This window comes from Sparus aurata, chromosome 16, assembly GCF_900880675.1.
Source record: "Sparus aurata chromosome 16, fSpaAur1.1, whole genome shotgun sequence".
Taxonomy (NCBI): Eukaryota; Metazoa; Chordata; class Actinopteri; order Spariformes; family Sparidae; genus Sparus; species Sparus aurata.
In genome coordinates this window covers 16,817,770-16,960,628 of record NC_044202.1, presented here as the reverse complement: position 1 = coordinate 16,960,628, position 142,859 = coordinate 16,817,770, and the positions used below count along the sequence as shown (strand labels likewise).

At 44.5% G+C, this 142,859-nt stretch overlaps 6 protein-coding genes across 10 annotated transcripts in view; 4 read left to right on the top strand and 2 right to left on the bottom strand.

Moving 5' to 3' along the window:
- LOC115597701 (cysteine-rich motor neuron 1 protein) overlaps positions 1-36,484 on the top strand; it is a 37,252-nt gene extending 768 nt beyond the window's left edge. Inside the window, exons 1-15 of the mRNA XM_030443891.1 lie at positions 1-85; positions 4,643-4,804; positions 5,077-5,250; positions 14,338-14,580; positions 18,668-18,847; positions 21,387-21,590; positions 22,423-22,551; positions 22,879-23,032; positions 25,985-26,106; positions 27,635-27,853; positions 29,695-29,910; positions 31,236-31,457; positions 32,228-32,350; positions 32,980-33,158; positions 34,093-36,484. The exon at positions 1-85 is cut by the window's left edge and continues 768 nt beyond it. Coding sequence (XP_030299751.1) covers positions 1-85; positions 4,643-4,804; positions 5,077-5,250; positions 14,338-14,580; positions 18,668-18,847; positions 21,387-21,590; positions 22,423-22,551; positions 22,879-23,032; positions 25,985-26,106; positions 27,635-27,853; positions 29,695-29,910; positions 31,236-31,457; positions 32,228-32,350; positions 32,980-33,158; positions 34,093-34,287 — 2,607 coding nt within the window. The 3' untranslated portion in view covers positions 34,288-36,484. The remainder of the gene's footprint in view (positions 86-4,642; positions 4,805-5,076; positions 5,251-14,337; positions 14,581-18,667; positions 18,848-21,386; positions 21,591-22,422; positions 22,552-22,878; positions 23,033-25,984; positions 26,107-27,634; positions 27,854-29,694; positions 29,911-31,235; positions 31,458-32,227; positions 32,351-32,979; positions 33,159-34,092) is intronic.
- A 710-nt stretch (positions 36,485-37,194) lies between these two features.
- On the bottom strand, positions 37,195-62,527 carry eif2ak4 (eukaryotic translation initiation factor 2 alpha kinase 4). The gene is made up of 39 exons (XM_030443890.1): positions 62,132-62,527; positions 61,896-62,011; positions 59,933-60,035; positions 59,660-59,833; positions 59,247-59,327; positions 58,980-59,131; positions 58,786-58,886; positions 58,535-58,692; positions 57,736-58,274; positions 55,572-55,687; positions 55,303-55,457; positions 54,786-55,225; positions 54,624-54,696; positions 54,453-54,542; positions 54,248-54,370; positions 53,994-54,098; positions 53,849-53,912; positions 53,673-53,752; positions 53,490-53,591; positions 53,358-53,408; positions 53,019-53,255; positions 52,659-52,734; positions 52,208-52,329; positions 51,916-51,965; positions 51,068-51,236; positions 50,341-50,457; positions 50,143-50,208; positions 49,878-50,048; positions 49,658-49,792; positions 49,352-49,459; positions 48,806-48,934; positions 44,797-44,883; positions 44,161-44,273; positions 44,022-44,077; positions 43,464-43,567; positions 42,244-42,312; positions 41,354-41,398; positions 40,378-40,493; positions 37,195-37,626 (listed from the first exon to the last, which is right to left on the bottom strand). Exons 1-39 carry the CDS (start codon positions 62,258-62,260, stop codon positions 37,569-37,571), a joined length of 4,980 nt encoding a protein of 1,659 aa, XP_030299750.1. The 5' UTR covers positions 62,261-62,527; the 3' UTR covers positions 37,195-37,568.
- Positions 62,528-64,844: 2,317 nt separating this feature from the next.
- actc1b (actin alpha cardiac muscle 1b) lies at positions 64,845-68,534 on the top strand. The gene is made up of 9 exons (XM_030391289.1): positions 64,845-64,981; positions 66,401-66,551; positions 66,641-66,769; positions 66,910-67,020; positions 67,113-67,197; positions 67,484-67,645; positions 67,732-67,923; positions 68,018-68,199; positions 68,292-68,534. Exons 2-9 carry the CDS (start codon positions 66,423-66,425, stop codon positions 68,433-68,435), a joined length of 1,134 nt encoding a protein of 377 aa, XP_030247149.1. The 5' UTR covers positions 64,845-64,981; positions 66,401-66,422; the 3' UTR covers positions 68,436-68,534.
- A 4,639-nt stretch (positions 68,535-73,173) lies between these two features.
- On the top strand, positions 73,174-79,845 carry arhgap11a (Rho GTPase activating protein 11A). 2 transcript variants are annotated; one of them, XM_030391288.1, is made up of 12 exons: positions 73,174-73,492; positions 74,492-74,559; positions 74,660-74,756; positions 74,847-75,103; positions 75,212-75,375; positions 75,474-75,614; positions 75,806-75,880; positions 76,237-76,410; positions 76,506-76,635; positions 76,782-76,890; positions 77,576-77,690; positions 77,778-79,845. In XM_030391288.1, exons 1-12 carry the CDS (start codon positions 73,364-73,366, stop codon positions 79,235-79,237), a joined length of 2,919 nt encoding a protein of 972 aa, XP_030247148.1. In that variant the 5' UTR covers positions 73,174-73,363; the 3' UTR covers positions 79,238-79,845. The 2 variants fall into 2 exon arrangements, with proteins under 2 accessions (XP_030247148.1, XP_030247147.1); XM_030391287.1 differs by lacking the exon at positions 75,806-75,880.
- A 1,835-nt stretch (positions 79,846-81,680) lies between these two features.
- On the top strand, positions 81,681-84,107 carry grem1b (gremlin 1b). Its single transcript, XM_030443312.1, has 2 exons — positions 81,681-81,965; positions 82,418-84,107. The coding sequence occupies exon 2, from the start codon at positions 82,419-82,421 to the stop codon at positions 82,965-82,967; it is 549 nt and encodes a 182-aa protein (XP_030299172.1). The 5' UTR covers positions 81,681-81,965; position 82,418; the 3' UTR covers positions 82,968-84,107.
- Positions 84,108-84,976: 869 nt separating this feature from the next.
- LOC115565965 (formin-1) lies at positions 84,977-141,967 on the bottom strand. Of its 4 annotated transcripts, XM_030391672.1 has the most exons (20): positions 141,607-141,967; positions 141,171-141,494; positions 137,999-139,664; positions 128,838-129,004; positions 124,133-124,253; positions 121,805-121,866; positions 119,469-120,157; positions 116,165-116,306; positions 110,839-110,926; positions 107,674-107,735; positions 107,311-107,399; positions 106,324-106,453; positions 106,086-106,232; positions 105,950-106,009; positions 105,747-105,867; positions 99,137-99,229; positions 94,284-94,335; positions 89,510-89,659; positions 86,992-87,073; positions 84,977-86,898 (listed from the first exon to the last, which is right to left on the bottom strand). In XM_030391672.1, exons 3-20 carry the CDS (start codon positions 139,554-139,556, stop codon positions 86,854-86,856), a joined length of 3,858 nt encoding a protein of 1,285 aa, XP_030247532.1. In that variant the 5' UTR covers positions 139,557-139,664; positions 141,171-141,494; positions 141,607-141,967; the 3' UTR covers positions 84,977-86,853. The 4 variants fall into 4 exon arrangements, with proteins under 4 accessions (XP_030247532.1, XP_030247533.1, XP_030247534.1 ...); XM_030391673.1 differs by having other exon boundaries at positions 141,149-141,967; XM_030391674.1 differs by lacking the exons at positions 141,171-141,494; positions 141,607-141,967 and adding an exon at positions 140,568-140,702.
- Between the last annotated feature and the right edge of the window lie 892 nt (positions 141,968-142,859).

Here is a 142,859-nt window from a genome sequence, read left to right as displayed (position 1 = left end):
CACGGCTACTGCGCCCTTGGGCTGACGTGCGCCTCTTTCAACACAACGGGGGCAGCCACGCTCCCTGAGATCGGAGTGTGTAAAGGTGGGTAGCACTAACAGTCATTTAGTGAAATCATAGAAGCTTCAGTGAGAGATTGAACGTGTTGAGTTGTTTAACGGTGCAGTGAAAGAGCTGTAGGCGCCAGTTCTTTTCAGCCGCCCTCCTCATTGAAGCGTCCTGAAGGCACGACCATTCAGACGTCAGCTCAGTCCTGGCTGCAGGGACTGTGTCAGTGTTTACCTCGTCTCTGGCCTCGCCTGGAGCGGCTCTTGACTGGGCCGGGAGAGGAGTCATGTTCAAGCTGCTCTTTCTTTTCCACCCTTCAAAGCTTCATTCACCCTCCGCTCAGGAGCGTGACAATAAGATTGGCAGCAGTGATCTGGCACTAGGTTACACCTCAGCTTCAGGTTCTGTGCTTTTTTTTCCACTCTGCTTCACAACTCAAAGAATGAGGGGGGGGGGGGAAACAGGCAGTGATTTTAGATAAGAAAAAAATGACTGTTTGAGTCTATGTGAGGGGCAAAATAGTGGATTACCCCCATGGCGTGACTGTGCTTTTAAACTTGGACCGCGCTGTAATTCAATAAATCAGCCGCCTGCTTCTTGTCTGTAATATTTACACCAGGGGCTTCAGTGTGAGATGTCATGGTTTGACAGCGCAATTGCAAAAGACCCCAGCAGAGTTTCATTGGCAGTCCTGTGAAGCCCCACTGCTGGGGCTTGTTTTGCCGTGGATGTGCTCGTTTTACGCACGATTTGAGCAACCTTTCTGAACTTCAAAGAAGAAGCTGGGTGTCAGATTCCTGGCGGTGAACGAAGTAAGTAGCAATGGCCTCTTCCCCTGAGGACCCCCCCCCCCCCCCCCCCCCCCCCGGCCCCTTCACCTGCACTGTGTCCGCCCTCTTTTGGAGTGATTGAAAGGGACTGACAGAGAGTAAGCAGCTCTCAGTGGGTGTCTGGATCCCCCTGACCCGGCCCTCCCATCATCCCTCTGTGGGGTGGTCCAACGAGGGTTTTTCAAGGGGTCTCGAGCCCCCAGGCCGTCCCGGGAGACGCCGCTGCTGATTGTGCCTCACGCACAGGTTAGCCTGGCGTCTGGAGGACATCTCCTCCGCAAATTAACAGCTTTATAGACCTAATGGCTCCCCTGATTGAGTCGTGCCTCTGGTCCTGTGGCTCCGGGGGCCTCGGAGCACACCGCTGACCCCTAAATCAGACACACGAACGCACACAATCTTGATATCCCAGAGGGTCTTGGTGGGGGTAAATCAACACCTCCCAGTGTGTTTTCAGGGGCCACGGTAGGCAGGCTGCTGGAGGCTGATCCCAGATTTCCCTCCTCGAGCTGCAAGGGTCTTAAAGTGATTAGACTCGCAATCAGGAGTAGGGGGTAAATGTTTCCGCTTTCTGATCCCCTGCTTTTCTGCTCACAGTTTAGATTTTCTGGGTGGCCATAATCTAATTGAGTGTGGAGGCACAACAACTTTAGGACACAGGTGATGTATTACACGAGTGGTGGCGATTCATCATCGGCCAGCTTGTGACCTGTTATCGTTGGAGTGTTTAAATCCAGGCTTTGGTGCCATAAGATGTCACTAATTTTCAAAGCATAGTAACAAGAAAATATATATATACGATACAACAAAATACAAACAAAGTTCAACAAATATTTATTCTCATGAAGGAATTCGGCTCCTAACACTGAAGCTGATTAGAATATCTAAAAAAGTTAAGAAATTGTTGCAGATTCAGGCTGCACTAGGTGATGATTTTAAAAAGGGGGGACGGACCCGGCTTGTTTCATTCATCCGCGACCAGTGAACCAGCTCTTTCAGTTCTGTTTGTTTCAGAGCCGTGGTCAGAGCCGTTGATTTTAACTCGCACAAACCTCAGTCAGATAATCAGTGAGTCAGACGATGTCATCCCCCCTTGAATCACCGACCCTGTTGCATGTTGAGTCTGTCGGATGTCTTGTGACTACGCAGGCACCTGCTCTTGGGAAAAGTCATATTTGCGTCAGTGATCAGGTGAAATCATTCAAGCCTCTGCAGCTAAACGACTTGTTTTGGTGTTCTAATTGTATTCTCGCGTCTGTCCTCCCACGCCGCGCTTTCCCCGAGCTCCAGAGGCACTTAACATACCACGTAACAGAATGTCTGTTTTACAGGGACGCTATGTCCGCTGCACTCCTTCGCATGCCTTCTACTTCTCCCTTCCTCTGGTATTATCTAATGTTTCAAAGACTTCCTTTTTAGCTCGCTATCAGCCGGAGGGCCTCTAGAGGTCAGCTTTCCCATCCTGGCCCTGGATGCCAAGACAAGCAGTCTCAGTGGCTGAGAGAGGAATCCCCCTGGGATGAAGCCATAGACCCTGGCTACAGTCATGCCAGGCCAGATAATAGATACCAAGGGCCAGACCAGACCGGGGTCAGGCTAAATGGGGCTAGACTGAGGCAGACCAGCATGGACAAACTGGGCCGACTGGGGTCAAGAACAAAAATGAGTTAATGAGACAATGCCCTTAGTGTCCGGCCCAGCCATTCATTAATTGTTTTGACTTCCACCTCTTTTTTCTAAACGCCAGATTTAGCGCCCCACACAGACAGGCACCCCTGCCACCACCACCTCAAAAGAAAATACCCTCCCAGGCACAGGAAAGCCTCGGGATGGAAAAAATGTGGAGCCGAGGATCATTTTAAGGTGAAAGGAAATCACAGGGAAAGTTTCGGTGTGGTTTATTGAAAAGGCTGCTTGTGCTTTGCCAGCCTCGTTGGCCCGTCTGGGAGAGCTATTAACAGCACAGGCTGGCTCAGGTTAAAGGTAGTATTACCTTCACCCCCCTCCATTGGCCGGTGTTTACTGCTGTGCTTGTGAGCATCGTCCATCACAGAGGAGGCGTCCGCACCACCAACATCAACTTGAGGAAAGTGTTTGCTGGGATGCTTTCTTCTGCAGTCATAATGACTCACTTGGACAGTAAAATGTATTACCGAAAGACACTGGCTTTACCCCGCAGTGGAATATCTGCTTTCATTTAACAGACATATGTGTTTTATCATGATTTACAGCATTTCAAAGCAAAGCTGTGGAATTCTGTTTCTTTGCGATCACTTTGAGTCATCACTTCATTAATCCTCTGACCACTAACTGAGAATGAAAAGCATTTTAATTTGAAATGGCATTTTCTTTCTCCACCAAGGAGGTTATTTTTTGTCATTTGTTGGTTGGTTGGTTGGTTTGTAAGCAGGATTACACCAAAACTACTGAAAGGGTTTCCACCTAACTTGGGTGGAGGATGGGTCTCGGCCCAGAGCAGACCCCGTTCGCTTTTGGCTAGGCTTTGGATAAAGGAAAGCATCCAGGAATTGTTTCTCAGGGTCTTTAACAGTGTGAGATTTCTCGGGGAATAATGCAAGAAATCAGGCGTATTTCGATTGCTTGTATCTATGATCGCGTACAAAAGGTTTGTTCGATCGTTTATGATGTATTACTATAGAATAAAGCTGTTGTAAGTGATATATTTTCATTAAAATAAGTGTTGAATAGCTCAATTTTCACTGTTACATAGTATTTGGCATCTATGTCTCTCCTGCCGTAAAAACAGAAAATAAATGTTCTGGTATCCCTGCCCACTCTATCCAATCAGGACAGAGAACTCCGTAAACTAGCGGTCCTGTCTGCTCGTGATCGTGCTGAGAGTTTGTTGCTTGTGTTTGTATTGGATTGCTAAATTTTTTGCACCTTTTCCTGCGCTGCATTGTTCTGGTGTGTAGCTGTTTGGAGAAGAAAGCCAGAGTATTATGATAAGCTCCAATCACGCGTCCACACTGCTGGTTCGAGGCCTGGGAGCTAAATGCTTGGGAAGGGGTTACTCTGTGTTACAGTTTGTCTCATCCTGTTTACTCTGCTGCCACTCGTAGCACGCTTGGACGACTGTGAAGGAGGGTAATTTGGGGGTATATATATATATATGTGTGTGTGTGCATTCATGCATGCATGTGAAAGGAGCACTACGGGTGATGTATACATTGGGGCTGTTTAATCCCAGGGGTTTTGGCGGTTGTTCAGCCCACATGGCAATAACGGGACACATTCCTTCCCATGGTAAAGTTTTCATCCTAGTTGGGCTAAGCCTCGAGGTGCCCTCCCAGGGGGGCGAGGCTCACTGGGAACAATAAGCGGGTATGGTGCAAGTGGCCTGCGTACAGAAGAGGCGTTCCAGCAGCCAGCAGAGATGGAGACCCTGGGAGGGCCCCATGCTGCGGAACAAAAGCAAACAAATGGGCTCAATGGCTAAAGTAGCGTGGCACGACGAGGAGGGAGGAGGGAGGAGGGAGGAGGGAGGAGGGACAGCAGCCCAGAAATACACTGGTCACTTCAGGAATGACAGTGCCAGGGCAATGTGTTGCAACACGGCCTGTAAGCTGGCTAACCCTCCAACACTTTTGGGAAACAAATCTCAGCTTCTGGCACAATTCACCTCGTGATTACACCCTGTCCAATGTCTTTCTTATTCCCGATTAAAATAGACAAACTAGCCAGAGTGAGAAGTCAGTGTTCTTTCCCTCATGACCCCTGTTCACCTCGCTGTCCTCCGCAGTGCTGCCTGACCATCCAGAAGCAGGCCTGGAGGACGAGCGCTGTCCCCTGATGACCGGCTGTGACAGAGCTGGAGGTCAGTGCGTGTGCGATGCCCGTCACTCCTGCCTGGGCTCTTTCACCTACCCCGACCAAGAAACCTGCATGAAGGCCAGCAAGTCAGGTGAGCCCTCTCCCTCCATCACACACACATGTTGAAACACAGACACACAAGCACAGAAGTCAGAGGGAATAAAGCTGTCCATTGAGAGGGGCTAATCCATAACAGATGTGGCTCTGAGGTGACTAACGCTACTTACATATCATAGTGATGACACACACGCTAAAAGCTTTGTCTAGCGGTTCCCCTCTCACCCTGAGTGGTGCCATTGTCTGTGACTCATTGATGACAGTGGTCTGTGTGTGTGTGTTTGTGTGTGTGTGGCTGGATTTCAGAGGGTCGGAGGCACGAGCACCGGGACAGACACAGAGAGAAGTATGTGGGACCATCCAACCCGGCCTGCATGTTCTCAGGGTGTAACCTGACCGCCGAGGGCTGTGTGTGTGAGTCTCAGAGCTGCCATCACCACTTCGCCTACATCAACCGCAGCCAGTGCCAGGAAGCCGCAGGTAACCTTCAAATGACCTGCGACTGGAACTGACAACCAAACGGCACGCCGAGAAGTGGTTTTACTCAGCTCAAGTTATTTAGTGTTAAGATGTGGGGATTTATACCGGAGTCTGAAATAGATTCTGCAGCTACAAAGTTACAATCCAAACTTAAAGATCACCTCTATGCATGTGCTGGGCGACAACATTCATCAATGTGTATCTGACATGATTTTCGCAGAAAAAAAGGTGTAATTACAACAATAAAATGGCACATTATTGTTTAGACAGCTAGCACAGGAGCTTTGGACCGGGACGGGCTGGGGCTAGCTGTTTAGCATGCTGATCTTCAGTAGATATTTCTGCTACACAATACATCATGTTCACAATCAAAATGTTAAAACTGCTATTTATGCACATTCTGTTGATTTGCGATTGTTTTCAGCTAAATTTCTTGCATATTGCCCCTTTAATATAAACACTGGTATAAGCTGCTTAAGCTTTTGCCCTTCTCTTGTACAAACAACCTCTCAGTGAAACACAGAATTCCTTATGTCTAAGCTCATTATGTGTGTAAGGAAGCATATTGGCACAGACCAATTAAAAGTTTGTGACTCCAAATATGGTCACTTTTTGATTTTAAGCAAAGAGGGCCTTTTAAAGTTCAGGGATTTTAATTCTCTTTTATCAATCCCTCTGAATATCAACATGGAGTCACATGCCATCTCACAGTTTATGAAAGCCTTACAGGTAGACTATAACACAGCACTTCTCATTTAGGCTGCAACACGTATATTTTCATAGTTAATTAATCTTTTGATTATTCAGTTCAGCTGAACTTCAGTCGTGTGATATATTAAATGTCAGAAAATGGTGAGTGACGTCGACTAGCGTTTAGCGTAGCCCCAGATGACATCCTCAAATGTCTTGTTTTGTCCACAGCCCAAAGAAATTCAGTTTCAGGAGTGTAGAATCCATAAAATATTGCATTTAAGAAGATGGAATAACATGGATGTGATTTATTTCTTAAAGGAAACATATTATTATCATATGTTTTAATCAGTTTTCTCATACTGTCCAGTTCTACAGCACTGTATTTCCCCTCGTCTGAAACACTCTGTTTTAGCTTCTGTCTCTTTAAGACCCCTGCTAAATACCCAGTCTCCTCTGATTGGTCAGCTCACACACACCTGACCCAGCACCACTAGCAGCAAGTGAGCCGCTGTGCTAAATCAATTTCTTACCTGCCAAACTGACTGCTAGGCATATATCATGTAAACGTGCGGTATGGTGAGGTAACCATGCCACATAGTTAAAGGCAGGACTACTTACGAGGCTTTCAGGAGCAGTGTTTTCTGTGGGAGAGAGAAGCTTCTGTTGCTGGACTTTTTTTTTTTTTACTTTTGCTTGCACAAGAACAAAACACAGAAGGAAAGGGGAAAAAAAAACATTTTGATACATTGATCATCAAAATAGTTGCAGATGAATTTAATATTTGACAACTCATTGATTAATCACGGCAGCTCTACTTCCCATGTTACAGTCAGCGGCCGTGGCAGCTATGAGAGGAGGGAGAGAAGGAATGAAAATTAAACAAGAGTGAAAGAGAGAAGGTGCGAACCTGACTGACGGAGGAGCAAAAACAGAAAATGTCTCCAGTAGCTCCCGAGACTGATGATGGAAATATGGAGTGATTCAGATGTATAGAGTGTGTAGGATGAATGCTTTGCCCTGTGTGGGAGGTAAAAAAAATATTCTTTGAATGATTTAAGAGAATCCAAGAATTTGTGTTCACCTCCAGCCCTAGCAGTCTGCCTGATTGACACTTCTAGGTGAAAAATTGTTATTGGCACAGAGAGTTTAGTTTCCTCAATTGGATTGTGAGGTGGCTGGTAGATAGACAGGCGCTAAGTGGTGACTGCCTCCTGAGTGACTTTTGCAAAATTGGACAGGACTGCCAGTGAGTGATCCTCTGTGTATGTTGGGTAAACCTCATCTTACTGAGTGAGCTTTCTCAAAGCCAGAAAACTGGAAAAACCATGCTGTAAAGCCGAGGGAAAATGGTTTCGGTGTTATGGTGAACAGATTAAGTCCGAAGCATGTGACTGTGACTGCATTGTTTTTATCCACATGTTGTTCTCCTCTGGGACACAAGGTTCTCCTTTGCTTTGCAATTGGCTGACATTTCGGATGGAGAGCAGCTCACTAGGAACTTCTTGAGGTTATTTAATAACACAGAGGGTTATCACAGAACAAGTCTGGAGTCATTTATTTCAGTAAATCCCACAGGAAGCGTGTTCATCAAACATTATATTGTTTAGACATATCATTGAAGTCTAGTGTCCCAATGAAAGATCCGCTCCACTGTGTTTTGCAACTCCCTCATTTCAAAGCCGGGGCCCAAACGGATGACAGTTTAAACTCACACCAGTGAAAACTGTAAACAACATTTTTCAGCAGCTTATGAGTTCTCGCTGCGACACACACCCACCCTTTCTGATGGCCCCTCATTAAGTAAGAGACCAGGATGTGTGCGTCTGTTATGTCTGCAAGTATGCATGTGCATGTGGAACGATGCACACGTGTCTGCGCGTGATAATTATCTTGTTTGTGTAGATGTCTCGGCAGAGATTTTCCTTTGTCTGTCATCAGGAGGAGCTTCCTGTGCAACCAGACTGGGATTCTGTGGTTAGGATCTTATTCGCTCAGTCCTGTTGGACTCCGCAGTGACTGCATCCGTCAACCCCTCGTTGTCCTGACACAGGCAGTTATTAAGATCTGCGGCAGCTTGCCCCGGTAATGTGTGATAGCAAATGCATCCCATAAATCTGCTCCCGAGGTTGAACGCTCCATTTGTATTCTCATGCATTGGGACGTTAAAGCTGAGGATGGGGGAAAAAATTGCTTCGTAGATGCATCGTGGCTCTCTCTTGAAAGATTATGTCTCACTGTAGAAAATGAATAATAGTTTTTAATAATTTAAAACCCTTTGTTTATTTTACTCATTGATCGCTCAAGGTGTAATATGTAAGAGTTGGCCACCTGTTGAATAGGGGGCAGCATATTGGTAGTGTAGATGCGAATTGCTGCTTTAAGTAGCTGCTGTTAGCTCAGTTAGCAGTACCGAACTGGAGCTCGGAGCACCGTGACAGTGTCGATGTTTACACAACTAACACTACGACTTCAGACCAGGACAGGCCAGGGTGTTCTCAAGTTCTTGTTATCGGAAGGTGGTCAGTGGTTCAATTCTCCTGGTCTGCTTGTTGAAGTGTCCTTTGGCAAGATACTGAATCCCAAACTGCTCTTGATGTGCTGGGTGGTACCTTGTATGGCAGCCACCGCCATCAGTGTAAAAATGTGAGTCTCTTTGGACAAAAATGCCCTAAATGTAAATGTAAATGTAAATGTAAATGGGCACTGACTGATACCCAACCTCCCTCTCACTCCTCGCCTGAATCCGCCATGTCTTTTTCATACCCGTAGTCGGCACTGCTGTAAATCACCTCTGTACTTTATTTCCTGTCGTCAAAATGGCTGTGTTGAGTCTGACCTGAAAACCTCCTCTGGTATTGACAACACCAACCTGCAGAATGGGCCAATAGGACAGTGGCTAACAGAACTAACTAGTTAACATCACATACAGTTAGCAGCAGTTTGCAGTTATTCTGATGATATGCTGCCCCTTCTTTGTTGGGGGGAAGGAATTTGAATTCAACACGAGGCCAATACTTACATAATGCAACTCTCAAAGTCGACCTTGTGTTCCAACACTTTCACAGAAACCCTTCACAGACATCAGTAGGAACATACTGTAGATTCTCTTCCTCAGATCTCACACGTGGTAACGGTTTGGCCTCTCACTTTCTGTCTGACGCACTCAGCGGCTCATCACTCTGCTGGGACTCACTGCAATCTGTTAAAACTCAACATCTTTTCTGCCTCACCACAGTTGGTGCTCAGTCACCTAATGTAGCCTCGTGTTGCTGCAGTGGGACCCAGTTCTCTCCCTGGCGCACAAAACCACTGATGTAATTTGGCTGCGAACGTTCAATTGGAGGCAACGCGGTGTGCTAGACGTATTACCCACATGTCAGGGAAAGAGGATGTGATAAGTGCGGGCAGGAAGATAGGAAATCATAACATTCTGTTGAGGTATTTGTGTCAAGAAGAGGCCCCAGTGTCCTTGGGGGGTGGTGTTTGGTAATTTTACACTCACAGGATGGTTTACATATTTCATTCATGATAAGGCCCCTAACTGCTGTTTCAGAGGAATTCCCCTGTTGCCGCTCACTGACAGGAACAAGTTGACAGTGTTTAGCTGATTCATACAACTGGCATCACTTAATACTAATATTTTCTTAGACAAAGTGATTATTATTGATTGTTATTTGTCGTCTTGGTCTGTCGACTTATTTGTCCTAGTTGACTGAGAATAGAGTAGAATCATGTGGAAGTTCACAGGCGGTTCATCAGACGATGAAACGGTGCCCAGTATGATGCAATGGCACAAACTGACCTTGCGCCCACAAATTCACTTGCCCACCTATGCCACCTCCGTCCTGCCTCTCTCTGCCCTTGTGAAAGGCCTGTTAGTTCTGCTTGGCTGCAGCCTCTTTGTGGCAGAGCTATTACTGGCCGAGCCAGACCGCCAGTGGCTGGCAGGGGCGCGAGACGTCTGTTTGTGTGTGCATGGAAGCGACGGCCCCTGTTGCACACTGCAAGCTGCTCGTTTCCCCGCGTGTGAGTATTTGTATGTGTGCGGGTGGTGATATCAAAGAGGTAACAAAACTCTTGTGAGACAATGAACTTCCCTTAAAGGCATGTTGGGACTGCTCTCAGCCCGCTCGCTGCTCATGGTCAGCCGCTGACCAAACCGACCAGCGTTAGGCCAGCAGGAGAACCCAAGAGACACACTCACATGAAGTCTTCCTGCATTCCTGCATGTGCGACTCTATCCCTCACCCCATTCACTAGATCTGGACCTAAAGCCTCAGTCGTTGACCCAACCATAACCATTAAGAAATCAAAGACACCCTTGGCTGCAGCCTAAGCCAGCTCTTGTTGTTCGCAGGCACATTTCTTCTATCATCAGCCAATCAGTTCCCAGAAAGGGAACAGATCCATATGGCCAAAATCCACACATAACTCAACCGGCTCTTCCACAATTTATTCAACGTCTGTCTACACCTCAGCCCCCCCATGGAATTGTTTTCTATATTTACTACCGATGAGTGTCCTATGAGTGTGTCAGTGCACGTGACAACTGTTCAGCTTTAAGCTTAATGTACACTACCCCAAAGCACAGCACGCTCACTCTTCTCATATGCATTTTGAGGGTAGATGTAACGATTGTCGATCTCCGTCTGAGGGATGGGCCCTTCAGCCAGATAGACGTCCCGCGCGCCTAATCTTATTGGCCATCTGACGGCAAGGAAAGGGTGTGTTTCAATGGAATGCGCACATTCTATGTACACTAACTATGCACACACACACACACACATAGACACATACATGAAAAATCTATGTGCAAATGTGCACCTACATGTGGACACTCTCATTACCTCACCCAGACATGCTCACTCACAGCTGCAGCGGTGTTACTTAGGACGCTGCGATCACGTTTTTCAAATACAAATATTTAGCCAAAGAGCGAGAGAGCAAGAGAGCAAGAGAGCGAGGCGTGCAGGCAGCAGACGCAGGCCTGCTTGCATGCCTACGCCCGACTACCTCAGGCTTCTCACCATGGTGTGAAGTTCCCACCAAGTGTTTCTTCCCGGTGACCCCGTCTGTGCCTTTTGGCCTGGACCCCCTCCCAGGCCTGCTCCGTGCTCCTCACACGTATACTCACACACGCTGATACACACGGCGAACAATGCCGACTTTCTCGGCTGTAACTGCTGGTGGGCAACGGGCCAGGCCCTCACAGCTTTACGTGAGAGACGGCCCTGATGTGTCCCTTTGCAGAGCAACTTTATAAAACCTAAGGACAGACCAGAAACCCACGGAGGGCAGCTGGACTGAGACAGCTTTGTTCTCAGCTGACTTGCTTCCAAAGTCAGTCAGCGAACAGAACTCACATTGTGCACTTTTTCCATGAGTAAACTCAGGCTGTCAACACAGCCTCCTCTGCCTGGCTGAGCCGCTCTGGTTCGGGGAAAGACTGCGCTCCTTGTACAGCGGGGCTTGAAGAGAAGAAAAAACCCATTTAGATAGGAGGAGTTTTTCTTTCTTTCAATGAGCTGCTGAGATGCCAGAAATATGCATTGTTAAAAAAAGAGACTATTCCGTGGTAATGAAGCAATTTCCGTACCTCACCTCTTCCAGACCAGCGTCAGGTGTGTGTGTGTGTGTGTGTGTGTTGGTGTGTGTGTCTGTGTCTGTGTGTGTGTGCCTCTTGCAGGTCAAAGGTTTCCCATTCTTTGCTATCTTACAGTCGCACAAGTGCATGTGTTGCCTAATCTGCACAGAGAACTTATCAAGCATACCAAATCAGGCTTTTTGTGTTTGTGCAAGCTGGAGTATGGCCACCATTGTGATACGAAGATTGGTTCAGTGGTTGCTGACTCACTAATTACAGCCATTTATGCTCAGAGATAGAACACAAACAGCACAGGAAAAAATCCATTTGCCGCTGACTTTTTCCATCCTCCCCGTCTGCCTATTGTGTTTACGAATGCGGCAGCGGGAAAATTATATTAATTGGACCTGCAAGGGTTGGACCACTTCCACGGATGGATACAATTCTATTCATTTGAATGACAATGGTATGTCTGCCAGCTGCTTTTCCCAGCGCACTCTAACCCCATCCATTATCACAACTGAAAGAGTAATCAGCCTTCTCTGGGACTCATACAATTCGCGGAAAGTGTTTTTTCAGTGAAGAACGTTGTGCAGGATCGTCCCAGGGTGTTTTACTATGGCTTTAAACAGTGTGGGGTTTTCATATGCAAAACCAGTCTTCAGCTGAGCAGCAGCAGCGGCAGACTGCGTTGGACTTTATTGGAAGTAAAACATTCGCCAATCAGCGTTTCCAACTGAAGTTTATTTAACTCCGGCGCAGGAATTAGGCCAAAAATCGTTAAAAGGCTCGTAGCCTCCCTTAATTTGGGGGTTTTCCCCTCATTTTCTATGACACTATTCAGCCACGAAGTTTATCAATGAGAGCTTTGTGGCGGGCCCTCACTGTTCCCAGGTTGCTTGAGTAAACAGTACAGTACAGATACCTCACACTCCGGCTCTATTTATCTGGAGCCAGAAAAATTCAACGTTTCCCTTATCCTCAATTTCATCTGTCAGAAATGTTACCTCCACCCACTGAAATACAGCAGGCGCAGTCTTACAGCCCCTCTCCGCCATGTTTATCCTGAGTCAGGCAGACATCAAACAGCTCCTCAACTGCGACGCCAGCAGAGCATCGGGTCGGAACAAAGACGATGTAGTTATGGGGAAGAAATTCTAATCACAAGAGAAAGATCTTCATTGACTGATTTTTTTTTAAAACATACTAAATAAACAATCTCTTCGTTTTCATAACTGAATAAACTGAATAAGCAAACTGACCTTAATGGACAACACAATTTCATACTGTTTTTCTTAACTTGTTTACAGTTGGCGGACCCTGCCACCCTTTCTAGCTTTAAACAGTGTCTTGGGAAACTTATTTTCCTCTGACAACATCGTGTTTATTCGGTTATGGAAAAGATAAATGTCCTTACCTCACCGATATAGTCTAAATGAAAATTCTGAGTTTGAATTTCTCCTCCCCAAACAACACAGTGCCCCTTTTCGACAGTATACAATGTAATTCAGAGGTCTGTCTGTTGAGATGAGGAATCATTATCGGAGGATCTGGAAGTCTGGACCCTGAACCGCTCGCCTCGGTTTCCCCGTCTTTTGGCGTAACCCAGAGGGATCCACTTATAGGTCTTCAACTGTCAGGGATGAGGCACATCCTCTGAGAGACTCGTGTTGCGCCGTGGAGCCAGCACCGGTCTGGGAAGACCATCAACAAAACTCGGCTTCTGGAAACACTACCAAAACCCCAAGCGCAGTTACGCAACCTCAGCCCGCATCATTTCCTCCCCTCAAAAACCCTGCGTATGCAAAGATCGTCGAGCATTCCCAATAACTAAATCATAATCCCCTTAATTGAACTTTCCTATAAGGCAGTCATTTGTTGTCACGTTTTCCTCCTTTAAATGCCAGCGATGATTTAAACAACATGTATAATTACCAGATTATCCTCATTCTCATCCATCATCTCCGCGCATGCTAATGTTTCCTCTCTTCCTCTTCAGCTGTCAGAGTGCTTCAAAGTGTGTGTTTGCTGTGCTTTCAGCGGGGGGGGGATCTGGGAAACGACTTAGTGATTGACAATTATGGGACGGGACTCGAGTCTGCCTCGCCGCAATCCTTCTCCTCTGCCTGCACTGTATACATTACAGCGACACTGGGAACCAAAATAAACACGTCTTTGGTTCGGGGTAATCCAATCTTTGTAGGTAGCTACTGTTCTCGTACAATGTCTGCACAGAGGAGCGCTCCACTTTTCTTTTCCTGAACAGGCTCCAAAATACACCCCTGAGCCCCAATCCCAGATTTCCAGAACCTCCAGCACCCCTTTTCCTCACTAACAAGGGGTATCAGAGCTATTATGTGAATGAATAGACAAACACAACCTTGTATGCTTAGGGGAGATTCTAGACTGGCAGGAAGAAAAAGCTCTGTTGAAGGTTGGCTGGTATTAATGACTGGTTTTTAGAGCGTGAGGGGCTGTTTGGGTTGCGAGCCAGGCTGGGTGGGATCAGAGGCCCGCAGACAGGATACGCACGGAGCCTTGTCGTGTCTGTGGTGCCGCTCGCGCTTCTCTGACAGGATGCTGTGAAGCTGTCACGGACTGAAGTGGGGATCTGATGACTGCACAGGGTTTGTGTTGGGCCGACTGTGTGAACTCCGTAACACGAGTAGCGCTGCTCTAAAGTGGCTTAGCTGACACTAAGAGCTGGCAGCCCTCGCACACATGCCCAGAAAAACCGGTCCTTGCACTGTCAGAGCGAAAAGCAGTCAATGTTTTATTAGTATTAATGTGCGTCCTTGTCTGTGTTTCAGAGGAGCTGAGGTGCGCCGGGGTGACGTGCCCCACTCTGCAGGTGCCCTCCTGCCCCAAGGGCTCAGTCCTGACCAAGAGCTACACGCCCCCTGCTGACTGCTGCCCCTCCGTGCCGCCCCAGTGCACTTGCGACCTCCGTGCCTGCCACAAGCCCCAGTGCCCGAGCGGACAGCGCGCCGTGCCGCTCAGCCAGGCCAGCGGTCAGCCAGGAGACTGCTGCGACGTCTTCGAGTGCCAGAAAGGTGATTACACAGAGCTGCACGCTGCACTACAAACCGTTTCGATTGGCCTCCCGCTGGGGGGGGTAGCAATGGCACAGTCGGTGTGAGATTCATCGCCTTTGAGGAAGCAATTATTTCCCTTAGAGTAAGGCTTTCCTCCCTGCTGACTAAATGTCCACAGATGAAAAGCAAAGCTGCTGATTGGATAATTGCTGTTGGGCTGTTTTTATCAGGCTGGGTCGATGCCTCTCAGGGTTAAGACCATGGTTCAAAGGCATTTTTTTCAGGGGTGTATCCACAGATACATCTGTTGCCTGAAGCAATATTACAAATATAATGGATCGTAAATACGCCTGCGCACCATTTTCTCACCTGGTAAAAAAAAAAGGAACTGCAAGGAAAGAGAAGCAAAGGAGATCACATGCAGAGCATACCTGTCAACACTCCGGATTTTCAAGGGAAGTCGCTCATTTCTAGCCCTGTTCTCCCACTTTGCTCCCAATCGGTATAATCTCCTGTTGCATGCACAAAAGACCCTCCTGATGTGCATCACTCATCGCTGCGCCCGCTTAAGCCCTACGCTGCGCTCAGATTCCCGCCGAAGAAATGGATGAAACGGGGCCCAAAAAGAAGAAATACGCTTCCAAATCTTCCTCCTTTTATAAAGTTAATTTCAGGTGTTGGCTTTCAATAACTTTTTTGTACTAATCAACTTTACTGTGAGCTCAGAATTTAAGACTTATTATGTGTCATTCTACTTCATTCTATTAATCTGGGGTGTAAGGTTATTTGCAGGTGGTCTCCGTCTTCTCTGCAGCCTTATGTTGGCAGGTATGATATAGATGTGGCCCTGAGGCAGCCAGGAGAGTCAGGAAGGCAGGGAGGGGACCTGTGGTATTGGTCTGTTTACTCTGTGCTCCCAACAAATATTCGCTGTTTTACCAACAGAACAAATTCCCATTCTGGCCCCTCCACATGCATAAATGAGTGCCGTGTCCCGGAATTAATGGACTTAACGAGCCCAGTGACCAGAAAAGTGCTTAGGCTACGAATTTGCTCAACAGAAGTGCAGTGTCAAAGGGTTCCTGTCTGGTCACACGTCCAAAGGGAAAAGGTTCAACAGTTCATTGATGGGAATGCTTTTTATGTGCTCCAGTCTGCCAGTGGGGAGGGTAATCGAGTCCGGCAGGCCGGCGGGGGCTGAATGGCAGCCGTGGGGGCCATGGGATCAGTGTTTTGATAACAAGTGTCTGCTGCTCTTTGGGCCTGGGGCTTGATGCCTTTTGTGCTGCCCCTACCGTCCGTTAGGCCTGCATGACTGCGCGCCGTGTCAGAAAGCTCCACAGACAGGGACACGGACGAGGACACACACTGGGGGCCCCCTAGTCACCTCCCCGGCCCCTAAAAGCACTGGCTCCACATACTGTATTCATGTTAAGTCTAGGTTGCTCTCAAATACCGTACCTTTTCTCTAACGGAGCACACTTTAGCACGGCCCCCTATTGTCTCCGAGTGTCGGCTTGGACTGATTAACTTGTTTCCATTGCCCAGTTGGCTGAGGGCTCGTATTTAGTCACGGTCAGTGTGTGCGGTGACAATAAATCCCACCTGTGTGTTTTGGCCTCCATCGCAGATATAGTCTTTCCACTGCTGGCTGGACAACGGCTGCAAACTGGGTGGCAAACTAAACCTGGCAGCTCCGTCCTGACCTGATGTCATCTGATGTCACAGATAATCCTGTTAGATCCTGTTTAGCCGTGCTCTGTTGTTTACCAACACGTTAGCTGTAACATACACCGCATACGTCCTCTGGATGCAGCCTGGGCTCAGGGCTGAGATCATCACACTGATGGTTCTCAGGGCTCAGCTAAAAAAAAACACACAACAGCCATGTTCTCAAAAAGTCGATGTTAGGGACTTAATTAAACTTAAATGTATATTTCTACGTTGTCATTTAATATTCGGAACTAATCAAAAGTCTGTAAAAAATGATTTTGATAAATCCCATCGCTATTCCTCCCCGGGGAAAGTCATGCTTCCTTCTGTGGTTTTGCCTAATTCACCTCTAAACCACAAGAAGCGCCAGTATGACAGTCCATTATGAGTGATTTAGACCTGCCTGGGGTCAGTGTTTTATGGCCCATCCGTCTCCGCATCCAATCCTCACCTCAATTTAGAGAAGACTGAACATCACAAAGCATGACTGGAATTTAGACTCGGTGCCGCAAGTTGTTTTAGGGATTACCATTAACAAACACTGCGGAAATCACATGTGAGCGTCCCCTCATGTGACTTCCTATTGCTTCTGCGAGCGTTAGAAAACGTCGCTGTGCCTTTTGATTTCGGCCGGCTAGAGTGCTTATTGCATTTTCTCTGCTCGGCTTTGCATGCACGCAAAGCCGGGACGGCAGGAATACTGAGGAGGAGGGAACAAAAAGATGGCGAGGAGGAGAATAAAAGATCAACAAATCCCCGCTCCGCTTTCAACTAAGTTGGCCCACCTGCTTTGCGTTAGAGCGCGGCGCTGCTCGTCGGGAGGCGCGGGGGTCATCGGCGCGGACGCTTTGAGTCTGCGCTCAAAGGCATGGCGTGCAGATGCCGGCCGCAGCCTCCGCTCTCGTTTAAAGGGAAAACCGCTGGCCCCACATCTGCTTGCATCTGTGCAATGCATTTACTCGCCTAACTAGTGCAGCTACTCATCTGTGATTGTGGAGACTTTCTTACATAACCACATTGCCTCACCTCCCTCATGTTGGAGTGCACTTGATGAAAAGTTAGTGTGCGGTTACTTGAGATATCCGAACGATGAGTCACCCAAACCGCCGTGGTACTTTTGAAGACGTAATCGAGCATTACCCACTGGGATGTCATGTTGTAATCTTCCTGTTCCTGCGGCTATAAAAACTACCACCATTAATTTTAAACGATTCGTTATATTAGTGTCATTATGTGGACTGAGGACGTTATTATTGTTACGTCTTTTAGCTTTTTAAAAACTTTACAAACACATATTGAGGGCATAACGGTTCTCCAAATCCATGGTTCAGTTCAGACCTTGATTTTTTGTTTGTTTGTTTGTTTGTTTGTTTGTTTTTTGGGGGGGTTGAATAAGAATCTCATCAAGACTATAATTGCCATTACGTCAAAGCCATCATTCACGTCCATTACATATATTTATTATGTAAACAAAAGCAAATGAGTCACTAAAGAGCACTTCTCTTAAGACCAGTGCGGCGAAAAGTGGGATGGGAGTGAAATGCGACACGTTTGTAGTCCCTGAATGCACCATGTAGAGCGCAGTCATTTAACAATAGCAGGCAGCTGTTCACAGTCCAACAAAACGCAAGTTTAAGGGAGACCAATTTGAGGAGAAAGGTTGTTTTTTTTTGCAGTAATTGTTGTCCTTTTGGGTGCAGGAATGGCAGCGAACTGTTGTAAGTTAGTGTGAGTCAGGATAAAAGTGAAAATAAGTGTTTTGACGGGGCCCATTTTCTGTGAACCAGACCAGACTCAGGTTTTCCAGCGGTGCTGTAACTAAGCCCATTTATCTCACAGTAAAAGGGAGCAGGTTCTGAGTGCTTGGATGCTTCTAGAAAAGGCAGTCCAGAGCATTGATTCACTCCACCTGCCACCAGCACACTGAGCCCAGATTCTGCCAAAGCCTCAGACCCACTACTGTTTTCTTTTACTCGACAGTGCAAGAGCCCAACGCCTTTTCAATACTTGATAGATCCCTGTGAAATTCCTCCTCACGGACTTGGCTTCATTGTCTGATGAATGCCATTCCTCCCTACAGCCTTTCACCTCGGCACCATTTGGTTCGGATAAACATTTCCATCAATCACAGAAAATGAATGGATGTTTACGGCTTTGTAATTCACTGTATACAGTTGTGAAAGTCTCTCGCCGATCAGCCTTGACGTTTGTGATTAAATTCTGCGTTTTGTCTCTCACATGGTCATGAAAACAAAATTCTTGTGTTAATCTTTGCCAAATGTGACGGACACCTGACTGCACTGTGCCCCGCTCGTGTGTTAAGCATCATGATCCGCACATGGTGCTCGGTTTGATCCGTCTGATCATTCTTTCCCTTGTTTCTCCTCCGTAGTTTCTCCCAAGTGTGTCCACAATGGGAAGGAGTTTTCAGAGGGTGAGGTGTACCGCATGGACCCCTGCTGGCTGTGCCAGTGCCGGGGTGGGATCTCCTTCTGCTCCAAGGCAGAGTGCGCCGAGCTGGACTGTGAAAACTTTTACATTCCTGAGGGCGAGTGTTGCCCCGTCTGCATAGGTACACACATTTATCTTTTATTATTATTATTTTTTTTTATTTTATTTTTATTATTTAACCATTATTCTGTTAAGATATGACAACCTAATTCTTAACTTGGCCAAACGTGAGACTGTTAAAACAGGTAGAGTCTGATTCACACTAGTGTTTTGGATTTTTTTAAAGGGATAGTTCACCCCAGAATCAAAATTACATATTTCTCCTTTTTCCTGTAATGCTATTTATCCATCAAGATTCTTTAAGTATGAGGTGCTGAATTATGGACATATGGGCCATATAGATAGAGATGCCTTCTCTCTGAAATATAATTTAGCAAGCTGGCACACAATGTATCTTTCCAGAAATCATGACCCGGCTGCTCAAGATTATTCACAGATCTTGTTGAAGAAAGTTTAATGCCGGAGTTGTTTTCTTTCTACCAAATGACACCCGCCAACCATATCACTATGCAGGAGGAAGCGTGCATTTACTCGCGTACAAGAGGCTCAGGCTCATGACAATCGAGGGTCTAAGGACAGAGGATGTCGTTCACTGTACAGATTGTAAAGCCCATTGAGGCAATGTGATTGCGATTTTGGGCTATATAAATAAAATTAGATTTTGAGTAGATTTGACAGCATGGGGCGCAAACATAAATGCCGCTCTCCTCAGCTCAGATGTAATGTTAGCTAGTTGGTTAGCTGAAAACTCGGGAACTCCCACTAAAGCAATCTAGATAGATAAATAGCACAACTGGTTGAACACAAATGAGCTCAAAGCCAGAAAGGGAGCTCTGATACGTGCACTTGTTGGAAAAATGCATTTGCGGCCCATGTGGCAACCACATTACGGTCTGCTAAAGACAGGAGATGGAGACGGTTGCCAGTTCTGGCCTCGCTCGGCTACAGTTGATCGGGTGTATGAACAGTTAGTGAAGAAGACAAAGAGCGGGGCTGCGTCTGAGATCATGTCAGGTCAGCGCTGGAAGAACACCTGGAATACGCAGGCATTTCGATGGTATGGAATGCTTTCATCTTCTTCCTATGGAAAGCTGCCCTCCGCTTACTGTACGGTTCACTGCGGAGAACATTGGCTGAAATACTCTTAATCTGGATCAACCAGCATATCTAAGGTTACCTGGTTGTGATTACGCTTGAAGTTGCATTAATCGTCATTTCTGTTTTAAAGGTATTTTCCAGAAAAAAAAAAACAACAACAAAAAAATTTTAAGACTGTAAAAGTTATCCATCTCAATCATCACTTATGATCCAATAGAAGTGCTAAAAGTGCGTGTTGCTGTCTTTTCCTTATATTTTGTCATGTTGTGGACATTGCTGGGCACAGGCGTTTGGTCAGTGGTGTGTAGCCCCCAGCCAGTGACAGACAAGAGGTGCACACACAGACGCGCGCACATAGGCATGATGTAACTTTTAAAGTAATGCTGGTGACAGTTTGTCTCACGTTTAGTCTCATTTCCAGATTTTCAAATACCAAGAGATTCAACAATCAACTGTCTTTCTGCAGAAAGTAACATAGCGTTGCTTTAAAGTGAAATCCCAGGTGTGCCCCTTTTAATGTTTTTATTGTAAGGGTCGTGGTACTGAACACAGGAGGTGCCACAGTTAGACAGAGAGAGAGAACAGGGGAGAGAAAAATAGATCTTGTTCAGGTTAATCACAGCCAGATGGACGGAACCACTACGGCCAAAACGCAGCCGGGGTCTGACAGGGCAAACAGGACGCCCGGGCACATTACAGCGCAACCCCTCGCCCTCCGACACGCATTCAGTAAGCCGCACCCAAAACACACAAACACGCGGAGATATGAATACACCTTTGTGTCGCGCAGGGAAAATGCTGAGACCACCTTCTAACCTGCCTCTGTTAGCAATAAACAGTGGAACAAAAACAATTAAGACTGTTTATAGTAAATGGAAAAAATGGCCCAGGCACCGTACATCACCTCAAGCTGAGCGGAATGGCTTAATGGTTCCTTCTTAAGACTAATGGCTTACACATCAAAACATTTTTTTAAAGTGCTTCGGAGTGAAATGTATTGTATCATGCTGTGATACAGGGTTAGGGTTCACAGCTGAAACTCGCATGGATGACTTCAAGCTTTGGGACTGGCCCTTATGAGTGTCATCACCCTCGCCGTGGTCCCGATGATCAAATCTCGCTCGGGACGACACAGTGATACCCCGAAACTCATCTGTCTCATTTCAACTTAAATCCCTCTGTACGTCGCAGCCAGAGGCCTCTCCTCACTCGTAAATGTAAATGAGTCATTTAAATTCAACTCCACAGGTCTTGGTGATGAGCCAGTTTCCATAACTTGTTAGCTCACTCATTGGGCATCCTGCATCCTCTCAGCCTGTCTCCTGGTAATTCAATTACAGTAGAGGATGGACCGAAGCTATGGCTTTAAATTCCACTCATGGTAGCCAAACCAAACTGTACATGTGATTATGCTGAGAATCAGATCCAAGATTCTCCTCTTTCCTCTGATTTTCTTCTTTAACCCTCAGCGTGTATCTGTTTTTTTTTTTTTCCTCTCCTAGATGTGGAGTTACTGTCGATGGACAGCACCAAGGCAAGCTGCTGGGTGAACAACAAGCTGCGAGCCCACGAGGAGCAGTGGAAAGAGGACGACTGCACCTTCTGCCAGTGTGTGGACGGAGAGCCGCACTGCACGGCCATGGCCTGCAAACAGAGCTGCCAGAACCCGGTCAAGATCCCCGGAGAGTGCTGTCCCTTCTGCGAAGGTATAGCGCTGGCCTTCGAAAAAAACGCTTGTCTTTTATCATTTATCATATCTTAACATATAACTCAGACCTATGTGGGGTACACATTAGCCCACATACCACATGTAGGAGGCTCCTGTGTCCCCGCAGCTTTGCCACAGAGGCCATGTCAGCATGGGCTCATTAAAGGGGAGGCCACGGAGCATTCTTCGAGCTGCAGGGTTCTTTGTGTTCCTTTATTACTGTTGCCCGCCAAAATGAGACCCACCTGTGTGTGCGAGGCTGCGCCGCGCTTTTAAGGCAGGAGGCTGCGTAATTGTGAGCGTAATTAGTTACAGCTCGTTGGGCTGCTCCTCCCACCGAACGTGGCGAGAGGCGTCTGACGGGAATCGCCGCGGTGCATGTGCGCTGTTATTGTTGTTGACTCCACAATGGAGCTGGCCCCGATTCAAGAGAGTCCGGGCAGTGCTAGACGCTGTCTCCAGCCCAGGGGGATGCTCTGTTATCTCCACGTTTAGACTAACCAGAACTAAAACATGCCCCTCAGATGCATTTGACTTATTAATAGGAAACGGTTCCACACAATAAGAAAGAGAGGTATAATCCCCCTTACAGTGCGACCCACCCTGGTGTAATTGCTCTGCATTTATCTGTAATTACTGTTTACTCCAGAATAGGAGCACTGTAAATAGGTAGCTATTACAGTTGGCACAAGTAGCACAGATGAGGTGTTACACCTGGGGGGATCCTGGCACACGTATCAAAAACAGAAAGAAAATCGTAAAATAAATCTGCTCTTCGTTGTGTCTCGTGCAAACTTTTTAATCCTCCATCATCTCTTTTTCTTCTCCAGAGCCTTCCTATGAGACAGTCAGCCCCATGCTCTGTCCTCCCCTGGAAAACTGCTCCCTCTCAGGAAACGACTGCCCCTATGGCTTCCAGCAGGACAAGAACGGATGTCTGCTCTGCCACTGTCTCAACAGTAAGTTCACTTTCCTCCAGACGGTTCGAGTTTGACTCGCGGGAGCTTGAATGTGACACATTTCTTGACATGCTGCCTCTTGCAGCTTTGCCGTAAAATGTTTAGACAAACAATGTTGTATTTACGAGTTACCTCGTGCTGACGTCAAACAGTCGCTTGGTTTGGACATCAGCAAAGACATGTTCGCATTCAGGACAGCTTATTTGTGGCCATGGTTTCAGTCTTTACAAGAATGTTCCTGCCCCTATGCCCCGTAGCAACTCATGCTCATGCCTTTGATGGATTGTTGTGCCCATGATCAGCTGACCTCTCCCTCAACTCTTTCAGATGACTCCTGCCCCGACCTGGGAAAATACTGTTCCCTGAAATGCCCGATGGGATACGAGAGGGACGATTTCGGCTGCGAGGTGTGCGAGTGCAGCATCCCCATGCCCAAGTGCCGACCTCTGACCTGCACTAAGACCTGCCCCTATGGCTATGTGTAAGTACACCCAGTGAACCTGTGGTTTCTCTCCCCCCCCAGTCCACATTCGCTCATTTTTCATCTGTGTTTTCAGCCTGCTTCACAAGCATCTGTGGCTGTTGGTGACATCACATGCAGATACATCGTTAAACTACACTCTCTGCGCTTACATGCTCATAAAGAATAATCTTAGTGGGTAGTTGTCTTTATTTTACTCCTGAGAAAATGGTTTTTGGGAAGAAATTCTAATCAGAAAAGACTGATTTTAATTGATTTGATCTGTTTCAATAGGTAGTTAAAAACATAATAACCACAGGCCAGTGTCTGTTTGGTCTGTTTGGTCCTGATCAGCAGGAGGTAGAAGAGGCTATGGTTACAGTACCGTCGTTTGGCATCCCAGATCAAACAGCCTACCTTGGTGGCAGGTCCAAGCCAGGTCTCTAAATCCGTGTGTCAGAGTGTGTGTGTGTGTGTGTGTTTGTGTGTGAGTAATTCACTGTGAGGTCCTGCAACTCCTTTCCGCCTAATCCCATTTAACCCAATCAAACATCTGGAAGTGCTCTCCACCAGGACGCTCGGTCCCCAGGCGTCGCTCTCATTTCATAAATCATTGTTCCGTCTCAAAACGACGATCAAAAACACATCAGGACAAAAGCTGCCTTTATGAAACGTATACAGTTGGGATTCTTCTGGTATCTCAACCATGCTATGTGGAGCCACGGCTCAAGATGGGCCCGATATGTCTGCGCAGGAAAGGAGAGGAGGGGATGAAGGGAGCTGAGGAGAGCTGAGGAGAGGAGAGGAGAGGAGAGGAGAGGAGAGGAGAGGAGAGGAGAGGAGAGGAGAGGAGAGGAGAGGAGAGGAAAGGATGAGGGGGAGCCCATGGGGAAAAGAAGAGCAGGAAGTCCTGGCTTTATCCTTCATAAGCAGCTGTTTAGGTCTACCCTCAGAAGTCAGAAATCCTCTGAGAGCTTGCCAGCCTTACAATGCAGATCTGTCCGCTCACACAGGATCTCAGCATGCAGCCACCACAAAGCAACAAAAGGCACAAAGGATCTCTGTGTTTATACTATTGATGACATCCTGTGTGTACTGTAATGTACATATCCAAAACTGAAGGCGCAGGATGAATGTAAACCTTGTAAACCATGCATCCCCATGTGTTGAACACTCCTCGCCTGTGTTAACGGTCCAGATGAAGGACTTTTCTCAGGGTCGCTCTTACGACTGAAGTTGTGTTTTAAAATCCTCCATAGCTCAAAATCATCACTGTGACCTCACAGGTCATGAATGGCATTCTTCTGGCCATCACACTTGCGGCACACTGGAAATTGTGCCGAGCCAGCAGTCCCAGGGCCGGGGGGCCCCAGTGCCTTCCCGACCCCTCTATCCCCCTGGAGCCCAAAGCGCTGCTTGGCATTCCACACACCATCTTTAAACAAAGCCTTGCTCTAAGGTCGCAGCACTCTCTGTCTCTGTATTTGTACAGTGAGGCTCTGGCCAAACCCTCACAATGTTGTTTCAATAGCTGTTATTGCTGTTTCAGCATAGATAGGGCGCTCTGTTTTCTGAAGGCTGACATGCTCTGTCCTCTTTATGGGACACAGCACCCATCCATGGGTTCAAGGGGCTTATTTTAGTTATGCTGGCCTGGCAGATGAAGATTAATCGAGCAATTACCCAGACCTAATGAGGCCACTGCTTCATAAAATGGGTATCATCACTTACCCTGAGAGAGAGAGAGAGACAGAGAGAGAGAGAGAGGGAGGCTCGCTGGGTGAAAGAGGCCTGAATGTTAGACTGAGCGGGATAGAGAGCGAGTCTAGAAGTGTGTATGCAGGTCATTGTTTCATCTGCGTTTTGACAATCTATCAACCTGCAGCTCATCCATGTTTTATCAGGCGGATAATTGGATCCGACTGTCCTATTTCCAGCCTCTGCAGCTTCTGCACTTTATACTGCTCCGCTTTCTTTTTAGGTGAGGACATCCCTTTAATTAGGCTTTGTTCCGACAACTGGACTCATCCACCGACAACACGGAGCAAAATGTGATTCAATTCATTCGTTTAGTCTATAACAGGGACCTAAAAGCAGACAGGAATGGTTTCGGGATGCCTTCTAAACGGGAGATTTCATGACTAGTGGCAGACAAAATAAAAACGGCACACTTGACCTTGCTACTTGACCTTTTGTATTTTCTTGAGTTGGGTCACAATGTCCTCACCCAGAGCAATCAGTCATTTATGCAAGGTACCGGTGCATTTCATTTCGGTTGTGAGAAAAGGAGGTGACCAAACGTAACTTGAATAAAACGGTAAAACATTACCTCGTCTGTGAACATCTGGCAGTGGCTAGTGGTTGTTGAGCAAGGACGACAACAACTCCCATGATCCCACGCACCTTGCATCTTTTGTTTAGTTTTGATGGGGAGAAAACCTCTTTATAATTTGTCACTTGCACAGCTTATGCCTGACCCTCAGAAGGCAGTATCTCTCTTTCTCTATTTCTCTGTACTCCTCAATCAACATGCCCACATTAGTTCTCGTCTGGTCGCTGCTCTTTGGCACGCGTATATGTCTGCCAAAGGCTTTCGGAGCAATAAGGATGGCATCAGGGGCGAATTGAAAGCATCTGAATTGGCTTTAGATTGCTCCATCCACAGTCTCCGGGCTGGTATAATGTGCAAACCACAGGGAGCTCACGTGTTGGCCTTTTATTTGGCTTTTCTTTAAGGGCAGCTAATGTAGAGAGAGAGCGGAGAAAGCAGGTCCAGATGTTGATTATATCAGACGTGAGCATCTGGTTTTCAATCACAAACACCACGATGCTCTCCTCTTTTATCTCGGAGATATCCTCGATGTGGTCCGGTTTTCATTTGGACAGCACAGGAGGGGCATTGTTCAAGATATTTGATTTTTTTTTTTATGTGCGTGTGCGCTTCAATCGTGTCTGTGATTGTTGTCCCCTCAGGAGGAACAAGCACGGCTGTGAGATGTGTCGCTGCGTCAAGTGTCCCCCCTTCACCTGCGACAAGCACTGCAGCGACGGCTATCGACAGAACAGGAAGGGCTGCTCCATCTGCATGTGTAAAGGTAACCGGGCTCTGGTTCAGACATCGCCTGCTGCAAAGCACAAGATTGTACCCTCAGTAGCAATTATGTGACAATAGATCAGGGGTGTCAAAGTGGTACTTTCACATGATGATTGCCATGCACTTAAGGGCATTTACTCTATCGATATAGAGTTATATATATCAAAACTAATCCCCTGATACATTCCACCACAGGGTCTTAACTGTAAGCTAGACAAAATTGGCATTCATTCCAAGATCAAATGACTCTGCTCTGACCGGCGGTGGTGGAAACGTGACATCCAGTTTTCATAAATTTTCCAATGCGATGCTACGACACACGTTGATGTTAAGATGGGGAGACTTTCTTGCAATTCACCCATCACATTGTATCCCCGGAGGATTTTTAACCACTAACCCCATATATAAATGTTGAGTTATATATCAAGAGTTTGCCCCCCCCCCCCGATACATAACCACAGTTCCACCACAGAGTCTCAGCTGTAAGCTGTATAAAGGGTAGAGGTTGGAAGGAGATAGGAGAGCTCTGTTAGCAGAGTTGAATTTCTGCCACCAAGCTGCAGCTTAGGTTTCCTGTGACCTTCTGGTGCTCCACTGTGGAGACTTTTATGAATGCTTGTTTTGGTCCTCGTCGGTGTGTTGCTGTATCCAGCGGCTGTGTGCGCAACTCTAATTAGATTCCCTCAACCCCCTGAGTTTGAAGCAAGTATACAGACGCCATATTTATGCGCCACCACATTTTATGCGATGTGTTTATTTTTTTGCCAGTTTAGCTGCATTATAAATATGTCTGCCTCAAATATACCTCTGGTTTTCCTGTATGGCGAGATGATCAGTCGGAGCAGCTGGCTCCTCGTCTCCGCAAACAGAGCTGCGACTTTCTGCAAATACACTGCTGTTTACCTGATTCTGAACCCTTGTATCAGCCTCTCTGTGGACTGCTAAAATATTCAGGGATAGGAAACTTTTTTTTGGAAGTGCATTTTTCACTGTGCGTTGTTTCCAAGCCAAGGTTTCACTTGAAAGAGAGAAGAGGCATCTAAACATATGCCTGAACTCTGCAACGTAGCACTGCGTTCGACTTTGTTCCAGATCACAGCGGATCCCTACAAGCTTTAACGGCCGTGCTGTGTTTAACACATGCAGGGGCTTGGTTACTGGCAACGCGGGCCCTTCATAAGACATGATACGTCTGCCTTTTAGGTGTGATGTGAGGATGTGAAGATATTGTGGGGAATTCATGAAGCTTTGTTTAAGGTTTGATCATGAATTGACATTTGGTACGCACATATACAATAAAGCAATTCCAGCAAACAAACCACGACCACTCAGCTCTCGCTTAGGCCTCCAACGAAATTGGCCATACAAGAATAATACTGGCCCTTTTTTACAGTAAATCATAAATGCACTTAATGAAATTTCCACAGTAAATTTATAAGGTTCCTGTCTTGAATGTTTGCACAGTTCCTCCACAAGTCTTTCCTCTAATCCCCCTCTAATGTCTGTGCCTCTCGTGTTTGTGTCTCTAGGAAGTGGCCATGTCCCGAGCACCACCGTCCCAGCAGCGATGCCCAGCTACTGCCTCACCTCCAACGGGCACCGATACGAGGAAGGCGACGGATGGCATGACGGCTGTCGTGACTGCTACTGCCATGCCGGACGGGAGATGTGCGTGCTCATTTCGTGCCCCGTGCCCAGCTGTTCTCATCCAGTTGTGAGGCCTGACCAGTGTTGCCCCACGTGTGAGGGTACGTCAATTACTTTATTGTGTATCCAGTTAAAACAATTTAAAATCCTATCCAGATTTGGCCATGTTGTCTTTTGGCAATGGTGACATTGTGCTGACCAAGTTAATTTGTTGAGATGTGGCGATGTGGTGACATTGCTTGAAGCAACCTCAGAGGTTAGCTTAAAGGTGCAATATGTAAGAAATTGGGTTCACAACAAACAAACAAAAAAACTAAAATTATCAACAGAATGTGAAGAAATAACAGTTCTGACATGATGTCAGCAACATCTATGGGTTGTGTTGCAGAGATATCTACTGAAGTTAGCATGTTAATCAACTAGCCTCAGCCTGTCAGGTCCTATAATACCCCTGCACGCTCCTAGCCCTGACCACTAGCTGAATGGCTAACTGAGCTAACTACAGTTAGATGCATTTAGTAGTTATTCTGGTAATAGGCTGCCCCCTTTCCTGTTTGGAGTGACCTTGCCTCGACAGGTGGCCACTTCTTGCATATTGCATCTTTTAAGTTATTGCTGAAACTGTGTCTTGAAAACATCCGTCAGAGTTTGCAGACTTCCTGGTGCAAAACGTGACCTCCCACACATGCTATAGTTTAGCTTCCAGTTTTGCATTTTCCAATGCAATTGAGCGATCATTACCAACATTATGGGTGCGCTCATGTTCCACGACTTTATTGCAGCAATATGTTTGCAGATTTCAGCAGTTACTTGAATGAACAGATGACGTGCCAAAGAACAAAAATGTAGACAATTAATCCAATTTTTCATGCATTTTGCAATCAAAATATTAGGTTTTTCACAAGCAATAACTCCTTCCTTGGCAAAACCCGAGGTTTGACTAATACCTGGAACAATCAGGACATTCCCACAAGGTTCTCATGCAATATAGGGAATTAATGAACACTCCGGAATCGGTCATAATCGAGTATTCATCCTGATCATGGTGTGATAACCAATAAAACTGAAGGCTCAAACTACAAAAAATGTAATAATCTTTTAAAATCTTCTCCTCATTAGATAAAGACAAACTCAGATGTGTCAGATCAGTTTGCAGTTTTACGTCTTGGAAATTATTCATGGAGAATTTGGCCTTCCTAATGAAGATCTCAGGCCTTTTTTGTCTTAGTTAGTATGTACACACCGCACTGCTTCACAGAAAAAAAATTTTTTAGGACTCACTGTGACATTCAGTAACAGTTAAAACACATGCTTCCTTGCACACACACACACACGCGCACACACATACACATCTGGCAACACACACTATACAGCCTCCTAACAGCTCATTCAAGCGAGAGCTTCAGATCATTAGCTAGCCTCTAGGCCTTAGACTTGCCTGCTACTTAAACTCTCAAACACACAGTCTCTGTCTCTCTAAAAATGGAAGGCACACTGATCCACACCCACACGTTTTTATCCACAACCCTCCGACTCATGCAGGATATTTATGGAGGAGTGACTCAGTTGGCTGTTCAAATATTTAGGAGTGAAAGAATGTCTACAACTTTCAGAAGCTACGCACACTTTGCAGTCAGGGGACAACGGGCTAACTCTTTGCAGATGTCTGCTACTCTGCTGGACACAAAGATGTTTTCAACTAAACGAGTGTCAAAACACGAGTTGGACACAGCCCTACACTGCCCGAGGCCTCTCCTTAATGGATGAAGGTCTCCTGTGCATCCTCATTCGTGTAACTTATGACCCTGTTTACTCTTTCACTGTCGCGTTGCAGAGGTTGTTATGAGCTGAATGAATGTTTGTTTGGCACAGACCAGAATGTGAAGTTGATAGCACGGCGCTAACATGACTGTTTCCTTTCTTCACCTCTCCCCCACTGTAGACGAGTCAGGCAGCGGTCAGCCAGAGGGGATGGACATGGTGGTGTGCAGGGCGCCCGGGGGGGAGTTCTACGTGGAGGGGGAGACCTGGAACCTGGACGAGTGCACGCGCTGCACCTGCAGGAAGGGACGTGTCCTGTGCGACACTGAAGTGTGTCCCCCGGCTCTCTGCCAGACGCCGATCAGGAACAAGGACACCTGTTGCCACGTGTGCCCAGGTAATAAGAAAAAGGGCAGGAAAAAGACCCGGGGAAGTGAGGGGCGTCAGAAGAAAAGTATAAAGCTGTTTTGGATGTGCTATCAGCATGTGGTTCTGGGAAGGTCTTGCATGTTGCACTCCGCCGGGCAGTTTTATGTCAGGCCCACAGACTCATAAAGAAACCAGCCAGGACCGGTTGGGTTTACATAGCAGGCGGCAGCACATGTGCACCGCTTTCACCCAGCAGTCCTCGCCGAAGGTTCATCGTAACCTCTCTCATAGCTGGAGGCACAAGAATGTAACTATGTAATTTGCGCTCAATCTGTGCTATTCCCCCCGGTTATGGGAATAAACTCCGACAACAAATGTCTACGCAAATGCAAAACCACACGCATATTTTATTTACAAGCGCACCCAAACACTCGAGCCTCTCTCATACGCTTAGAATCAACATGTCCCAAGTGCTCCCCGAGCATGAGGCCCACAAATCAGCAATGCATGACTGCGCCTGAGAGCTGCTGCTCCTTGAGAATGCCGGCCCGCCTTATCGCTGCATCTCCCTTCACAAAAGCAGATTGTCAGAGGCCGGCCTTTGATATATGTATGGGTCTGGTCACCAGGAATGTGGGAATAATACACATCTCACTGACAGGCCCTATGATGTATGTGTACTGTAGAGCAGTGCGGTGTGTACATGCTAACTAACTCATGAGAAGGCCTCAGATCTCAGGCCTGCAGGGGTCTGATGAGACGGAGAGATAGGGCCTCAGAGCTGACATCTGACATATGGAGCCACTTGTGTTTGTGTTTAACATACAGTAAAGCATCTTTCCCTTGGCGTCACCTTAAAGGCCCCATAACTTCTGTGGATTGAGATGTTATACAGCAGGGATAAATGCGGGAGTCGTGTAGAGGCCGCAGCACTCAGACAGAATTAGGTTTTTCTTTTTTTTCTCTTCAAGCTAAACTATACACGCTCCAACCTTACATTACCAAGGCATATTAAAGGTGCAATATGTAGGCATGCTATCCAGCCAGCCCCAGCGATCCAAGGCTCTTGCCAGTCTGGGCACACTCATGTCAGAGAACAGCACTGCTGGCTACATGGATAACTAAGCAAACTAGCTAACGGCAGCCACAGTCAGCAGCAGCCAGCTGTTGCTCTTGTGCTATGCTGCCCCCTGTATGTCTGGAGTCTAAATTCAACAGCTGGACAATTCCTACATACTGCACCTTTAAGTGAGGAAAGAAGTTGGAACCTAACCCAGCACGCAACTCCATGTCTTACCTTATCCTTTAACTATTTTCGTTATTAACTTCATTTGAACCTGTGTGCGACCGCAGACGAGACCCAGGGCCCGCTGCTGCCAGTCAACAACAGCCAGCAGGAGTACTGCATAACCAACGACGGAGATGTGCTGCCGGCGGGAGACTCCTGGAAAGCCAACGCCTGTACCAGCTGCACCTGCAACAACGGCACCATTCAGTGTTTCTCCCAGCGCTGTCCGGCTGCCAACTGCAGGGTGCCCGTCTTACGCAAGGGCCAGTGCTGCCCACACTGTCTCGGTGAGTCTCAGTCAAGAGACGGCTGCCTTCAGACTTAACTTTGAGTATTTTTATGGCTAAGACTCAACCCCAAGTTTATACATTCTGAATGTGGTTCATGTTACATACTAAATTGTTGTTTACGTACCACTTCCACAAAGTAAGAACAAGATGTCAAAGTCGTGGTACCACTGGAACGAGGCCCAGCCCGTTGTTGTTGTTGGGAAAGTTATAATTTATAGCGCCACGCGTCAAAAAGAGGGCGTCACCGAGGGGTTTCCTACACTGACTGCGCGGGTATGTGTTTGTTCGTTAGACACAGCCACTCTGGCGCTTCTTAGGCAAACACGAGCGTTGGCAACACCATTCCATGTGACATGCACACACGGGCACCGCTCGGAGCAAAAAACATTCCTCGAGCATCCGCACATTCACACGTGTTTCCTGTCCCCGACTGAATCGGCCCGCGTCGCCCCCTATCCGTGGCGGCACAGGAAGGCAAAGCTCCATGTCAGCTTTTCCTATAGAGGAAAACCTCAGCAGAGGCACCCATTGTTCACCCTGACATGGAGCCGTTTCACCAGGCCTTTTGTTTTTGTTATTTGCCTGGTGGAAAACAGAGCTTTTTTTTTTTTTTGTTCTTTAAAAAAGCATTTTCAGAGGAAGTTCCTATAAACACACCTTATCAATTTAGACACAAGGGAGTTGATACATTCCCTCGCAGTTATGTCTGGAATGCTTTGTATTGCGCCGGTGATATCAGTAAATGGATCTCATTCTTGTCTGAACAGAAGTAACAACGTCGGTGCCAGTGATGGTGTCTACCAACGCCCCCAAGACGACGGCCTCTGTGACGGTGGAGAGTGCTACGTGGATCACCACTGTCACTGTACCGCCCATCATTGCTGAAACAGGTACCTGCTCATTAAATCATCCACACATCCCCCCTGACATATAGCCCCTTTAAGTTGTTCATGCTCTCCAATATAACGGATACTGTTAGGAGCTTGTCGGGCGCATTTAGCTGCCACCGCCCAGTGGCTTGTCTTGGTAGCCTGGACCTGACCAGCTGGATCTCGTAGCAGAGATTTGGTCTTACTCAAGGAGCTGGTTAACCAAGAAGTTTTGGCTAACCGCACGCAGTGCTGCCAGCACTTTATTTAGCTTCCCTTTTCCTCCTTTTTCAAACATCATCAAACCCATCCCGGATTCATCCCAGTTATTGGCATCACTGTGTAGCCTACTCCCCCTTGCCAGTGTTTAGAGTTTGTAAATGTTTATTCTGATGGCGGGTGTTTTGTGATGCCTTGATAAATGAGTGAAAGGGAAATTAACTCATGCTGCACTAAAACGATACTGATTAATGGACGCGGGGTAAACATGAGCTCTCTCTCGAGTCAGCCAGTGTTTATTTTTCCATGTTTAATACCGAGCTGTGAAGCGAAGAAATAAACTGTTTTCAGATTAAGGGGGGGGGGGGGGGGGGGGGAGAAACCCTTTCCGTGGGAAAGATACTAATATTGATGTTGTCTGCGTCCCACAGATGAGCCAGGTCTGGGTGAGAATTACCCCAGCCAAACAGAGATGGCCCTCATCTACCAATCGGCAGCCTGGATCCTGGCAGGTCTCCTGCTGGCCATCATCATCTTCCTCATCGTGGCGTTACTTATCAACAAGAAAAAGAAGTGGGTGCAGATGTCCTGCTACAGCGCACCAAAGAAGGTGAGAAGAGATCTGTAAATCACGTTAATCGGCTCATTATTTTCAAGTGCTGGCTTAAAATGCTCCTTGATCTTTCCGCTTCTGCTACCTGCAGCACTAAAGCCGTCATGACGTTAAGATTAATGCCGTTTCCCCTTTGCCCTGCACTTTTAACTGGAACAAGGTCACGTCCATCATGGGGATCTACAACTCGACCATGAAATGAGATTGTAGCGCCAAAAGATCCGAAATTTGTCAAGAGAGTATTGTCAGAGCAAACAAGTGCAAGGTGAAAAAAATTAGAAAGGATCCATCTGACCTGAGTTATGGCTTCAAGGGCAAGAAGGGCAGCGGTGGAGGAAGTGCTCAGATCCTTTGCTTAAGTAAAAGTACCAATACAGCGATCTAAAAACACACAACAGTAAAAGTCCTGCATGAAAAATCCTACTCGTGTTAAAAGTATGTAACAGCTAGCAGCAAAATATAGTTAAAGTATTAAAGTGAAAGTACACATCCTCATCAATAGAACAGTAATACTGGAGCATCACTGTATAATCGGCATTATTCTGTTGTCGCTGCTGGAGATGGAGCTAGTTTGACCCACTTTATATACAGTTTTAAATCCATTACTTTTTGTTTTTGCTGATATTTGAACATTTATAAAAATGAAACCAACTGAAAAAAATCACTATTTACTGCACATGCGCCCACCTCAGATGGGCAAAGGCTTTTAGCCAGGCTTACACCCTTTTTTTTCTGTTGCTCAGGAGAATGCTGCATCACTGTTCTACTGTGAAGCTCCAGAAAAAAACATTTTGAGATGAACTTATCCTTTTAAAGTAACTGGTGTCTAAAGCTGGAAAATGTCATGTAGGAAAAATAGTCAAGTTAAGAACAAGTAGCTCTAAATTGCCCTCAGGTACAGTGTTTAAGTGAATGTACTTTCTTCTCTCAGACTGTGATCCTGAAGAAGCATGTGAACAAGAACTCGGTGGTCTACATGGAGCCCTCCAAGGAGAACAAGTTCCAGAATGTGAAGAACGACTGCGGCATCATCCACTTCTCTCCGGAGATGAATTCCCCCTGCGCGGACAAGATGACCATCCCCAGGGCCAAGCTGAGCCTGGGCAACGACTGGACGCCGCGCTAAAAACAACAACACCGCTCGAGCCCCCCGCCCCCCCGCCCCCAGCAGATCAGCGCTGTCCGGCACCTCCCACTCTCTCTCACTGCTGCATACAAGCCGATTGGGTGACGCACCTTGGGCGCCGCCCTTGTTCCCGCCCTTCCTTCTCCGAGGATGCTCGACGAGAGACATAACAAGCGACCTCTGTTTTTCTTCTACTACGTGTCCATATTCTTCTTTGGGTGGAGTGAGACGCTGGGAGGTGGACGGACGCATGGACAACATAAAAAGGACTCCGCTTTCAAACGGAGAAGGAGGCAGCCGGAGAGGCTCCTCTGTCAGAATCAGACTTTGACTGTGAACATTGTAATATTATTGCCCGTTATTGCCTCCTTTGAAACTGGAACTCTGAGGCAATAAGAGGGGCATAAAAAGCTTTAGGACAGGGGTTTGGGCTGTAGTTTAAAGGGGCTGTAGAGGATGAAGCCCCCCTGAGATCAGCAGTGCTTCGTGGATGTAATCATTTTCATCAGCAGGGAGGCCAAAGGAACTGATAATCCAGTTGGATCAGGTTGGGGTTCAGCAGCCAAATCATAACAAAGTCAACAGGCTTTATGTAGACCCCCAGATCCAAACCCCTGCCTTAGAATGTGTGGTTTCCATCTTAGTTTTTTTGTATATTTCTACAGTGTTTGTACTCATTGTAGTGTTGTTCTTGGCCACCTCTCGTTTTTATTATGGCTGTCTCTGTGGGGCCAGCTTGAAAACATTTTGAAAATGCCAGTCCAAACATTCCCTCCCCACCCCGCCCCCACCCCCAATCGAGTTCAAGAAGGACACGCTTCCCAGATAACCGCCTCGTTTTCTACCTTAGACTGACCTGAGCCGTTCCATTCAGAAAACTCCGGACGACAAACAGCAGTGATTCTACGCAATGAAGCATGTGAATTTCCCCTCCAGTTCCTCTCTCGCCCTTTTTTTTTTTTCTTTTTACTTCATCATCTCAAAGAATCGCAAGAGTTGAGGTGGAGTGACGTTCATCCAGGAAGAGTCGTTTCAGCGGCGCCAGACGCTTCATCTGGCCTTTGATACCTCGCCTCACTGCTTCATTTACAGCTGTGTGTATGTGTTTGTGTTTTGTGTGTTTTGTGTGTGTGTGTGTGTGTGTGTGTGTGTGTGTGTGTGCGTGTGTGTGGACCTTCTGTTCACATCGAATGTTAGCGATAGTAATGAGTCAATTTTAAAGCCTTAATTCTATAGCCTTAATGCATTTTCTTTGTTTTTCCTTTTAATAACCGAGTTAGCCCATATCAAGGAAGCCTAAAGAAAACAGTAATATATTCAGATTTAGTTGTACAGCGTCACTGATGGTTCTCATCGACTCTTGAAGTGAAATTATGTGATGTGGAGATGTTAAAAGTGTATGGGGAGCTTGTTTTGGTACACATTACAAATTAAGAGCATGTTAAAGAGACGTAGCACTTTTCTTTGGAGCCAGTGTTTTTTTTTTTTTCTGAGAGAGAGAGAGGGAGCCCTGCAGGGATTCCTGGAGGGATAAAGGCCCCTAATCAGGGATTTGATAGGCATATTAAGCCCCGCGGAGATGTTAAACCACTCAAGTGAACACGCTGTTGCAGCTAGAGGCTCTGTACCAATCTGATCAGCGCGAGGGGAAGGAGAGAATCTGAGAAGCATTACGAAACAAGGAAAAAGGTCTTGGATCGGAGGTTTCGACCCACTGCCAGTTTCTCAATACAAAGACCAATCTGATGCCAAAATTGGTTGGAGACCAGTTTTATATTGAAGTGTTTTAGTAACTCGGTAGATTTGTGTCTGTTTGAATCATGACCATGTGCTTTAAAAAAAAAAAAAGAAAAAAAATGAAGAGGCAACTGTTCAAGCTTACGCAGTTCTTTGTTCTTCTATGTGTAAAAAAAAAAAAAAGTAGTTTAAATTAGTAGGACAGAAGAGTACCTTATTTATTTTTTCACATAGCTTTATTTATTAATACTATAGTTTGAGATTTTTTTCTTTTTTTTGGAAAAATGAACTTTTTGGTAGCCAAAGCTGCTGTACATTGTAGACTATTTACCATTTCTATCTGCTATATTCTATACAACCTTATTTATTTCACTGTTGCAAACCCTGTAAATATGTTTCCTAGATTATGAACTGTAACATTTACACTTATTTTGAAAAATAAATGTGTGAACCAAAGTAACCCCTGCATCGATGATACTTAAACTCAATCGGAGGAGCAATTCCCAAAAGTGCCGTGATGTCAGCCAAGATGGTATCTGTTAGTGGTTTGTACTCGCAGGCTCGTTCACATCTGGTCCTGGAGTTCTGCTCCAAATGGGAATTTGTCCTCTCTTAGTTGCTTTAAATGCTTACCCAGGTTGTTCCCTTATCTCAGTAGCACTTGCAGATGTGTTTAGTGGTATTACTGTATGTTATTCCTGATGGTGGGGGCAGGGGCGGGTCCTCTGAGATTTAAGCACCAGTGAGGAGGACACCTCATCTATCCGGTGCGCTAATAAAACACTGGAAAACACAAAGACACGCAGGCCAGACCTGGAAGCCTGGATAATCCTCGATACAGATTGGGCTGTTGTTTTGACTTGTCCGTCAAAGCTCTCCCATAAACTTCAAGGTGAGGAAGCTTCTCCGGAAGGATCAATAAAGCAAACATTAGGGTCAGTTTCCCAGGCCTTGGATATGTCAGACACTGCCACGCAAAACCTTCAGACTATCAAAAGCAGTACATTTTGATTTAAGATCTTTTCATAATTCCCCAAATGTTCTCAACCTGTGTCTCAACTGAGCAATTACTGGATTCATAAGGTATCTGTTACAATAAGGGATACCCAATGTCCAGACTGTTAATCCACATGGCTATTAGACTCATTAAACAGCTGAAAAAAACACAGCTCCATGTGGGAAAAACTTATTTATTTCCACTATTGATCTTGCTAATTAGAAATGTAAAATTGCTGTTTTTAAGACACTTAATCTTCAGTAAAAAGTCCTCTATATTTCAACTTCCGTTGTCCTATTAAGGCATCAAAGTCCAGTGAACCACTTGTTCACAAAAGGGGTTTTCAGAAAGTTATGGATTTTGGGTCGCCATTAAGCACGGTAAAAAATAAACGATTTGTGTCTGTTGGGCGCTCGCTTTCCAAATGGAAAAGGTATGAGTCTGTCAATCCTCAAGCAGATTCTGCAGGTCCCAGGATGGAAACAGTCTCTGGGACTTGACTGAGCCTCGAGGGACGTTTCCAGGGTCAATTGAACCACGCAGGTTTTCACAGAAGGATCTTGTAGTAGTCGTCCTTGTAGCTGTACAAGACCACCACGGCCAGCCTGCGAGAGGACAACATCTGTCAGTTATGAGATTCAGAGCAATATTGAAAACATTTTGGAGGACTTCCAAAATGGGACATTGCAAAATCAGGACAATGAAATTCAGCTGGGAGGTTTTTCAAGATCTTAGATTTCTCTGGCTTAAGAAGTCAATCCTGTGGAAATAGCAGAGGATTCAACCCCGCCACGGGTCAATATCCAGGGTAAGACAGTCCCATAACTCAGTGGAGAAAATCTTAACTTTTCTTCTGGTGCCATCATCAGGTCAAATTTTCGATTTGTCCAACATTTTGGTTTAAAAGGTGCAATATGTGAGAAGGCCACCTGTTGAATCCATACTCCAAACAAATAGGGGCAGCATATCACCAGGGTTACCACATACTGCTACAAACTGCAGCTGCCATCAGGTAGTTATCTCAGTTAGCCATGCAGCTAGAGGTCCAGACTGGGAGCTTGGAGCAACAGCTGATTGTTGTTGTTAACATCGCTAGCACAGGAGCTTTGGACTGTGATGGACCGGGTTAGCGTGCTAAATTTTGTACATACCTCATTCTTCACATTCTGTTGATAAATGTAGTACATTTTTAAATGTTGTCAACAAAAAATCTTACATATTGCACCTCCAAGTACATGTTAAACAAATGACATTAGCTGCAGCTGCACTTTGCAAAGTTTAGCATGCTAACACACCAAACAATGACGGTAAACATGGTAATTCTGTACTTTGTATTAACATGTTAGCGCCGTCACTGTGAGCATGTTAGCATTTAGCTCAAAGCACCAAGTGCCTACTGTAAGTGCTGCCACAGAGCCGCTAGCATGGCTGTAAACTGGTTAACAAACAGGTGTTACCCAAAGTAGTTTTGGATCAAGGAAAGCTCAGTGACTGTGATTTAGTGAATTATGTCTCTTCGAGGGGAGTGAGCTGAGCCGAAAAGAACAGCTTATTGTTCTTTTAAATTCTGTTCATCTGCCAAATAATCACTGGGATAATGACAGGGTTGGATTTGGATTCAAGCTAAGATACCCCACCTATAAAATGCAATTTTGCATGTGTGGACGAGGTTTAGCAGCACTGAATGACTCAGATTGCCAGATCCAATCTGCTTCATAAACCTTATACAAGGTGGCGGTATATCCCTCTGTTTTGTCAGTGAGTTTACCCTCTGTATGAAATGTGTTGTGAAAAGAATGCCAAGACTCATTCCCTTCATCCCTATCGAACAGCCATTGAAAAGAATGGGATTGTTCACCAATGTAACATCACTACTCTACTGTGACTGGAATAATTTCACTCTGTGTTGCAGCAGCCAGGTGACTGCCTGTGCCCTTTACCCCACTCATCTGGCCTCAGTTGCCTGCACCACACATTTGCTGAAAACAACTAAACAAACACATAAAAACACATGCTGAATATATTCATTGTTGCCTCTGTGACGCTCATTTATCAGCACAGACTTTTATCCCCCCCACCCCCCCAAATAGCAAATCAAACACACAGCAGAGACAGGAAATTAAAACCAACTGCTCTGGAGAGGCGGACGGGAAGCCAGAAAGAGAAGCTTTGATTTTTTTTTTTTTGTTACCATCTCATTCATGAAAGAGAAAATCCGCTGAATCCCTCACAGGGCCGCTCTCTATGGGCATTCACAAGCGTCACAACACTGAAAGCAAACACTGAGGGTTTAGCCTGGGCTTTGAAAAAAAACCTTCTGCTGGGAAAATTGGGAATAGACCGCACCAGTCACAACCACAGTGATGGATGAAGCGAACCCGCCCCCCTGTGCGCTGCAATCTCAGTGTCAATCAACTTGGGTGTTAAGAGACAGACATCAGAAGACCAAACAAGGCTAATCCTTCTCCAGATTTCACCTCAGGAAATGGGATCAGCTGAGGATTTGATGTTCTTCAAGGCAGTAGTTATCCGTCTTACAGCTCCCTTTGAAGAACTGACTGTCACTGTTACACCTGGAGTGCGTGGGCTTGCTCTGAGCTTTGGAGTGGCAGCTGCCCGTAAAAGGAAGTCTGTCCTTTGTAAGTGGCCTTTAATATATTCCACTGTTTGCTTCAGGTTTCATTTTAATAAAAGTAACAGGTCACTAGTAGATGGAAACATATGGGAGCAGGCAGCGAGGTGAGACCATGGGGTCTCTGGTTCATCTTCCATGAGGACCCCCGCCGAGACAAGACGTCTACAACTGCTTGTACGGAAAATGTCTATACAGTCTCAAGTTCCAGCTGTTTCTCTGATATTGAGGGGGAAACAGTTTGGATGCTAAAGACAATTCTGTGCATGTAAATGTTACGTTTGAATTGGACTTTTGATTCTTATGTTGGACCACATTTTTCCACATTCATTGAACAAATAACTGCTTTCATTAATTCAAACACAGTATCCCGAGGAGGACAGCTGATTGACAGGATGACACATGGGATGATATCTGCTCTCCGGTTGAGTGTGTTGAAAATATTGCTGCATCACCACAACTAACAGTGGTTTTCAGGGAACTGAAAGGGAAGTAGCTTATTAAAACACATGAAGCTCTTTTATTGGATCGATTGGACGGCCAATAAATTTGATCGATGGTGCCCAGATGATTTTGCCAACTAAGGATGATGACAATAAATGATTTAGCTAGCTAGTCTTGGCAAGATACAAGGCAAGAGCCTCAATAATCTGTTTTGCTTCAACAACAACACAAGAAAGTCAAAAGCACAGGACAGGACAAACATGCAAAACAACCAACTTACTTTTTCTTTATTTTGAAATGGTGGATCTCTTCGCAGATGGACTTCAGGTAGCGCTGCTTGGGGAGACGAGTCAGCAGAGTCTTCACACTATTGTTGAACTGGTCTTCGCTATCAAACTGGAAAGAAAGAGAGAGCAGAGGTTAAAGAATTGAAAGTTAGGTGACAAATATATTGAGAAAAAGCTTGTGGACATTAAACAATGCCTGGTACAGATTAGTTTTGCTGACGATTATTGTTGAGACTGTCCAACTCAACGTCATTACATGTTTGTTAGCAGACTTCAGAGTGTAAAAGAAGGGACTATGGAGTAAAAGGTTTTTTTTACATGAAGCCTTGAAGTATATTTGTGCATGTCAAGTGTAGCGGGCCAGTGGAGGCACAAAGCAACATTGGGTTTACTGAGTTCTCTGGTTCCTTGTGTGACTCGGGGTAATTTGCCATATTTAAAACAGGCCTTTCCTGCACGCCTGGCTATACACTGCACACTGTGTATTGTCATGTGCTTTATATACTGAATGTGTTTTCTTTGACACATGTGCTACAGGGGCCGACTGTATAGGTGGCCCATTCATTTATGGAGTGGAGGCTTTTGCTTATATAACAGTGGTGTAGGGAGCATGTTTCAGCTTTCTTTCTTTTAGTCTTTTTTTTTTTTAAACCTCTGCGTGCAGCCGCGGTCAGGAGTTTGGAATGTGAATATTAACACCTCTGAAGCATGCGTTTTGTTAACTGCAGTATGTGTTTGTGCCATGTGTGAGTTTAAGCTAAGACTCTTTAGCAGAGCTGCAGGCAGGGGTGTTCCCTAAGTCCACTCCTTGACGGGACTGTAAGGAAGGAGACGGGATCCCCTCTTCCTGTCTAGGAAATTGACCTCTACTGGCCATTCTTTCCACTTCCACTGCCCTCTCTTCCTTCATTGGAGCGCAGCATTTTATTAACTCTGCAATGCTCTTGATGAAGCCGGTATGGAACAAACCTCCAAAGACAGGAAGTTGATCAGAGTTTCCTTCGGCAGGTCCACCTGCAGGATACAAAAAAAGCAGGGTTACATAAAAACACAATGGAAACTTATCTCAGGTTGCAACAATTCAACAAATGCAGAGAACAAAGTGCACGTTTTGCTTGGATGTGGCCACTGGTGCTGCCAAACGCTGTTTTCATAATCAAGCTAAAAATATCAAGCGTTGGACCCCCTGTCCAATAAGTTGTGTAATTCTTTCAACACATTGTAATCCAGTCCGGTAGAACATCAGTAAATTACTTTTAATTCCACTTTCAAAACGCTCTCTGACAGCCCCCAATGTCCCTTTAACAGGAAATGGCTAATACCCTCTTGAGATTATCATTAGAAAATAAGTGGTGTGTTCCAGTCTGACTGACAGACATGCGGGTCGTTGCAACAGCTTACCGGATCCAAGGTGATTATGCCTGTTATGTTTCAATAACTCTGCCCAGGTCGCTGATGCAATCCAGACCCCAACAGGGATGACAGATGTATTTGGAATATACGCCGACATAGTAAATAGGACAAGCAGGGTTGATTTACTTAAAGAATATCTGGCCATAAATCTACATCGCAACCACAAATAAATCCAATATGGTAGCCCTGAAACGACACGCTTGCTGCCTTCTGTTTAGTGTTAATTGTTCTGTAGCGGCTTCACAGCCATCCTACCTCCAGCAGGGGATTTTAGCGTGAGGTAAATAACTATAAAAGGGCAGCTCCCAGTGATGTTTGCTGTTTTAGCTATCAAAAGCAATTTTTGCTCGCTCTGTGATTACACACATGGTTTCCAGAGATAAGGTGGGAGAGCAGAAAAAAAAGGGGGAGCTGGGATGTGGGGGTAAACAAACAAAATGACTTACTGCCAGAACCTCAATGTCACTGCTCTTGTTCTGCAAATTGCTTCCGAGATTCTGTAATCTGGTTTGGATCTGAGAGTTGGAGAGCAAGAAGGTAAGGAGAAAGAAAAGGGAAAAGGGTGGAAGAAAATAATAACTGTTCCCACAGACAAAATGAACCAGCAGGAAAAAATCTTGACATGCAATCATTTCATAAGCAAAACAGTGGCCTAGTAGGGACATGTTTACTGTTGGTGTGGGTGACTGGCGACAAGAACTTGCTCCAAACTAGGCGTTTTCCTGAGTATGCCTCTGATCGTAGTGACCTGTGGGATGTCCTTATCATGATCCATGTTGGGGAATTCTAATTATCTGCAAATATTTATTATAATTTTACACAATGCACACTTTGTACGTCTTGCCGTATGCCCGGCATCATAGATTTTGTGGTATCCAATAGAGAAGAGCCAGGCATGGGGGACAACCTCTCTTCATGTCCAGAATAAGTAAACTACTACTAAAGTCTAAATTCAAGTTTCAAATCAACAGCTGCACTTCAGAGGGTTATTTCTAGTATCCTTGCAGTCAGCATTTAGTATATATTACTAAATATTATTATTATACTATCATTGTTATTATGAATGTAATAAGACCTGAGGAAAGAGGGGAACCATCAGCCACCGTCTATTCAATTACTGACTGCGATGTCTCAACAGTTTAGCAAGTGAGTGTTAGTGTTTAGCATCTGCAAGCACTTGTCACAGCTCACGCTGACCACAGCCCAGTGCTTGAAGGACTGCATTCACGCAAGCCTAGCAGAAATTCTCTCTCTCGACGACGCTTTTACACATGCAGATAGAGTTCTCTGCTCTCGTACCACATTCACTGATTCAATTCTGAGAGGAGCTCCGCTCCTTGCTCTTTAGCAGTCTTTCGGCAGTTTTTTTTTTCCCCTTTTAACCTACCCCTGTTGCTGTGTTTCCTTCCCCTGCTATGCTCACTGTCAATTAAGGTATTTTCATGAGTTTCTGCCTACTTGAAGAACAGGTGCGACTAATTTTGGATGACCACATCAGAGTATCTGGCTGAGCACATCATTTATTTCAGTAATGGTAAAAAGCCATGAAGAACAGGTGGGTCTGTGCAAGTGTGTGTGTGTGTGTGTGTGTGTGTGTGTGTGTGTGTGTGTGTGTGTGTGTGTGTGTGTGTGTGTGTGTGTGTGTGTGTGTAGGTGCATTGCAAACCTGAGTATCATAGCGTCGTCTGGCACTGGATGAAACCTTTTCTGGGCTGATGATGTTCACATTAATGTTCATGCTGCCACTGCTCCCATGCTGCTCTGAAGAGCCTGGAGAAAGAAAAGGGAACATTTCCACATTTTATCAATAAAAAATAATCACTTTGTATCCAATTATGAAGGACTTTTAAATTTCTAACATCCAATAGTCAAACGTCATGTTCTAATGAGACGTTTAACTCTTACTCAGATGAATTAAAACATGTTGTTGGCTACATGTGTGCATCACAAAAGCAATGTGAGATTTGACATTTGACATTTATTCCGCTACTGCACTAATTGTCCGTCACTCTGGGTAACACATCAGTCAAGTATTCCATTTCATAATTGAATACTTTTACTGTAAGCAGAACGTTGGAGGAATCAAAGCACAACTGTATGAAAACAGAGGTGCGACTGTTTCATACTGCAGTGAAACTTCAGGGTCACAAATGTACAGTTAAGGCTGTATATAGAGGCTGTCTGTAAGGAGTAAGTGGACATCAGACTGAACTGAACACATTACCTGTGGTGTTGAGCAGTGATCCTTTAGGGTTCTGGGACAGGCTTTCAGAAATTTCTCTGCAGGGGCACGAGGACAAACATTATATAAGAACAGCCTCATTCAGACATCCGAGCCGCACTTAAAACCAAAATGTCTTTACCTGATGTTTCTCTCCTCAAAGAATTTGGTCCGACATTTCTGAATGATGTGGTCCACCAAGTCTGGTTCGGGAATCCGCTTCTCAGACTGTCTGTCCTTCTCAAAGGATTTCACCTGAAGACAGAAAATTACTTTAACAGGTGCCGCTGACAACAACCCTCTCATAATTCTCTCTTATCAAAACAGTTTGGAAGGCCGCGTGACCTGTAATGCTACTGAAGGAAAAAGCTGTTCTCTCAAAATGTACTGAAAAAATGCTGTACGATACTCTGATGCACTGTAAACTGATTAGTTTATTAATCAATTGATCAATAGAAAACAGGTTGCCATTTGTTTGGTAAACTGTTTCATTGTTTTGCAAAAATGTTAAACACTTGCTGATTTCATCTTCTTATATGTAAGGATCTGATGCTTTTCTTATGGTAAATTAAGCTTCTCTGAGTTTTAGACTGCTAAGTTGACTTAACAAGCAATTTTAAGATGCCACTTTTAGCTTGGGGAGATTGTGATGAACATTTTTTCAACATTCTTTTTTCTTTACGATATATGGAATAAATGATTGTGGAAATAATCTGTACATATCGATAATGAAAGTAGTGGTTAGTTGCAGCTCTACTGCACTGTAAGGCTGGTTTACCTTCACATAGATCCCCTCCTTGTCTGAGACCAGGGCCATGCAACTGATGCTGGCTAGCCTGCAGTGCTCCATCAATGTCTCCTGAGACTAAACACATGCACAATGAGAAAAGGCTGAATTACTCATACACACATAAAGTGAGGGGTGGTTTAAGGGTTCGACTCAACAGAACAATGCATTCAAAACATAACTGTCTTATCAGAGAGTATTAATTCATGCTGGATTTCTTGTCACATGGGCTTGAGGATGGCGGCCAGTTTAGAGGGAGGTGTTTACTGGAGCCGGCTTTATTTCTTAAAACTGCTAAAAGCTTGCTGTCCTCACACAAGTTCTGCTTCAGAGTGTTCTTCTATTAATCACTCAAAGAATTATGAGTCAGATTTAACAGTGTGACAGGAATTTCATAATAAAAGCATCAAAGCTGCCCATTTAACACTGAGGCTAATGTGGTTGCTGTGGGGCATTGTTGGGATACCAGTCAGCTAAAGCTTTAAGGTTGGAAACCAGTCCTGGAGATGCAACCTCAAAAATTCTTCTATAGCAGCGGCCAGTTGGTTTTGTTTGGGACATTGGAACACAGAGTGTGCACTGAGCCAGTACTCCCGACCAAAACCAATGTGTATTCAGGTAATGCATTCAACCCTGACCATGTGTATGAATGTATATGTTTGCGTCAGCCCAATTTATTCTCCAGCTTCAGCCAGAGAGTTATAGCTGGCTTCTGTGAGACTTCACCTCCTCATCAAATAAGCACTGAAACGTCCTTCTTTTCTCACAACTTTCTCATTGACAGAACAAATTAAGTCAAAGGTAAGCCTTGAGGCCGATGGGCAGCTCTGGGCCATTTGCCTGAGCTGACTGCATGTGGAAGGGGTTTGCCATATTTGGCTAATAAAAGCTTAAAGAGTGTGATCGTCTCCTGAGGATGAATTAAAGCCGCACTTTCGGCCCGTTAAGAGGCCGGCATGTGAAAGGTGTTAACAAAAGTCTAGCGAGGGGGAGCGACGGGTGAGTAGATCCGGACAAGGTGTTCTCCCCATCTCGCCACTGGTCGAGGCGCCGCCTGCATACATAATCAACAAACACGCACACAGGCACTGTTGACAAATTGGACATAGTGCTGCTTGTTTTCAGCTAAACCCAACCTTTGCTAATTGCTTCTAAGAACTGAGGGGAAATGAAGGTGGCCAATCACTTGTGTCCTGTGCCAGCACAAAAGACAATGAAGACTATTTAAGCAAACACTCGTCGACTGCAGAAGTGCAAAGTTAAAACAATAGGTTATAAACAGCAAAGGAGGAAAAAACAGGAGGAGCATTTAAATGTGCCAAGGGCGTCTACACCAACACACAAACACAAGGCTGAGATCAGTTTGTCACATAAACATGGAGAATGTGGCAAAGGCACGGCATCAAGAGTTTTGGACCAGGGGATAAATAACTTTGCTTTGAAGGGACTGATCTCAGCCTGGCTTCACAAGTTTCCCAAATAAGAGCTCATCAAAAAACTGTACTGGAAGCTGGTGTTACAGATGAATGACACCATCATTGAAATGGCTCCATGTCGTATTGTCCTAATAAGGCCTGTGAGCCTCTTTTAAGAACAACCACATAGAGCAGCTCATTCTCTGGGATGTTTACTATTTCTGATGCTGTCACGATAAGCATCCTGCTGCTGACAGATGAGGGGCTTTTTCCTCAAGAACGGAAGTCGGGTGTTGCCCTCTGTAGGAGGGATGAAGGTACTGCAGAACAGGAAGATAAGGGAGGGGGAGCTCGGGAGATCACCTGCATACACAACGGCTAATTTCCATTGTCTAATCAGGGATCTAATATGTTATAAATGTGGTTTAGTTTACGTGTACAAAAACCATGAGGGCGCAGTAACATAATTATAAGGGTATGAACACAAACTCAATGAAATCCTTCTACTCAAAATACTACATGTAGAGTGCAGATGTTTGTAGTCCTCTCTGCAGGTTCCTGCAAAATTCTTCCTTCAGCATGTCAGGAAGCAACAATGAGGGAGTGACTTACTGAGAAGCTTCCTTTAGCTGAGATATATCTAAGCTTAGGGCATTCACTAGATTTTGCATTTCTACTGAATCATTACTTTTTAACATGCTGTTTATCTGCACTTATTAACATTTTCAATAATCATCCTTACTAATCATCCTCCCATTTCTACGCCTCAAATGAAACACCAACCTTAATTTTCAAACACAATACATTTTCTTGAAAACATGTTAAAAAAGACAGGCCCACAAGCCCTTATGGGTAATCTGGTTCTTGTGTCATAACTGCAGGCTAAGTATATGTTCATAGTTGAAGATTTTCCCTGCAGAAGTACTGCAAAGATCATGCACTTTTCCAACCGCCAGATCACAACTGAAGATATTTTCGTTGAATTAACTTGAGTACATTGTGTATTTTGGCCACTATAGGCAACGATGGTGCCATATCTTTATGTGCACATAAAGGTGCACAGGTGGTAGTAATGCATAGGGAAGCATCGATCTGACTTTTTCAGTCCCGATACCGATGCCTGGGCTTTGTGTATCTGTCGATACCCGATACCGATCCAATACCGTTGTTGAATTAATAATAAACTGTATACCAGTCTCGGAAAAATACTTGAGTGATGGAAGAGAGTACCTTGGCTGTAAGTATTTCAGTAGGCGACGGAAGCCCTCATCTTCAACAACTGACATTAGTTGAGCATCTAAAACAATGAATTCTAAAACTTTCTATGTTATTGCCAATGCTTTCATGCTTTCTGTTGGAAACTTTTCGTGGAGTTGAAGTGCATCTGCCAAAGTTAGTTGCTGGGCTGTACTGTCTCCTGCTCCTTTGGTTTTGTTGAGCTGAAGGAATTGGGCGTGCTCCTTAGCATGGTGCTTTTGGATGTGCATGACTAAATTGGTAGTATTGTACTTTGCAGTACTACCACCCCCCGTCGAAACATTTACTTTGCCGACACACATGCTGCTGACAAATGACACCGGATGTGCTGTGATGGAGGAAAAGAAACAAAAAAGGATCGGCTCGTGGATCTGTTAATTTTTCCGATCCAGCTATTTTGTCAATATCGGGGCCGATATCCGATCTTAATATCGGATCGATGCACCAAGAAATGCAGCAATGCACCGGCAAAGACAGTGAAGGAGAAAAAATAGCTGCTAGAAGAGCAAACATAGATGCATGGATGTATATCAAGACCTGGTTAGGGCACTAACACTCTGTACTTCCACAGTGTTTCCCCCCCAGAGACCACAATTATAAAAGGATCTGTAAAACTGCAGGAAACCAGAAACCTCAAACTGCAATCGAGGTAAATTTTGACTCTCTAATATATTTTTTTAATCCATAGAGGTTTTTGTAAAAATGTTCTTTGAGCCAAGAAAATCAATTTAAAAATCTACGACGTCATCACAACATTGTGATGTAAATGATGATGTGATGACGTGGAAACAAGCCCGGAAGCTAGAAACCTTTCTGACATATGTGTCAAGCAACGTACATTGAACTGAATGGCCGCCATCTTTAGTGTATGTGTGGGTGTGAGTGTGTGGGTCTGTGTGTCTGCGTATGTATGTATGAGTGTGTATGTATTTGTGTATGGGTTGGGTTCTTTTGATTTTCTTCTCTTGATTTTATTTGCTGTTTCTTTTTTTCTTTTTTTCTGTTGTTGTTTTTAATCTCTGTAAGGCACTTTGCGCTACTTTTTTGTACGAAAAGCGCCATACAAATAAAGATTGATTTGATTTGATTTGATCTTTGGGTCCATTATCTAGTTCTTGTAACACATCCATGATCTAAAAATGTTAGTATGTGGAAGGCAATGCATTCAAGACTTCTGTTAAGACCTCAAGGATACACACAACACATTAAAGGAATTTTGTTTTTGCTATCCAAAATAACAAAACGTAAACAAAACTTTGTTTAGCATGATAAAACTCCACAGACAAACTTCAAATCAAAACTGGTCTGATATCAGGCAGAGCGCTTACCTGTGAGACATCGTAGGCAATGTCTGCAGACACTCCAGAGCTCCACAGCTTCTGGACAACATTGATGGCTCTGGACATTGAAGAATGTCCCACTGGGACAACCAGGGCATCACATGAGCTCACTGATGGCTGACACAGAGAAAAAACAGAGAAGTTAATAAAGGGTCAAACAGTAAAAGATGCATCGAGCTGCAGTATAATATCTTTTTTGGGAGCAATGACTCATTTCAGTGCTAGTCTTCTGGGCACATCGTCTCACATTCAGAATGTGAAAAATAGAAAATGATGCACCTCCAAAAATAACTCCTCGGCGTCAAGAGTCACACTGATCATAGTGATTAACATGTTCCTAAAAGTGGCTGTGTGGCGGCCGCCTGCTGTAATAAGGCATCATTAAATATGTAGCTCTGTCTGCTGCTCCTTCATTACAATAATTAGGAATGTCAGATACCAGTATGAGTGTGTGTGTGTGTGTGTGTGTGTGTGTGTGTGTGTGTGTGTGTGTGTGTGTGTGTGTGTGTGTGTGTGTGTGTTTGTCTCTCTCACCGGCTCCTCCATGTTGGCCATAGCAGCACAGACTTTGTCCAGGGCCACACTGGCCCCTACAGCAGAGGGCACCGGCACCGTGGGGGCTGGTCCTCGAAACTCCGGAATCTAGAAAGCACATGAAGATACCACTTGGACTGCTTCATATGGAATAAATGAAATGCAGACCAAAAGCTATATCTCAGATGGAAAAAAAATATGGTTTGCATACATTACGGCCACATTTTTATAATAATAGCTGAAGATTTGTGCCATGACTTGACTAAAGTCACATGTGGAATGCGGGTGAGTGTCAATAAAACCTACCAGGTGGTCGTAGCGTCCTCCAGCGGCCACGATATCTGGTACAATTCGCTTGCGCTTCCTGATGAATGCCACAAACTGGAAGATGACCCCAGAGTGATGCTGCACCTTGTACACTAAGCCTAAGTTCACCACCACCTGTGGAGAGCACACTTCTGTGTTAAAAGGGGGAGAAAACACACCACATCACAACCTCTTTCAACAGAAAATCACCCAAAATCACCTGCAGTTTAACTCCCAGTTTACGCAGCAGTACTGTGACCTCCTCCAGGTCCTTGAGGCCCTGCTTGGCTAGCTGGGTCACGGCGGTCTTCTGTTTGGTGAGTGATATCAACAGTGGCGCTAGGTCCTGCAGATTCCCCTTCTGTTCTATGTACTTGTACAGCGTCTGCAACTGGACACGACAGAGAAGGGATCTCAGTTTTTACGAGAGAGACCACGACTGATTATTTTCTATAGACGGTTCGTGCACCCGGCGGGACACTCACACTGTTGGTTGACAGTGAAAAGTTGCAGAACTTTGCCTCCACCTCACGTCTGGTCAGCTTTTCGCTCTGGAGCAAATACAGAAATGTTAGCACCGATATATTTAGGAAAAAACGCTATTATATGCGTTCATAACATTATATCAGCAACGGACACGTGATGTGGAGAACATCTGTGATGCACGTGCGACCTTCACTGACCATGGCGTCACACAGAATGTTGGCGGCCTGGCTCAGTTTGTCCTCGGGGACTCCGCTGTGAAGCAGGATGGCCTTCAACAAGCTGGTGTGGTTCAGGTAAATGTTATAGTTCCTTTCCTGCAGTCACAAACACACACACACACACACACACACCTTTAACCCCCTTAGCTGCAATTACAGTCAAAAGCAAGAGCACTACTGTACAATGAGTGCCTTGGTGAATAATGACTGTTGTGTCCGGCTGCCCTCTCATTCCGTCTGACTCACATATTCTTAAAAGCTTTCACACAAAGAGCAGGGTGGTGGAGAGGATCAGAAACAGGATCTGTGAGGGATGAACCGGAGGCCAGACTCTGAGTTGACTGAGTTCATGAAACATGCACGAGGAGTGCTGCGACTAGAGACTGAGGCAGCACTGGGATGTGTGGACAGGAAATGGACTGTACTAGGAGGCAGGGAAGGAAGTGGGGAGAGCCATGCATTTCGGATTTACTATGTAAATAATAAACCCAGCGTAAATCTGTCAGGCTTACACATACTTTGGTATGTTTGGAATGTGAGTGGGAAGTAAAACGGGAAAAAACAAAGACAGGACAAGTTGCCATCAGGCGTCCGTAGGAAAGTAAGGAACAATGATGCATCAATAAACTGCTCAGGGTGAGGAAGCGCAGCACAAACTGTCAGTTCACACGATCATGTAAAAAAACATGCAGTCCATGTGTATGACCTGGAGCCCGGGGAATTCCTGGACTATTTCAGAGATGGTGTAAATGGTCTCTGCGTCAGGGAGCAGGCTGTTGGTGACGGGTGTGATGATGTCAAAGGCACACTCCATAAGCTCCCTTGGGTGAGCGCGATCCAGCTTCCTGGGGCGGAACACCCGTTCAATGCTGTACCTTGAGAAAGACAAAGACAAAATCTGAATCAGTCATGCTTATTCTCAACAAGAATGTCAAGTTTTCATGTGGCAGCGGCAGCAGGCCTACATGTGATAAGGCTCGAACAATGAGCAAAACTGATCATGGTTTGATTTGAAATTATTTTATCTTTCACTGTATTTTTGTTATATCCCCCTTCTAAAAAAAAAAAACATCCCCACCTTAAGAAAGGGTTGGGGTTAATATTAGCGTTAATGTTAACTGTTAGGGGTATGTTTTAGAGGGCAACTCCACCAATTTACACATCAAAGTATATTTACAGGTCTTGGAGAGTACTACTGCATATGTGAAAAAAGTAGTCTGAGTGACATTAGATTACATGCACCTTCCTTTGGAGCGAAAGAAAGGCTTTAATCTACTGTTTCACATATACAGCAATACTCCCCATGACCTGCAAACCGACTTTAATGTGTAAAACTGGGGGAGTTACCCTTTAAGTAAAAGAATAACATAGTGTATGAGAAAGGCTGTGTAATTTAAAAGTTTAATTAATCAGTAACATGTAAACCTTGCTGCTACCTTGTTCGTAGGAAATAATGTAAGATTCTTTTGAAAGGAGCTACTAGCCAACAAATTATTAATTGTATTATTAAAAAGTGTTACTGGCACCAACAGGCTTACGTTCATGCGACTTTACCTCTTCAGATGTGTTATATTGTTGCGACCGACGAATCTTGCAAACGCCATCTAAAGCAAACAGAAAGTTGAGACTTGGGGCACTTGTATAATGACAGTGAAGTCAGTGCATACCAGGCTGTAATCAATCACAGTGTGGAAACAACCATTTAGTCCTCAGGGTTTCCTGAGGTGGCAGGATCTTACGCCTGCTGCTAATTGCGGCCTCACACTCTGTGTGTGTTTGCATGTGCTGATGCAAACAGTTGTATAATTGATGATGTTGTGCATGTGCATGTGTGTGTTTGGCTCACGCGAAGGTCATATGGCAGTGTAACCAGCATTCCGCTGTGGTCCATGAAGCAGGCCACCTCGCTGCCATCATACAACTTCCTGTTTCTGGGGAGGAACAGCGGTGTCTGCAGACGCACGGCACCTGAAAACAAACATCATGTATCACTGCAACATCTGCATAAGATAATATGACCTTCACCCTGAGAGAGGTGGTGCATGTGAGCAGATACTAACTGAGCATAAACAAACAGGTACAGCTGGACACCATCAGCACTGTGCACAGAAATAACACAAGCACCTGCACAGAACTTGCGCTGCCCAACAGTGAACTTATTGTTTAAGCTGCCACTCACTGGAGCAGATGTTGGGGTCCCTAAACCGGGCTTGCAGCGGGTCAGGAGTCCAAGTGGTTTTGCAGAGGAGAGTCTACAAAGCCTCACGTTCACACGCAAACAGGCGTAGTGTACTCACCATGCTTCTTGAAGATCCTGGTGATTGTTTCATGCACATGCTGCTGCAATTTGGCACTGTTGAAGCTGAAGCTGCCCTGGAGGGAGACCAAACAAACAGACTCTGTTAGGGATCAGGAAACATCGATAAAGCACTAACAGGCCTTCTGCTGGCTGCTTATACAGACCAGATGAGTGAGGTAGCATGGAGGGGTTGGTGCAGACATTCATGAGTCTGCAGTGACATCTTCAGGTAGAGGGGGGAACTACTTCTTACCATGGCTTTACGCTTGATTTATTTGAATAAATTAACAAAAGCACTCATTTATATGTCAGACAAGTGACTGGCCCTTTGGTCACGTGCGAAATATGTCTGTCATACCTTGTGAAGGTCTATGTCGTAGGTGTAATCCATGACTGGAGTGGTGTTCTGGGCGAAAAGCTGTCCCACCATGGTGCGGTAGGATTTGCCATTGATATTGGCCATGGTGTGCTGCAGCACCTCATGCAGCTCCGACTCCTCCATCTGTGGTGGAGGCAGCAGTTCGCTCTTCAGCAGCTCCAGGGCAGTGGGCCGCAGGGCCGGGTCGTGCTTCAACAGCCACTCTGTCACTTTCCTCTGACAAAAACAAAGAAGAGACACGGAGAGATGTTTTGGTGATGGACTGGGAAACACAGAGAAAAAAAGTCTGTACCAAATGTTGTGCTGCAGCGTCCTCACCTGTGTGCCTTGCTCATATGCAGCAAAGTCCTCAGGGAAGCTGATGGGCTCCTGCAGCATGAAGAGAGATAGAATAAGTAGCAGTTTCAAAGCCTCTACATAGATGGCTCCCAGTCTTAAAGATGGACCTACCACACGCAGCAGGCTAAGCACGGAGATGCGTTCCGCTCCCGTGGTCATGGGCCGATAGGACATCTCAAACAGGATGATGCCCAGGCTAAACAGGTCAACTTTCTAAAGACGGAAGCAATGAATGAGTACCAGACACTCAGAAACTACATCCTATTTATATTCCAATACAAACTGAAATCTTACTTGGTTGTAGGTGGCTTTGGTGTTCCCTTGAACCTCTGGACTGACGTATAGGGCAGTGCCAACCATGCCTGTCATGTTTCCTGTTGAATAGTGATACAAAACAAAGTGTTAAGGAAGAAAAAATAAAATTGTTATTTATATTAATTACAATGTGAATGTTTTCAAACTCTCTCCACCTGTTGGGTCTGGTTTGGGCATCACTACTGAGCCGCTCTCCTCCACTTCAAACACACCTGCAGCCTGAGAAAGATAAAGAGTATCTTATCTCTATTGGTTCTCATCTTCATCACTGTAGTTCAAGATTTTACAGTAGATGCATACCACATTAGCGGGATGGTCTGTGGCCAGGCCAAAGTCTCCAATCTTCACATGATCCTGTGAGTCAAGGAAGATGTTGACAGGCTTCAGGTCCCTGTGTATCATGCCCTAAAAGAGAGAGAAGGGTGGATTAAAAGACCTGAAAACATGGCTTCCATTTATGTTATTGCTATTTAAGTCAGAAAAAATTTCTGGTATGGGACACTAAAGCAAATAGGCTCATCATCTTTACAGGAGGCGCAAATACGTAAACACACCTGCTGATGGATGTAAGCAAGGCCGTCCAGTATTTCCCTGAAGAGTCTCCATAAACGATTCTGGTCCCTGTGTAAGCCGTGATCTATTGTGTCCCGTAAAGTGCTTTTTGGACAGTATTCCATCTGTTCCAAGCAGAACACGTGTATTAGATGCAAGGCAGAGAGACCTCTAGTGGTAAGACAGGAGCATAGAGGTGGAGCTTACTTGTATGTACAGGTAATGTGCTATTGGGGGGGGTCGTTCAGAGTCTGTGCTCTCCGTCGTGTCGATCCCCGTCCTTTTGCTCTGCTCCACCTGGGTGTGGAAAAGCCATCAGTTTGCTGCACTTGGGAAACTGACAAAACAAGTGGATAAATGGGGGCTAAATATTTAAACCTGTGACATCTCGTCCGTGCTTTCGTCGCCATTGTCAAAGATGATGTCACTCTGTGAGTCACTATCTGACGGCCTAAAACCAAAAAGACAAAAAGTGACGTATCAAGCGTTTTGATCTAGGAAAAGTCCTATTGGTTTTAAAAAAAAAAAAAAGACACTTACAAAAAAGAGGCACCAAAAACATCTTCCTCCTCATCATCATCATCGTCCTCTTCATCACTTGACTGGTGTCTGCTACATTTGGCACTGGAGGATCTCTCGATGGAGGTGGACCATTCAACAGAGCTTGACAGGACCGGAGGCGGTGCATTGTCCTCCAAGTTGTCGGGGAGGCCGAGCTCGTTGAAGCGCTGCCGCGACTCTTTGCCCTGAGGACGCTTGTCGGCGGTGCTCTGAGGCTCAGAGCTGTCACTGCTGGTAAGGACTCCCATCGAAGGCGTCTCATGTCGCTCGATCCAGGCGTTGTAGTAGCGGACGATGTTCTCATGGTTAAGGCGTGAGAGCAGCGTCACCTCGCCTTTGATCCGTCTGAACTGCTTACTGGCTGGGTTGACCTGGATGCGCTTCACGGCGTAGTAGCAGCCATCTAGTTTGTTCTGAACCTGGAGGTACAAGAGAAGGAAAGTGAAGATTAAGAAATCCCAGCCAGCTTGTCTCCCCTGTTAAAGCCAAATCTTACCTTAATTACGGCACCAAAGGCTCCCTTTCCAAGAAGCTGGAGTTCCTCGAACTCATTGAAGTAGCGAGAAAACTGCCCCTGCACCCCGGAGATGAACGGAGCGTTGAGGATGTGGCTCTGTGGGATGACGGATGATGCCAAGTCAACGGCGAGATCTGATTGAACAGAAAAAAAAACAATACCAACTATTGGAATGTCCTAATGGTGTAATCCTTTTTAGTGTTTTTTCATAATAGTATTGTAATATCTATTCTAGGGGTGTGTTTCACCTTCTGGGCTGGCATCCTGAGACTGTGGCAGGTTTTTAGGCGATGGAGGTTTGAGGAAGGCGTGGTCCAATAACTGCTGGGTCGTCCAGCGTTCAGCATCATTCAGGCACAGACACCTGTGGCAAATACACAGATAGTATAACAGACTGCGCAGTAAATCTCAAAGATGGTGGATCAAAAAAAAGGAAAAAAAATGTAGTAGGATGACATCTCTATAACACTGAAATCTATGGAGAAAGTACTTTTAAAAACACCTTTACGGCCAGTTTACGGATCAGAAAAGTTAGACAGAAGGTCTATTAAACATCATAAAGGAATGAAGTCATGTTTTTGCATCTTTTTGCCTATTTACAACAGATAGTCCTCAAGTGTTTCAGAGTGTTAAATGTGTTTTTACTCCCTACCAGGCAGTCACTTGTTTCACTTAATTTTAATACAATATGAAAATCAATTAAGAGAGACATAAAACTTGCTGATTTTCAGGTATTGTATCTTTTAGTATGGCGCTCCCATGATTAGCCAATAATTGAATATAATCAACTGAAAGAAAATTAAATTGGAACGATTTCACTAAATCAGTAATGATTTTTCAAGCAAAAATGCAAAACATGTTGCCACCATTTTTCTTACATTTGAGATACTGCTGATTGCCTTGGTTTTATAACACAGCAAGGTGAATATTTTTGTTTTTTTGTTGGATGGTCGGAAAAAAACAAGACATCTGATGACATCACCTCGGGCTCTGGGATGTCATGATGCCCATTCTTCGCTGTGTTCAGATGATTCACAGATCAAACAATGAATTAACTGATTGAGAAAATAATTTGCAGTGTTAAAATTTCAATGAGCACAAGGCCTGTTTTTGTTGACTGTAATAATGCCCATTGTGTTCATATGTGTTGTTCAATGTTTGTTTACAGAGGCCAAGAGCCCATTTTATTTATTGTTTTGATTCTGTGGTTTTATATTTACCTATGTTTTAGGATATTTTAACATTTCTTTTTCACATTCCAACTGAAATGTCTAAACAGAATTAAAATTTCATTTCTCTTTGAACAATCGTACTTCCATAATCTTTCAGTGCAGCTACAATCCAGGCTTGTCTGACTTGTTCAGACTGCCATGAAAGTCACAGGGAAGAAAGAACACCAGTCCTTTCAGTCTATCTATGGACAGAATGTGCTTAAGAGGAGTGCAGAGAATACGAGCCGACCCATCCCATGTCCTTTACTCTGAGCACGAGCTTTTACCATCTGGCAGATGACACAGAGTGCCAAAATGTCAACTTTAAACAGTAGGACACAGCCTGACACATAACTGTGTCAACAATTTGCAATACTGCTCTAGAGCACAGTATGTTGCCAGGTGCGATATTACTTGCACATAAATATGTGAATGTATGTAATCATTATAAGTCAATAGTGGTTTAAAATTGTCTAATCCAGCAACCCTGAGCCCAAGAAAAATTTTCCCAAGGGGACAGTGAGGTGTTTCATACTGTATCATACCATTCTGTATCACACTGATTATACTGTACATAAGATCTTAAGTTATGTTATCATAATGTTAGAATGGAAACGTGCTTACATGCAGATTCATTTAAAAAACATTCTCAACATAAATAATTTTAATGACAAGCAGACAGTGTTCATTAGCACCATATTGAACTATATATCGTACCATAGTGTATTGTACTGTACCGTACAATATCATAGTGTATCTTACCATGTCATATCATACCATATAGTACCATACCGCACCATATTGTATCAGTCGCATTAAGTGGTCTCAAAATTACAATTATATTGTTAAATGCAATTTTTGGGGTGGACAATGAATGGTCCAACAAAAGAAGTTACCGAGACAGATCTAATGAACACTATGTCTGCTTGTCATTAAAAATATGTTGAGAATTTTAAAATGAATCTGCATGTATGCACATTTGCAATCTGCGTCATGATAACATGACTCCGGCAGCATGAAAACAGCACAAATGTTTGCAGTGTAGTGATAGGAATGGAAATGGTTGCTGGGGAAGCCCAACAATACAGAAGTCTGAAACACTGCAGCCTTGCGATGCATTACAGATTTGGAAAATGCACTAATGTTAAGTATACAGTACACTATTTACAGTAAATGGGCTGATATATCCCTCCATACGTACTTGTGGAGGAAATCCTGGAAATCAGCAGGCAGGCTGGCTGGTACAGTCACTGGATACTCCTTCACCTCCTTCCCATGACTCAGAGCCAGCAGCATCAGGCCCAAGTTCCACACATCCCCTTTCTTGCCTGTTTTCGTTGGCATCACTGTATCCTCTGAGAAACGCACATGGGCCTGCTCAAAAATGTCCTCCTTGCAGATATCAGCGAACCTCTTTGATAAGCTGTAATCAGTCAATCGAACGTGACCCTCCGAGTCTACCAGCACGCTGGAGGCTCCCAGGTGTTTGTGGACCACAGAGTTGGAGTGAAGGTAGTCGAGAGCTGCCAACAGCTCTGCCGTGTAATGGCACAGTTTATCCAGAGGGACTGGGCTGTGGGAGGTTAGGCTTTGGTTTAGGTTGATGCCGGCCACATGCTCCACCAGCATGTTCACCACGAGGCAGTCCTCCTTCTCAGTGGAGCTCAGCGCCGTGTAGTGAACCAAGTTTGGGTGATCGAGCCTCAAGAGGGAGTTGAACTCATTTTCTGCCCCGTGGATCTGTACAAGAATTCAGGTTTAACCAAGCATACTGGGTTTGGCTTTGAGAGGTATTTTGTCAGATTTCCCTGCTCATAGAGGTAGAGATCAACTGGCCAGTTTACGGATCAGATATCCAGCATTTTTCAGATTATAATAATCTATGGATTTTTTCTCTGATCACTGATAAAATCAGTTAAAAATCTGCATCTGCACAGTAACTAGTCTCTAAAATTATCAAATAAATCTAGAATAAAAAGGTACAGTCCTTGTCTACTTGCCTGCTTTTTGCAGGTCTCAATCCTTTCCTTCTCCTGGCTGGTGAAGAACTTGCCCATCTTCTTGTTCCAGTGCAGTGACCACTCGTAGATCACAGCAAAGTCTCCTGAGTTCGCCTCAAACCCATAATAAACGCTTCGGCTGAGCCTCTCACTTACACCTGGCACAATCACAAACACAGACCCAAATGTACAAATGAACAGGTTACATAGTAAGATTAAGGGTTTTGACACTGCATCGAAACAGCTCTCACCTAAGCTTTTCCCTCTGTGGACAACAAGCTCTCCGTAAGTGTTGCTGTGGAAGTGAAGAAGCTCCTGCGGGCGGTGGTTGTCTTCATTAACTGTGTCACGCCTTGGTAAACAAGAACAACTCTGAGCATTTTGAAAGTATGTCTCCTAACTGGAGAAGCATTTCTTGCCTTTGTGATGCTAGTCTGCTACATACCTGTGGCGGGAATTTGAGGTAGTCCGGCGGCGGTTACCGACTGCTTTCCTGGCTTCAGTCAGTTCAGGAGGAGCTCTACACGGGCTGGGTGGACTCTTCCCCAGCAGGGTGGAGTCAGCAGGGACCGACTGCTCCATACTCTCAAGTCGTTCCTGTGAATATATCACCACACTGAACGTCACCATATTTGTTCCTGTGACATTTCCACATGCGTTTTAACAATGAACAGTGCTTTTCTTCATCAAAAGATCAAAATAAACAGTGCACCTGTTTGGCTATCTCCTTCCTTCTCTTTTCCTCTCGTTTCTCCTCCTCTCTTCTTTGTATTTCAGCCATGATCTCTTTTTCCTGCAAGAAAGAAAAAACTACTCCGCTGACATCCTGTTCAACTACAGCTTCTGTCTGCAATTTTCCAAACAATCAAAACACAAATGTTTAACCAGTCAAATAAATGATTGTAGAATGTGTTACAGAAGTATGTTATTCTGCATTTATATGTGTACTTAGATCAGTTGCATCTCAGTGCAGAATTCTTGGTGACTTATTTATAAATAATCAATTAGCTAATGTTTTGCTTTTGTGGCCTCCTATTAGTGGTAAGAGTTGCACAGAGAAGATAAACAAGAGGAAATTCAAGATTCTTTGTGACAAACCCCTCTGATAAAACTAATCCATCTCACCATCTCCTCCTCCTGCTTGCGCCGCTGGTCCATCCTCTGCTGCTCCTCCTGGGCTAGCTTCTCCTGCTGTTTCCGCTGGTTCTTCAGCATCTCCTCGTGGAAGGAGCGCGACGGGGGTTTGTTGTGCTTGCTCAGGAAGCCCTGGATATGGTCTGCTAGCTCGTAAATCATCACCTAGGACAACGGGGAAGAAGGTTAAAGGTAGTCTGTGTGTTCTATTTCTTTATCTGTGTGTATGTGTGTGTGTGAGAGAGAGTGTATGTGTGACCTCACCTCTCCACATCGTACTGCTGCCAGCTTGGTGAGCTCACTCTGAAGGTTCTGCAGGTTTTCGTTTGACAGACCTTTGGCGTTCTTCAGCTCCAGCTCCGGAGGCCTGGTGGTGCCCAAAGACTCAAGTTACTAGTGAACATTTAGGTGACATTTACAACTGCACAACGGATCTTTGTACCAATTGTGCCTGGATTAACATCTGGCATGACATGCCACTGTCCTAGAATGTTAAAAGCCGTGGTGCCGTGTGGAGAGACATGCGGCATCTTTTTAAATTGTTACCAATCATGTGAGCTCATGTGAGGGAAATCTAATAGTTTTCAGGCTGTGAGCAGATAGAAATCTCAGTAGTTGTTGTAGTTGTGGCCGTGCCTGTGGGTCTTTTTTCTAATTACTTTCCAGTATAAAACATGCTTGTGCATAGCAAAACTGTGCTTATTTCTACTGGAGATATTAGGTGCACGATTTTTCACCTCCAGAAATCCTACACCGAGAAGCTGCTTTTGCATCTTAGATGTCTAACTTGTGTGATATGAGACACACTGAATGGAAAAAGTAATATGGAAATTATATGCTGATAATAGACAGGGAGAGGGGTCGTTTAATCAGGCCAAAAGGTCGAGCCAGTCAGCTGCACAAGAACAACAAAATAATCTTAAATTGGCAAAGATGTTATTTAAATCTGGATCAGAGCAGAGAAAGACAAAAAATACCTTCAGTCAGTCAGTGCCAGCTATTGGTGAATTTTCCCTTCTTAGCCTTTTGTTTCTTTGTTTTTCATTTGCTTTCTGTTTATTACCTAACGTAGGATTTACTGATCAGATAACACTTCCTCTGAAAGTTTCTCGTGTCACAAGGCCGCTCTTTTTCACAAAGAAAACCAGGCTCTAAGGCAGAGTGGTATTTTATTTCCTGTGCTGAACCATGTGAGTGTGCAACTATTTGGAGACTATAAACTGTGGTTGAATAAAAACAACTAAACTTTGCTATCACGCACTGTGCCCTTGTACTGCCTCAGAGCTGCTCTTTTTATCCTCTGTGCCGCAAGGAACAAAACAGTGCAACCGTCCATAAAAATTCAAATATAATAGTATTCCCTACATCTAGAAACAGTATTTAACAGTGTTACATAGGAATTAAAAACTTTGTTTTAATAAATGCGTTGACAAAGTTAAAAAGAAAAATACATGGAAACAAAAAAGGGTTGTCACAGGTATTTTCTTTCAGCTCATCTTACAAAACATCCTGCAGTGCCACAAAGTTATAATCCTAGAAAACAAAGCCTTTTCTGTTTTCTAAATTCTTCTAAATATTTATTTATATTACTGTTACATCTTTTACTGTGGGATCCTATTTTATGAATAAAGAAATAATAAATAATAGGGTTCAAAATGAAGTTTGAAGTTGTTTAGAAAGCATTAGATAAAATATAAGTGCGCAAAGTAGTTTACCAAGGGTTTTGAGCTTTTTACGGTATGAGGCCACAACTAATAAAAATATCATGGTCGAAAAAATATTGTTGTTGTTGCTGTTGCCAGTTAAAATTACCCTTAAAAAGCCTTTTATTTCATTTTCCCAAAATAATAAGTCCTGACAGTCAGGGAGGTGACATATACCTGGAAAACATCTATTCTTTCATCGCGCTAATATGGTAGAATTCAGAACCCTTGATAAACAAATGTAAACAACATGGTAACTGTCAATTTCCAGACCATGAAACCTGTATACTGCTGCCCTCTAATGCAGACAGCTAATAAATAGGTGTACTATAACCAACTCAGTCTCTACATAACAAAAGGAATCCTGTGACATCTATCTTTTCGGGAGCATCTGTTCATTGTGTGTCTGGATAAATTCATTGTGTGTCTGGATAAATTCATTGTGTGTGTGGATACCTGGCAGTGCAGTGGTAACAATGGCCTCAGTGAATACATGGCAGAGGTCAGGGGTCAGTGGTACTCACACGTCTGGGTATGTGGGTGGGCATTTGACCTGCAGGTCCACTGTGACGTAGCATTCCTCCCCAGTGTTCAGCCCGTTGGGCCGCAGGCAGAGGTACACCTCTGGAGGCCTTTTGACCTGGAAATGCACACTCCTCTTTAGTCGGGGCTCATCACTCCATTACTACAGCTAACAGAAGTCAACTTAAACCCATCAGCTCTGTTAAGGAAGTGCGCTCTGCCGAGCACGTCTAGCTACCTTCCACGGATCCTTGTTCCGCAGATCCTGGAAGTCATCTCCAAAGATAGACGCGAGGGCTTCTAGCTCGTTTTCCTGCTGAACCGTTGGGTCGTCTGTCCCATCTGTCGGAGTGTGCTGACTGCTCATTCTTCTGCCTCAGCTACATGGCAGTGCTGCTGTCCTGTCACACTCACAGCCGTCAGACGAGAAAGGAGGAAGAGTGCTGCCCGCTCAGCACAGCGCTGCTCCCTCCACGGCTCTCACCGCCGTCCTCCGCTCCTCCGACACTTTAGAAAGTCGTCTTTTGGCGGAGGAACGCGTCGCTGTCACTAACTACTCGGTAACAGCTAACTTATCACTACGCGGACCACAACAACGCTGCAGCTCGCGCATGGCCGTTGCCAGCTCGGTCGGTCGCACGTGATACGTCATCACAATGCGTTCTCAAAAGCGGCCGCTAGAGGGCGGTGATCATCCTGAAGGGAAGGGATGCTGGGAAAGGTGTCTGCTGATGTCAGAGAATGATTCAGTGGTGGAGGATGATCAAAATATAGAAATTATTCAACATAAGGGGAAAAAAACATTGAATATGGGAGTAAGTGTTATTGCAAAATACACCTATCAAATGTAAAATGACCCCTTTGAGTAACACTATACAGTGGTGGCAAGCAACTAAATTACATATCTATCTATTACTAGTTCTAGAATCCAGTAGCCTACTTCTTCCTCTATTACTGTTATATATAATACAACTAATGCATTAACGTATAAGTTGCATTTTACTGTTAATGTACTGTAATTTTAAGTATTTTAAATCATGTTGTGAAATTGAAAGACACATGTTTGATCTTAATTTGTAAAGTTGAACTGAAAGTTGATAAATGTAGGACAATGTTTCCATCAGAACTAAGCAGAGGTATGAATAGGCAGCGAATGGAAACACTGTAAGCGAAGTGCAAGTACCTCAATCTTTTGAGGTACCTCAACTCATTTTCTATCACTGAAAACCTCTATAAGATAAGAAGGGCAGTGGTGTAGCAGAGAGGGTGAGGAGTCAAAGGTCTCAAGGTTACTTTATGGGGTCCTGCAGTGATTTAGTGTAGTAGGAATGATGCAACACAGGCTGACATATCCTGACCTTTGCCTAAAAACACTGGATCCTGCACTTCCCACTGTGCGTCCAATGGCATTTTTGTGAGAGGTCTTCATAACCCCCCCCCCCCCCAGTTTGGAATGTAGTCACTCTGTTACGAACTGATAGTTTTTGATCCAGAGCCAAAACCAGAGGTTGTGTTCTCGGACTTGACAAAGCTCCTCCAGAGCCACAGAAGACAGTAACAACAGACTGAGCTTCAGGATTTATCAGAGAACACTGCCTCTCACTGTTGCTTGCAAGAAAAGCCTGATCATGAATCCCACCTCTTTTAGTCATGTATCAAAACAATATTAATCCAATCTATGAAAGTCTTCTGTGGCAAGCAAAATAACTATGAGATGCTTCAGCTGCATCCAGCTCCTATCTGTCCAGATAGAGAGGAAACAACTATAAATAGGAGGCTCTGGTATCTGGTGGAGCAGGAGAATGTTCTCACATACCTCCAGCTATGATAAAAAACTCACATATTATATACTGCTCTTTAACACCTGAGTCATTCTTCAAAAACTGAAGCTCCAAGTCAATACATTTCTTTAATAATTACAAACACATGAATGAGACTGTGTCTGATCCAACCCCTTTTTTTTTCTTGGCATGATGTTGCATCAACACATAATCTGTCAAATCTTTGTATAATCCCTGCACAGACGAGAGTTTTACCTCATAAGGTGCAACGTACACGGAGGAAATATATGGAAAAGTGGGTGGCACAAATATGGAACTCCTCTCCGCAAGCTCACAGCTCCGGAACCTCAGTGGCCGCTCAGCAGCGACTCTCCTGCTCACCATAACCCTACAAGGAGACGGCTGGGCCAATCAGCACTGAGCTCTGACACCAGCAGGCCACTCAGACAGCCAGATGAGATACAGAGCCCGGCTGGCGTTACCATCAGCTGTTCCACACGCGGAGGAGGCTCAGAGCGCATACCAGCAGCGTGGTTCACAGACATATACAATGTTTTCATCTCCTTAACAAGACACCGGTGACGCTGGCCTGACTGGGTCATCAGAGTGGGTCTTCTCGGTGGTCATGAGCCTAGTTGCACCTCTTAAGACGTGTGATAAATGCACATTAGAGGCACATTACAAATGAATGAAGTTCAAATTGTATATAGCCATGCCCCTACATTATGCAGCAGAGTGACAGAAAATACAGTGCTTTAAAGTGCAGATTGCATGATATTCACACTGTCTTGATTTTTATATGTAACTTCAGGGCTAAAGATGAATGCGAGTATGCATTATTAGAGAGCACAAATTACCCTATAGGTTCATGAGATAAACTTTCACTTAAAATAACACTGATTAATCTGTGTGTTCCTTTCAGAAATGAAACTGCATTCATGAGAATTTGAGAAGCATTTTATTCTGTTCTATTAAATTATATCATAAATAAAACAAATGGAGGCAGATGTCTAAATGATAAGCCCTCCTGCACTTCCTCCTATTTTACAACTACCAATAATATTCCACATTCACTTCTCAGTTATCAGCATTTCATTCAACTGTGTCAGCCAAGCAGTCTTCCATCCATGTATGTAAAAAGCACTTTCCTGCGGCTTGTTGATTTTTGCTGGCAGCTCTTATTAGGACTTGTGTGAACCCCTCAGCCCCGCCCCTGGTCCCTAGAACCGGTCCGGGTCTTATTTAAGGGGCTCCTCTCACCCTCAGCCTTTGTCCCAGTGGAAGCATCCGCCTACCAGTGCAACTTGGTGAGTCCATTTCACAGCTTGTTTTCTCTAAGTCACTGAGCGTGTCTGTGTCACCCATGTAATTACTGTCATTTGTGTGATGACTGTCATAGTCTATTAGCTGTGCTTTGAGCTGATGACACATAGATGAATGAATGGATGAGTGCTGCGCAGGGTTGCAACTGGAGTAACTGGTTATCCTACATTTATTGCCACTGGATTTTAAAGTTAACTTAGAGTTAGTTAGTCAGACTTTCTGTGGAAGCATAGGCAGAGACAGTATCTCAAGCATATTATATGGTTTTTCTGGGATCAGTGCTCAACAAGCTGAGGAGAAGCTGACCAAACCCACCCATGCTTGAATGAATGAAGTTAAGAGGCAGCTGAGGTGCGGAGCCAAGTAGTAAAACAGTGTCCCGACAGATGGGTGCTGGCCTGGCTCTCAGTCAACCTCTCGAGGACCTGAAATAGCAAGAGATGCATGTGTCACTTGTTTCACTCCGTTAAGCACAGTGGGTGGTTGCTCAGCTTAAAAATAGATCACAGGTTCGCTCTGTTATGCCCCTTTTTGGTGCTACCTCAGCAGCTCTGAGAAGTCCAGGGAACAATCACGACTGTGAAGATATGATATCAGTAGTGGTCCAACAAGGTTAGCACCAGAATAGCTCCCAGAGACATGTTTTAATTAGCTGTCTATAAATAGCACCCATAGAGGTGTGTTGGTGTTTGAGAGTGATAATAAGTCCAGAGCAGTTGCGATAGTGTTGGCAGGTCATCAAATATCATCTAGATTCCAGCTAATGCATGTATTAAAGGTGCAGTTGTTTTGGGGATGAAAGAAAAAGATCACCATTGACAGTTTTTTTTGTTTGTTTGTTTGTTTTTATGCCTGAACAAACTCTCTTCATTTTAATGACTGAATAAACAAACTACCTTTAAAAGACAACACAATATCAAACTGTTTGACTTTGTTTATATTTGGCGGACCCTGCCACTTTTCTGGCTTTAAAAAGTGTTCTGGGGACCTTGTTTTCCTCAGTTATTAATATTAATTACCAAAATCTTATAAGAAAAATGGACTAGAATATGAAGGGGTGTTATGTATAGACAGCTAATTAAACATCTCTCTGGGTGCTAATACAATATTAGTTGTATTAGTACCTCATTAATACTGTAAATATCAAAACCCTTCTCTAATTCCTTCTCTAAAACTACAGCCTGCCCCCTTTAATCATGTGCATGGTTTATTGATTATGTCGCTGGCTCCTCCAGATATAGCAGGTCTAGTCATCACATCATCAGCCACTCTCGCGATAAAGTGTTTGTGATTGTTCAATTACAACAGGCCTTTGTGCTATGTATTCCATGAGAGGCAGTTTAGACAGCTGTTCCCTCCTAACACCCGGCCTAAACCTTCTCACCCCTCCCTCAAAATTTCAGACCAGCCCAGTGAAGCCTAATCATGTGCGACGACGACGAGACTACCGCCCTTGTGTGCGACAATGGCTCTGGCTTGGTCAAGGCTGGATTTGCCGGAGATGACGCTCCCCGTGCTGTCTTCCCTTCCATCGTTGGAAGGCCCCGCCACCAGGTAGGCCTCAATCCCTCCGTGCCAAATCAAAGGCAATAGCAGCTTCGACTTCCGTTATCTAATGCTACTCTTGCGCTTCTTCCCCTCAGGGTGTGATGGTGGGTATGGGTCAGAAGGACAGCTACGTAGGTGATGAGGCTCAGAGCAAGAGGGGTATCCTGACCCTGAAGTACCCCATCGAGCATGGCATCATCACCAACTGGGATGACATGGAGAAGGTGCGTGTTGACAGTCAGACTCATTTACAACATTCGTGGCAGCTGACCCTTCCACAGCCCTGAGAATTCACAGCCATCTCGGAGGCTGCTTGTTGTATCAGGCCAGACATCAACAGCTGTTCTTTTCCTTCCTCTGACAGATCTGGCACCACACCTTTTACAATGAGCTGCGTGTGGCCCCTGAGGAGCACCCCACCCTGCTCACTGAGGCCCCCCTCAACCCCAAAGCTAACAGGGAGAAGATGACCCAGGTACTTTATAATCACCACTCTCCACTCTGTTATCATATACTTGTTCTTGGGTAGAGAGGAGCCATTCACATTCTGTTCCCTTTTTCTTGCAGATCATGTTTGAGACCTTCAACGTCCCTGCAATGTACGTGGCCATCCAGGCTGTGCTGTCCCTGTACGCCTCTGGTCGTACCACCGGTCAGTACACTGCAGCTCTTTCACATGTACCACATTTTTGTCTGTGGTTAGTAAAGCAATAAGCTATAATAAGTGGGGACACTGTTGAACCATCTGGTTAGAAACTTGTCTCATTGTCAACTGGAGGTGTTGATCTCTGTCCAGCAGACTGTGTGCCATCTGAATTGAGCAGCATTGTATAGTTTATGATGTGAGACATACTTGAAGAGCCCAGACTTAGCTGCCAATCCTCGCCTTCACAGGCATGCATAGCTGACTAACTCTGGTTCCTCTCTGCTTGCTAAAGGTATTGTGCTGGACTCTGGTGATGGTGTGACCCACAACGTCCCCATCTATGAGGGTTATGCTCTGCCCCACGCCATCATGCGTCTGGATCTGGCCGGTCGCGACCTGACTGACTACCTGATGAAGATCCTGACTGAGCGTGGCTACTCCTTTGTCACAACCGGTAGGTTTGCGCCATCATGATTCATAGGTTCAATGAGCAATGCGTGCAAGTGTTGTTTCTCAACATGTGAACTTTCTGTTCCCTAGCCGAGCGTGAGATCGTGCGCGACATCAAGGAGAAGCTGTGCTACGTGGCTCTTGACTTTGAGAATGAGATGGCCACCGCTGCCTCCTCCTCCTCCCTGGAGAAGAGCTACGAGCTGCCCGATGGTCAGGTCATCACCATTGGTAATGAGCGTTTCCGTTGCCCAGAGACCCTCTTCCAGCCTTCTTTCATTGGTGAGGAACTGATCCATTTTTTTTTTTAAGAGACGGAAGACATGCAGCTTTAAGTCTCAGACAAATCTCATCTTTTGTGCTTGTCCTCTACCAGGTATGGAGTCTGCTGGTATCCATGAGACCGCCTACAACAGCATCATGAAGTGTGACATTGACATCCGTAAGGACCTGTACGCCAACAATGTGCTGTCTGGTGGTACCACCATGTACCCTGGTATTGCTGACCGTATGCAGAAGGAGATCACAGCCCTGGCCCCAAGCACCATGAAGATTAAGGTGAGGGAACTGCAAAGGTTTTACGTTATCAAATCAAGACAAGGCGAATTAGCGCTCATTGGAAACTAAAATGTTGTTTATTTGTTATCTAGATCATTGCTCCACCTGAGAGGAAGTACTCCGTCTGGATCGGTGGCTCCATCCTGGCTTCCCTGTCCACCTTCCAGCAGATGTGGATCAGCAAGCAGGAGTATGATGAGGCCGGCCCCTCCATTGTCCACAGGAAGTGCTTCTAAACACACGTCCAACCTCCTTTCGTCCATTCATTTGTACGTTGTTGTCTCCTGTATATATATGTGTATGTTCTGTAATAAAGATAAGCCCTTGTGAAAGTATCTCTCGTACTGTTTTTGTGACCGACAGAAAATAAGCAGCATGAGCAGATAAACGCAGGGATCTGGATAACTTTGTGGAGTTAAACAATGTACCAAAGCTGAAAGTACACATTAACTATTTGCAAATATATATCTATCTAGCATCTTTTCAACTTCAGATCGTCATCATATTACCAAACTATACAGCGGATGAACACTGCTCAAGAACTGTTACTCTAAGCGAATAGAAAGTTAAAGTGCAGGGAAATAGAGGTTGTGAAGAGTAGACACACTTCTCCATTGTCTTTAAGATAGTGCCAATTTTCAGAATCTACCCCAAGAGCAAAGAGTTTTCTCAATTTGTATTCGCTCCTTGTACATTCAACCATGGTCTGTCATGTTCAGCACACTGCTAGTACACAAAATAATGATTGACAGTCATTGTGCAGTGTGACACCTGTGCGTACACCACCTCCCTGTGTTATCCTGGGTCATGCCAGTGTTGTATCGAGCTCTGTTTCCTCGTCGAGGTTTGTTTCCCCTGGTTCCGCCCCCATCCGAAATGCCCCGAAGGGTGAAGGAAGCACGCGTTCACAAAAAGCTCGCCCTCAAGCTGTTGTGCTCGTACCACAGAGGCACTGTGGAGAGAGCTAAGGTTCAAAACTGACTTTTTTTAGCGCGTTTTATCTGAGGATGTTGTATTGTACATAAATCCAAATTTCATGACTGTCAAGTTATATTTTTAAACTGGGACAACGGCACATATGTTTGTGTTTTTATGTCTTTATTAACACAACCAACTACTGTTATTTCTATTAATAAAAAATATTATGTTTGTGAGAGACTTTTCATTTCGAATATTATGAACTTTTGGAACAAAATGTGCTCATTCATTTATAGGCGAATATAAATCGCTATTTTATCATATTTGTCTTAAATCCAGCTCCATTATAACAGGTAAAGCACATCCTGACACCTTGGCATACTACTGTCAGATACTGTTCCTCCTCTGTTCAGTATGAAAGGAGGCTCACACATCTTTCAAATTCATACTCCTGACTTCTTTCCCCACAACAGATAAGTCCTGTGATTTTCAGGCTGATATCATTAGATTTGACCATTTAAACAGGGGGAACGCATCCTGACACCTTACAATATTACTGTCAGATACTGTTCCCCCTCTGTTCAGTATGAAAAGAGGCTCACACATCTTTCAAATTCATACTCCTAACTTCTTTCCCCACAACAGATAAGTCCTGTGATTTTCAGGCTGATATCATTAAATTTGACCCTTTAAACAGGGGGAACGCATCCTGACACCTTACAATATTACTGTCAGATACTGTTCCCCCTCTGTTCAGCATGAAAGGAGGCTCACACATCTTTCAAATTCATACTCCTGACTTCTTTCCCAACAACAGGTAAGTCCTGTGATTTTCAGGCTGATGTCATTAAATTTGACCCTTTAAACAGGGGGAACGCATCCTGACACCTTGGAATATTACTGTCAGATACTGTTCCCCCTCTGTTCAGTATGAAAGGAGGCTCACACACCTTTCAAATTCATACTCCTGACTTCTTTCCCCACAACAGATAAGTAATGTGATTTTCAGGCTGATATCGTTAAATTTGACCATTTAAACAGGGGGAACGCATCCTGACACCTTGGAATATTACTGTCAGATACTGTTCCCCCTCTGTTCAGTATGAAAGGAGGCTCACACACCTTTCAAATTCATACTCCTGACTTCTTTCCCCACCACAGATAATTCCTGTGATTTTCAGGCTGATATCATTAAATTTGACCATTTAAACAGGGGGAACGCATCCTGACACCTTGGAATATTACTGTCAGATACTGTTCCCCCTCTGTTCAGTATGAAAGGAGGCTCACACATCTTTCAAATTCATACTCCTGACTTCTTTCCCCACAACAGATAAGTCCTGTGATTTTCAGAATGATATCATTTAATTTGACCCTTTAAACAGGGGGAACGCATCCTGACACCTTACAATATTACTGTCAGATACTGTTCCCCCTCTGTTCAGTATGAAAGGAGGCTCACACACTTCTCAAATTCATACTCCTGACTTCTTTCCCCACAACAGATAAGTCCTGTGATTTTTAGGCTGATATCATTTAATTTGACCCTTTAAACAGGGGGAACGCATCCTGACACCTTACAATATTACTGTCAGATACTGTTCCCCCTCTGTTCAGTATGAAAGGAGGCTCACACACATTTCAAATTCATACTCCTGACTTCTTTCCCCACAACAGATAAGTAATGTGATTTTCAGGCTGATATCATTAAATTTGACCCTTTAAACAGGGGGAACGCATCCTGACACCTTGGAATATTACTGTCAGATACTGTTCCCCCTCTGTTCAGTATGAAAGGAGGCTCACACATCTTTCAAATTCATACTCCTGACTTCTTTCCCCACAACAGATAAGCCCTGTGATTTTCAGGCTGATATCATTAAATTTGACCCTTTAAACAGGGGGAACGCATCCTGACACCTTGGAATATTACTGTCAGATACTGTTCCCCCTCTGTTCAGTATGAAAGGAGGCTCACACACCTTTCAAATTCATACTCCTGACTTCTTTCCCCACCACAGATAATTCCTGTGATTTTCAGGCTGATATCATTAAATTTGACCATTTAAACAGGGGGAACGCATCCTGACACCTTGGAATATTACTGTCAGATACTGTTCCCCCTCTGTTCAGTATGAAAGGAGGCTCACACATCTTTCAAATTCATACTCCTGACTTCTTTCCCCACAACAGATAAGTCCTGTGATTTTCAGGCTGATATCATTTAATTTGACCCTTTAAACAGGGGGAACGCATCCTGACACCTTACAATATTACTGTCAGATACTGTTCCCCCTCTGTTCAGTATGAAAGGAGGCTCACACACTTCTCAAATTCATACTCCTGACTTCTTTCCCCACAACAGATAAGTCCTGTGATTTTTAGGCTGATATCATTTAATTTGACCCTTTAAACAGGGGGAACGCATCCTGACACCTTACAATATTACTGTCAGATACTGTTCCCCCTCTGTTCAGTATGAAAGGAGGCTCACACACATTTCAAATTCATACTCCTGACTTCTTTCCCCACAACAGATAAGTAATGTGATTTTCAGGCTGATATCATTAAATTTGACCCTTTAAACAGGGGGAACGCATCCTGACACCTTGGAATATTACTGTCAGATACTGTTCCCCCTCTGTTCAGTATGAAAGGAGGCTCACACATCTTTCAAATTCATACTCCTGACTTCTTTCCCCACAACAGATAAGCCCTGTGATTTTCAGGCTAATATCATTAAATCTGACTATTCCTCGAAGAGGAAACAGAGCTCGATACACCTGTCCACCCACACAGGTACATGAATGGTGATGCTTCCACCTAGTGGTTGAAGACAGACAATAACATTTACTTTTACTTGAGAAACATTTACTATTTTACTTGTCTTCTTTGGGGGTTAGATTTATTAGTTATGAAGATGACTGTGTATAAAAACAGAGAGATAATGTTCATAGGCTGCAGCGTCTAACAAAATGGGCTGTGGGCTGCTTCAGGACAGATGTTGCTGCAAATGAGACAGAGTTTTGCAGATGAGGTTACACTGCATGGCTTTCTTAAAGCCAGCTCAGGAGATGTTCATGATGGAAGTTCAGCCATACATGATCTTGTCACCGTGGACTGCTTCTTTCAGCGTATCAAAATTAATCAAATTATTGGATTTAAAAAAAAAAAAAAAAAAGCAGAGACCAGCCCCAAAACACAACATATGCTGGTCTTATTGGTGACCAGTCACTAGCAACACCAGCATGTTGTGTTTTGGGGCTGGTCTATGCATTGAACAAAGAAGTCCTCGCACTCTGTAGTAAAAAAACCAAAAACATGAATATTGTTTTCATTTCCAAAGCATCATCAAATAGTTCACACAGTGGCTGTTCATCATGTGCCACAAGAATAAAAACAGGTTGATAGACACAACATCCGATATAAGTTACAACTTAATCACAAATGGCCGTTTGTTTGTTACAATGTGAACAACATGATCCTTTAAGTCCAAACATTTCTACGTGCGTTTCCCATTTTAAAGGTGCGACTAGTTTTATTCACAGAGTCAATCGGTTGAGAGGAGGCGTCCACTTTAAGGGTTGAGCTGGCGCAACAGAAACCACCCCGCCCGGCGAGGCTGCTCTGGGTGATAAAACACGCGCTCTAAAAAATGCTATTCGAGAGCTTTCAGCCAATCAGAGCGAACAACGTAGGGAGCGCCTCTGTTTGAATGCTCTGCGGAAACAGGCAGCCTTGCAAACGACTTGACGAGCGAGACATAGTACAATGCAGTTAGCTAGTTAAGTAATTAAGAAGTAAAACGTACGTTTGAAACAAGGTAGAGAGTCATTTGTAAGTCGTGTGACACCGAGGAACTCTTTCGTGTTTTCCGCGTGAGGGTTTTTAACGAGCGAATGCGAGTCGTTAACTTAGCTGGCTAACGTTAGCTAGCTAACTGCATTGCAGCTAAAACCAGTACTGTCACGTTTGCCGAGTCGTTTACATCTCTATGGGACTGCGCAATTTTGAAGTTTTTACTACTGAGGGCGCAGTCGGCTGTTGTTTGTGAAGATCAGGCGTCTAGCGAACAGTTAGCGTGAGGATGACTTAGCAGAAGTTTGGAGAAAGTGAAGTTGGAAAAGGTTCGTGTCAGGACAGAACTTGCATAACTGCGAATGTCAAGTTTGCTTTGGTCCTGGCAGAAGAGCGTGGACGAATTGCGTTTTTAAGGTCTTTTGGAGGTACAAGATAGAAGTGTAAAATGAAAGTCATGGAGAAAAATGTGATGCGTTTAGTGGCTGTGCAGCATCTGCGCACAGCGTACGGGATAAAGACAAAGAACTGGAACAAAAACAAAACAGCCAGCTGCAAGTCTGCAGCCAGCAGCTCGGTAAGTAAACTAAACATTAACCAATGTAATTTACGGCATAATATACTTGCTTAACATGTGACTTGAAAACAGTTTGTTATGGCAGACCCAGATTCAGCAAAGTTTTCACAGTATCAGCCTCAGACATACTATTGTTATTCTGTTGAATCAGATTAGCATATTACTAAAAGCAGGCCCCCACTGATGAATCCCATTTGTTCACAGGCTGTTGTCACCCCATGTCAGTCAGTGCAGATGCTTTGTTTGGGCTGTTCTCGTGATTATTCACACCATAAACTTCTTGACCAGCAACAAAAAGCCAAGTTTAACAAAACACAAAAAGGGCAATGTTTTCTCATAAATCTTTGTGGCACTTTCTGGTGGACTTTTGGACATTTTAGCAAGAAACGCCTTTACTTTTGCACCACAGTAGCTGAATGAAATGTCGGTTGATTTTCAAATGAACTCTGAAAGCCATGTTTCTTCCTGTGCACATCACTCATAATTGGCTAACTGGAGTCACAAGGTTTGTTGGGAGAGACTTTGTGACTTTTTCAAAAGAATGCTGAACTTCTGCATTTGCAGGGAATGCCCTAAGATGTGGTAAGAGAGGACACACATGAACTCAGACTTGGTGAAGAAATGTAGCTCTGAAATTAAGCAATTCTTCTACTTAAAAAAAAAACACTGGACAGATTCACATCTTTGAAAGCCATCATTAAGTGGCTGTTTGTAACTTATAACATTGTTCTCAGAAACAATTGGAATGTTTGGCTGCCAGCCATACAACTGAATGATCAAAAGTCATGGCTGGCAATTAAATTCCTGTTTTGTTGAAGAGGACCCGTAAGCGTTTTAATATAGCAGTAAAGAAACAAAACAAGACTGAAGCAAATACCTCACGCGATTAGAATTAATTCACAGCGAACATGACATTTTTCCTCCTCGTGTTGTGAAGTTTAAATGTGATCGATATTGGATTTTAATGTCCTCATTTTCATTGTTTGATTGTTCCCTCAGATAAAAGTTTTCGGGGTGTCCCTGGAGAACTTACCGTACTATAATATGGAATGTGGGAGCGTGCCAAGGCAAGTCGAAATGCTTATTTACTCGAGCTTACATTTGGCAAGTCATGTCATGTCCTACCTTGTAGATTTTGTGCTAATGAGATTTCCCTACCCTCTTTAGCTTTCTGGTCGACGCATGCATGAAACTGTTGGCACACGTCGACACTGAGGGCCTGTTCAGAAAATCTGGCTCTGTCATTCGCCTGAAAGCGCTCAGGGTGAGTGATGGCCAAAGTGGACCTTGTATTCACTGAGGGCCCTTGACCCTCAGAAAGGTCTAACACAACAGAATTACTTTGTTTGTTCAGGCAAAATTGGACGCTGGTGAGGAGTGCCTGTCCACCGCACTCCCCTGTGATGTGGCCGGTCTGGTGAAGCAGTTCTTCCGGGAGCTGCCGGAGCCGGTGCTGACCACAGAGCTGCAGGAAGCCTTTCTCAAGGCCCAGCAGCTCCCCACAGCGGAGGACAGGATGTCTGCCACCATGCTGCTGTCCTGTGTGCTGCCAGACAGAAACCTGACCGCCCTGCGTCACTTTTTTGACTTCCTCAACAACGTGTCCAAGAGGTGCCAGAGTTTTATTTAGTTGGATTCTTCTCTCTGGATTACCATGAAGCATCCATCTCTCATTTAGGATCTTTTTATCTTTACTGTTTTTTCTTTGTTTATTCACAGGAGTGCAGAGAATAAGATGGACAGCAGTAATTTGTCTGTAATCTTGGCCCCAAACCTCCTTCACTTTGGAGATGCTACAGAGAAGATGAACGCCAACACTGAGAGGCGCCTCAAGCTGCAGGCAGCCATAGTACACTGCTTCATAGAGAATGCCCACAGCTTTGGTATGACCTGATTTCAGGCATTTCACCTGCAAGTCTCACATGTGTTAGTCCATACTGTAGCTTTTTAGCTAATATTTGACTGTGTCTATGTGTCACAGGTGTGCTGCCACCGTTTCTTCAAGAGAAAATTCCAGCCATGATGGGCTGTGAAGGGGGCGTTCTGTCTCCTATTCATGATGAACTTGAGGAGCTGGACTTGAACTCAGGGATGAAGAAGAGACACAGACGCAGCTTCGGAGGTAAGACTATCATTTGTTTGGTGAAAACTAACTCTTCTGGTGTAACCACTCTGGAAATATTTGGTGACATTACACAGACATGTCCATTTAAAATACAGCACTGTATCACATTACTTGTGAATGAATAATGTTTTGCAGCAGCTTTAGTCAGTAAATACTGTTTCTATGGTTCGGTTTGTCTCATATTTCAGATTTGGTCAATGGTGCTCTGAATAAGATAAAAACTAATAAAACACCGACAAAAGCCCCCCAGTCAGACAGTTTTGGTAGGTAAAGTGGTCGGATGAGATGACGTTGCCTGTCATATAGCATGATGATACTGAAGTAATCCATCTGCTGTGCACATAAAACAACAAGCTTTCTGTCTTCTAGTGCGCTTCAAATAAAAAGATTCACATTTGCCTTGATAATGAAGAAGAAGTCATATGAATGATGCGAAATTATGCCTGGATTCAAATGTCTTGTCTTTGCTTTTCTGCCTTCCATTTGCATGCATCATCCTCTACAATGATTGCGAAATCTCAGTGCCTTGGCTCGGAATCATCTTTGTAATGCTTTTAAATACAAAAAACAGAGAATCCTGCTCATTCAAAGACATTAATTCTCTTGTGATTCTTGCCAGTCTTTTCCTCCGCAACTCCTGTGATTGCAACGCCTTCCTCAAAACGAAAACTTCCTCTGGAATCTGGTCACTCTTTTGGATTCTCAAACAAGAAACGTAGATCGGTCAAAAAGACCCTTGGGATTGATTTACTTCCCAATTCTTTGTTCAGCGGCACTTCCACTCCTGGATCAGGTATTGATTGTTTAATCAAGTAGGCATTCACTGTTGTGCTGTCTCGAAAGCTTGTGGGTAATTTTTCCTGTTTTTCCCCCTTCTTTATATTGTAGCTTACAGTGCTTCAGGGGTGTTGGAGTCTTCCCAGAGTATCCTGTCGCCAGCCGGCAGGTCTAGAAGGCAATCGGCTACGTCTGTGAGGAGGAAGAGCCGACGACTCAGCAACAGACATGCTGTCAACAGGTATACATTTTGTTCTTCCTCCTACTATCCTTAAATGTTTTGCTACACAGCCATGCATTTCCCACAATGTTTCACGTTACAGAGAGATGAGAGTTGCATGGTACTGAATCATCTCGTGTTGATAATTGTTTTATTATCTGTTTCAGAGTTGAATCTGGGAAGGCTGGCTGCTTTTCTCCCAAAGCTGGCAAAAAAGAAGCACCACGGAAATCTCTGCGCTTGCGTTTTAGCCTGGGGAAGAGCAGCAAAGAAGCTGTAAGTGTGGTTGCGTCTCAGACTTCACATTCCTCTGGTTCACAGATAAAATGGCGTTAATCAAATGCACCCTGGCATTTCGAATGCTGTAATTAATTGTATTAAAATCAAGTAACACATTTGCACATGGGATGTTTTATGTTGGGGTAACTTGTTGCACACTAGCACTTTTTTTCATTGTGTAACATTCTAAGTTTACTTTAAGTAGCTAACACATTTGAGCTAATGCATGCATGGCTGATAAAGAATCTGTACTTCTCATGTTACTGAATAAATTGTTGTATGGTACAAAAAGCCATAGGATACTTCCTGTGCCCCATTTTCAGCGATTTACAATGTTAAACACTCAGGTGAAAGAATGTGATTTATATATCAGTAAATACATCAAATATATTGTAAGCTGTTGGGGGTACACAAGATGAGCTGTTTAACTTTCTAATGCTCTATAGTCAATGTATATTCTTCACTTAATAAAAGGTTGCTGACCAACAAATCTGATATCTTGTTTCTTCTGAGTGATTTTTGTCATCCTCTGAAGAACTAACAATAACAGTCATGGTATTAACATATTAATGGTACATTTTGGGAAACATCTATGGGGTCCTCTTTAACCAAATAATACCCTCAAGCTTAATCCTCCTACTTTCTTTCATCTTCCATTTCTCATTCCATGCTGGTGATAAAGGGATCTGAGTCCATCGGCTGGCGACTTGCCACTCAGGAGAGCGCCACCAGCTTTCGTTTCACCAAAGAGACTGAGTTCAGTCCGTCAGTTCAGCCTAGAAAGGCTGAATCCAAAAGTGAGTAACAAAGAAAGAAAAGAGTGAAGAAACTTTAAAAAAGTATTTGGAGTTGTAATACCTGCTAATATTCCACTTTTTTCCCAGGTTCCAAGTACATCAGTAAGTCCGAAGACAACCTGCTGACCCCCCAGTGTGACTCAAGCGTCCGCCGTACCTCATGGAATGGGGAGACTCCTGTAGGAGCCCAGGCTTTCGGCGGAGGATCTTTCACAGACACACCCATGAACATGTGCCTGAAGAGCAGCTACAAGTCTGAACCAGCCATTGTCGTATCAAAGCCCCCAGCGGTGGCTAGCCTTCCCAAGAAGTTGTGTTGTGCTTCTAGTGCTGAGAGCCTGGAGAGCGAGTGCTCCATCATTGAAGCCCAGAACCTGACTGGTCCCACCCTGCTGAAAATAAAGACCCTCACAGAGTTGGGGAGTGATCCCCAGGCTGCCATCCAGCAGCTCTGCAGCTCTCTGGGAACAGACCAAACCAAACCATCAGACAGCATCTTGCTCCCTCCACCAGGGACTCCTACCGTCCTCCAGGCCTCAAGGTTCCCAGCTCAGCAGAGCCTTCTGGCTAACGATCAGAACATTACCTTTGGCCAGATTGAAATTGCCGCTTTATCACCTCTGCATATTGATAGTGCAATTTTTGAGTCTGGTGTGTACTGTAGTCCAGTTGTAAAGGCTGATAAAGGTTTTCCATGTGAAGCTCCCACCAGTAGCCACAGCAGCTTTACTGTGGAAGAGAGTGAACGGGAGGTAGGGCAGGTGAACTGCAGCAGGTTGATTGAAGCTCTGGACATCCAGAGCCCTGCTGTCTTCAGAGTGGGCGTCACCTCCGGCCTCCAGTCCACTCCATACAAGCTGGACCTAGAACTCGGAGATGAGATCGGTACTATAGACGGTGCGGTACATGAAAACAATGAATCGTCCCAAGAGATCGGTACCAATATCCAAAACCAAGAACCCCTCTCGCCACGCAGCCTGGAGACGGAGAAGCGTAGGGTGGCAGAACACATTGAACACTTCAACAAGCTTACCCTTCATTCTCCCAGAGGCACCAAGGCCTCACACATCCGATCACCGCTCAAGTTCCAGCGCACCCCAGTACGCCAGACTGTCCGCAGGATGAACTCTCTCCTGGGAGAAAGCAGAAGACCCACCAGAAATTCAAAACTCGTCACTTGTCAGAGCAGTCCAGTGGTGAAGGCAGTGAGCATGGAGAGCGGCCTCTCCCCTTACCCACAGCTTCAGCCCTACCAGGATGATGCACAGGTGGGGCCGTCCCACAGCGTCCAGTCCATAAAGAGACCACCACCAGTCCCACCCAAAAAGCCAAGCACTCTGGCCCGTAAAGCAAAGGTCTGTGCTTTGGGTGACGTCACAAACAAGGTCCAACCAAAGACCAAAGTAGACTGCTCTGATCCAGCAGGAGCTCAGAAGCCTCTGGTGCAGCAGATAGTGGAGAAGGACACGACCCATTACAGAGGTTCACCTAGAAACCCTCTGAACCAAGGACGACTGATGTCTGCCACCAAGCCTGTAGATTTATAGTCTCAAATCTCCTTTGCCTTCTACATTTCCTCGTCGTTGTGCAGGTCTCTGTCTTGTATGACGACATGACATCAAACATTCCCTCTTTATGTTATCCACATTTTCAGGGGTCTTAATTTATTTCTAAATTAGGTATGTGCTGTTTGTGTTGAGTTAGGGCCTTAATGGGAGCTGTTCATATGCCTTATGTTTAGAAGTGAAATCTCGACACACCAGCCTATAAGATAATGTCGCATAGTGTTTAGACTGTAGTGTGCATGCCAGGTTTTGATTGTGATTGATGGTATGACTGGAAATGCTTAGATCAAGTCTTTTATTTATGCTTTTTTAAAATCTCTAATCCTTAGTTAGATGGGTTTTTTTTTTTTTTTTTACAAAAATGTTTACTGAAGTTGCAGCTTTGTCTCTTATTAAAGAATATTTTCTTACTGTGTCATCGCGAACAGAAGGTAAGAAGCCCACCTTTTGCTGGATTTAAAAAAAAGAAGAAGAAAGCCAAACAGTATTGATCATCTGTCTATCTCAGTGTATTATTTTTAAACAGCCAGTAAAACACATTGCCATGTGAACCCGCTTCAGACAAATAAAATCAAAAGGCGTGCGCTGTATGTTTGTCTTCACTTGAATTCTTCTGGTTTGGATAATTATGACTTGTTGGAGCCACAAGGGGGAGTCATACAACCACTGCTGCAACCACATCACACCGAGGAATGATTTCGAAAACCAGAGGTTACAACAACTGTTTAAGCTGAGCTGTTGCAACTGCACTCCACATCAAATCCTTTACTGTTTGTATGCGGGAGTTTTCTTTTTAAGTTTAAATTTGTTCATAATAATAATAATCTGGTGATTCTTTCATTGAAATATACTTTTAATTTGCTTTGTTAAAAATCTGATCATAACTACCACGAAAAATGCTCAGCACAACCAAGTCAAAACATGTTGAAGGCATACTTTTTCTTTGTTTTTATTTCCCTTGTAAATAATCTGAAGAGTAGACAGTGAGAGGCTGAAGGTCAAAATCATTGTGTGTGTGATTTATGCTTTTCATGTGCAGGAAGAGGTTGTGTTAAAATCCTCCATTTGTGCAGCAGCTTAATGACATTATGGCTGCAGAGATTATAGCGCAGTGTGTAGGCTGTTATTATATTAATATTATTGGTTTGATTCTGCACAGTCACGCGCTGCGTTATGATAACAGAAATATAACAGATTGGATGTTTGGGGTCGAGGCCATGTGTTCAGCAGATGAGTTCACGGACAGAGAGGACGGTGCGATGTTAGGAAGCAGAATACTCACCTGTCCCAAAAATGAAATGCATCAATATACAACAGTGAAATAAGGGAAATCCACCAACAGAAGAATTGCTAATTATTTATGTCATAAAGACAAATTAATATTCCATGAATATTCTGATCCTAAAATAATTTCAAAAATCGGATTTTTCTTTTAAATAAATAGCTCCATGGTTTGTTCATGTTTTGTTATTTCTAAAGTTGTAACACTTACCTTTAAACATAGTTATCAATGTATTTACCGGTGTTGCCTACATCATGTCATCAGGCGTTAATCCTTGGGCTGCCAGGTTGTTATAAATTCCTTCAGCAGGGCGCCTAATTATAATTTTTGACACTTACTACTTCGACGCAGTATGTAGTCACTTTACTCTTATTTGGACTCTATCCTTTGGTACAGTGTCTGGACCAAAATCAATGAATCAACAATTAATTGACGTTTTAACGCGAGACTTGCAGCTTACTAGAACGTGCAAACACTTACATTTCTTGTAATGATTAGGCTGCCAACATCTACAACAGCATTTTACCAATCATGAAGGACAAACAGAAAAATTGCATCTGGCAACCCGGAATTGCTCTTAATAACATTGATAATTGATTTATAGAGCGTGAGTAAATTATTTAATAACTTCTATTAGTGACGTTTTATAAACAATTTACAAAGGTGCCTTATTAGGAAGTAAACTCAATTTAATTTAACACAGTGGTCTATGCTTTGGCCGTGCAGAAATAAACTTCATTCAAAATCCCCAGTCTTCTGTTTCCATTTTTCTTTAATCATGCAGAAAAAAAACAGCTCTTGTTATTTTGAGGAGTCACATCTGTGCTGATGTGTGTTAACTTTACCGAGTTCACTCTTAAACTGCATGCTTGTTCACAGTTTGCGGGAGGACCGTGAATGCCTCCTTCCAGTTTAAAAAAAGAAAAAAGAAAAAAAGAAATGAGGATAAATGGCACAGATTCATCATCACGCTCCTTTCGATTCAAAATATCGACTGCTTTCCTTTTTCCATGTGCGCACAAACCTCAGGCCTGTCCGCTCTCTGCTCGTCTCCCCCTCTCTTCCTCCTCCTCCTCCTCTCTCCCTGCCCTCGCTGTTTCTCGGTTGTCTGCATGTCTTGAAGTGGGTTCAGGGAAGTGTTGAGGGGGCGGACAGTTTTGATTTTCTCTACATTGTGCTTAGCCAATAATGTAGAGGGAACTGTTGTGCACATCTCAGCTGGCAGACATTTAAAAGGGAGACAGTCCGGCGCTGCAGCAATTTGTATTAAACCCCCTTGCCCCTGTCTATGGAGCGGTTAGTCTCCCACCCATCCACAGCCCCGCCAGCGTTCAGTCGACAGCAGTAGGTGCCTATCACCTCGGGAAGGTGCCGTCGAGGACTGACAGGATCAGATCATCGCACTTGTAGCAGTGGAGGCTCGCGCAGGTGAGGGAATTCGGACTGTTTCTCCGCGCGCAACCGTCTTCCGCCACTTTCACTTAAAGTTTGTTTAGTTCAATGCTGATAGACATGACACAACTGCATGCTTGTCATCCAAATGGTGAGCATGTGTGGATACGTAGGTAGCTATTTAGTCATTTAAGAAAGTGTACTGCTTTCGGCTAAACCTGGAGCGCCCCTGTGCCTATTGATTGATGTCTAAACTTTTGTGCGTAATACACGAAACATTGTATTTTTCGCTCAGATGTTTAGACTGAGGTTTTTCAAATACAGAATCGATTGTTTTTGCACTTTAGTCTCGCTTTGCATTCCGCTTTACAGACAGGCAAGCTGTTTTCTGTGCGCTTTTACGCAGCGTAAAAGCTTTGACAGCTGTGCGTAACCCGTCCAGCGTTGAAACGGTGAAGGTGATGAATTATTTTCTTCTTCTCCCCAAGGATGGCCAACTCGACGCGTATCTTCTGCAGTATGGTTTTCATCATTGGGCTGCTATCCTCTCCCGTGGATTCCAAGAGAAACCGAGGTTCACAAGGCGCCATTCCTCATCCTGACAAAAACAACCCAAACGAATCGGAGCAGCAACCGCAGCCTCCGCAGGCGGGCTCCGGGTCCCGGCAGAGGCAGGGCGCATCCTCACCAGCCGACGAGGTGCTGGAGTCCAGCCAGGAAGCGTTGCATGTGACGGAGCGCCAGTATTTGAAACGAGACTGGTGCAAGACGCAGCCCCTCAAGCAGACCATCCACGAGGAGGGCTGCGTCAGCCGCACCATCATCAACCGCTTTTGTTACGGACAGTGCAACTCCTTCTACATCCCCAGGCACATCCGCAGGGAGGAGGGTGCCTTCCAGTCCTGCTCGTTTTGCAAGCCGAAGCGTTTCACCACCATGACGTTTACTTTGAACTGTCCGGACCAGCAGCCACCCACCAAGAAGAAGCGCATCCAGCGCGTCAAACAGTGCCGCTGTATATCCATAGACCTGGACTGAAGGCGCACAGAAATGTGTTGTATGCGTGTGTGTGTGTGTGTGTGTGTTTCATACTCTTATTCTTCGCTGTCAGGATTTTCGTTATCAAAAGAAGAAATGCTGTCACGCAGCCAGGAACACGTGCCTGTCTCCACCGAGGAGGACGCACCCATGAGGGCGCCCTACATGCGGCTTCTCCTCTTGCACGACGTGTGAATAAATGTGGACATGCAACTTATAAACCAGAGCTGAACCGCATTGACCATGTTTACCCCTCACCGGTTTGAAAACAAGCATCACTGCACGGGAACGCCGACTTGGGAGTGGGCACGTCTTACGCACGGCTTCCTCTCACCTGCAGAGGACTGCACCGCCCCGGTTTATTTACTCACTGCTCAAAACGGGAAAACATTCCTGCCCGATTTTAGATTTCTGTGTGCATATGTGATTGTCTAACTGGATAGTTTCCACTGTGTGGAATTCGATGGATAAAAGGGGGTTATTTGTAAATGAGAAAAAAATGTGATTTTATTTCGATAGTTCCAGAATCTTTCAAAGTTAATTGATTACTGTAAAGTCTTTTTTCCTTTTCTTCTGTAAGCTGGGTCAGTTGTAGAGACCGTAGTGTTTATTTGTTAGTTAAAACAGACGGTGTACAGCGGTGGTTTCTACAATATCGAGGTTAAATAGTTGTCAAATGTAAGGCCATCTTTTGATGTAAGCGGTTGGTTTTATCTCTTTGATTAAATTATCCATGAAAAAAAAAACCCCATAAAATAAACGGATGTTGGAATATCGTGCTTATCATCTGTTATTCTGCACCTGATGTGAAGGAGGACGGTGTTTTTGTCTCCTCAGACCTTGGGACACATTTCATCGTTAAACCAGTCAGTTTTACGAGAAAAGCGGTTACCTGCTCCAACTATCTCTTGAAATGGCGCCATTTAAACTTCACTAAATTTTGTTACATGGCTCACAAATCTGTCGGAGGGCTGAGGAGAGGGGAACACGGTGCTTAAACTCAAACGATGAGGTTTTTTTTTTTTTTTTTTCAGCCTGGAACGGCCCCAATTGATCTTTTCTTTCTTTTGTTTGTTTTTTTTTGTTGCAGATTTGTTCTTGATTTAAAATGGCAATAAAAATCACCAACGTATGATCCAAGCCTCAATCTGTGGGAGTATTCTGGGATGAGCCATAAGAGTCAAAAGCGTAAATCTATGGTCAGAAATACAACTTTTTTTTTTTTTAATGACTATAACTACTTAAATGTCCATTTTAAAAAGGCACAAAATGAATGTTGGTATTTTAGTGATACAACATTTAGGCTAAGACACAGAAACGTGCATCTCATTAAAGGTGCATTATGTAGTTTCGGGGGGAGAAATTTTAATCAGAAGAGGAACATCTTCACTGACTGATTCTCTGTTGCCTTGACAAACTAAATGAACAAACTTTGTTTTCATGGCAGGATAAACTGAATAATAAATCTGACCTTAAAAAGGGCAACACGCAGATTTACTTTGTTTATATTTGGCGGACCCCGCCACCTATCTGGCTTCAAACAGTGTTCTGGGAAACCTAATTTTCCGCTTGTTTATTCAGTTATGGCAACAATAAATATTTCTGAGTACTTCTGTATTACTACCTCATCGAAACTGTAAATATTAAAACTGAGCTTGAATTGCTTCCCCTAAAAGAGTGCCCCTTTAAATATCCCATCCCTCAAATCTTAAAACAAACCTCTTGACATGACAAACTCCTCGTGTTAGTGACGATAATCGCTTTATCTTAAAAAGGGCTCTTCCAGGAAAAGGTCTAATCGTCTTGGCTTTAAAACCTCACTCACAGTTTACTGAATGGCCTCGCTGAAAACAAAAAAACCCCCCCAAAAAAACGAAGCGTCAGATCCTTTATGACGAGTCAGATTTCTTACGTAAATATCACATTGGGCCAGCACAAATTCTGGCCTCCTGAACGCCCTTTCCTAATGGACGTGTTGACAGGAGGAATATTCAGAGAAATTGCTCCGGTTTGTTCGGCATCCAGTTGTTTATTCTTGAAATTTAAAACAATTCCATAAAATTACAGAGCACCTACATGAGAGCTACTGAAGGTTACATGAACCGATATACATACATACATACATACATATATATAGGTAGAGGCTACAGCAGTTCCTTGAGTTCATTTCGTCTGGTTTTCAAACCCTCTGAAGTAAAACAAAGCATTTTAAAGTTATGAAATATCTATTTCTTTATACAAAATAAATGGCACGAGACTTCGGAGGGTATAAAAAGTAATTCAAGGTGCAGATTTATGGATAGTCTGATACTGGAAGTCTCTCTGAGGTACAACGACTCGCTTCAGATGATATGCTCAAACGTTTCGACCCTCATCTCTCCAAAAATAACACCCACAAAAGTCTTCGTTCGATGCAAATTCCTCCATTTTCTGTAAATCGGTGAGCACAACATACATGTAACATCCGTGTGAAAATATATATCATTCATTGATCAGGCAGCTTCAATTACAACTCATAAAAAATACAGCTTAAAGGGGAACAAAGCTGATGATTTTCTTTTGGCATAAAATACATTTTTCCTTACATAAATAGACGATTCTTGAATCTTACAGGCGCGTGTGTAAATCTTACATTTGCAACAAAAAAAAAAAGAAATATGGGCGCAATTCACCTTTTTAGAGATAAAATAAACAAACACAAAACCCTAATAGCATTTCATTATCTGGCAATACAATTTGTTTAATCTGTTTAACAAGGAAACAATACGCTTGCATAGGGAAAGAGGTGCAAAAAAGTGCAAGACAATCCGAAATAAAGCACGCGGCTAGCATAACAGGGGAGTGCGACTTATAGAGACGTACAGCTAAAGTGCTTAAACGTGTGCCGGACATAATGAGATGCACAGCGCTCGATGGAAGATTAAGTTTTCATGACATAGGTTTAATATGTTGGGTTTAAAACTTGTTTTTACGTGTGTGTGTGTGTGTGTGTGTGTGTGTGTGTGTGCGTGCGTGTTTGGGGGCCCGAGGCTCGCTGCCAGCTTCTTCTCTTCTCTGGCCGTCACCCAGGAGAGGTCAGTCTGGTGCAGTGCTACACGATACAGTGGAAACCTCCACACACGTTTTTACACGTCTTCATCCGCGCATATCACCGCTTAACGCACGCTTCCCTGCCGATTCTACAACATGACATATTTACAAGACTCTTAAGGAGCCGTGGTGAATGGAAAGCTACTCGCTACAGCAAAATAGACACTGGGAGCTGCTTTTTTCTTTTTTTTTTTCTTTTACACCACTTCCACAGAGAGAGAGAGGCATTTTCCCCTCAGGCAGCTCTATCTGATACATCTTAAGACTTAGGATATGTAGGAGCTTCATCATTCTGCTGTCTGATGTAACGTCTACAGTCCAGAAAAGAAAATGGTTCCTCACAAGGAACCATTGGTGGACGTGTCAGCTGGCGCTCCTGCTGACCCTTTGAGACCTTTCACAAGCCGGGCGCTCAGAGGTCACGCCGCGCTGGATGAATGAGATCGACCTTTGGCCTTTAAGACTCTCATCACTTGGGGCTGTGTCAGCCATGCATCCCTCGCTGCAGGCCCGGCTTCTTATCTGTTCAGCAGACAGACGGAGCTCGACGTGAGGGTGGTGGAGTGTAGAGGTGGGGGTGGGAGATGGGGGGGCTGGGGGCGGGTGTCCAGCACTGTTAGTAGGGCAGAGATACGGCAGTACGGGTAGTAAGAGGTTTTATTGTGAGTCCGTACGGGGCAAAGGGAGGTTTGTTGTTGTTGTTGTTGTTGAGGCAGGTGGAAAACCGCAGGAGAGATGAGGCCTGCACACACTCTGATCTCCACCACTCGTTTCTTCTTCTGCCGCGCCATTTCGCTCAGCTGGACGGCACGCCGGCTTCCTTCTGCCGCAGCCTCTCTTTCTGTTGGCGGGAAACCACAAAAAAAGACAGAACTCAGTGCATCGAGCTTTCAGGATATTCAGCTTCTCCGCTGTGTGGAGATCAGGCTCTTACCAGACTGTTGGCGTTGATCTTCTTGGTTTCGACTCTCTTCTCCGCTGTGATCTTCTTGATGTTTTCTTGAGCTTCCTTCAGCCTGAGAATGAGACAAAAACCCCACATGGACTTGATATTTGCAGACCTTTTAAAAACAAACAAAAAAACTAGACGCTGAAAGCTTTGGAGCTAAATCAATAAAATATAGAGTCAGAAGCCTCTCATCACTGTGACCTTGTGAAGTTGTTTGTAAGAGCAAGACTATTATGCATCTCCCTCGGGCGCCCTGTGTTAAGGTGCCATGCGCGCGCGTGCGCAGCACACACACACACACACACACACACACACACACACACACACACACACACACACACACACACACACACACACACACACACACACACACACACACACACACACAGTATCCTCACAGGAGTTTGCGGTCAGTGAAAGCCCTCTAAGTGAGAAGCAGTAGAGAATGACAGTGGGTTGATGAGATAATGAGGCGGCCTTTAAAAAAAAAAAAAACAGACTTGGCTTTTTATGAGTGCGCAAACAGTATTTAAAATAAAGTTAATTGTACGTAAGCACAATCAGCTGTGAGTACTGTGGGACACGTTCGCCTAGTAAACAATTATGAGAGAGCGCATGGATGCACGGGCAGGCCTGAGGAATCTCGCAGAGAGAGAGGAAGGCTCAGCTCAAAATGTAGCTGCGTTAAATTGACTCAAAATAACCCCAAAAGACCCCTGTTGAATTGTGTCGTGTTATTCAAGGTAACAGTGAATTTCATTTGGTCGGCCGGTGCTATAACTTTTGGGGAAACTGTTAATGAGACTGAAGGAGAAAGACAGGAAATGTGACTAAACGTAATGTGACATTTTAAAACATCAGCTACTCCACGAACATTTCTGTCTACGTTGCCCAGATAGAATTTCATCAGCAGTGTTTTAGCGATGAAGACAACAACTGCCATGATCCCACGCTGCTTATGTCTTTTATTTTCAGTGGGGAGGCCACTGGTGGCAGGAATTACAGACTGTGTGCTTAAAGTGTGGAACTGTGTTACATGTAATTTTCTGAGCGTGAATAGCCATGAACACACCACATGATACTTAAAACTACAACCCAAAAACGACAATCTCGCCCACTGAACAAAAACATCTGTAAGACATCTTTTCAATGTTCATTATTCGGTAACAGATGTCTTAAAAACTTCTTGTGATCAGAATCAAAGTTTTGACGAATTTTTCCTCCACGCAGCAAAACATACACCTTGAATCCCGAGCCTCGACCTCAGTGGCCTTTATGAAGCATGATCTTTACCAGGTGAGCCATTTATCAGCTTTATTAAATACCACATTTTGGTCATCCAGCCTTCATCAGGAAGGCTATTGTTCCAAAGCTGGATCACGAAAAGATTGAAGAAGATGTCTAAAATCACACCATAAAAACTTTAATTATAAAAATCTCTAAAATTATCACTCTGACATCAATAGTGAATGTTTAAAAGACATCACAAAATTGTTATTGTGGCTCTCCACTGGACGTCAATCTTTAGCCTTTGATGAAGTTGAATTGTCGTCTTTTTGAAATATCTTGCTCAGTGGGTGACAAACCGCTTCTCTCCTCTCCTCTAATTGCAGTCTTGTTGTCGACCCTGCCTGTGCAGCGCTCCTGCCCTTTGGGCTGCATGTCCAGCATCATTACAGTGTTTATCAGTTCTCCCGTAACGCGCTGCCCTTAATGGCCACAGGCCCCCGTCCGCTCGCTAGTAAAGCCAGGCGGCCGCCAGGAGGGTCTGCTGTCCCCTCAGTGGAATGCCCCCCCCCAACACGACGCCTCAGGTCAGAGGAAACATCATAAATTCAGGCCCTTGGTCCTTCAGACACAGGGCCGAGGCCTCGGCTACTCCCGTTTGCCTCCTCTTTGATGGCCTCCCTCTACGCTTTAATTCCAACTCAGCATCCGAGCATCACTCCTGTGCAATTATTGCCAATAAGACATGATGTCCAGAGGTCATTAAGCACCTTTCAGAATGTGACGGAGACAAGAAGTCTGACGCGAGGATGAGATGGTTAAGCCTCAGTGATATTGGACACTAAAAATCAAGATTTGTAGAGGATAGTTGTTGTTTTTTTTTAAAGACCATCACATAAAGGGGCATTCCAGCCATTTCGCAATGTTCTTTCATTATGTTGAGGGGTCTAACAAAAGGCAGATGAGCGAAAGAATGATCGTATTCTACGCAGCAGAGACAGAGATATACAATTCTTACCCCCCCATTATGGTTCAAGCTTTAAAAACACCGTATTCGACATTTCCCAGAATGCAACTCAATATTATCTTTAATAAGGCCCTTCCTGCCACTTCATTTTAAACTCAATACGCATCTTAAATTTGTGGGGTTTTGGTAAAAAGTCTCAAGTATCTGAAAGAGAGACTTTGTAAGAGCTATAGAGGACAAAGGACAAAGTCTTTATGTCTTAGACAGGGAAAGTAGGAAAGAGAGCAACCTCACTAGTCTCCAACTCACCTCTCCTTGGAGATGTTCTTGCTCTGTTTTATCCAGGTGTTCTTGAAGTCGTTGCAGAATTCGTACCAGAGCATGAAAACGTAATTCGGTGCCACTTCCTTCTCCCCGGACTTCGGCTTCACCCCAAAGTAACTCACCGTGTCCTGGAAACTGCAGGGAGAAAACAGAGCGGAGGCACAAATGGTGTTGTCTTATTACACATAAACACTTATAAATAACCCCGAACATAAATAATCGTGCGTTGCGGTAAACCACTCCAGAATCACAAGACAAAAAGTTATGAATAGGAAAAGGGAAGGAGTACAGAGATGTAAAGGCGTGTGTGCCTGAGAAAAGAAAGAAAGACGAGAGACAGCGCACACAGAGAAATGATGGATGTAGCCGGGCGGAGAGGCGAGAAACAGAGCTGGACGGAGAGCATCCACCCTGCTGGGCCACGGGGGAGAGCTAGTAGCGGCGGCTCCATTATCACATTGACCTCCACAGCCTGCAGGGGAAAGACTGCCAGAGGAGACGGAGACAGCCAAGAAACAGGCGGCTGCTCCTCCACACAAACACACTCAACAACCGACACACACACACACACACACACACACACACACACACACACACACACACACACACACACACACACACACACACACACACACACACACACACACACACACACACACACTCTACTGTGAAACTCCTTCAGCTCCAGGAACATATTCACTGCCAGACAATCTCAGATGTGAATACGATCTGATATATGCACATGTGAGCCCACTCAGACACACATCAGATGTTACGCGAATCAACAGATTCTGGAGGTTTTCTCTACCGATTGTAACCAAATCTTAACTCTTTGCGAGGCGCTCAGCGGCACGCACAGGGCATGAAAAGCAGCCCGCTGCGCCAGATTCCCTCCCCAGACCGAAACATGAAAGACATTTTCGAACCCCTGCCTGTCAGAGAGTTGACAAAATGGGGCTATGATTCAAGGGATGCTCCCTGTCCCATTGACACACAGATAGGCTCTGACCTCCAGATGCTAGGTGGCTCTTTTTGCGACGCTAATCTAAGACATGTTTGTGCTGAAGTGAAACGGTGCAAATATGCTGCCCAGACGGCCTGCGAAAAAAATCTGGAATAAAAAAAAAAAAAAAAAAAAGCCTTCTTCGCGAGCCTGCTTCCCATTTCCCAGTGATGCGTCATTTTTGCTCACAAAGAGGAGAGCGCTGTAGATCATCCTACAAAAAGAAATCAGAGGCTCCGGGATGTTTAGATTCACCGAACAGACCTTCCGCCCAGGTATCTGTGCTGCGGCCGGCCTGGTCTGGCATGATGAACAGGGTCTCTCCTCCATCAGCTCCTCTCCTGACCCTGGGTCATCATGTCAAAGCATGCACAAATCAAGCACCAGCACCCCCCCCATCCCCCTTTCCCTCCTTTTACTCCTCCTGAGCACATGCAACAAGCAGATACACAACGCTTCACTCAAAACAGATGCAAACACTCTCACACATGCCAGTATACCTACGAGACATAAACAAAATCAAGCGGACCTTTGTTTGAGCGCGGAACAATTACACTCACATGCGCGCACTCCTGCAATCCACGCTATGATGCCATTGCCGTGAGAGGGTTTACTGCGGCACCCACAGCCGGCATTCCTCACTGACAGCTATAAAAAATAAAAAAAAGACCCATTACAAAACCATGAGAATCAGGAAATATTTAGCCAGGCAACTCTGCATTCCTTTTGTTTCCCCCAGACAAGAGGTTAGAGGAGTAAACTTTGTGTTGTTGTCCGATTCTGCAGAGGGAACCGAGTTTCGTTTCTACGTGCCGTCACACAACACCCGGGGAAGGATAACACGCCGACTGGCATCTATAAAACCATAACTGTGTGGTGACTGTAGAGGAGGCAAGTTGGGCCAAATGAAATTGAGCATGATGTGCGAGAAAGGGAACTTAATGAGACGGAACTGAGGACAGAACCAGAAAAACCTCAGTGGAACCCAAACACGAAGCAGACAAATTAGGACTGCATGTTGAGGAAAAAGGCACCGGCAGCTGCCACGGGCGGGCCGCTCCGCAGAACTCCAAATAACACAGCTACAGAACGTTATAAAAATGATCAGAACGGACTGGATTGGGATGTCATGCTCGTGAAAATGATGCAGGTGTTTTAAGAAGCTGACGCATATTTGATACGGGTGCAGAAACAACACCTGAGCTTTAAAACCAAGACGATTCTCACGCTTTTTTCCAACACTTACGACTGAAGAATGTCAAAAAAACAGTTTTGAAAACGGAATCCAAACTTCTTAAATATTAAAAGTGGTGTCTGATCACAACAAACCGCACAAAATTGTCTGAAATAACAGTCTATGACTGCAACGGCCTGATCAAATAGTGAAGCCACATCAATTTCATTTACAATATCAATAACCTACAAATAACTTTCAGGGCTTTACAGCGGCTGAAACAACTAGTTATTTAATCAATAAGTCAATTCACAGAAAATACATGGGGAGCTATGTCACGATTAATTGTTCACTTTAATATTGTTGTATTCTTTCCTGGTTTAAATGTATTATATTCGAGTTTAGTTGGCTGTTTCTGGAGATTACTGTGGAGTTTTTTTCCATATGTTGTCACATTTTATATAACAAACCCTCAACCAAGAAAATAATCTGCACATTGATCAATCAATAATGAAAATAATCTTCAATTATTTGACAGTTTCTGATATGGATGCATTTTGGTTTAAGCCAGCAGCAGTTCCTGTCAATATATCCAGAAACTGATTCAGATCCAGTCCTACACGCTGGTTGACTCACAGGCGTCTAAACTCACTGACTCCTCACGAGGCCGAGGTATGAGGTGGCACTAAGGACGTGTTGTCCGTTTCCTTTATTAGCGGCGAGCAGTTGTGTTGCTTCCACTGCTGCCGTTGTGTGCGTCTGTGTGCGAGGATCCTTCGTCCAGCGCAGATGTGAGAGCCCACCCAGGGCCCGGTGAGCCCGCTGACGCCCATATTCATCAACAGCGTGTCACTTTTACGAGGTGGCTCTGTGGGAACCTGAGAAAAGAGCCCCCCACCTCCTCACCCTTCCCTTGCTCCCTCCTGCTCTACCTAGCGCCAGTCGGCCAGCCCCCCTCTATAGATGAAATTAAAGGAAAACTTCATTAAAGGCAAAAGGTGCTGTCAGCCGTGGGGCCCTTTTGATCAATACTCCAAGTTCAACGCCTTCATTACAGTGGTGTCACTCATGCAAACACACACACACGCGCGCGCACACACACACGTGTCAGTCTCGTTCAGCGGATAGAGATATCACTTTATGTTTAGGGCGGGGGGTGAGGGGCCAGGACACAGAGCGAGAGGTGCAGTAGTCCCTCAGCGATTCTCTTGGCTTAAGAACAGGAACATGAAACAGAACAGTTTGTAACCGTTGCCTGAGTTATAGTTTTGTCCAAAGCAATCAACTTCCTAATTGTTTACAGTCTCCATTTCCCTGCGTCCGGGCCTCTTTCACTTTCTCCTTTATGTGCGTTTCGTGATTTATTCTGGAAGTGGGAGCGTTACGATATAAAGCAAACAATCCTGCTCTCTATCCAAACAAGGCAAAAATAATCTATTTGCTTTGTTTGTCTGCTCCGCCATCTTTTTCCAATATGAAATGTTCCAGATATGATTTGCGCTCGGCGGCGAGCTCGGCGGCTGCCAGTGTGTGTCTTGAGCCTATAAATCAGATGCCTCTCGGACAACTCTCAGGAGTCTCCTGCACAAAACATGGCAGATAAGAATGATGGAAAACTGCAGGGGAGGAAACAGGCTTAAAATACTGTATGCCTTACATTACGGGTGTGTAGAAATCCACCGCCATTTCTGGTGAGCCTGTGCATTTTGTCTATCAGTCTTTAAAGTAGACATATCATACACATCTTAAGGTTCATTATATTATTTTGGGTTACTACTAGAATATGTTAATGCTTTAATGCTCAAAAAACACATCAGGTTTCTCATACTGTCCAGTGCTGCAGCTACTCCCCCTCTGTCTGAAACACTCCGTTTAAGCTCCTGTCTCTTTAAGGCCGCTCCTCCTGAATACCCAATCTGCTCTGATTGGTCAGCTCACACATGCCTGAGTCAGCACTGCTAACAACAACAACAACAACAACAACAACAGAGCAGCTGTGCTAAATTAATTCTGCCAAACTATATGTTAGACACAAAATATGGAAATGTGTGACAGAGTGACGTGGTGTGATGTCACAAAAGTCACTGAATTACAGGTGGGACTACTGACGAGGCGTTTCAGGTGCTGCGTTTTCGGTAGGAAAGAGGAGCTTCTGTTGGTGCAGACTTTGACCTCAACTTTTAAGATATTTAACACTGAAGGAAAGGAAAAAACAAAAAGCACTACATGTCTCCTTTAAAACAATGTATATATTAACTGGAGCTTCATCCTGCAAAATAAACCTCATCCAACTATCACGTCTTGTCAAAGTTGGTTTGCAGTTTAGGAATTTCTCAGAAACCTTATCAGCTGATGCCAACAACTGTGTACAACTAAACAAATAAGACGCATTGGTGCTATCTCATTCCAGCTATGTTATCTATGTGAAGCATGCTAAATAACACCGCTCTGTGACGTTAGAGCCCAGAACATTTGGCAGAACTCTCCGTTGAGGGATGAAATCCACAGGAAATTATAAATATTTCCTACCCAAACATTTTCAAACGCATCTCAGCCTGAGGTTGTTAAGGTCCGTCTCCTACCTTTTCTGTGCTGCATTGAGTCGGTCCTCTTCAGATGAGTGCTCCGTTTGAGCTGTAAGAAAAATAGAAAATATTGGATTAACAAGATCATGTGGCTTTTGGCGACATTCATTTCCTTCGACAGCCACTGGGAACTGATCCCAGGAGTCCATAGGGGGGCGCTGTGTTCACTAGCCATCCTCAGGATTAAGAGAAGAAGAAGGGCTCTGAGTTGACATGTCGTTGACGCAGCGAGTGTGTTATCCAAGTGACAGTTCAGCACATTGTAAAGTTTGACGTGCCTCTGCGCATTGACGTAGGAGAGTGAGAGTCTGTGACGCCCGGGTTCGGGGCGGGGAGTGGTGGTCTGTTTGAGGTGTGTGTGTGTGTGTGCGTCAACGTGCGTGTGCAGGTTTAAGCAGAGCCGACGCCGGGGCGCAGGGTTGAGCAGAGAGGCTTGAGAACTGGAGGCTCCTGTGGACTCCTGCCATGTAAAAGTGTCTAAATGCAAGGCAGATGTGTGCGGCGGGCCAGGCCGAGGTGCAAGAATTTATCTAGGGCCAGAGAGTGCCTGTGATCTCAGATTTATTGCATTTTTCCAGATTCATCCTTTTTACAATGATGGGGGGACCTTTCCTACTTGAAGATTTAAGAGCGGGAAGTCTCCAAAAAATTGTTCAAAGGCAGGTTTGGGGGTCTTTTGGGAGAAGGTGAGCTTAAGCCTCCGACCAACCACCCCTTTTACTTTTACTCTTTTTTTTTTTTTCTTTTAACATGTATGTGGGCAAGGGGGCTGAGGTAAACCTAATGAAGGGAGGTTGTGGCCATGTCTGGGATAGAGGGAGGTGGGGGGGGAGAATAGAGGGGCCGTGACCAATGGCGTTAGTCTCAGTGGGGGTCAGGCTGGCGCCTGAGGTACCCCTCTGGTGCGACTGTGCAGAGGTGGCACTGGAGCCGAGAGGCTGGGGGAGAGAGAGGGAGAGAGTGGCCAAGAGAGAGAGAGAGGATGTGTGAAGTTTCTCTTCCTCCGCTCCCCGTGTAAACATGAAACCAGTAGTCGCTAACTAGAAAGTTATGAGATGTGCATGCTGAGAGGGACAATAAATTAGGGCTTTAAAACCCTGACACACTTTTCCAAACCGCTGCTACACCGAGCGGCTAGATAACAAAGAGACGGAGGGCAGTGCGAGAGGGATGCTGAGGGGTTTCCACATAGCATCCCTCTCCGTTTCCCTACACAGATGCGACTTGAAAGCAACATCAAAAACAGGCTCCCTCGGACAGGGGAAATTCTACTTTATCTACGTAATTCACAGTCATCTGAACAAGTGGAGTTTTTGGTTACCAGGTCTGACTCACTGACAATAAAGGAAGCGCGAGAATGCGATGATGAACGTGTCTTTCCTAAGAGGAGCTGATGGAATGAGACTTGCACAAGCGGAGATTAAAAGCAGGAATTTGTTTTCAATTAGTCATGGCTCCGATTCAAGACGAGAAATATGCCCGTCAGTGTATCCCCAGAGGTTTCAAAGAGCTCCTATTAAAAAGGGAAAACACAAAAGGTGGTTGACGAGATGTTCTGATCTTGGAGGCTTGTTTTGTTTTTTTCCCCAGATACACCTTAAGGAATAATTCGGAATGCTGTCTTGGTAGAGCGACAGAAACAGATTGCAGGCAAGGTTTTCTGACTTAACAACGTATAACTATAACGACTTTGCTTGTCCCGTCACTTCACTGGGTCTGAGCCGAGCGACAGCCTTACAAGAGAACGGATCACTGGGTTTTCAGAGGTATCCCCTGTTAGATCTGGTAGAGATCACACAGGCAAGTTTAAGAGGCAGAGCGTGGGGCGTTTGGGTTCACCTGCGGGCCCTGCTGTGAGCTCCTCCACAGGCTGCGTTAAGGGTCAGCGCAACTTAGAAACACAATTCTCAGCACTCCATCCGCTGATTCACTGGTGCACTTTGATCCTCCTGCATGCGTAAGAAGTTATGCCATTTCTTACCGGTTAATTTCAATATCTCAAAAAATCATGTGTCAAACACATGCATCCGCGGTCGGCCTCCCGAGCCTTTTACCTGGTTGAGAAATTCGCCCGCTCACCGATGAGTCAGAATTTAAGAGGCCCGGGCGCACTTTGATGTGAGAGCTGTTGCTTTGTTTCGCCTTTTGAAGTCATGGAATCATCACGAACGATGATTACACAGCGCTCCTCCCGGAGCACGGGCGAACGCGGGCTCGAGGAATTCTGTTTATGAAAGAAAAGGTTTACAAGTATTCCACTGGGAAGTTTATGTTGAAGATGTGCCTCTCGCGGAAACCAATGCCGTTTTGTAGCCAGTGGCAACAACAGTGGTTTTAAAAAGGCTTTCAAATATTCTATACTGAGAAAAAGCTCACGGGGGGGCTTTGGCACTCGGGAGCACTAAAAGGTGGATAAACTAACTACAACAATGCCACGGCACATCTCCCTCTCTCTCAGGAGACACACTTGGTATGCAATAACAAACATCTTTTCTGGAATTGCGATGCAAACATGGACTTTCCCACAAATTCTCACAGTCCGTCGCCAACATATGGCTACAATCTCCCTGCGAGATACCTCATGTGACTCTTTACGATGAGGGAGTTTGTTCTTCGACGCTCTGAAGTAATGCAGGCAATTAGTTCTTTAATGAAGTCTACTGCGTGTCTGACGGGACACTTTCCTTGATCAGTAAAACTTTGGGAAGATGTTTCAGGGACACTTTCACACACCTCTATTGGTATCTAGTCATGCAAGTAGTTTTGAGCCCTTTTTTGCTCAGATTTCTGCCCCTACAGTAGTTTAGAGGGATTGTTTCTGGAAAGAAAGCATGCAGTTAATTCCTGCAAACCAACCCTTTGAGAAAAAAAAAAAATGCTGTGCTTCAGTTTCCCTCTGGTCTATATTGTGGACCAACCCTGATGTCACCCACTGGTTTGTCAGCTACTCTCTTGACGCCTCGAGCGTGGCATTATGCCCTTTGCCATCTTGTTTTTTTGGAGACGTAAGCCACCATATTTGGGAGGAGACATGCTGTGGAGGCGACCCATCAATCACACCACTCTCTAAAGCACCCCCCTGCTTTATTGTAAATTTTACTCTGAATTGAACCATCATTTACTAAATGAACATCATGCTGTATTGAAGAAGACTTGAAACTAGTGATTGAGACCTTAAACTCATCAGGAAACGGTTTACCGAGGTAATACATCAAGCGAGAAGTTGGTTCATTTCCTCATAAGCTTATATATAAATCGTGCATCTTTTTGAAACCAATCACCCCTGATGGCTATTGAAAGACTGAAATATGGGCTTGCCTGAATCTTGCATACAGTCTGTAAGTCCACAGCCTTTTGTACAACCTTGCAATTGACAGTCTTCTTGTCTGATAATTGCAACTTTATTCAGGTTAAAAACACTTTTTTTCTCCCCTCTTGTCTTGGATTCTTGCCCAAAAGGCATCAAAAGAAAATATCAGAACTGGTCAACTGAGCACCTTTACTGTTTATCCAGGCACGGCTGAATCACTGATGTGACAGTGGGAGAAAGAAATGTGGTAAACCAAGATGCCTTAATGGCATTCACTCAGATGCAGAAGAAGGTTTGTGTATAATAAAGCTTCGGTGAAACAAACGCAGAGGCACAACTGGGTGTCTAATGTCCAGCGTGGACCATCACTTCAATGACAGGGGCGCCACAACTCATGGAAATGTGTACACGGTCACCTTCATCAATTAACAAAGCGAGGCACTAAATCCTCTCGCTCTACCGCTCGTTTCCTGCTACAGTGATGAAGGTTGAAAGGGACTTGGATCTGCAGGGATTTCTTCTTGGTCGCAACTAGAACTATATCGAAGGGGCGGTAAGGACGAGAGCAGGACCAGAGTCTGCGTCAGAGAGGGGGCAGATGGGGAGATGATCGGAGTATGTCAGGGGAAGCTCCTGCTCCTGTCCCGGTGGTCCCCGGGCCCGATCCACTGAGGCCGGCCAGTCTTTACAAGGCCGCAGCCAAAGATGTCCCGCCAGCTTTATGGCAGCCGAGAGTACATGAGAACCATGTTAGAGGCAATGTGATCCTTTCTACAGGCCTGTGCACTCCTGTCCTCATGCTGTCTTACAGCGCACCGAGACGCCCTCTCTCAGCAAGAACAAGAACACTACACACACACATGCACACACTGAGAGGCAGATTCTGCACCACCCAGCTGACTGTCTGACATGGCAAAAAAACATAATTATACCTTCCTCTTTTTAAAAAGGTCCCATGCTGTGTGTCTGGGTGAGAACGGGGCTTTTCTAGCTCTGTAAGCCCGCTTTCATGACTATCTCCTCGGCTGTAAATCCTCTGCCCAAATGAATGTTTCATCTTTGAAGGCACTGAGAATTTTCACTCTGGGGGTCCTTAAAAACTTTACGTGAGACAGGCCGGCTCAGGACTGAGGGCAATTATTGTGCATTATTTTTGGTGGAGACGTAGAAGATGGAACAATTTTTGCCTCCTCTTGATTGACAATTTTTGGGATTATAGTCAGTGAAAGAGTGCACATACAGGTTACACTTACAGCAGGTGTGTGTGTATTGGGGCAGCATGTAATAATCAACGATTTCCTAATGAAAATATATTTTGCAGTGTTCCCGTGTGCATTCGCGATTTCCCCCCAAAAATTTAATTAAAACGTTTCATCAACTAGACATCAGCTACATCATTAAAGTTACATTTATTACAATAAATAGTAAAAAAGCAAATATGATACATACTTCCTGCCAGTGAACCGTATAAGGAACAATATTTCAATAATGTTTCTTCGTCGACAGTTTTCACACAGATACAAATCTGTTCTCGACTCACCAGAGGTGAGAAATCTCTCCATCTTCTCCTTAAAGGGCTGCAGGTTGTCCTCCGACGAGTTGGCACACACCTTCTGCACGTCTTTTTCTCGAGCTGGCAGAAAGAGCAGAAGACAGAATGGAGGGAAATGAATGATGATATAATGGGAGGAAATTGACTTGATAAAGGGGGAGGAGACAAAAGGGTCATTCAGAGATATAAAACAATTAAAAACATGGCAATTAAAGTTAAGCACTGGGAAATTAGGTCAATAAAAATGTCGCGAGAATAGATGAGATCACTTTAAGGAAAAGAAAAGTTCTCTATTGTTATAATCTTCTTTTTCCATGACCTTCCTTTTGATGTTTAGTGTCTTGAGAAGTGTGATTTCAAACACAAAATAAATGCACAACACAAGGCCACAGACACACACTCCTTTTTAAATGAAAACAGCAATGCAAGGAGACAAAACGTTCGCCCCAATGATTGAATAGGACATTTCTTTTCACTTTTAAGCGATCCAATTTAAATTTCTGAAACAGAAAACGAAACATTTATTTGACTTATTTAATCTTTTTCCTCCGAGCCGCTCATTTAGACGGACACCATTACTGGAAGGCTTCCTGTGGATTACATATCAGTAACACTCGAGTGTTGTTCGGCATGTTGTTGCTGTTGCTGATGTCTTAATATCGCACATGTGAGCGCAGCAGATGTGTTTGCCGTTTGTGGACGGGTGTTTTCCGTGCGGCGCCAAATGACCCAACTCACACGAGCTCAGAGGAAACAGCCGTGACTGAGCGTGTTCCAGCCGAACCTTTCCCCAATTTCCTCTCAACTGTAAGCCCGGGTTACTACACACACACACACACACACACACACACACACACACACACACACACACACATACACACACACAGACGCCTGGTGAAAGAACTTTGCCACATTCCTCCAACCTGTAAGTCATTAATGGCTGCAATAAATACCTTCACTTGCTTATGACTGCATAGCTAAGTAGTTCTGCAACACAACAAGAGCATTAACAGGTCTGGCCGATGTCTCACTTCTCACTTCGTTGCTGCTTTTAGATCCATTTTGGCTCTCATGTGCTGCACCTGCAGCTCCGTGAGCTCCCTCGATTACATCTTTTATTTATTGGCCGTCCAAATAAATCAGACAGGAAGCGCGACGCCCGAGCATTAAAAATTGAGGAGTAACGACGTACAGCCTCGCAGTCTGGATTCCAGGGCACTCTTCTTCGATTTCGTGGACGGCGAGAGCCGGTGGTTCTCGAAACAAGAAACAGGAATCAGCAACCATACAAAACATGACAACCAAAATATCCTGTTTGGACAAACCGCGTTTCCTTACCAGAAATCCCCCAACTCAAAAAGACCCATTAAAACAGTGTTCAAAACAGCAAGTCTACAATTTAAAAGGCGGCTCTCTTCCAAATGTGGTCCAGACAGCAAAGGCCACAAGGAGGAAGCCCACAAAAACACAGCAGCTGTAAAGAATAAAACTAAAACCTTGTGTTTGAGACAGACATTGTCTTGGAGTGATAAAACACTTTTCGGAGGAGGATTCTCCGGCGAGTAAATGGCCGACGCCATGCATCAGGTTAGACGGAGGACCTTAAGGGCCTTCTCTCCAAATATCGAAAAATGTTAACTTTATTGGTTACAAATGAAGCCAAAATTGTGTGTCAGTGGAACAGTGAGCGTCAATGTGTTGCTGTTTTGCATAAAACAGGCCCCACAAACTTTAATGGGACAAAACCGAGAGAAACCCAATTCAGCAAAAGAGAAAGTTGCGGTGATGCTTCAATCTGGTTTTTCTTTTTTTTTTTATATGTCTCACATTGTCAAGTTTTTATTTCTAAAGTCTGTATGTATTTATTTTTATATTCAAGGGCTGGCTAAATATGGCAAAAAATAAAATAATGAGAAACAGATATTGTGTCCTTTGTTCATGTGGGCTTACATGGCTTTACTGTATTCGGAATAGTTTTAAATTGTGTTTTTCTCAAAATGTAGACCAGGCATGTAATTTTGACTAAATGGCACATTGTCTCCGAAATTAGGTAGAGTCAAAGTATAAAGTAGTGATACTTAGTGAAAACATTGTACTTTTCACTGCATTACATTTATGAAATAACTTTAGTTATTGGTTACTTTGCAGATTAAACGCTGCATCAGAGCCAAAGTAGCACATTTCTGAATAAATTCCATTTATATTATCATCAAACACAGATTCCCATCAGCTGAAAAGAAATGCTGAATCAGATGTAGCCAGGTCGACAACCAATCATCCCATAATACTCAATATGTACATAGATGTTAATATATGTAAATGATACTAAATTATATTCATAGACAGAAAATTACTTTTGATACTTTTACTCAATATCTCATGCAATATTTCAACACCACATCTTTATTTTCATTGCACTACATGCATCACTTTCTGATGTTCAATAAGCTAAATCTATTACAGATCACCATGTGTAAAAAAAAGCTGACTCATTTTAGATCCATTTTATTTATTCTATTTTGTGAAATTTGATGCCCATTTTATTCTAAAAAAACATTTCATTTATTTATATTCATTTGTATTTACTATTTTTTTTCTCTCTTTTTTCTTAGTTTGGTTGTTTTTGAACAATGACAATAACTTGAAACTTGAATCTTCACTCTATTTTTTTTCTTTTTACAATAAAGTGAGTGAGCAGCATTTGATCTTAAGGTAAAAGTTCAAAAGCAAAATTACAATTTTGATGTAAAAAAAATTTAGAATCGAAGTAAAATAAAAGGAGTACAAATTTTTAGAAATTAATATCAGATATCCTGAATTAACATTGTGACTATTATTGTAGACATACATATAGGTAAATGTTGAGACTTATATTGAAATGCAGATACATACACACGTTTAAAAATATGACGTTAACAGTCACAATATATTTACTGATGGACTAATAAAAAAAAAAAAAGGGTAAAAAGTAAGTGCTATTTTTTTTTTTAATTAGTTGAGCCTAACAGCCATTATGTTCTGGTGAATCAAACCTTAACTATGCAGATATATTAATATTTTTCATTGATCAAATCATTATGAAGCATCAAAAAAACAAATGACTCTTATCCACAGATATCAAAATAATATTATTATTATTATTATTATTATTATTATTATTATTATTATTATTATTATTATTATTATTATTAATAATAATAATAATAATACATTTTATTTGATGGCGCCTTTCAAGTCACCCAAGGTCACCTTACATAGAATAAAAGCATAAAATAACAACATCAAACATTATTAAAACCAAACAATGACCTAGAAAAAAGTGTAGTGCACAGTGACAAGTTAGAATGAGTATGCCAGTTTGAACAGGTGGGTTTTGAGTTTGGATTTGAATGTTGCGATGGAGTCTGACTGTCCATTTCATAATGTCAGACATGAATGATGCAATACAATTTGTCACAAGCGACTGTGCTTCAACTGCGCTTAACCTGAAAAAACCCACAAGAAATCAGGGCTCACCCAGCTTGAGCCAGAGGTACGACGAGCCCCCCTGTGGGAATGAGCAGAGCGAATCAGAGCTGATGCACAGCCATCATATCTGAATGGGAGAGAGAGTCGAATGCTATTGCGCAACTTGAGGTAACATGACGACGAGCTGCAGTGGAGTAAACGGGAAGAAAAACAAACAAGGCAGCCAGACTTCTGCTCCACGATTTACCCTGTGTGGTTTGAGAAAATGGGCCACTCTGATGTCAATATGATTTTTACTGCAGTAAGCAAGAACCCCCCCCCCCGGCTACCAGGAAATCACAACACACCAAACAATGCATGACTGTGTTAGGGAGGATTAAAAAAAACCAACCGAAATGGATAAAAAGTAGATTTAGAGCCTGTGGAGCACCGCAAGACGAGGGGACGAGCTGTTTGATGAATGTTTCAGTCTCAGATATGTGGCCTGAACACGTAGTCGCTTCCTGTCTCTGTAGCTCTGGATCATTATAAGACACTGAGGGAGAAGACGAATACGATGATACGCAGGTGATTCCTTTTTTTCTGCATGTTGTTGTTGAAAAAGGACGGGTTCCAGCTCAACTACAGCTCCAACTGATACTATAATTCACTTCAAATAGTGTTTTTCTTTGGACAGTATTTCACTTTTTCAGAGGTTAAACCAATACAGCGCTCCAGCCCTGGTCTGCTCTAGTATTTATACCTGGAAAAGTGAATTCTCTCACTGATCCCCAATTATCTCCCTACACAGCGGACCGTCACGACTTCCAGCTCCTCTTCCTACGAGCTGAGGGCCTGCTATTCCCCTCTCGGCGAGGCCAGCCAGGAGGCTGCCTCAGTAGGAGAAGGTGAAGCTATCTCTTCCCCTTCCCACTCCACATAAATCAACCCATATCCATCGGAATTAAACCCTTCTCCTACAATTTTGCAGGACAATAGTGTGCTGACGGGTAGAAACATCAGGCAGGAGTTGGAGAATATGAGGTGGAGCACAACCCGTGCTGAAATTTGGATGTAAGCGGCATCATCATCAACATCACACCAACTACCATTTTTATATTAATATTTTGACATCTTTATTTTTAAAAAATTGGACAGATCTGATATAAAATTGCAGACACACTCAGCTCAGATTTTCTTGACTCACTAACCACAACAAATCTATGCCAAATACCTCAACATTCAGCATGACTTTTTTCTCTTTTTTTTGGGGGGTCAGACAACTGTACTCCAGCGAGCCCACTTCACACATGCCGTTCCGAGCGGAGTCTCCGTCGTAAAACAGGGCTCAGGCTAAAGGCCCTGCCTGAACCTGACATTAAAGGCCATTTAAAATCAGGACACTGTCTGATTTGCCACAGTGATGAATGCCTAACCTGGGCCAGGCCTTCTGTGAAACACTAAACTCCCCTGAGCAGCAAATGAGCTCTGACTGTTTCTTTTTATTTGATCCTATTTCATTCGGTAGCGTCCCCTGCCTCTCTGTTCAGTCCAATTACGCGGCAGTTAAAGGGATCTTTATGTTGGTGCGCGCCGGCCTGAAACCGGTAATCTTCCGAGCCCGATCGGCAGCTTCTTGCGATGGAGCTGAAGCTGTTTTCAAGATAAACCTAATCTTTTGATCGGGTGCTGGCTTCCGGAGCCAATTGCACTGCTATACATGACAGAAACAGAAGATATTCGTCTTTATGGGAGCTGAGAGTCCTACAGTAAGTTTAGGTCGTCGTGGCCTCCCACTCATCCCGCCCCCCCCCTGAGAGGAGCACAGAGAGAGGTCATCACCCTCTCCCCAAACAGGAAGCCCCATCAAAAGAGGATCATGTTTCTACACAAGCCAGTGAAGGAGAGGGCAGCCAAGCCGGACCCGCTCCGGAGCATCACTGATGACTTGGCTCTGTGCACACACACACACACACACACAGCAAAAGGCGCACAACTACTGCAAACACACTGAGAGATTCTGGCTGAGGAGGAGGCTGAATTTCTGACTGCTAGCACCAAGTCTCCTGACCTTTGACCCAAGCCTGGAGGGCAAGACACCCCAGTCGCCACCTCAGGATCAGGTGAGGGGCAGGCGGCCTCGCTACATCTCACTCAAGCCAGAGCGCGTAAGCCAGAGCGCGATTCAGTGTTAGTTTCTCGCCTGTCAGACGTAATCCACGACGTGGATGGAAGTGATCTGTGTTAGCTTCATAATTAAGGCCACTTGCTTTTCTTTAGGCTGGTTTATAATAGCCGGGCATAAATATTTATTCCTGGCGGCTGGAGAGGATAAAAATGGTGGGAGTCAGAGGTGGAGCTCGCCAAACATCCAGAATCCGACGCCCGCCCTGTGATGCTAATGCCCCCGAGGACTACTGTGCCAGACTGCGCTGCAGCAGAGATCAAATACAAGGGCCCTTATGTTGCATTTATTGTCTTCAGGTCTTCCATTTTTCCTAATAAATGAGTGACAGCTTGAGGTGGGTCTGGGTACTTTAGTAGACTCTTTGTATTTTTCCCCCGGGTCAGAGAGGAGAGGGCTTTAACAGCGATCTAAAAAACGTAGGGGAGAGCTGCGGAGCATATCTAATTGCTTTCATATGCTGTATTATTGGTTGATTTAAATAACCACAGACACCAGGGGCACTGGGGGGCATCGCCTTTAACCTCCGCATGGCCCTGGCCAAGACTGACTGGCTGGGCTCGGCGCCCAACGACACTTTGAGCACAGAGCGCCAAAATCATGTTTACTCGTTTGTCCGCTGATTATCACGCTCATCAATCAGCTGGAATTTGTTTTGTTTTTTTTGGGGGGGGGGGGTTTAAAACCACTCTAGATGAAAGAAATGTGGATGCTTATTTAGTGAGCTGTTCTGTATTTGGTCCACAAATAGGAGAAGTTGTGGTGTCACGATGACATGGGAAGCGATGTCGGGAAACTGAGAAGAGCCGCCTCTGGCCAGCCAAGGTCATGAATACACCCGCAAACCTCTCTGCACAGGTCAGGAGGAGTACATGTGATAGGACATTTCTATTTAAACTGCTCTGGTGAAGGACGGTAACGTATAAAAAAAAACCGACTGCACTTTTACAACAGGGCACGTCTCACCTGTCAGATCTCTCTTCAGCTTCCTGATGTCCTTGGTGAGGTCGTCAAACTTCACCTGAGCAGCCTGGAAGAAATCCTGAGGCTCCGGCAGAGGGAACACACTCTTATCTGTGCCGGCGTGCTGGAATATAAAAGCATGTGCATGAGCGTTTGGTAACAGATGTCGGTGGAAAACTTTGTGAATTCAACCGACAATATCTTACCTTGTCAAAATTACGCAGGTAGTATAAAACAACATAATCCACCAGATTCATGTGATTGTCCTGAGGAGGAAACCACCGATGATTAGCTGAAATTTAATATGAAATGATGGACAGTGTAAAAAATTATGTGTGTTACCCTGCTCTTGACGTCCTTTAGTTTCGGGAGGATCTCTAGCCCAAAGCCGTCCGCCTGACCTCTTGTCCTGTTCCCTCCATTCATGTAGTTCCCAAAGGCCAGGATAAGACCCAAAATATCCCGCAAACGTTTACACTCCAATAGATCCTGACACATACACGCACACAGCCTTTGAGTTAGTAAACCATCACAACATTTTAATGACACTTCTCTGTGTTTGCCGATGTGAAGTTCTTACTTTGCAGACATTCGAGATGATGTCCACCTTGCGACGGATGGAGGAGATGGTGTCGAGGAAAACCGACTGAAAGATGATGCACTGGGCTCGGCCCGCAAAGTCGGGAATCTGGGAGAGCTCATAGAGAAACCTGGAAAACAAAAGGGGAGGAGGGGGAGGTGATGGGAGAGAACGGGGTGCGATGTGTTATGACAGGATTAAACAAAACGTCTAACAGGAAGAACTATTTTCGGGGCCTTGGCAGGCCGTGCTTTCCCCACGCAGGCCCGCCCGAGTCAATGTTGCTGCTCACAGGCAGCTGATAGTCATGAGCGGTGCTGCTCGGCTGGGTTTGAAAGGTCCACGGGGTCGGGTGGAGGGAGAGCGGCGAGCGGCTCACGGGGGATTGATCAAAGGTAGCTCTGGCCTGATGCGGGACGACTTATGTAAACAGCGCTGTGTCAGAGGGGAGCGGAGCGGTAACATCCTGTGTGATTAGGCCCCGCTGATGGAGGGAGACACTGAGTGGGGACGACTCGGGCAGCCGTAGTGACAGCTCTGGTCAAACATGGAAGTAGGAGGGCCGGGCTGAGCGGCACCACTTGGGCCCGGGCCTCGTTAACTGACCCGGACTACTTAACCTCAACAGGAACTACCGAAATTACTGAAGCAATGTCCATTAACACATATTAATAACACACACTAAGTTGTCAGAAAATGAAGACTCTAAGGGGATTGACACATGCTGCCCTCATTAAAACAAAATGACCAATGACCTATGATGTCCAAACAAACAAATCAATAATTAATACTTGGATCATTTCATGTCTTCGTGGTGTGCATTTGAAGCATCAGGAACGCATGTATATTAACGTATTTTAGCTAAATTAATGGATGTAATATAAATATTATTAATAAATACTGATGACACTAAACTCACTACCTGAGCAGACCTTCATTTCAAAAAGGGAAATCATGAGTGTACAGTTGTCTTTGAGGCGATCTTACTGTTCAGGTTTGTCCAGCAGTTTGACTTCATCTTCTTTAGCCTTCTCAAAGTGCCTCATTATCTTCTCCATCTCATCGCTGGTTGCTCTCTATAAAGACAGTCACATATTGAGATTGTAGAGCACATTCATACATATTCAGAAAGAGAACGACATGCAGCAGAAATGTGAATACTGCCGCCGCACAACAACAACACAAAAAATATATTAACACTGATAAAAAGGCCACATACTGTGGAAAAACTGATTTTCAGCCATTAGAACAATAAAGTTCTCCCTCTTTTCTTTAAAGCTGTCAGAGGACTTTACAGCCTCGTGTCTCTACATTTTTTTTTATAACCTTCGACTGCTCCTTCATACTCACATTTTCATATAAAGCCTCGATGGTCTCCAAGTCCACCACAGAGTTGTCCACAGTGAGAACAGCTGGAACAGTAAAGACGTGCGTTGTGAGAAGTCAGTCTTATAAATGGACACGATCTTGGCCGACACATGCAGCCTTTAAAGTGCTGCCATTGCAAGAAGGAGAAAAAAAAATGGCGCAAAAACACATGCTATTCCTGTGCTTTTGTAAAACTTTGGATAATAGAACGTGATATCTGCGGGAAAACTGTACGCAAGACATATTTTGTTTTGTAGGGGAATGAAAAAACAAATGTCCAAACCAGGAAAAAGGGAAACACTTGTGTACCCTCACATGTACACTGCACCAACAATCAAAACATTCAATTAAATTAATTCATTTAATTGAGGTATTAGCTTGAGGTGACGAAGATGCAAGTGAGGGCAGGGTCACGGGGCAGGTGTGTGTGTGTGTGGAAGGGGGGGTCGAAGCCCTTCACTGCAGCTTATAAGAGAAAACTGCTTCACCTTGGGCCCACAGCTCGAACCACCGTGGCCGACTATGATGATTTTTAGAGTGAGGCAGGAGAAGGTGAGCCAAGTGGAAAACAGAGCATGCATGAGGAGGCAGAGGGAAGTGAGGGGGAAAATAAAGTAAATGAAAAGGCTGGCGGAGACCACGACTTAGACACCAAATGACAATGAAATAATATGAAGGCCTGCAGGCTCTGTGTTTGTTTAGATCAACTCACAGTAAAAACTAAAAATAAAGCACGTGGAGAATGCGTAAAGAAGAGGACGGCGCGAAAAGAGAAAGTGACTCCTGTTCTGTGTCTGAGGGGTGTCACGGGTTTATAGCTCGGTGGGGGAGGAGGGGACGAGGACGCGGCGGGAGGGGTGGCTCCAGTGCTCCTGGATCAGCTGACAGTTGTCTGGTTGGTGTCATTACTGAGGACGGCTGCACACCACCTACTGCTCTCAGATCAGTCACTCAATGTGACCAATACATAAAAATAAATAAATATATAAAAATAACCAAGACCAGCCACGGTTAAGGATTTCAAGCCCATGAAGGAAAACTGATGCGGCTACAGTAAACCGATGTATTATAAAGGCTTGGTATCATAACGGCAGCATGTCTGATTAGAGATCATAGATTGATTTTAGAAATACTAACTGGGTCGCTTTTGTTTAATAGCCTAACAACCACTGTGGCCAAGGCCAACGTGAAGACTGTAAAATGTGTTGTAACATCAGTGGTATAATATCTTTAACTGCCATTCATACCACAAAGTGAGATCATTGCCAATTGATTACATGTTTATCTGTAAGAGTTCTAATGTGGCATTTCATGTGGAGCCTTACAGCTGTATTATAGCCCTATTGCTTTGCATTACTAAATGTATTGTCTTGTCAACTTAAATTAGCATTAAAATCATCATTCATCATTCATAGAGTTTTGGGTAAAGTTTCAGCTAGAAAAACATGTTTATAGCCTTGTAAAAGAATGCTTTTGTTAAATATCAGTACCACACATCGGGCATTGCGCTGTATTAACAACACGGCCCTCGTCTAGTCTATCACTCACTGCTCCCAGCTAACAAGGTAATACTTTGCATTCTGGTTCCCAGCTGTTCCTGTTGCAGAGAAGCTGTCAATGTGGTCCCAATGTCTGGATCAGAGAAAAACGCTGGAGGTCCATTTCCTACATCTTATTAGAGTGGATTATTCAGTCCCTCAGCCATGCAGCCGTCAATCACACACCAAAGGGGGGCCTGCTCCAGTGTGCACAGGAGCACTCTGATCCGAGGGGGGAGCCGGATATCTCTCCACACCGACAGATCAAAGCCGGCCCTGCCAACCGCCTCACACCCTCTCCTTCCACTTTTCACTCATCGGCTTTGGTGTGGAAGGGCATGTGTGGTGTGTGAACATGTGTGTGCGTGTGGTGAGGTGGGGTGGGGGGTTGGTTCCCTTTGCCCTTGAACCATGGTGGCCCTTGAGGTCCCCCAGTCACTTCGGCGGGTGCAGTTGACCCCCTCTCTCCCTGAACCAGAGTGCTACCTTCTGTCCTGCCCTCCCTCCGTCCCTCCCTCCCTAGTAGCTCTAATTACATTACATGTCCCATGTCCTTTTAATTTGGCAACAAAGGGGAGGCAAGCAGGCGAGGCCAGGGACTAGAGCCCTTAGAAGTGCTTATTAAGGTGCTGTCCTTCATTGTCAGATTCAAATTGTTAATTTCACATACACCTCCCATTTAGGCACAAGGAAGCAGCCTAACGCTGGGTGTGAGAAGCCTTTTTTTAACCGAACCACCCCTACGAACTGACACTGGAACAGAGAGAAAAGGACTGAAGGGGAATGGGAAAAGAAAAAAAATAATAAAATCTAAACAAAATGGGCGTCCTGGTGCTCTGCTGCTGTTTGGCTTGTGTTTGAGGTGGTTTTATGTGGTAGCGCAGTGTCTGCTAACTGTGGAAGGTGGTTTTGTACATGCTTAGATCATTAGTGGGGTGTCAGTCCCATTAGGCTTGTGGAAACCGTCACTGGCTACAATAAACAGATCTGCTGGCCGCATGCTCAGACTCGCAGGCGGCAGGCACTCTCCGCCACAGTCCCAGGACAGGACCGATTCCTGGCCCATCTGCGCTGTCCCCAACTCACACATTACGTGTTTACACACACATACAGCTGCTTCAACACACACGCCAGCATTTTTCCATAACCAGGCATGTAATCAATCCACGCAGCTCTTCAAATGAAGGAGATGGCAATTTTATTTTAACCAGCGCAGGAGGGGGATTTTCAAGCAGCCCGACAGAAAAACTGAAAGGCTGCTTTCATCCCAGTGTTGCCGTCGTCACGTTTTGACAAATCGAGGCATTTTTCTTTCCCGCTGCGGTATCTGGAAAAATCATTCTACTCGAAGAACACAAATTAATCCCAAATAAGTGTCTCTGGTTACAAATTAGTAGCTGTCAAGGGGTCGGAAATTATTCTGCGCTGCGGGGCTCGCTATCTCATCCCTAAAAATAACTCCATCTGCGTTTCATCAGGAGTTAACCTCCATTTATTGTTAAATGGGAGTGTAAATGCAGTTTATCACGCGCTGAATCTAAAGAGCTCTTTTACATGATATCATAGCGTGCACAAGCATCTAGACGTGTTTTTTTCTTTTTTTTTTTACCGTGCTGGATGTCCTTCATCTCCAGGTGCAGGCTTGATATGAGGATGCCGACTGCTTGCGAACGCTTTCCATCCAGGAGCTTGATGAGCTGAAATGACAGAAATGAATGAATTCACATGTTAAAATGGAAGATTAGTGGGATTCAGTGTAAAATCCCCAGCATGCACTTCAGTTAATGAGGCTTAAATTGCCTCATCTTCATAATTTAATAAGCTGGTGGTTTCAGATTTCAACAATAATTACTTTAAAGCGCTCTCTAATTATGGCTTTGTATCTTTACTTTCATCAATTCTATTATTTAAACACTGATAAAAGACAAACTGGAGAACAGATGGTGAATAAAAAGTTCATTTCTGTGATGATGGGCTGCGTAAAAAAAATCATTTAGTCACTTCCCCAGCTGTGGAAGCAGATGACGGATGAAGAGAGAGGCAGATCGCCTGAAGCCTCAGTCAGTCTGAGTGGCCTGGGAATCATCCGGATTGACCCGCACGACCAAACTAATCAACGAGCACTGCCGTGACCCATCATCACGATGCAAACGACCGAAAAATCCAGCTCCAGGTTTTTTCGCCAAGTTACATCAGCGAAGGGCAGCGGAGTTGAATGGGAAAAAAGCACCTCCCTCCAGTTTACCGAAGAACATGTGTGAGATATAATCTACAAAATATCAAGTCGCAGTGAAAGTACAAAGGCAAAAGTGGCACCATAAAAGGACAGTCTAGAAGAGCAGGGCAAAAGAGAAGCAGGGCTTTTTTATAACAAACTATAAATTCACAGGATTTTTATTTGTGCCTACACATGGTCACAATTACTTATGACTGAATTAGCCGTAAAGCCAGAGAGAGTTTTGGCAAGGTAAAGCCCCGCTCTAAAAGTTAATGTGTCAGGCTTCTTCATTAGGTATTATGGCGTTGTCGGCTACTGGGCTGTCCACTGGGAGCTGGAGAGCAGAAGCCTTAGAAGTGGGTATTGCATTACAGGGCGTTAGTGGGTGCCATGCTGCTTCCAGCTCTATTACCTGGATCACTGGGGATCTCCCACTCCAAGGACTTGAGACGGCTGAGTACCAGGCTTTCCCAACACCTCTAATTAACCACTTTGGACGGGCCACACTAAAAGCAGCCCAGGAACCCCTTCTCACTCTGGCCGCAGAACTCGCCAATTAGCCTAAACAGTTACGCTAATGGGAAAAGACAACTGATGCTGGACGCTTGGGTTCAGACACACACACACAAAAAAAAAAAATACAGCCGCGTGATGCTGATGCTGCCGAGACAGGTAGGCTTGAATAGCACACGGCTCCCTCCTGTGGACAGGAAGGGAGTGGAGGCTCTCACTTGAAACCGATGTGGGACGCTTGAAGAACACGGGTCAGAAAGGAAAGAGAAGAAGAAGAAGAAAAGAGGGAAAAAAAGCAAGCGGCTTAGGAAAATAAACAAAGTGATGGAAGGAGACACTGGGATCGTCAGCGGGTTGAGGTGAAGCAGGTGGCCGATGTAAGGGCGAGGTGCGCAGGGCGATGCAGGTTCTGAGCCGAGCGGATAGTTTACACAGCCACGGCTGAGCAGCCAGCCCGCTCTGTGGTGACTGTCTGTCTGACTGACTATCTGTCTGGAATCACCCAGGCAGATGTTACAATAACAACTGGAATCGAGACTTCCCATCAATAACCACCTACGATACACTCAGCAACCCCAGTCTCACCCAGTGATGTTAGTCTTACACCCACTCTCCCACGTCAGAGCCAGGGCTTCAAATATGCCTTTAATAAACGCACGGTGATCGCTCATAAGTTATTCCCATAAACCGGTTAGAGCTGCTGTTTATTTAAGGAGATCCGCTACGTGTAAACTTGATACATGTTTGATTTATGCGAGTGGAGGACATTGCAGTTTTTTTTTGCGTTTGCTGACATGCGTATTCGGCTCGATTGATTTCTTCATCGTCATCCATCTCTACGTCCTCCCTCGAATCAAGAATGCACCGACATGCCCATCCTCTCCAATACCCCTATAGGTGCCCCATCTTCATCGCCTCCCTCTAGCCGGTGGAGTGGAGCCACATGCCTGCAATTATACCCTTGGTCCAGTCGGGTCCGGTCTGCTCTGGTCTGCTCGGGTGGGAGAGCACTCTTCCATGTCATCTCCTCCGCTTTGATATGCTAATCAGCAGGGAGAGGAGGGCTCCAGAGTAAACACGAGCTTTGATTTTTCTATGGCACACATGATAAAGATTAACTAAACTCATGTAGGCATCGGCTGCATCCCCCGAGTTGAAACTTTTTGGCGTGTGGAGTCGTCGGAAAAAAAAGTGGGGAAGTGGCTCATATGCATAATGTACACACACATTCCATTCCCTCCCGCTCATCTCCTCTCGCCGCGCGGAGCCCCCCGGGGCTGTGGTGTTAGCATGATCTGGCAACACTTTCTGAGCAAGTGCATAATGACTCGCGAGGACGTGCCGTCATCACACACGTGCAATCCGGCGAGCAGACACACACAGAAACAAACACTCGTCTGCGCGTACACAAACACACTCCTGCACAGAATCCACCTTTGTCTGAGTCGGGAGGCAGGTAGTCTGTGCTGGATCCCACGTTATTGATAGCTTTATCAAGAGACTCATTCTTACAGAAAAGTGTAGGAGAGGCTCTCCACTGATTATTCATAGGGAGCCATAGAGAGAGTAGCCAATTAAAAATAAGGATCGAAACTATATCTGGCAATAAAAAGAATGATCTCATCTTTCAAGTTAACTTTATTTAACTTATGATAGCTTTGATAATCTCCAAGGCCCATTAGTCCCCTTTAATTTAATCAAGCCTGATCAAATATCTAAACATATTTCAGTCTGCTAGATCCAGATTTGTATTTTTATAAGCAATTAACAAAAAAAGTCAAAAACATTTTGCATTGTTAAAGAAAGTGAGAAAAAAATCCATCAGATCCATCCTTTTATTCATTATCCTACTTTAAAAAAGTTAATGTGGTCTATTCTAGGCTGAGACCCATCCTCCATCCAAGTTTTGCCGAAATCCGTTCAGTAGTCTTTGTGCAATGCTGCTGACAAACCAACAAACAAAAGACACGAGGAAAAACATAACCTCCTTGAAACACAAGAAATCAATTAGAGCTGGAACAATCAGTCAGCAACTCAATTGACAGAAGCCAGCAACTTTTTTGATGATCAATTGTTTCTGAAGTCATTTCCTAAAGCAAAAATCAAACATTTTCATTGGTTCTAGCGTCTAACGTTAATTAACGGTGAATTTTCTTCTTTTTATAAAGACATCACCATATAGGCTCCAGGAACATGACCAACAACCGTAGCAGCCATCCTTTTACACAGGGATACAATTATTGGAAAATGGCCTTAATCTTTAAAAAATGTGTCCTGTTTTATTCATATAATAAGTACAATGTAAAAACAGAATAACTAGTGCAGCCCTTACAAATGTAAAGAAGGAGACTGCAATTGGAAAAAATGTCAGCTTTTTTCTTTCGTACCCTTTAAGAAGGCAAAAAGCATGTGAGGAACATCGATTGATGGTCTGAACAAATAACAAAGACACATTTTTGATGAGGATTCTTCAAATTTGAGATACAGAACATTTTGAGGATCTGCTTCTCAATGACCTCAACAAGCTCTTCTTAGTGGCCGAGAGAATCTTTGCCTCCACATCCTATCCATTTTGACCATCCAGATTCACATTTAGCCCCACATTCAATCCACTTTTAATGGTCTACTCCTCTTTACGTCAGGAGCACCAAGTCTTCCGCTTTGATCCCTTCCTCTCCACCCTCTTCTTCAGAAAAATGAATCTGTTTCTTCATCCTTTGCTTCCCTTACTCTCTTTCCCAACCGTTAACCAGCTGAAATTCTTGGAAGTCATCATCAGCGGGTGATTCAGATGATTTCTCGCTCGTATGATTTCTCTCTCTCCCTCTTTAACTTGGGAGTATAAACTTTCAGGGATAAAAAATGATTAGGTAAACATGTTTCTTTTTATTCTGATGACCTTTTCCAGCGAGCTGGACTCCTGAGCGGGCTGAAAACAACCATGCCTTCATGTGTTTCGCTTTCCCTCTTTAATCGTGGAGTTGCACTCTGAATGCTCTGGCCGGCTCCAAACACAGACCTTTACATTAAATGTAAGGCTCCTGTATAATCACAGCGCAGGGGGACAAAATGTCTAAACATAGATATCAACCGTCGCCAGCGTAACATGTAAAAAAAAAAAAAAAAAAAAAAAGCATGTTTGACGTGGAGTTTTTCTGATTGATATGAACTTGTTTTTAGCAGCGTTTCCATTAGTGGGGTCAGACCTCTTCCAGGCTGATGTAAGCCCAGACGGGAGACAGTTGGCAGGATTTGTGTCTGGATGTGGCTGTCTGAGTTGGATCAAATGTTGGACAGTTTGCCGCTTCGGAGTGACCAGACTGAATGGAGGGATCTAAGGATGGAGGTCGGGGACAGGAGAACACACACACACACACACACACACACACACACACACACACACACACACACACACACACACACCACACACACACACACACACACACACACACACACACACACACACACACACACACACACACACACACACACACACACACACACACTCCACCCTCCGGAGCGCAGTGGAGCCTTGACAAATTGATCAGAATAGGGGATGTGTATGGATTTAGAGGGGACAGTCTGAGGCAGTGGCCGATTTTTAACTACTCGGACGCCACAGTGAGGACCACCAGGCAGCCAGGATGCTGACGAAGCGCTGGCTGCCGCAGAGGTGCTGAGTTGCGGCATTTGCAAAGACGTCAACAAGTGTGTCTTTCGAGCGTTGGGGGAACGGTAGATCAATCCGGCACAAAAAGCACATCTTTGCTGATTTTTCCAAACTCGTTTCATCTTGAAAAACTAAACACTGAAGCTTGCACAGATGGAAAAAACATAACTCTGAACCCGACCTTCGTTACAATCCCGCCCAGAAAAAACAAGGGAGTGAGCTCATAAACTGATAGCCTGTGTTGGCCCGATGCAGGACCTGGCAACTGTACACAACAGTCTGGAAGGAAGACTCGATCAGAGCGGCAATCCATTTCTTCCCACTTCACCTTTTGTTAGTTCTTTCTTTGATTTATGATTGAGCACGACAGTAGACAAAGAGCCTTTTTTAAACAAAGCTTGATAAGAAACTAATAACGCCCTCAGGTGGTTGCAGAAAGACCATAAACAGGAAATAAGCGATGATTTCAACACGACCGGGGTCCAAGAAAAACTGAGAAGCTAAAACCCAAACTTTGAAGGACAGTGAATTTACCTTCTTAGTTTTGGCCTTTTTCTCGTAGGTGTCCGACAGGGGCTTCTTCTTCGGCTGCAGCGTGGCCTTGGAGAAAAGATCCTCAAACTCATTGGTGTTGGTGATGTTTGGTTCCTCCAAAGAACCCCAGAGTGTGTTGTTGCTAGAAAAAACAAGTGAAAATCTTAATATGTTGTTCATTTCATGGTGTTTTAACTTAAGCGTGACATCTTAAGTCATCTTTGGCTGGAGCAAGTAGCTGACGTTACTAAAGTTAGCTCAGCTAGCCGTGCAGCCAAGTGGCCCTTTTATCTGATTAAGTATGCCTGGACTGGAGGTCATCTCAACTGGGCTCAGCCACTTCATACTGAAAACGAGGACTGGGAACGAAAACAGCCTCTGAGACCGACAGAGGTCAGTTTGATGTCAGGGGACACAGTATGGAGGTGATTTACAGCGACGTTAACCTTGGGGACGAGAAGACGCAGCAGAGGAGTGAGAGTGAGTTGGGGTATCGGCAGCGGGCGAAAATGGTGCTTAGAGCTAGAATATTTTCACATCTTACTTAGTGATCTGAGGATTTATTACAACCAAACCAGACTGTTTTGGTTTTTCATTTTGTATGTGGCAAATTAAGCTCATCTTAGATTGGAAGAGAGAATGTTATTCAGAAGGTGTACGGTGGTAAAAGAATAATGACCTTATTGGACTACGTAGTGAGGTATAAAGTGGACAGGACAACCAAGGCTAGCTGTTACCATACTAACTTCAGTAGACATCTTTGCAACAAGATATTATATATGTATATAATATTGCTACACTGCTGTTTGTTCATTCTGTTGATAATGTTGAAATGTTAAAAAAAAAAAAAAACTGTGTATAGATTAGAAGGGGCAATTTGTACAATATGACCAAACTGAGGTTACAAGATGCACAGTCACAATGACAGTGACTTACAGAGCAGGCTCGAAACATAGTTTCCTTGAGCTAAACAAATAGTGTTCCATTTGTGGAAGCTTGTTTGATGTTTATGCAACCTTCCCCGCTGTTTTTTCATTTTCCATTTCGCCGCCCGGCAAAAACTTGGCAGGAATGGCCGCGATCCCGAACTTTAAAAAGCACTGTTTATGAGCGAGGTGATAAAAATAACAAAAAGTTTAAGGCGAACTTGTTTCTGCAATAAAGCTCCATTTCCAGCAAACAGAACACAGAATACGGGAGGCAGTGTTGCATGTCAGAAGTTGCTGAGTAACGTGGAAAAAACAAACAGAGGCAGAAATAAGAACAAGAGGTGTCTAAAGTCAAGAGGATGTTCAGGATTGTAAGCACTCGGCAGACTTTTCTCTGTTTGCTAAAACTCGACACATCTGTCTCTGCTTTCCCTCCCCATGTCTGTTAATCAAACGGACATTAACGGCATAATAAACACGCTTACTTGGAAATAAACTTATTCTAAAGAAAGATTTTGGAGTGCTGACACATGCCTAATTACCGGTTTCCTCCATCGTTTCACACACTGCAGTTGTTCTTGTAGGTCATAGTTTACTGACACTACATCTCATCTGTGAGCTCATGAGACTGGCGGGGCGATCTCCCCAGAGTCAAGGCTCATTTACGGCGAGAAAAGAGAACCTGGACACAACGTGCTAACACAAGTGCTGGCAGGCTTACTGTGGCTTAAATACGCGAACAATCAACAGACTTTCCAGTGACTCAATTAGGGTCAAGTAAGTCCAATGGCACTGGTGAGGGGATTCATCTGGGGGAAGCCAAGAGAACATAATGATACCGCCCCAAAATCCTCCTTTGATTGCACTCCCCTTCTCAGAGACTGAGGAAAAGAAGCTCAACAAACTGTGCAGGAATTCAGCTCAGAAACGAAAATTGCATCCAAAAGCTCGAGACATATTTCCATGCAAGACAACTTTCTAATTGACTGGATTATGAGTCTAATTGAATTCAAATCCTCCTTAAAGCTCTGCTCCCTTTTTCTTGAAGCAGCTTCCCAGGAAAGTCTGCCCCTGCGTGCTGCCAACTGTACTTGCATTTAGACACCTGGCATCATTTCAAAACCTGACGCTGCCCCCCCCTCATAACTCAGAACCTCACACCATTAACAGAGATCACACATCTGATCCAGCTATAGTTAAACATCTGACCCATTTAATGCACCTTAACTTGGCCCTTTACAGTTAGATTTATAGCTGACATGAAACTGCTGTAGTGTAGTCAGTCAGTCCTGCAGCGCTGGCCAGGACCAAAGAGAGAGAGAGAGAGGGAGAGGGAGAGGGAGAGAGAACCACAACTCAGCTTCCCCCCTACTAATCCAGCCATGGAAATACAAGGCCATAAAGCCTGGCACTCGGAGGCAGCAACCACAGCCTCTGCAAATGGGCTGGATAATCCACTTACAATTACAGAGTATCTGGTGCAGCAAACATATCTTTGATATCCGTCCTCTGAACAGGAGTGACCCCAATGAAGCGGAGAACCTCGTCAGCCCTGGGAGTACTGGAGATCTTCATCTCGTCCAGGACTTAGTAAAAACTCACTTAGATGACACTGCAGAATCCCTCAAAACTAATCAGCTAATGAAAATCAATCCGAGTGAAAACAATTGATTGCCAAGTGAGTCACCTTCAACACGTGTTCTGACAATTTGAACAATTATTTCGGATTTTCTTTCATTTTATCCTCTCGTTTGAAAAAATTCCTCGAGAGTGTCGTGGATGCTTCTACAGTAACTAAAACATGATAAAGTGCCCTGTAGGATGCCCCTCTAGTGCGCCGGTGCGTCCCTGTTCCTCAAACATTCTGAGCCTGCCTCTGGACACATACACCTCAAAAAAGATAGACCTACAATATGTGACTACTGACTGACATACGAGTTTAGATACAATCCTTAATGCAGTGTTTTTATAATTATAAAAAAACAGTTATTTGCCTTTTTAAACCTGGCCTCATCATCCAAATCCATATTTTTTTTACTTTGCATCATTGCACATTTTTTTTGTGCTGTGACTGCGAGTCCAGATACTGGCAAAAAGTAGAAGTTTAGCAACAAGGTTGTGGTGGATGAATGAGTCCAACACAGGACTTCCACACAGCAGTCTGGGGTTTGTGTTGCGCCTGAAGCCAAAAGTCATGACTTCTAATCTTTTAATCAACCAAGTCAGCTCATATCTTCTTCATAACAACATTGCTGATCTCTGAGCTAGCAGCGTATAACATGATTACTACAATATGAAAATAAGCACAAGTTGTATTGACCGTAATTATCCCTCAAAATATAATACGAGTGTATTTTAAGCAATGTTGCACATACTTATTGTCCTGTATCTGTATCCTGCTCCAGTACAGAGGCTTCATGGGACAGGCCGGCTCAATGGCAGGTTTCCGTGGGGCCTTCTCCTGCTGGCCAAGACTGAAGCCCCCCATAGGGGGAGGAGGTGGCAGGCCACTGCCTGGAGGAGGGGGAGGAGGAGGTGGACCAGCTCCAGGTAGGCCAGGAGGGGGAGGCGGAGGCGGTGGGGGTGGCGGACCACCACCAGGGAGAGGTGGGGGTGGTGGAGGCGGCGGGGCTCCCATGCTGCCTGGCATAGGGGGAGGAGGTGGAGGAGGAGGCGGTGGTGGTGGAGGTCCTGAGAGGCCTGGTGGGAGAGGGGGAGGAGGTGGAGGTGGAGGTGGTGGTCCAGGAGGCCCCGGGGCCGTTCCAGCGTTTAGATTTAGTCCGATAGAGTCCAGGTTGAGTTTTTTGGGTATGTTCTGGCTGGGGCTTTGGGCACCCTCAGGGCTCTTGATGAAGGTCTCCCTGTCCGTCTGGATGCTCACGTTGCGGAACGCCTTGGCGATCGGGTCATCCGCCGTGGACACGGCAACATCGCGGACCTCGCGTCGTTCCTGTCCCGCGTTGTACCCTCTGTCTCTCTGCATCTTGGCAATGGTCCCTTCGAGATGTGATATTGAGACCGCATTCTCACCTCGCAGTTGGAAGAGCTGGAGCTCAAAGTCAGACTGTAAGAAGCAAGAGCAGGAGAAAACAAACAAAGAAAATTCAGGCATTTCCATCACATGATATAATGAAACCATATTTGGTGGTAGACAATGTGTTTCATTAAATGAACTTGGATCAGACTGTGTAATCATTCTTTAAAAGGGGCCTACATGAACGTGATTCTATGTCGAAAAATACAAATCGTATTAATTCGTCTCAGCTTTGTCTTTAACTTCATTGTCATTATGTTGGTTTATTAGTAAAAAATCTTGCAACTCCAGTTTTCGTTTGACATTTCAAACAATGGCAAATAATCCAACCAAAGCGAAGTATTGATTTGATGCAGAAAGGAAATTGTTTTGCAATAAATCTTACACATGTTCCTGGTTAGCTCGTGTCCGTTTAGAAATAGAATTAGGCACGTTCCCGCCCTTTCTTGTGGGCCGACTGTGGTGCATGTTTCTCGGTGTCAGCATGAGTGCCCTAAAGGTCGACGTCAAATTAAAGGCTTTAAGCGGACGGGCTGAGAAACCAATTCTGAGGTCAGACTTTTTCAAGGAAACGCTCCGTAAAGCAATTTATCAGTGGTAGGAATTATGTAACGTGGCCATAATAACTATGTTCTTTGGGTTTTCCGAGGGTATACAGAGAGTTTGACTCTTGATTAAGTTGACAGATGAAAAACCGCAGTGCAACACTTTTCCTAACCTCAGCTTTCGATGGATGAAACAGACACCTTTAAAATGAATTAAGGGCAGAGCTGTCAAACAAAGAAATGTCAATCACAGAACTCTGTCTGGCATGGACTAATCATCTGGAAGCGACAGTGTTAGACATAATACAAGAAATTTAGGCATTTTAATGAACATAATGTGAAGTAACTACAACATTGAATAAAATTATTAGTATATTTTATTTCATTGGTGTAGTTCACTTTTGGTATAAAAAGGTGCTTGAGGTTACAAAAGGAGTCATCGATCAGGACATTAAGCCACTGTAAAGAATTTGTCTTAAAATTCAAAAGTTTCAAGTTACAATGGATTACTAAATGCTCACACTCAGATCTAAATTGGATTATTTTTTGTTTTTAAACATTTCAAATTCAATATACAATATCCCCAGAATATCCTACAACCCCACTGAAATTTGTCCACAGACATTTGAGTCCCATTGAAATGTATTTCAAATTGTGTTTACCCTAACTATACTATCTTTCTAGGAATAATTCACATTCAAAAGACATTTCATTTTATTCAATTGACTAAACACAGAGTTTTAAATCAGCTCAGCTGCTGCACTTGAACATTTTGTGCTCACTCGGTGCCATCTTGTGTTCAGGAGGCTCAACTGCAAGGACAGACTATACATTCAAAAAGTGCATAAAAATGTTGCTTTTCATTCACATCATTCCCACAAATGCTTTAATTTCTCTCAAAAATGTATTGCTAAACTTTTGTTTCACAAAATCCCTCATTTCTGTTTGATACTATGCACCAAAACCACGTTACTTAACTTTAATTAAGCGCTCTGAATTGCCATGTTGTTGAAATGTGATACGCAAATCACTAGTCTGCCCTCACAGAGATGCCTGGGCTAGTTTTCCCTGCCACATAAAGTGTTTTCAGTCAGTGTTTTTTACATGTCTGCTATGTTGATAACATACTTACATGCATCCTCTCCAGCTCTTCTTTGCACTCTCTCTTCAGCTGCAAGAGGGCAGCCTGGTGCTCTGAGAGAAGGCAACACCAGAACACTTGTATTAGAACACAACTCACAACTCACTCTGCTGGCAGTTTTGATGCAATACATACTAATTATGCACTGAATGCTATCAGCTCAATAATCACAACACATGAGCTGGTGCTTCTCTGTAGATTAAGAGCGAATAATCTTTTTTAATCTCTGCCAATGAGGTTATTATCAACCGTTTGTCAGCAGGATCACAAAACTACTGAACAGCTTTCCACAAAACTTGGATGATGGATAAGTCCCTGCCTGGAATAGACCACATAAAGAGACTGAATCATCATTTCTTTTAACTTTTCTCTAAGAACATTTCTCAGGGAATCCAGCTTGGATCTTCTAATAAGGTGGCTGGTATCTTGATGCAAGTATAAAAGTGGACTGACTGGCCTTTATCAGAGGTATGGGCTCTACTAAGAACTATTCAAGTTAGCAGAGTTATGTTATCTTGAGCTAAGGGCCGAATGATTAGCATGGTGAAACATTATCAAGCTAATCTGCAAGACGAGAGACATTCCAACAAGATGAACATTTTCTTTGCGGTTAACTTCTTCAGATGGGTGGGTCACTTTCACGATAAAAAGCTAAATTTGTAACTTGACCGACCAGTTTTAAATTCCACTGCTGGCTGAAGTGAAAGCCAAAACAAAACATTTTGTCAAAAATGCTGATTCAGCATTATGCAGACATACTTGCATACAATACTTTGAGCTGGAGCCCATTTTCACTGCAAAGTTAGTGACAAACTGCAACATCCTGCCCTATCCTGTCCCATGTGCTCCACAAAGTCACCCAATGTGTTGTGTCATCTGCTGTCAAGATTGTATTCCAGTTTATTTTAAGACAAGTCTGTTTGGAGCTCATCTTTTTTTCATCTGAGAGTTTATCATCATCATTCCATTTGGGACTGATTTAGATTCAGATCCACTTTATTGTCCCACATGAGGGAAATGATTTGATCCAGGTCTCCAGACATGAATCAAATAAAATAGAAGGGCCTTCACAATAAGACCGCAACATAATGATAATAACACATTTGAACACATTGAGACAGATTAGACAATACATTTGAATAAAAGCAGTCAAACCGAATCAGGAGATTTAAGTTTGATATGAAAGGGCAAAAGTGCAAGTGACCAGCTAAGAGAATTGTAGATTAAAGCTGCATGTGATACAGGCTGATGGCCCGAGTAATTAAAGGCTTCGTGTATCTACTTGTTCTGATTTACTTCCGAAAAATAAAATCTTTCCCCGGGTCAAATTGCAGCTAACCATCACTAACTGTGGAGGCCACGCACAAGCAATCTGTTGTAATGATAATGATGGTACTGCAGCAACGATTCGTCTGATTCAGTGATTAGATTCAGGCATATCAAAAAGAAATTCAATCTCCTGTAACTACTTAACAGACGGGGTAATGCGTAGTCATTATTTACGCCGATTAATCCGTAATTGGCCATGCGATTTAGTGTGTGACGAATTAACAGACTCTTGTGTACATTCATATCTCCTGCTTCACACGTGTCGGTTTATCTATATGGCTCACAGTCTGGACTTTTGCTCTGCTTCCACATGAGAGCAAACCCTCACAAACCACCAGAATAATCCACACTTGCTAATCTATTCTCGCGGACGAAGCTGCACCGCACAGAGCATCCAACAGATGTTAGTCGATAATTCCACCGCACCAGAGCGCGAGATGGGAAAGGCTTTTTACTTTATGATGGAATCAGCCTGGGGACAACGGTGCGTGCTTTTAACCCATCGCCGAGTCATTACACCTTTAGAGTACAAGGTGGGCCAAACATGGCGCGCTGCCCAGAGCATACTCGATTCCATTAAATGGTTTTACTTCACCGACGGCCAAACATGCTATCCTGTCGTGCCGCAGCCGTACCAACGGCAGCATTAAGGTGCACACACTGCCTCACTGTGTTCTTAAATTGATTTGAAGGGTGTCTTACACACTGCTGCTGATGCTTATCTAGCTCTGCACGGTTCCTCTCCGAGTTTAAAAGTAAAGTGTAAGTGCTGAGTGAGGGTGTGATATCAGTGGCTCAACTTTTCTTTTTACAAGAGATCAATAAAAAAAAACTCTGTGATGTAAACATGATATCTACAATGGCACTTATCCACAAAGCCGATCAGTGCGAGGTGTGTCGGTGTAAGCCGGACTGTTGTGATCCTCCGTCAACATTCCTGCGGGTGAACACAGACAACAGCGTCTAAAGCAATAAGCTTGTGGTTCTTACCTGCCTCGGTGTATTTGAGCCCCACCTTCTCTTCCTCATCCTTGGGTTTGGGTGGAGGCCACACAGCCTGCAGACGCCCTGGAGTCCGGTCCTCGCTGTCGGTAGGAGACGTGACCTCCGTCTGTGGGGAGAGAAAAACCCAAGTGAAAATGTCAGCAACCATATTCGTACAAAGCACATTTGCAACTTCCAATACATTTTCCAGTAAATAAAAGAGAGATGACTAATGATTGAGTGCATTTCATACATTAGCCTCTGTGGTACTCCTGTCCTTGCCAGGGGATTTGGAGGCTCTCTCAAAAATAGACCGTAGATTTTCCTTGTCAGTCTTGATTTTCTTTTTCACAGCTTCCAGATCCACATCGTCCATTTTTTCCTTTTTGACAGCTTTGGGGCCAAAGATGTTCCTGAAAGTTTCATAAGCCAGGTCTGAGGTTTTCTTTCTCTCTGGCGTGGATGTTGGGGTTTCTGCGTCTGGAGTTTTCTCTCCCACAACCTCCTCTCCGTTCTCACACTCTTTGTTGCTGTTCGGATCGGCATCCTTTTCCTCCTGAGACCTTTTAGTGCCTTTTCTCGTGTTTGGATCATCATCATCATCCCGACCGTCAGACTTTTTGGTCTCATCTTGGTTGTCTCGGCCGAGCAGGTGACTCAGCTGTCCCATTACAAGGCTTTTAGTTCCCGTGACGGGTTTAGGATCTGGGAGTTTTTTGGTCGGAGAGGCAGTCTTCTGCTCAGGGTAGAGCTTGGCCTTGTTTACCGACTTCTTCAGGTTGAGCAGGGCCAGGTCAGCATCCTTCTCCCTCTGCTTGATCTCGGACATCGTCTCCCTTTCTTCCCCAACTGCTCCTTTCTTCAGCACCCGCAGCCCGCTGAAGAGAGCCGGCATCTGGAAGGAAGGGGACGGAGAGAGCGACGTGCCTCTGGATGGTGACGAAGTGGAAGAGTTAGGGGAGCGGGTAATGGATGAAGCTGGTGGCGGTGTGTTTGGAGAGGTTGTGGCACTTGGCTGAAAGTCAACTGGTGACTCTTTAGGTGTAGATGGCAGCAACGTGGTTGGATTTGTGATACCTGTAGAGTCCGACTGCTCCTCTGGGGTCTTCGGGCTGAGGGGAACAATAGAGGACACCAGTCTGTAGTGAGATTCATCGGTCTCCTCCTTTTGTGTATGATCCAAGTCCTCCATCTGCCTTAATGGAGAGGCCATGGTAGAATTACAGCCAGCCTCCTCCGAAGTCAGATGCCCAGAGATGATGGAAGGAACAGGCAGAGAACAATCTACGCCGGCATACTCGTCGCTCTCATCTGCTCTCACATTGTCGCCGCTAATGTTTCTAGCACTGGATGTTTCTACATCTGCAGACATGGTGGATGGGCTCTCCTTGAGACTACTGTCATCACCCTGTTTGGCTGTTTTTGAGCCTGATTTGCTGCTGAACCTGCTTGTATTAAATAAAATGGATTCTACCAAGGACCTCTCCCTAACGTTGTGAGTTTTAAACGAAGGTATTTGGTACTCTTCATCTGCCTTACCGGACTCTTTAAGCTCATATCTATCACCATTGTCCACTTCGTTATTGTCCTGAGCAGGTAGGTTATTTTTCCTGGCCCTGGCAATCGTCTGTAACAGTCTCGAGCTGCTGTGGGTTGTGCTCTCGTCCTCATTTTCCGTGTCACTGTATGTTTCAACTCTGGTGACCTGGACCAGGTCAGGGTCAACTGAGGCTCCCATTGGCGTTTTAACCCGGTCGAAAGACTCCTTGGAGCTTTCCGATGATTCAGCCCTCTGCCGTGTATCACAGGAAGCAGTACCATCATCCTGATGGATATCTTGGAGCTCACAATTTGCATCAGCAGGAAGAGGATTCTCTCCATCTGGCAACTCCTTGAAAGACGTCAGCCTGGCCGATGGTATATCAGAAGAGGCAGATCGATCTCTGCGAAAGAAACCGAAGCTTAGGGCATTCAGGAGGGAACCAGTGGGCTGCTCCGCAGGCTCCAAGTTCTTACTTGCACTGTCCATTTTTGTTCAATCTGAAAGTGAAGCAAGCAAACCAAAACAGGTAGCAGCTCCGGAAATGTGTCCAATGAAAATGTCACAAAAGGTCCATCTCCCCACCTCCAGTTATCCAAGCTGCTCCTATTCCACTCCTGCCACTGACTGGGAACAAAAGGCCTTTGTGTAGACAAATCTCCCCAGCTCCTCTTACCTTCTCCAGGAGCGCGCCAATTACAACAACACTACCCTGTATTCCCGTCTGGTGACACGCAAACAGGTTGCATATAGCAGACTTTCATTAAATCACGGTACTACTGACAGTACAGCACGTTGTCATTAGTACAGTTCAGTTTCCTCTGTGTGAGCAGAATTCCCATGACGCTGCAAATGAAGTGGAGCTGTTCATCGGCTGGAAGCATGTCCTGCTGCAATCTTCCTGGGAGAACAGGAGAGCAGAGTTCACCTGCCTTCCACAAAACTGTTCCCAAGTGTTCCGGCAAGTTGAGCGGAGTTATCCATTAAGTCGTAAGTCCCTTCTATTTGCTGATATACACTGTGGAATCCATGACCAAACTGTTCCTGTTGTTTCTCTAACTTGTGTCCCAGTATACAGGAAAAGTCCTGTGTGCTTCTGTGTGAGAAAAAATACCCCTCAGGTTTGAGAAAAAAAAAAAAAAAGTGTCTTACTGGTCTACCCAGTCTGGGGACGCCTCCCTTCAGGTTCCTCCCTTCCTGGGAGGAGACCTGCAGAGCCTGACACCACAGGTGTCTGATTACCTCTGCTCCCTCCTGTAAAATGGCTGCTGAGGTAACAGGGCAGACGCGGAGAGGGAGGCAGTCTGTGGTCAGGTGGAGAGCTGCAGAGGTCTGTTATCCTCTCATTGTGGTACGTTAGTCCAATACAGGGCTTAAGACCTGGTGATTAGTCAGCCTGCCAGCTCTAGCTAACATGCTAAGAGGCTAATGTGTGTGGGAGGCAGCTCATGAGCACTCAGACCACAGCAGGACTAAAATCAGTAAGAGAAAAAAGACAGTTTGATTTACTTACCATAAGTCTGTATATAGGTTTGATTCAGTTTAGTTGTGAGGAGGTTTACAAGCTAAATCCAATCTGTGTGTGGGAAAGACTATGTAAAATACTTTTTAGAAATAAACCAAACAGCAGAGAGAAACAACTGTACTGTATAATCTTTTTTAGCTTATCCTCAATTGAACCTGCTCTAACCTTTGATAGGTTTCTCTATAAATATCAAGGAAGTGCTTAGAAAAATGCAGCATTCTTCAAACTGTGGTCGCCCTTAGCAGCCAAAGGTCACTCTCCTTGATTGCATTCCTTCAGGCTGTCTGAGCTGGACGCAAGTTTGAAATCCAGTCCATTAAGATAGACAAATGGTCGATTTTGGTTTCCGCAGCCCGAAATAGTGACGTTGAAAACAAACCCGGCTGACAAACTGAACGATGGGAACACTGTCGTACAGGCACATCCCCAACAAGTATGTCTTTGTTATTGATATGATTAAATGTTTTATTGGTTATCTCCCACCAATAAAAACCTAAGTGAATAAAATACCACGCGTAATTGCATTTTCCATGGATTGTGGATTATCATTTTGTTCCCATCATCTGTAGAAAGCCACAAAGAGAGATGGGGGGATTCTGAGACTGAGGAATTACGTTACATAAGGGCAGTGGTATTTCCAACACACACACACACACAGCAAATCCCTCCCACCACCACCCAGAGCTTATACCAGAAAGAAACTCCACTGACAGGCAAGACTGCAATGTGAATGCAGATCTGACAGCTCAAAATAGGAGGTGAAATCATTTGCAAGTGGCAGATCATGCAAAACGCTTGCACAAAAGTGTATCCCACATACTTGGATAAATCATCACAGCCCTCTTTTTGTGTACTCATTTGTTACGACACACTCAGAAATACACACACCTCTATTTTACATGACCTATTCTAAGGAATGTAAATGAACGACACGACAGATGGCTGTCACTTACACAACAATGCAGAGGGCATAATTTGGTGTGGCGCGGCCTTTGTACTGGTATGTTACCTGATCATTGTCACAGTCGGGCCAGTTACTGTGTGTTGGGAAAAACAATGTGCGGATTGCGCTGATACACCACCCGCCTAAAGAAAATGAAACCACACCCAAGTAATGTGGCTCATCTGCTGCAGGAATCAACGCCAGACGGCATGATGGAATCTGGAAAGACTTCGCAGACGCAATCGTTTTTTTTTTAACAACAGTCTGTTAGTCGATTTAGAGGTGCAGTTTGGTGGCCTGCAAACACCTGGAGACAAACAATGCATTGTTTGCCGTGGGCTTATTTTTAGAAGACACACATACAGGTCAGGAGGATTACATCGCTCACATGCTCCGTGGCAAACTGAATATCGTGGTGCAACTTCACCTCTGAAAATAAGATTAAAAAATGAACAAGGGACGGAGAGATTTCCTGTCTTTGTTGTGAGGTTTGAGTGGAATTATCTCAGTCAGTTTTTGGCTCAGGATCCCAAGTCCACAGATTAGAATCTATGACCGGTTAATCCATTTCAAAGAATTCATGATCAGGTGATTAAATGCCTGAGTGGAGAGAAATCCCCCTGAGTCCCACGAGGGGGAGAGAAAGGAGTGCTTTGGGCGTGAAAATATGCATGACAGCTATACTTGTGTTTGTGCTGCTCACCGTGCACTCCAGCTTCGGGCAGTAGGGTGTGTCCCCGATGATGTCGTCCTCAGGCGGCGTGATGCGCAGGAAGTCCAGGTGATCGGGCCGTGGAACGCGGGTGAGGGGCTCATGAGGGTCGTCACCGTCCAGCATCCAAATGTCATCCTGGCGCAACAGGGAGTCATCTGCAGAGACACACAAGCACACACAAACACAGGGTATTTAACATGTTAGAGCTGCAACATTCAATCCAGTAGATTTCAACTATTAAAGGATAAGTTGAAATAAAAATGAAATTCCGGAGATTATCTCCTCTGCCTCAGTCTGATGGAAAGTTGGGTGAAGTTCCATAAGGGCATGGGGGTAAGTGGATGATCACAGAATTTTCAATTTTGGGGGAAATTATCCTTTACATTAATGGCCAGCATTTTTTATTATGGGTTAAATTAGTTTAAGTCATTTTTTAAGGTAAAAAAAAAAAAAAAAAAAGGCCAACATTCTTCGATTTCAGCATCTTAAAACGTGACTTTTCTAGTTTCTTTACGCTTTACTGAATATATTTGGGTTGTGGACAAAGCAAGACATTTGAGGACGTCATTCTGGACTTATTAACCAACTTTTCTTATATAACAAATCAATTAAATCCAAGAAAATAAATTGACAGACTGATCGATAATTGCAAATAATCGCAAGTTCCAGCTCCACACGCGTTGCTGCTAGGTATAGCAAATGGCATAACAGGTGTGATCATGCGTGACAAGGCTAAATAAGCACAGTGACTCGAGGCAAGTCGTTTTCCTGTGTAACCTGCATGTGCGATAAAAGTGGAATGAGGTAGAACGCAGGCATCAGAATCTTTTAGCATCAAACGGGCAGCGAGAGACAAACAGAGAGGGAGAGACCCCCTGTTTTTGCTGCAGGCTCGAGGGCAAACAGCTATTTTTATCTGGACTTAGACTGCCCTGTTCCCACCGTCGACACCGGCAGAAAGCCATCCAGTAAGGAAAAATGGCTGCAGAGCACTGGCCTCAGATACCACCGTCTGATATTGATTTGCATTCAGGACGCATTCGCTGTAACAGTGAACGTGTGCCAGCGTCGCTCTGCACTGTATCGCCGCTGGAATAAAGTCAGCTGCAGATAGCTGTGTGTGATTGTGTGTTCAGTTATCCAAAAGGCCCTCAGCGAGGAATTCATTCAGATGGGGAAACAGTGCCCTCTCCTGACCAGGCAGTCACACAGAGGGCTAATGATGAGTGAGCTGTGATGATGCTCAGGAAACGGCTTTAACAGGGTTGTTGTTTTTGCTGCAGTGGCTGGATTCATTTCGTACATGGCCTTTAATATTTACAGCTCAGTGAGGTGCAGAACCCTCCTCATGCACTACATCCTGAACGAAATCACATGCCGTTAACTTCAGGAAGCAGGCTAGTGCCAGCGAACGAGGGGCACCAGAAGAAAAAGCAATTTCGCATTTTTCTCATGTGCATGGAAGAACGGTATATCCTGCCTCGATGCATGCATTTACTTTCTCAAGAGATTCGGCCATGCAAGTCATAGGAGGTTAAGAGATATGGGACAGAGGACAGTGAGGTGAATGACTAAGGACGAAGAAAAAGGAGGTGGAGAGAGTGGAGAAGAGATAGTGTGAGTGAGAGGGGGGAGGGTGTAGCTCTTGAAGCTGGGTGACCTCAATTTCATCCTTCTGTAAGACAACACCTTGTCCAGGGCAGAATTGTGAGCTGGAATCGGGGAAAATCATATCACTTCCTGTTCGATAAGATGCTAAAATAGCCCGACGCAAGCCTTTGTAATGAGTGGCCAAGAAGAGAGCGCATGGCATTACTGCACAATTGATAAAGATGTTATTGAAAATCGCAATATTGCCGAGTGCAAATCTGTTCAGTAGTCAAATAGCAGAAGCTGCAATTTTTTGAAAAAGGTCAAATGTGCGACAAACGGCATTAATATGAAATGCTGCGGCGCTGCAGAGATGCCCTGCCACACAAACCTGGTTTTTCAGATGTAAGAGATCATGTTCGTTTGGTGCAAGCTTCAACAAATCTCCCATCATCACTGTAATTGTTCTTTCAGTGAAAATAAAAATGGTAATGCAAAATGATCATTCCCACCGATTGAATGTTACCACAACCATAACATGTCAAAAGTAATCGCAGTGTGATGGTTTTATTTGCAGAATTGTGCAGCCGCAGTCGGATGTCCCCTTGTATAACTCCCTGCCAAATGCTTTAAATTCAGTTATGAGAGCCCACACACACACAAAGGAAACAGGGGGGGCCGCATTAAAAAAAAAAGAAAAAAAGGAGGCATTGAAATTCAGCTTCAGTATTCTACCGTAATCACTCATTATGAGATGGCAGCAATGCCTGCAGTCCTTCTAGTTATCTGGGACTTGGACAGCAGGGGAAAAAAAGCAGTAGGATTAGATTAATAACTTTTCATTATGATAATGCTGCGCCGCATGGACCCGCAGCAGGAACTGCTGACTGCAGGCTGGGCCACTTCCAAATGCAGAGTAAAGCTCGGTCCTGCCAAGGAAAGAAACCACTGAGCAGAAACAGCCCTCGCTACAGTTCCTGATTCCAACTGAACTATTAGATATAGAAAAGAAGATAAAGAACACTTGTTTATGTATGTATGCTATGTTCCTTCATAGGAGCCCTCACAAAACTTTACACTCGAACAATTTCTAAAGCTTGCTTTAGCATGTTTGCCTCTCTGGACAGCTGACTGGTCACCCAATTAAACATGCATAAGCTGGCGCACACTGCCACCATCTGGACAGGGAGCTGGAGGAGGTACGCCTGTGTACCTGTGGTGAAACACTGCAGTGAAGCTCCGTCGTCACTACTGTATGCTCTGAATGAGATGCACACTGCAATGAAATGACAGACACGGAGAGGCAACTCTCTTAGGCCAGGGGTGCCCAAACTTTTCTCCTTGGGGGGTGCTGGGTCAAAACCCAAAGTTAATGGTGGGCCACAGGCAAAAAGCAACATCTACCATACTGTATTGTTCATATAATAAAAAAAAAAAAAAATCTGAATTCTGCCACGACTCACATCCTGCGCGTAGATTAACTCTGCCTGTCGAGCTCAGATTATGGAAAGTAAGAATCCTGCATATCTAAAAAGAGCTTTTTTTTACCTTGCAAAAAATAAAACAGAATAAACACATTTCTATTATAATTTATCTTAATAATTTGCAATTTTTTTGCCAAATATAACATTTTGGCTTGCCAGCTTTGGCATGCGGGCCCCACTTTGGGTAGCCGGCCACGTCTTAGACCCATTAGGTAATGAACGCACTGCATTTGTTTTGTTTTTTTATGATAGTTGTTCCATCACTCTCTTACATGCACTCACACACAGTGAGCTTAAGTTCACTAACCCCGGGGAAAACTGTGCGCTTATTGCGATTTAATCTCCCTCACTGCTGCTCTAAAAGCCGAGACTGAATCACAATGTCCATAACAGAGGGGACACTGGGTGCAGACGGGATTGGGTCCGACAGGGATGCAACTCTAAGTACATCATTCCAACACAAGAAACAGCAGTCTGCCAAATATCGTCGAGGTCTGTACAAAAACACTCTTTAGCAAAGTCAATGTGCTTTAACAGAGCCTCCATCATCTACAGGTGTTTCCACCGGGAAAACCTGCAGGTGTTGAATGACAGTGCAGTAATTTGACAGTATATAAAAAAAAAAAAAAAAATCACAGTGTGTGAGTGAGCAGCTGCCAGACAGCACGGGTGCTTCTGTGCTACAGTGAGCATCATCATTTCAACAATAAAGTATTTGTGTTTGGGGCGGCTCAGAGTCCATCAATTGTCTGATCCTGACAGGTGGGGTGTTGTCTGTGGCGATGGATTAAACCACCTGTCACTGTGTCTGCCGGCCATCGCTCATCCAGCGGTCAGAGAAAGCTGTGGCGGAGGATGTATTGATCGCAACAAAAGCAGCGAGAGGAAACCGCAGAGTTTTTCTTCAAACCTTTAAAAGCGCAGACCATCTCATTTTTAGTTTGTAAGCAGCAGTTAATGAAACCTGATCATTTCTTTGGTATTAAAAAAGGGACTGCAATCTGTAGCAGATCTGAAAAAGCACAGAGAGCTATCACAGATGAACAATAGTCTAACGCCTCCCCCGCTACAGATTCTCTTTCTTATTACAGACGCAACAGCTTTTCCCAGTGCGCTCAATTATATCCACTTAAAATCTATAGCCTCATCGTTCAAAGTAAAAGAAGTGGGCCATGTGGCATGGTGAGTGCATCTGGCAGCCTCCACCCCCTCCCCACGACACTTTTAGCCAGGAAGGAGGATCATAGATTTTAATATAAATCATGGAAAATGCAGGATTAGTGAATCACCCTGTTTCTTTCGTGCCTGTTACAGCGGTTTCACCACGTAGGCCTGTAGGTTGTGGATATCTGTTTGTCTGACTACTTTTGCTATAAAAAAACCCAAAACATTTCAATTAAAGCAACTGTATGCAACAATTTGTAGCAATTTACATGGATTAAAGCCGCTGTAAGTGATACATTTTAATAGCTTTATATTCTAACAGTAATCACTGTAGTAGGGTGTTTGTTCAGTAACCCATGTCTCTCCTCCTCTTGCTCATGCAGTAAAAGAGAAAATGATTTTTTCTGGCATCCTTGCCCACCAACTACATATCGACAATGGCAGAACAGGGAAAGCTACCGATTCCAGTGCCTCCAGTGACAAACAGGAAACGTGATGAAAAACACTGGGTGAAAACAAAGAGGCAAAGTGAGCAGTTTGTGACCTGACGTGCAAAATGAGATCTGATGATCTTAGCTCTTGCCACTGACCAATACCCCCCATATTATGCATAGATAAACATGTTAAACAATGCTTTTGGCAGATATTTACCTTGTTGGTAATACGATTACGACCACTGATGGTACTGGCCCGTGTTTATCCGTTGTGTTGAATCAATTTGAAACCACTATTTTTCATTTCTCATGTGGAAGAATGCGTATTAACTGTTGTTTGACAAAACTGTATGATCGAAATCTCTTTCAATCATACATGCTCCTTCATAGATTACTTTAAATCATTCATTGTCATGAGGAGGATTTCTCCGTTTCCCCTGGCACAATACGGGCAATAAATAACAACAACAAAATAAACAGCAAAAACTAAATTTTTATTTTAAGCACCAGTATCAGCTAAAAAAAATTAAAAAATCAGTGCATGTCTAGCTCGTATTATGAAAAAATATTAAAAGACAACTAAAACTACTACTGAAATTAACTGAAAGTGAACTTAACTGAAAACAAATAAAATAAATAAAAATGAAATACAAATACAAAACAGAAATAACTCTGATCAGTGGGGTAGCTACAAGTGGAAACTAGGAGAGGTGCTCTGAGGGCCGGCACAGTAATGTAGCATGACATGATGCCCACAGAGTCATCATTACTGATTTGAAATGCAGTTCTGGAGGCTGATGGGTTTATACAGAGCTGAGGAAGAGGGAAGAGTGCGCTCATTGTGTCTGGCAGGCCATTGACTGAGACAGTGAAATTTGGTTAGATTCGCTTCAATCCACCGGGTGGGTGTATCTTTAAAATAGTGGAATGCTGAGAAGAAGCATTAAACAGCACGAGATGGAACATTGCTAAAAGCAGCACAGCAGTCACTTATTAAAGAAAACAAGTTACACGTTATACGAGGATGACCTTTGTGCTCTGTTTGTCCGTCTGTAAGTATGCAAACTAGAGCAAAAGTAGGAGACGGACTGGTCTGTTTTGGCAGAATTCACTTCAATTATGTGAATAGAGCTGGGCCTTGTCCACACTGGGTGGAACAATGTTGCATGGCAGGGCACTTTGTGTTGAATGACAGCTAGCAGGGAGAGCAGGGGTGATACACTCTTGCTCTGCACTGATCAGTTTCATATGACCTTGCAGGAACGCATCGGCTAATCTGATTATGGTATTGGCTGCCATATGTCAGACAATAAAATGAGTAGGGAACTAAGAGGAGGCGGGTGGGGACATACTAAAGGCTGACTGGCTCGAAAAGTGATTGTTTTAAAGCTGCTACAATCAGTCTTATGATCTTATGTCCTTATAAAAATACTAACGTGTCATATGAATAGGAACACGCAGGTTGTTAGCACCCAATAGTGTCTTTCAGCCATTTGTTTTGGTTTTGCTATTGCTGGTTTAAAGTTTCTTCAACAGCATTTTTTCTTTTTTTTTTTTTTTAAAGGTTGATTATGTTGACTGTGCCCTTATCATAAAGCTGATAAATATAAGAGAACAAGCATCGCGAGTGCTGGCACAAAGAGGAACTAGCAGGCGGGCAACCAGTATACACTGTAGACATTGTGCAAACACACATGGAACAACCATATACACCCTCAGTAAACACATCAGCTATTCGGTTACACAGACTGCATTAACACATGAAGCGAACAAAAGGATGCATTTCTTAAAAATAACCATTCTCATCTGCATGATAAGAACACTCATTTATATGCACTGAGCTTCAATGAGAGATTAAAGAGCCCGGGTCATAATTAGTTTGACATTTGCAAACCATGAAGGGTTCACACTGACCCACTTAGCCCTTTTTGGCTGGACCCTGTGATGTTCATTTTTTTTGTGTTAGCATCTGAAGGGTACTCAATTATCAGGCAACACAAGGCCGATCTACTGAACAGCTAAAATGCAGCAAAATCGACAGACGAACCTTTTGTTTTGGATTAAGGGTTAAAGCCTTCACTGTGACGGCTGTGTAGCATGAAGCATTTGGTTGGCATGAGGTACGCAATTACGTGCATCGTGCACTGTCAGAGTTTCATACCAACAGCTTATCCGTCTTAATATCACACGGTCCCATCTGATGAAGAATTATGATATCTGGCCTTGGATTTAATAAAAAACATGGGATTAAATAAATAGGAAAATAATTTAAAAGAGGTGGCGTATAATGCCACAAAATGTGGATTATGTGTGTGCATGTGCAAATGTCAACGGTGGCATCTGTGTGTGTGCATAACTAGGTGAGGACACACACGGACAGTGTCATTTCAGTGGGAATTGATCCAAATCAGCTCCACGTGAGTAAAGCCAGCACCAGTTAGCTTATCTCCACACAGCTCAGCTCTTCCTCTCCCTCCGGCTGCTGCTGAGCTGAGCAGTGCTGGCTGAATTGGCAGAGCTGGTCTATGACGTAACAACTCAAACGCTCTTTACAATGCAGCATAGTTAGCTGTTTTCGATGACATTTAAAAAAACAGCGGTCCAACCATTGTTCATGTTGTCCTTGTAAATTACATAATCAATTGAAAGGCCTTCTGATTGCTGCAGTAGATTAAAGCAAATATTGTCTTCTAGTGACTGAAAGGGAGGATTTATCATGTTACAGCCGTAGCTGATTAATAAATAACAATGAGGTCTGATTCGAATAAGCATCAAACTGACAGCAACATCATCAATTTGGATCTTGCAGTTTGGAAGGATTCCAGTACAGTCTATGTGTATACATTTTAAAACTACAGCTGGGCAACATGGCTTTAAAATAATACATTACAAAATTTTTGACCAACTACCTCAATATCAATACTGCAATAATAAGAAAAGGAGTGACTATTGGTACTTTCGCAAAATATTAACACAAGTACATCTTTGATGTCACCATCCTGACCCTTGTATTTCTCTGGCTGATTTCACCATACATCTACTGAGTGGACTTGAGTGTTGCTGCATCCTCAAGATATTGTTTTCGCACAAGGAATTGAACTTCTTAGTAGATCGAATGTTGCTGCCACTTTCCCGTTTTTCCCCATTCATTTTTGATGAACAATCACCAGTAAGGTGGGCAAAGACCAAGTGGGTAAAGGCAAATATCAGACCAAGAAGGACAGAAAATGACATTACTTTACCATGATGCAGCCTTTAAAACCAGGACAAGACGACGCTTATGCCATGTCAAGACATAACAATATTCAAAAACTAAGAAAGTATATCACCTCATATCACGATAAAGACACAACATCAACATGTTGCCCAGGCTTGATCCGCCTCTTCATGGAGTTTTCTGTCCTGATTGGATGAAGCGGGTAGAGATACCGATATATGTTTTTTCTTCCACGGTGGGAGTACAGACATGGGTTACTGAACAAAAAATTGACCAAACACTCTACTATAGCAGTGGAATATAGAGCTTAAGACACTTATTTTGACAATATATCACTTATAGCAGCTTTAATCAAGAGCAAAGGGTCACAGAATCGCATGAGCAGTTATCCTAAAAGTGCTAGCATAAAAGCTACAACAGAGAAGGCGGGACTAATGAATATAATTATTCATTACAGTAATAAGATACTTTAGTACAGATTATGAAAATAGCAAAAGAGTTGTGCAAATAAGGAAACTTGAATCCTGTCTTCTGTGACCCTTGTGCCCACTGGGTCACTGATCCTTTGTCAGTTTCCTGTGAACTGGATAGGATGTGGATTTCGGGGAGGGCCAGCAGATCCCTCAAAGTCTAAATTGGCAATGCTTCAGTTAACACTGCGCTCACGAGAACCCCAGTCAGGTTGAACCCAGTGTCAACTGTGAGCCTTTGATCTGGGACACCCCCACTAATCTCTGCCTTCCCAGTAGCACTGACAGGGTTAACTGGATCATCAGCCAAACTATTCTCAGGCCCTGCTTGCCCCTTGTACAACTCTGTTGGGTAGTTTTTAATTTGTGGTCACACGTCTGAGCCAAGATGGGAACACAGCGGCTAAACACTAACAAGACTAACAGAGACATTTCAGAAAACAGCGCATATTTATTGGTCTAACTAATTTATTAGATAACAGCCGGAATGACAAAGTAAATCTCTGTCAGTTGCAATGCTGCAGAGTAAACCGCTCGAGCCCTTTAACAACAACCTCAGGCAGTAGGTCTGACACACTCACACAGAGACACACACGTTCACACGCTTGAATCTCTCAAGGCATCTTTTTTTCTTTGAAATCCAGCAAACAGCAACGCCGGATGAAGGGCATGTTCTGACAAACGTTTCACGGTACTGAGATGATAAAAGCACCCGTGTCACCATCTAGATGAAGGCAGGATGTTCTAACATGAATCAGTGTGTTCAGAGTAGGAGCATCTAATAACTCACCTGTTGTCGTGGAGTTGCTTGAGGAGTTCCACTTGGAGTTGCTGGGCCGCCTGCCGAGGTTCAGATCCAGACGGGTGACGGTTCGCTTGTTGCCGTTCTTGTCGATGACCTCGCTGAAGATTCTGGCCTCGTCCGTGTTGCTGGAGCTGTCTTGTTCGTGGTCCACGTCCTTGTCTGAGAGGAGTACGATGCGGTGGTTGAACTGCGGGCTTGCCTGCTTTGAGGACAGAGGGGACAGGACTGGGGACATGCTCTGGAGACTGTTGGAGGCAGGGAAAGATGTGTTGAAGACCCCTGCGAGAGAAGGTGAAGTAGGGCTCCTTAAGCGTGACTTGGTTTGAGTGTATGGTTCGGTGGTATGGGATAGAGGCAACCGTAGCCCCTCAGAGAGCTTGTTACTCGTCTTGTGGTCTCCATTTGGTCCTCTCCACTGGCCATACTCTTGCTGGCAGCTGCTAGTCCCTGGATGCAGCATGGTCGGCCCTGCCCTGTCTGAGCTTCTATGGCTGACATGTTGCACTCTACCTTCTACCTCCTGCACTTTGGCCACCACCCTGACCCCTGTATTACTCTGGTTGATCTCATCATACATCTGCTGAGCAGACTTGACTGTTGACGCACCCTCGGTCTCACCCAAGGAATCAAATCTCTTAAGAGGTCGAAGGTTGCTGCCGCTTTCCCGTCGGGTCAGACCGTCCATCAGGCTGCAAAATGACGATTCAAAACCCAGCTCGCCATCGTATTCAGAGAAGTCGGTGCAGAAATCCATGTCAGGGTCAAATGTCCGGTTGTCCTCCATGAGGTCCCACCCCTCACGAGAGATTTGGAAGGGTTCCTCCATGGGCAGGATGGGATTGCTGACTGCACTGACATAAGAACCGGTGACAGGGCTGTCAGACATGAGGACAGAAGGTGGGGTACCTGGGATCCTGTCCACGTCTGAGGCTGAAGATACAGACACATTGTTGTCAGCAGGAAGCACAATAGATGGAGTTCTGTTCGTAACCTTCTTCTTCATCTTGCTGTGCAGGAAATTCTCAGCACTGTCAAGCTTCTTGCCTCCCGACTTCTTTAGCTTTTTGCTCTTGGACGCAGCTTTCTTATTCTCTGGAGGCACAGAGGGAGAAGAGTTGCTGCTGCTGAGAACCTGACCGCCAAGGTGAACCTCCTGACCCTCCATGTAATCCTGTAGTTTCCCATCCTGGTTACCCATCCTGACTTTGTTGGCACAAACCCTACACAGCGATAAGAGATCCGCCAGCAACTGGTGGTGCTCCGCTGCCAGCCAGCAGAGCTCTGCAACAACTTCCTTTGTTGCCTGCTGGGAGTTAAGGAGTCCGCCTGAGGAGCCAGAAGACTGGCCTCTTTGTTCGGACACTGCAAGATCCTCCTTTCCCCAGTCATGGTCATTACCGGCCCTTTCTGAATGAGGGGCGCGGCTCTTGTACTTGAAGCTCGGGACCCGCCTCTTCGGGAAATACAGGCTGATGTTGCTTAGTTCACGGATGGGTGCATATAGGAGCAACACGGTGTGTGTGCCCTCCATGATCGGTGCCATGTTAATTACTCAGGCACTCTGGGTAAGTGGTCGGACCCCAGACAGAGTGACAGGGCTCGAAATGCAGAGGAGGATCTCTGGCTATTCATCACCCGGCCTGTCCAGATGCTGTCAGAGAGAAAGTAGCACATAGGTATAAATCTGAAAATACAGTATGTCAAAGAAAATGTTAGTTCTCCTAGAGATGTGTACACATTCCTGCTGCCAGACTGCTTATATTCTTGTATGAGTGTAATCTTTAGACAAAATATAATCAGCGTTTCCTCTGTAATGGTTTTGAAGCTGGGATTTCAGAGGGTGATTTGGTATTCGCTCCACATCCATCCCTGTTGGTCCTAGTGTTGCAACCAATTACAGCACAAGAACCAAAACTTATATTTGTCACGGATGTTTACTTGATCGTGATTATCTGGCTACTTGTACACACTCGGCAGAATGCTTGTTTGCTTGTGTGTTTTGTTGTATAGATTAAAAAGGGGCACTTTGTAGTCCTGAGAAGAAATCCAAACTCAGAATTGTAATATTTACGTTGTCAATGAGGTGATGATACAAACTCAGAAAGGTTTATCTTTTCCATAACCGAATAAACAAGCTGTTCTCAGAGGAAGATACAATCCCCACAACACTGTTTGAAGCTAGAGAGGCAGCAGGGTCTGTCACATATAAACAAAATAAAACTGTCTGAAATCGTCTTGTCCTTTAAGGTCAGTTCGCTCATTCAATTCAATCGGTCATGTAAAGTCAGTCAATGAAGATCATTCTCTTTTGATTACAATTTCTTCGACATATAGCCTGCATATTCTCACAGACAGGGCCCTATGGACTATACGGATGACATTGCGGAGGTAGTTTTAAAGGATAACAACACTGCCTGCTCCTGTCCCAGCAGCAGGCCCTCCATAATTCACTGTCAGCCCCATTTGCTAATTAAAAATTAAATACAAATCCAACACTGACACTGATTAAAAACAGGACAGAGATTCTACTATACACTTCCTAACCCTGTCTTACCTCTACCACCATCATTCTCCTCCTCCTCCTCCTCACCGGCCTTGTTGTATAAGTAGATGGAACATTTCTGTCCTGAGCCGCATTTCATCAACATTTCACAAGCTGCCGCATGACAGAAAAAAAAAGAAGAAGAAGAAAAAAAAAAAAAAAAAAGCCGAGTGTCACACAAGGTGACGACGCACTCACAGGCCAATGCTACGGGATGCCATTTAAGATGTTTGCAAGCATAACAGGCGCATAATACACAAGCGCTCGCCTTCGATGGATGTGCTCAACCCCACTGGAACTGTTTACATCATAACATAATCCCGCGGGTTTACTGTCACCTTGCAGCCGGCGCGGGTGCACTTGTCAGCGTTAAGATGGCAGCGCAATTATCGTTATCCTGCGTGACACTGCTGCCGACTACAACTCAAACATAAAACAGTCAATCTACATTTAAAGTATGTTTAAATCCAAAGCATGAAACTCCGCATCAGCCTAATGTCATCCTCAGTTTGTTGTCACTCGCTCAACCGCGCGCTGAACGCACGTTTCCGGTCTGCTACACCTGCAGCAGGTGAGGGAACGGCAGCACTTACCAAATATAAACAGGTTACTCACCCGACGTGCTGGCATGGCAGGATATTTCTTCACATCTCTGTGCTGCAGCCGGGCCGCTGCTCACCGCTGCTTAACTGGGCTTCGTCCGCCGGGATTGACGGGACTCCAGTCCAATGGATGAGCTCAGCGCCGGCCCGCTGCTCTCTGATTGGTCCTCCGGCGTTCGTCCACGTCCCACATCTTGAGCCAGTGCAACTGCTGCTCTCAGGTGGGCCATATGACGGGGTTCGGCGCGTGCGGCGGGCAGAGAGGCGGAAAAAAGTGTGGCTGAAATGCCATGTCCTGGCAGTTTCCAGTGTTTCCCGGGCTCACATACGCATTTTGCTGTACAAGTGGGGAACAGATGAGAGAGATGAGTGTGTATAAAGGAGTACCTGCTCTGTGAAGGCCCCGGGTGGTGCCATTTCTTACGAAACAGAGACACCTAGTGGCTAACCTGTGTATCACAGGTAAACTTCTTTCCATTCAAAAGAGGATTTTCTTCCATGATGTATTCATCTCCACCCAGGGGGTTATGTTTTCAGAGCTGTTAGACTAATATTTCAAGAATATGCCATGCTGTTTGTAAATAATATGAGTGTTTCCTTATTTACATACTGTGGCAGGCACAAAAGATTAAAGACAAAAAATGATAACAACGAATAACATAGACATATATACACATATTTAAAATGATATACTGTGGCAGCACAGAAGGTAAATGCCTGAGAGCCACAACAATATATTTAAAGAAAAATAAAAACATATTCATGGGGACATACACTACCAGTCAAAAGTTTGGACACACCTTCTCATTTAATGTTTTTTCTTTATTTCCATGAATATTTACATTGTAGATTCTCACTGAAGGCATCAGAGCTATGTGTAAACACATATGGAATTATGTAGTAAACAAAAAAGTGTCAAATAACTCAAAACACGTTTTATATATTTTAGATTCTTCAAAATAGCCGCCCTTTGCTTTGATTACTACTTTGCACACTCTTGGCATTCTCTCGATGAGCTTCATGAGGCCGTCACCTGAAATGGTTTTCCAACAGCCTTGAAGGAGTTCCCAGAGATGCCAGGTCATCTGGCGCAGCACTCCATCACTCTCCTTCTTAGTCAAATAGTCTTGGTCCTTCTTGGTCAAAGATCTCAAATTTGGATTCATCAGACCAAAGCACAGATTTCCACTGGTCTAATGTCCATTCCTTGTGTTTCTTGGCCCAAACAATCTGATCTGCTTGTTGCTTTTCCTTAGTAGTGTGTTTTTTAGCAGCTATTTGACCATAAAGGCCTGATTCCAAGATGTTTGCAAGCATAACAGGCGCAGTCTCCTCTGAACAGTTGATGTAGAGATGTGTCTGCTACTAGAACTCTGTGTGGCATTCATCTGGGCTCCAATCTGAGGTGCTGTTAACTTGCAATTTCTGAGGCTGGTGACTCGGATGAACTTATCCTCAGCAGCAGAGGTGAATCTTGTTCTTCCTTTCCTGGGGCGGTCCTCATGTGAGCCAGTTTCGGCATAGCGCTTGATGGTTTTTGCGACTGCACTTGGGGACACATTCAAAGTTTTTGCAATTTTCCTGACTGACTGACCCTCAGTTCTTAAAGTAATGATGGACAGTCATTTCTCTTTACTTAGCTGACTGGTTCTTGCCATAATATGAATTCTAACAGTTGTCAAATAGGGCTGTCAGCAGTGTA

What these genes read in the sequence shown, in the direction of transcription:
- actc1b (XM_030391289.1), top strand. Translation starts at nt 66,423, where the DNA reads ATGTGCGACGACGACGAGACTACCGCCCTTGTGTGCGACAATGGCTCT. An exon ending in ACAGGGAGAAGATGACCCAG is followed by an intron (nt 67,021 to 67,112) that starts GTACTTTATAAT and finishes TTTTTCTTGCAG; the next exon opens with ATCATGTTTGAGACCTTCAA. An exon ending in CTTCCAGCCTTCTTTCATTG is followed by an intron (nt 67,924 to 68,017) that starts GTGAGGAACTGA and finishes GTCCTCTACCAG; the next exon opens with GTATGGAGTCTGCTGGTATC.
- eif2ak4 (XM_030443890.1), bottom strand. Translation starts at nt 62,260, where the DNA reads ATGAGCAGTCAGCACACTCCGACAGATGGGACAGACGACCCAACGGTT. An exon ending in TTGAGACCTGCAAAAAGCAG is followed by an intron (nt 58,275 to 58,534) that starts GCAAGTAGACAA and finishes ATTCTTGTACAG; the next exon opens with ATCCACGGGGCAGAAAATGA. An exon ending in GTTTTTGGTGCCTCTTTTTT is followed by an intron (nt 54,697 to 54,785) that starts GTAAGTGTCTTT and finishes TTTTGGTTTTAG; the next exon opens with GCCGTCAGATAGTGACTCAC.
- arhgap11a (XM_030391288.1), top strand. Translation starts at nt 73,364, where the DNA reads ATGAAAGTCATGGAGAAAAATGTGATGCGTTTAGTGGCTGTGCAGCAT. An exon ending in ACACAGACGCAGCTTCGGAG is followed by an intron (nt 75,615 to 75,805) that starts GTAAGACTATCA and finishes CTCATATTTCAG; the next exon opens with ATTTGGTCAATGGTGCTCTG. An exon ending in AACAGACATGCTGTCAACAG is followed by an intron (nt 76,636 to 76,781) that starts GTATACATTTTG and finishes TATCTGTTTCAG; the next exon opens with AGTTGAATCTGGGAAGGCTG.
- LOC115565965 (XM_030391671.1), bottom strand. Translation starts at nt 126,155, where the DNA reads ATGGACAGTGCAAGTAAGAACTTGGAGCCTGCGGAGCAGCCCACTGGT. An exon ending in AAAAGGCCAAAACTAAGAAG is followed by an intron (nt 110,927 to 116,164) that starts GTAAATTCACTG and finishes CTGTCATTTCAG; the next exon opens with CTCATCAAGCTCCTGGATGG. An exon ending in CTGCTGGACAAACCTGAACA is followed by an intron (nt 106,454 to 107,310) that starts GTAAGATCGCCT and finishes TTTGTTTTCCAG; the next exon opens with GTTTCTCTATGAGCTCTCCC.
- grem1b (XM_030443312.1), top strand. Translation starts at nt 82,419, where the DNA reads ATGGCCAACTCGACGCGTATCTTCTGCAGTATGGTTTTCATCATTGGG.